Raw genomic sequence first — 130,481 nt, forward strand, 5'->3', positions numbered from 1 at the left:
GATATTTGCAGATTACTGCCCTGAGTTTACAAAACATTAACGTTAATGTAATTCTCCTACATTAATTTCCCATTTCCAAAAACTTCAAAGTGTATCCTTTGAAATGGTACCAATAATATGCATATCCTTGCTTCAGGTCCTGAGCTACAGGCAGTTAGATTTGGGTCTGTCATTTTAGGCTGAAATTGGAGGAAAAAAAAGGGGGTTCCGATCCTTATTAACCTGTCTCCTCCCCTTCGGTCTTGTCTTGATTAAGCTGGAGGAAGTTGTGAGCCATTCAAGTATTTAAATCACTAATACAGTCTAATAAGCTAAAAATCCTCTGGTGACAGAAATCACATGTGGAGTCCCACAAGGTTCAATTTTGGGTCCGGTACTGTTCCGTTTATATACAGTACCAGTCAAAAGTTTGGACACACCTACTCATTTAAGGGTTTTTCTTAATTTTTTACTATTTTCTACATTGTAGAATACTAGTGAAGACATCAAAACTATGAAATAACACATTGTGTAGTAACCAAAAAAAAGTGTTAAACAAATCAAAATCTATTTTATATTTGAGATTCTTCAAAGTAGCCTTGATGGCAGCTTTGCACACTCTTGGCATTCTCTCAATCAGCTTCATGAGGTAGTCACCTGAAATGCATTTCAATTACCAGGTATGCCTTGTTAAAAGTTAATTTGTGGAATTGCTTTCCTTCTTAATGCGTTTGAGCCAATCAGTTGTGTTGTGACAAGGTAGGGGTGGTATACGGAAGATATCCCTATTTGGTAAAAGACCAAGTCCATATTATGGCAAGAACAGCTCAAATAAGCAAAGAGAAACGACAGTCCATCATTACTTTAAGACATGAAGGTCAGTCAATGCGGAAGATTTCAAGAACTTGCTGCAAAGAAACCACTACTAAAGGACACCAATAATAAGAAGAGACTTGATTAGGCCAAGAAACACAAGTAATGGACATTAAGACCAGTGAAAATCTGTCCTTTGGTCTGATGAATCCAATTTGAGATTTTTGGTTCCAACCGCTGTGTCTTTGTGTCTTTGTGAGATGCAGAGTAGGTGAACTGATGATCTCCATGTGTGGCTCCCACTGTGAAGCATGGAGGAGGAGGTGTGATGGTGCTTTGCTGGTGACACTGTCAGTGATTTATTTAGACTTTAAGGCACACTTAACCAGCATGGCTACCACAGCATTCTGCAGCGATACGCCATTACATCTGGTTTGTGCTTAGTGGGACTATAATTTGTTTTTCAACAGGACAATTACTCAACACACCTCCAGGCTGTGTAAGGTCTATTTGACCAAGAAGGAGAGTGATGGAGTGCTGCATCAGATGACCTGGCCTCCACAATCACCCGACCTCAACCCATTTGAGATGGTTTGGGATAATTTGGACCACAGAGTGAAGGAAAAGCAGCCAACAAGTGCTCAGCATATGTGGGAACTCTTTCAAGACTGTTGGAAAAGCATTCCAGGTGAAACTGGTTGAGAGAATGTCAAGAGTGTGCAGAGCTGTCATCAAGGCAAAGGGTGGCTACTTTAAATAATCTCAAATATAAAATATATTTTGATTTGTTATACACGTTTCTGGTACTAAATGATTCCATATGTGTTATTTCATAGTTTTAATGTCTTCACTATTAATCTACAACATAGAAAATAGTACAAATTAAGAAAAAGCCTTGAATGAGTAGGTGTGTCCAAACGTTTGACTGGTACTGTATATACATACATACATACATACCGAGTACATCTGAGACCTTTTTATACTATATACAGAGTACGCATGAGATCTTTTTACACCCATCATTCACTCTCTTTCTCAATTCCTCTTTTCCAAACACACTCCTCACATTCCATTCTCATTTCAGACAGCCCTTCCACCCCTCCCTCTCTCTAAACCATTTCCTTGCAGTCCTCTCTCTCTAAACCATTTCCTTGCAGTCCTCCCTCTCTCTCTCTAAACCATTTCCTTTCAGTCCTCTCTCTCTCTAAACCATTTCCTTGCAGTCCTCTCTCTCTAAACCATTTCCTTGCAGTCCTCTCTCTCTAAACCATTTCCTTGCAGTCCTCCCTCTCTCTCTCTAAACCATTTCCTTTCAGTCCTCCCTCTCTCTAAACCATTTCCTGTCAGTCCTCCCTCTCTCTAAACCATTTCCTGTCAGTCCTCCCTCTCTCTAAACCATTTCCTGTCAGTCCTCCCTCTCTCTAAACCATTTCCTGTCAGTCCTCCCTCTCTCTCTCTAAACCATTTCCTTTCAGTCCTCCTCTCTCTAAACCATTTCCTGTCAGTCCCCCTCTCTAAACCATTTCCTTGCAGTCTTCCCTCTCTCTAAACCATTTCCTGTCAGTCCTCCCCTCTCTCTCTAAACCATTTCCTGTCAGTCCTCCCTCTCTCTAAACCATTTCCTGTCAGTCCTCCTCTCTCTCTCTAAACCATTTCTTTGCAGTCCTCCTCCCTCTCTCTAAACCATTTCCTTTCAGTCCTCCCTCTCTCTAAACCATTTCCTGTCAGTCCTCCCTCTCTCTCTCTAAACCATTTCCTGTCAGTCCTCCCCTCTCTCTCTAAACCATTTCCTGTCAGTCCTCTCTCTCTCTAAACCATTTCCTTGCAGTCTTCCCTCTCTCTAAACCATTTCCTTGCAGTCTTCCCTCTCTCTAAACCATTTCCTGTCAGTCCTCCCTCTCTCTAAACCATTTCCTGTCAGTCCTCCCTCTCTCTAAACCATTTCCTGTCAGTCCTCCCTCTCTCTCTCTAAACCATTTCCTGTCAGTCCTCCCTCTCTCTAAACCATTTCCTTGCAGTCCTCCCTCTCTCTAAACACTTTCCTACATTACCTCTCCACACATTATACACATTATACATTACCTCTCCACACATTACCCAGACACATACATTACCTCTCCACACAAACATTGCCTCTCCACACCAAACATTTCCTCTGCACACCAAACACATACATTACCTCTCCACACCAAACACATACATTACTTCTCCACACATTACCCACACACATACATTACCTCTCCACACATTACCTAAACACACACAATACTTCTCCACACATTACCCAAACACACACCTTACCTCTCCACACATTACCCAAACACACACATTACCTCTCCACGCATTACCAAACACATACATTACCTCTCCACACATTACCCAAACACACATTACCTCTCCACACATTACCCAGACACACACATTACCTCTACACACATTACCTCTCCACACAAACATTGCCTCTCCACACCAAACATTTCCTCTCCACACAAAACACATACATTACCTCGCCACACACATACCTTACCTCTCCACACATTACCCAAACACACACATTACCTCTCCACACATTACCCAAACACACACATTACCTTTCCACACATTACCCAAACACACACATTACCTCTCCAAACATTGCCCAAACACATACATTACCTCTCCACACATTACTTATCCGCACATGACCCAAACATGCACATTACCTCTCCACACATTACCCAAACACATAAATTACCTCTACACACATTACCCAAACACATACATTACATCTCTGCACATTACCCAGACACACAAATTACCTCTCTGCACATTACCCAAACACACACATTACATCTCCACACATTACCCAGACACATACATTACCTCTCCACACAAACATTGTCTCTCCACACCAAACACATACATTACCTCTCCACACATTACCCAGACACATACATTGCCTCTCCACACAAACATGACCTCTCCACACATTACCCAAACACACACATTACCTCTCCACACATTACCCAAACACACACATTACCTCTCCAAACATTGCCCAAACACGTACATTACCTCTCCACACATTACTTCTCCACACATTACCCAAACACACACATTACCTCTCCACACATTACCCAGACACATACATTACCTCTCCACACAAACATTGTCTCTCCACACCAAACACATACATTACCTCTCCACACATTACCCAGACACATACATTGCCTCTCCACACAAACATTACCTCTCCACACATTACCAACACACATACATGACCTCTCCACACATTACCCAGACACACACATTACCTCTCCACACAAACATTACATCTCCACACCAAACACATACATTACCTCTCCACACATTGCCCAGACACATACATTACCTCTCCACACAAAACATTGCCTCTCCACACCAAACACACACATTACCTCTCCAAACATTGCCCAAACACATACATTACCTCTCCACACATTACTTATCTGCACATTACCCAAACATGCACATTACCTCTCCACACATTACCCAAACACAGACATTACCTCTACACACATTACCCAAACACGCACATTACGCAGACACACGCATTACCTCTCCACACATAACCCAGACACATACATTACCTCTCCACACATCACCCAAACACACACATTACCTCTTCCAAACATTACCCAAACACACACATTACCTCTCCAAACATTACCCAAACACGTACATTACCTCTCCACACATTACTTCTCCACACATTACCCAAACACACACATTACCTCTCCACACATTACCCAGACACACACATTACCTCTCCACACATTACCTCTCCACACAAACATTACATCTCCACACCAAACACATACATTACCTCTCCACACATTGCCCAGACACATACATTACCTCTCCACACAAACATTGCCTCTCCACACCAAACATTGCCTCTCCACACCAAACACACACATTACCTCTCCAAACATTACCCAAACATGCACATTACCTCTCCGAGCATTACCCAAACACATACATTACCTCTCTGCACATTGCCCAAAAACATACATTACCTCTCCGCACATTGCCCAAACACATACATTACCTCTCCACACATTACTTCTCCACACATTACCCTAACACACCATACATTACCTCTCCACGCATTACCCAAACACACACATTGCCTCTCCAAACATTACCCAAACCTATACATTACCTCTCCACACATAACCCAGACACATACATTACCTCTCCACACATCACCCAAACACACACATTACCTCTTCCAAACATTACCCAAACACACACATTACCTCTCCAAACATTACCCAAACACACACATTACCTCTCCACACATTACCCAAACACACACCTTACCTCTCCCTACATTACCCAGACACATACATTACCTCTCCACACAAACATTGCCTCTCCACACCAAACATTACCTCTCCACACCAAACACATACATTACCTCTCCACACATTACCCAGGCACATACATTACCTCTCCACACCAAACACATACATTACCTCTCCCTGCATTACCCAGACACATACATTACCTCTCCACACAAACATTACCTATCCACACCAAACACATACATTACCTCTCCACACATTACCCAAACACATACATTACCTCTCCACACATTACCCAAACACATACATTACCTCTCCAAACATTGCCCAAACACATTTATTACCTCTCCACACATTACCCAAACACACACATTACCTCTCCAAACGTTACCCAGACACACACATTACCTCTCCACACAACCATTACCTCTCCACACCAAACACACACAATACCTCTCCGCACATTACCCACATACATTTATTACCTCTCCACACATTACCCAAACAAACAACATTACTTCTCCACACATTACCTCTCCACACATTGCCCAAACACATACATTACCTCTCCACACGTGACCTATCCACACATTACCTCTCCACACCAAACACATACATTACCTCTCCACACATTACCCAGACACACACATTACCTCTCCACACATTACCCAAACACACACATTACCTCACCAAATAAAATATTATTGGTCACATACACATATTAAGTAGATGTTATTACGAGTGTAATGAAATGCTTGTGTTCCCAGCTCCAACAGTGTAGTATTATCTAACAATACACACATATAAAGTATAAAATAATGAATTTAAGGGAGGATGTAAATATTGGGACGAGCAATGTCAAAGTGGCATTGACTGAAATACAGTAGAATAGAATACAGTAGAATAGAATACAGTATGTGTACATGTGGCTAGGGCCGGGCTCCCTCTGCTGTTTCCCTGAAGTCCACGATCAGCTCCTTTGTTTTTGTTGACGTTAAGGGAGAGGTTGTTTTCCTGGCACCACTCTGCCAGGTCCCTCACCTCCTCCCTGTAGGCCGTCTCGTCGTTGTTGGTAATCAGGCCTACTATGATTGTGTTGTGTGCATGGCCACGCAGTCATAAGTGAACAGGGAGTACAGGAGAGGGCTGAAGATCAGCATAGTGGAGGTGTTGTTTCCTACCTTCACCACCAGGGGGCAGCCGGTCAGGAAGTCCAGGACCCAGTTGCACAGGGCGGGGTTTCAGACTCAGGACCCTGAGCTTAACGATGAGCTCGGAGGGTACTATGGTGTTGAAGGCTGAGCTATAGTCAATGAAAAGCTTGCCGATGTAGGTATTCCTCTTGTCCAGATGGGACGGGGCAGTGTACAGGCGATTGCATTGTCTGTGAATCTATTGAGGCGGAGTGGTATGCAAGCTGGAGTGGGTCAAGGGTGTCAGGTAAGGTGGAGGTGATATGATCCTTGACTAGTCTCTCGAAGCACTTCACGATGACAGAAGTAAGTGCTACGGAGCGACAGTCATTTAAGTTCCACGCGTCAACCCAAACACACACACATTATTACATCAAATCAAATTTATTTATATAGCCCTTCGTACATCAGCTGATATCTCAAAGTGCTGTACAGAAACCCAGCCTAAAACCCCAAACAGCAAAGCAATGCAGGTGTAGAAGCACGGTGGCTAGGAAAAACTCCCTAGAAAGGCCAAAACCTAGGAAGAAACCTAGAGAGGAACCAGGCTATGTGGGACACCACGTCAAGTCTGGCTGTGCCGGGTAGAGATTATAACAGAACATGGCCAAGATGTTCAAATGTTCATAGATGACCAGCAGGGTCAAATAATAATAATAATAATAATAATAATAATAATGATAATAATAATAATGATAATAATAATGATAATAATAATAATAATAATAATAATAATAATAATAATGATAATAATAATAATAATAATAATAATAATGATAATAATGATAATAATAATAATAATAATAATGAGAATAATAATAATAATAATAATGATAATAATAATAATAATAATAATAATGATAATAATAATAATAATAATAATAATAATAATAATGACCACGTCAAGTCCTCTGTGAAGTACATTTTTTTCATTCTAAAACCACGTGACATCGCTCTCTTGGTCACGCTCAAAACATTATTAAAATGAATTACAGTATCAGAAAGTAAACACTGATCTGGAGCCGTGTACATTCTGACATTTTATAGATCAAATAAAAGGTGCTATGTACATCTTGATCTCAGTGAAGACGTTATCTGGACATACAGGGTCGAAGGTCAGGGCCGGAGCCGAGTAACACCCTGTCACTCAAGGGTCAAAGGTCAGGGCTGGAGCCGAGTAACACCTTGTCACTCAGGTCGAGGTCCAGGCTAAAGCCAACCCTTTTTATGGGCGGAGTGACATCACTGGCACAGAAGTTGTTGAAGCTGTCTCCGTCACTATCACCATGAGCCTGCTTCTCTCCTTCTGTTAGAGACAGACAGACAGACAGACAGACAGACAGACAGACAGACAGACAGAGAGAGAGAGAGAGAGAGAGAGAGGCAGAGAGAGAGAGAGAGAGAGAGAGAGGCAGAGAGAGACAGAAAGAGACAGAGAGAGAAAGAGAGAAAGATGGAGATATCAGTTTTGCTCACAGTATGTTTTCACGTATTCCTGACACCAGGGGACTACAGACTTAGTCTCTCCTTACTGTCCTCCTCAGTCTATTCCTGACACCAGGGGACTACAGACTTAGTCTCTCCTTACTGTCCTCCTCAGTCTATTCCTGACACCAGGGGACTACAGACTTAGTCTCTCCTTACTGTCCTCCTCAGTCTATTCCTGACACCAGGGGACTACAGACTTAGTCTCTCCTTACTGTCCTCCTCAATCTGTTCCTGACACCAGGAGACTACAGACTTTGTAAGAGTTTCCTTACCGTTCTCCCCTGTAGAGCCAGTCTCTCCAGCCCCCATAGCTGAGCCGTTAGCTACAGGGCTCATAGCATGGGGATCCTCATCACCACCCTCTCTCTCAGACTCCCAGATCTCCTGATCTAAAATACAACATATGGATATTACAGAGCATTCAGAAAGTATTCAGACCCCTTGACCCCCCCTCATCAATCTACACACAATACCCCACAATGACATCACAATACCCCATGATGACATCACAATACCCCATAATGACATCACAATACCCCATAATGACATCACAATACCCTATAACGACATCACAATACCCCATAACGACATCACAATACCCCATAATGACATCACAATACCCCATAATGACATCACAATACCCCATAATGACATCACAATACCCCATAACGACATCACAATACCCCATAACGACATCACAATACCCCATAATGACATCACAATACCCCATAATGACATCACAATATCCCATAATGACATCACAATATCCTATAATGACAAAACAAAAACAGGTTTAGACATTTTAGCAAAACATTTTTTTTTAAATACAGAAATATCACATTTACATAAGTATTCAGACCCTTTACTCAGTACTTTGTTGAAGCACCTTTGGCAGCGATTACAGCCTTAAGTATTCTTGGGTTTGACGCTTGTCACACCTGTATTTGTGGATTTTCTCCCATTCTTCTCTGCAGATCCTCTCAAGCTCTGTTTGGTTGGATGGGGAGAGTTTTTGCTCTGACATGCACTGCCAACTGTGGGACCTTATATAGACAGGTGTGTGTCTTTCCAAATCATGTCCAATCAATAGAATTTACCACAGGTGGACTCCAAGTTGTAGTAACGTCTCAAGGATGATCAATGGAAACAGGATGCACCTGAGCTCCATTTTGAGTCTCCTAGCAAAGAGTCTACACTTTTCTATACATTTGTGTACATTTCTAAAAACCTGTTTGTTCTTTGTCATTATAGGGTATTGTGTTTCCATTGATGAGGGGAAAAAAGTTACTGGTTACCAAATAGTAATGTCACCATGGTTACCAAATAGTAATGTTACCATGGTTACCAAATAGTAACACCACCATGGTTACCAAATAGTAATGTCACCATGGTTACCAAATAGTAACACCACCATGGTTACCAAATAGTAACACCACCATGGTTACCAAATAGTAACACCACCATGGTTACCAAATAGTAACACCACCATGGTTACCAAATAGTAATGTCACCATGGTTACCAAATAGTAACACCACCATGGTTACCAAATAGTAATGTCACCATGGTTACCGTTGTTGGGTTCGAAGGTTCCGGGTTGTTCCATGCAGGTGAGGGGGGTGTCGTGGTCATAACCTGGATACTGCAGATCAAACGAGTACCTCTGTGGAGAAACAATAATATCAGCATAGCGTAATTATCAGACACATACCTCTGTGGAGAAAAGATCACATCAACATCTTAACAGCGACCAAAACACCATTAATATTGAATGGTTATCAGACAACATAACCATTGTACATTAATTATCAGACAGATCTGAAGACTTGTATGGAATGTGACTCGATGACTGTGACCCACCTAGAGCCTTTCAGAATTCATATTTCCTCATACCACTCCAGGTAAACAATATAGTTTTTCCCCCTTTCTTTTACCAAAGCCTTGGAGGAACAGACTGCAAAACATATCCTTCACAACAAGTAAAGCCCTGGGTCTTCCTTCACTATGTAATACAGTAACAGGGTAGATATCTCACCCTGGACTTCTTCCTCAGGATATAGAGAATCACCACCAGACACACAACAGCCAACAATATGAGAAACAGGATTACATAGCCTACAGGAGAGAGAGAGAGAGAGAGAGAGTGTAGAGAGAGAGGGAGAGGGCGAGAGAGAGAGAGGGGGATAGAGAGGGGGGGGTAGAGAGAGAGAGAGATGGGGGTAGAGAGAAAATGGTGGATGGAGAGAGAGGGGGTAGAGAGAGGGTGGATGAGAGAGAGGGGGTAGAGAGGGGGTGGATGGAGAGAGAGAGGGGAGTAGAGAGAGGGGGGTAGAGAGAGAGAATGCTGTGAATAGGGCTGCAGTTCAATCATAAACATTTGTAAAACAAAAAAAGTTTTAAAAAATGACTCAAAATTCCTATTGGTCATATACCTGCAATGTCACTTCCTCTTGTAGCTGAAACTAAAACAAACACAGAAACAATCAATATATCATTTATATACAGTGTTATACACACAGACCAGAGAGACAACTGAAAGGTATCATTTAAAAAGCACAGACTGGTGTGTGTGTGTGTGTGTGTGTGTGTGGTGGTAGCTAGCTCAGCAGCACATAATGGCATGATAGCTGTGGTTAGAGAGACAGGAAGACAGTTAACTAGCTTCAGGCCTGCAGCTACCGTACAATGCTTTGTTCTACTCACACCGACGAGTAGAACACAGTGGAGGAAGGGGAGGACCATCCTCCTCAGTCAATTTAATAAAAATAAAAATTGTGAAAACATTGTTTTAAAAAAGTTACCCTTTTTTTATAGATAAAACTATACTAAATATATTTACGTCACCAAATACTTAAATAAAACACTGTTTTGCGATGAAGGTCTACAGTAGCCTCAACAGCACTCTGTAGGGTAGCACCATGGTGTAGCTGGAGGACAGCTTGCTTCCGTCCTCCTCTGGGTACATTGACTTCAATACAAAACATAGCAGGCTCATGGTTCTCACCCCCTTCCATAGACTTACACTGTAATTAGGACAACTTCCGGAGGACGTCCTCCAACCTATCAGAGCTCTTGCAGCATGAACTGACATGTTGTCCATCCAATCAAAGGATCAGACAATGAATCTCGTACTGACAGCATAAGCTACAGCTAGCTAGCACTGCAGTGTCTAAAATGTGGTGAGTAGTTGACTCAAAGAGAGAGGAAGACAATAGCTGAACTGTGTTGAACAAATACATTTCCTCCAAAAGTGAGAGAGTGCAGCTAGCTAGTTTAGCCTACTCAAACACCCGGCTCAAACAGAGGGATGCCATGTTAGCTAGCTGGCAATAACAGAGGGATGCTATGTTAGCTAGCTGGCTATAACAGAGGGATGCTATGTTAGCTAGCTGGCTATGACAGAGGGATGCTATGTTAGCTAGCTGGCTATAACAGAGGGATGCTATGTTAGCTAGCTGGCTATAACAGAGGAATGCTATCTTAGCTAGCTTGCTATAACAGAGGGATGCTATGTTAGCTAGCTGGCAATAACAGAGGGATACTATGTTAGCTAGCTGAATATAACAGAGGGATGCTATGATAGCTAGCTGGCTATAACAGAGGGATGCTATATTAGCTAGCTGGCTATAACAGAGGGATGCTATGTTAGCTAGCTGGCTATAACAGAGGGATGCTATGTTAGCTAGCTGGCTATAACAGGGATGCTATGTTAGCTAGCTGGCTATAACAGAGGGATGCTATGTTAGCTAGCTGGCTATAACAGAGGGATGCTATGTTAGCTAGCTGGCTATAACAGAGGGATGCTATGTGAGCTAGCTGGCTATAACAGAGGGGTGCTATGTTAGCTAGCTGGCTATAACAGGGATGCTATGTTAGCTAGCTGGCTATAACAGAGGGATGTTATGTTAGCTAGCTGGCTATAACAGAGGGATGCTATGTTAGCTAGCTGGCTATAACAGAGGGATGCTATGTGAGCAAGCTGGCTATAACAGAGGGATGCTATGTTAGCTAGCTGGCTATAACTGAGGGATGCTATGTTAGCTAGCTGGCTATAACAGAGGGATGCTATGTTAGCTAGCTGGCTATGACAGAGGGATGCTATGTTAGCTAGCTGGCTATGACAGAGGGATGCTATGTTAGCTAGCTGGCTATGACTATCCAACACACTGGAACTCTTCCAAGTCAAGGTAAGGCTTTTGATTTTACAAATGTATTGCCACCGGGGCCCACTGGTGTAACTGCTAAACCGCTTGCTGACTGTACTGAATGATTGTAGCGGGTTTACTAACGCGTTAGTTCTAGTAGCTATGTTGACCATGACGTGACAACGATGTAGGCTGTGTGTAGCGTTTTTTTACATTTTATCTTTAATTTAACAAGTCAGTTAAGAAAAAATGTTATTGACAATGACGGCCTACCGGGGAACAGTTCAGGGGCAGAAGGACAGATTTTTACCTTCTCAGCTCGGGGGATTCGATCTTTCGGTTACTAGTCCAATGCTCTAACCACTAGGCTACCTGCTCTCACCACTAGGCTCTAACCACTAGGATACCTGCTCTAACCACTAGGCTCTAACAACTAGGCTAGCTGATCAACCACTAGGCTAACTGCTCTAACCACTAGGCTCTAACCACTAGACTCTAACCACTAGGCTACCTGCTCTAACCACTAGGCTACCTGTCTCTAACCACTAGGCTACCTGCTCTAACCACTAGGCTAGCTGCTCTGACCACTAGGCTAGCTGCTCCAACCACTAGGCTACCTGCTCCAACCACTAGGCTACCTGCTCTAACCACTAGGCTCTAACCACTAGGCTACCTGCTCTAACCACTAGGATCTAACCACTAGGATACCTGCTCTAACCACTAGGCTCTAACCACTAGGCTACCTGCTTTAACCACACTAGGCTACCTGCTCTAACCACTAGGCTACCTGCTCTAACCACTAGGCTACCTAAATCAAATCAAATCAAATCAAATTTTATTTGTCACATACACATGGTTAGCAGATGTTAATGCGAGTGTAGCGAAATGCTTGTGCTTCTAGTTCCGACAATGCAGTAATAACGAGCAAGTAATCTAACTAACAATTCCAAAAAAACGACTGTCTTATACACAGTGTAAGGGGATAAAGAATATGTACATAAGGATATATGAATGAGTGATGGTACAGAGCAGCATAGGCAAGATACAGTAGATGATATCGAGTACAGTATATACATATGAGATAAGTATGTAAACCAAGTGGCATAGTTAAAGTGGCTAGTGATACATGTATTACATAAGGATGCAGTCGATGATATAGAGTACAGTATCAACGTATGCATATGAGATGAACAATGTAGGGTAAGTAACATTATATAAGGTAGTATTGTTTAAAGTGGCTAGTGATATATTTACATCATTTCCCATCAATTCCCATGATTAAAGTGGCTGGAGTAGAGTCAGTGTCATTGACAGTGTGTTGGCAGTAGCCACTCAATGTTAGTGGTGGCTGTTTAACAGTCTGATGGCCTTGAGATAGAAGCTGTTTTTCAGTCTCTCGGTCCCAGCTTTGATGCACCTGTACTGACCTCGCCTTCTGGATGACAGCGGGGTGAACAGGCAGTGGCTCGGGTGGTTGATGTCCTTGATGATCTTTATGGCCTTCCTGTAGCATCGGGTGGTGTAGGTGTCCTGGAGGGCAGGTAGTTTGCCCCGGTGATGCGTTGTGCAGACCTCACTACCCTCTGGAGAGCCTTACGGTTGAGGGCGGTGCAGTTGCCATACCAGGCGGTGATACAGCCCGCCAGGATGCTCTCGATTGTGCATCTGTAGAAGTTTGTGAGTGCTTTTGGTGACAAGCCGAATTTCTTCAGCCTCCTGAGGTTGAAGAGGCGCTGCTGCGCCTTCCTCACGATGCTGTCTGTGTGAGTGGACCAATTCAGTTTGTCTGTGATGTGTATGCCGAGGAACTTAAAACTTGCTACCCTCTCCACTACTGTTCCATCGATGTGGATGGGGGTGTTCCCTCTGCTGTTTCCTGAAGTCCACAATCATCTCCTTAGTTTTGTTGACGTTGAGTGTGAGGTTATTTTCCTGACACCACACTCCGAGGGCCCTCACCTCCTCCCTGTAGGCCGTCTCGTCATTGTTGGTAATCAAGCCTACCACTGTTGTGTCGTCCGCAAACTTGATGATTGAGTTGGAGGCGTGCATGGCCACGCAGTCGTGGGTGAACAGGGAGTACAGGAGAGGGCTCAGAACGCACCCTTGTGGGGCCCCAGTGTTGAGGATCAGCGGGGAGGAGATGTTGTTGCCTACCCTCACCACCTGGGGGCGGCCCGTCAGGAATTCCAGTACCCAGTTGCACAGGGCGGGGTCGAGACCCAGGGTCTCGAGCTTGATGACGAGCTTGGAGGGTACTATGGTGTTGAATGCCGAGCTGTAGTCGATGAACAGCATTCTCACATAGGTATTCCTCTTGTCCAGATGGGTTAGGGCAGTGTGCAGTGTGGTTGAGATTGCATCGTCTGTGGACCTATTTGGGCGGTAAGCAAATTGGAGTGGGTCAAGGGTGTCAGGTAGGGTGGAGGTGATATGGTCCTTGACTAGTCTCTCAAAGCACTTCATGATGACGGATGTGAGTGCTACGGGGCGGTAGTCGTTTAGCTCAGTTACCTTAGCTTTCTTGGGAACAGGAACAATGGTGGCCCTCTTGAAGCATGTGGGAACAGCAGACTGGTATAGGGATTGATTGAATATGTCCGTAAACACACCGGCCAGCTGGTCTGCGCATGCTCTGATGGCGCGGCTGGGGATGCCGTCTGGGCCTGCAGCCTTGCGAGGGTTAACACGTTTAAATGTCTTACTCACTTCGGCTGCAGTGAAGGAGAGACCGCATGTTTCCGTTGCAGGCCGTGTCAGTGGCACTGTATTGTCCTCAAAGCGGGCAAAAAAGTTATTTAGTCTGCCTGGGAGCAAGACATCCTGGTCCGTGACTGGGCTGGGTTTCTTCCTGTAGTCCGTGATTGACTGTAGACCCTGTACCTCCTCTAACCACTAGGCTACCTGCTCTAACCACTAGGCTACCTGCTCTAACCACTAGGCTACCTGCTCTAACCACTAGGCTAACTGCTCTAACCAATAGGCTACCTGTTCTAACCACTAGGCTACCTGCTCTAACCACTAGGTTCTAACAACTAGGCTAGCTGATCAACCACTAGGCTACCTGCTCTAACCACTAGGCTCTAACCACTATACTCCAACCACTAGGCTACCTGCTCTAACCACTAGGCTACCTGTCTCTAACCACTAGGCTACCTGCTCTAACCACTAGGCTACCTGCTCTAACCACTAGGCTACCTGTCTCTAACCACTAGGCTAGCTGCTCTAACCACTAGGCTACCTGCTCTAACCACTAGGCTAGCTGCTCCAACCACTAGGCTACCTGCTCCAACCACTAGGCTACCTGCTCTAACCACAGGCTCTAACCACTAGGCTACCTGCTCTAACCACTAGGCTCTAACCACTAGGCTACCTGCTCTAACCACTAGGCTCTAACCACTAGGCTACCTGCTCTAACCACCAGGCTCTAACCACTAGGCTACCTGCTCTAACCACACTAGGCTACCTGCTCTAACCACTAGGCGACCTGCTCTAACCACTAGGCCACCTTCTCTAACCACTAGGCTACCTGCTCTAACCACTAGGCTACCTGTTCTAACCACTAGGCTATCTGCTCTAACCACTAGGCTACCTGTTCTAACCACTAGGCTTCCTGCTCTAACCACTAGGCTACCTGCTCTAACCACTAGGCTCTAACCACTAGGCTACCTGCTCTAACCACTAGGCTACCTGCTCTAACCACTAGGCTACCTGCTCTAACCACTAGGCTACCTGCTCTAACCACTAGGCTACCTGTCTCTAACCACTAGGCTACCTGCTCTAACCACTAGGCAAACCTGCTCTAACCACTAGGCTCACTGCTCTAACCACTGGGCTGCTCTAACCACTAGGCTACCTGTCTCTAACCACTAGACTACCTGTCTCTAACCACTAGGCTACCTGCCTCTAACCACTAGGCTACCTGCTTCTAACCACTAGGCTACCTGCTCTAACCACACTAGGCTACCTGCTCTAACCACTAGGCTACCTGCTCTAACCACTAGGCTACCTGCTCTAACCACTAGGCTACCTGCTCTAACCAATAGGCTACCTGTTCTAACCACTAGGCTACCTGCTCTAACCACTAGGCTACCTGCTCTAACCACACTAGGCTACCTGCTCTAACCACTAGGCTACCTGCTCTAACCAATAGGCTACCTGTTCTAACCACTAGGCTACCTGCTCTAACCACTGGGCTAGCTGCTCTAACCACTAGGCTAGCTGCCTCTAACCACCAGGCTACCTGCTCTAACCACTAGGCTACCTGCCTCCAACCACTAGGCTACCTGTCTCTAACCACTAGGCTACCTGCCTATAACCACTAGGCTACCTGCCTCTAACCACTAGGCTACCTGCCTCTAACCACTAGGCTACCTGCCTCTAACCACTAGGCTACCTGCCTCTAACCACTCGGCTACCTGTCTCTAACCACTAGGCTACCTGTCTCTAACCACTAGGCTACCTGTCTCTAACCACTAGGCTACCTGTCTCTAACCACTAGGCTACCTGTCTCTAACCACTAGGCTACCTGTCTCTAACCACTAGGCTACCTGCTCTACCCACTAGGCTCTAACCACTAGGCTACCTGCTCTAACCACTAGGCTACCTGCTCTAACCACTAGACTCTAACCACTAGGATACCTGCTCTAACCACTAGGCTACCTGCTCTAACCACTAGGCTACCTGCTCTAACCACTAGGCTACCTGCTCTAACCACTAGGCTACCTGCCTCTAACCACTAGGCTACCTGCCTCTAACCACTCGGCTACCTGTCTCTAACCACTAGGCTACCTGTCTCTAACCACTAGGCTACCTGTCTCTAACCACTAGGCTACCTGTCTAACCACTAGGCTCTAACCACTAGGCTACCTGCTCTAACCACTAGGCTACCTGCTCTAACCACTAGACTCTAACCACTAGGATACCTGCTCTAACCACTAGGCTACCTGCTCTAACCACTAGGCTACCTGCTCTAACCACTAGGCTACCTGCTCTAACCACTAGGCTACCTGCTCTAACCACTAGGCTACCTGCTCTAACCACTAGGCTACCTGCTCTAACCCCTAGGCAACCTGCTCTAACCACTAGGCTACCTGCTCTAACCACTAGTCAACCTGCTCTAACCACTAGGCTACCTGCTCTAACCACTAGGCTACCTGCTCTAACCACTAGGCAACCTGCTCTAACCACTAGGCAACCTGCTCTAACCACTAGGCTACCTGCTCTAACCACTAGGCTACCTGCTCTAACCACTAGGCTACCTGCTCTAACCAAGGTCACCTGGCTCTAACCAAGGATTTTTTCATCTAATCACAGGCTACCTGCTCTAACCGTAGGCACCTTTAACCACAGGAGAAAAGCTGAAACCAGGAGGCTACCTGCTCTAATCACTAGGCTACCTGCTCTAACCGCTAGGCTACCTGCTCTAACCACTAGGCTACCTGCTCTAACCGCTAGGCTTCCCTGCCTGATGGTATGAAGGTTTGGCTTGGAAAGGATTTTTTCATCTGGTCACAGACAGCTGTTGTGGCATTTAAGTCCACAAGAGAAAAGGTGAAAGGAGGAGGACAGAGATAGATATAGATGGAATTATACAACAGGCAAAGGGATCATGCTGTTTGTGTGTGGCTGCTATGACAGTGGTCATGCTGTTTGTGTGTGGCTGCTATAAGAGTGGCTGCTATGACAGGGATCATGCTGTTTGTATGTGGCTGCTATGACAGTGATCATGCTGTTTGTATGTGGCTGCTATGACAGTGATCATGCTGTTTGTACGTGGCTGCTATGACAGGGATCATGCTGTTTGTATGATGGCTGCTATGACAGGGATCATGCTGTTTGTATGTGGCTGCTATGACAGTGATCATGCTGTTTGTATGTGGCTGCTATGACAGTGGTCATGCTGTTTGTATGTGGCTGCTATGACAGTGATCATGCTGTTTGTATGTGGCTGCTATGACAGTGATCATGCTGTTTGTGTGTGGCTGCTATGACTGTGATCATGCTGTTTGTATGTGGCTGCTATGACAGTGGTCATGCTATGACAGTGATCATGCTGTTTGTATGTGGCTGCTATGACAGTGGTCATGCTATGACAGTGATCATGCTGTTTGTATGTGGCTGCTATGACAGTGATCATGCTGTTTGTATGTGGCTGCTATGACAGTGATCATGCTGTTTGTATGTGGCTGCTATGACAGGGATCATGTATGTAATCAGGGGTGTATTCATTCCGCCAATTCTGTTGAAAAACATTTTAAAAACTGAAGGAAACGCAATACATGCCTGAATTTGTCCAATAGAAACTCTCGTTTGCAACTGTTGGACTAATGATTACACCCTATATCAACTAGATGCAGGCAAGAGTATTGAATGTGTCAAACGTCTGTCACCTTGATGACTCAAATTTGTCTCTCGACCTGTGTGCCTACATTGTAATCTTTCATTCATAGGCTAGGTTGTAGCAACCTCATGATAGGTACAGGGAACATTCTAGTATCATGTAGTAGTCTAAACCCATCAATGTTACATTGAACTGGGTGAATATGAATGACAATAACCTAAACCTGTCACATTGAACTGGGTGAATATGAATGACAGTAACCTAGACCTGTCACTGTTACATTGAACTGGGTGAATATGAATGACAGTAACCTAAACCTATCACTGTTACATTGAACTGGGTGAATATGAATGACAGTAACCTAAACCTGTCACTGTTACATTGAGAGAGAGAGAGAGAGAGAGAGAACAGGGACTGAAGACAGACAGGGAGAGAGAGCAGGGACTAAAGACAGACAGGGAGAGAGAGCAGGGACTAAAGACAGACAGGGAGAGAGAGCAGGGACTAAAGACAGACAGAGAGAGAGAGAGCAGGGACTAAAGACAGACAGGGAGAGAGAGCAGGGACTAAAGACAGACAGGGAGAGAGAGCAGGGACTAAAGACAGACAGAGAGAGAGAGAGCAGGGACTAAAGACAGACAGGGAGAGAGAGCAGGGACTAAAGACAGACAGGGAGAGAGAGCAGGGACTAAAGGACTGAAGGGACAGACAGAGAGAGAGAGCAGGGACTAAAGACAGACAGGGAGAGAGAGCAGGGACTAAAGACAGAGAGGGAGAGAGAGCAGGGACTAAAGACAGACAGGGAGAGAGAGCAGGGACTGAAGACAGACAGAGAGAGAGAGCAGGGACTAAAGACAGACAGGGAGAGAGAGCAGGGACTAAAGACAGAGAGGGAGAGAGAGCAGGGACTAAAGACAGACAGGGAGAGAGAGCAGGGACTGAAGACAGACAGAGAGAGAGAGCAGGGACTAAAGACAGACACAGAGAGAGAGAGCAGGGACTGAAGACAGACAGAGAGGGAGCAGGGACTGAAGACAGACAGAGAGAGCAGGGACTAAAGACAGACAGAGAGAGAGAGCAGGGACTACAGACAGACAGAGAGAGAGCAGGGACTGAAGACAGACAGAGAGAGAGAGAGCAGGGACTGAAGACAGACAGACAGAGAGAGCAGGGACTAAAGACACACACAAGTTGTCCGTTACCTGCTAATGATGTTGTGGTTTCCGTGGTCGCAGTGGTCTCCCTGCCCTGTGATTGGCTGAGGGCTGTCAACCCTGACGATGTAGTCTGGGCGGTCTGGTTGGCTGTAGAGGGGGTCAGGTTGGCTGTAGAGGGGGTCAGGCTGGCTGTAGAGGGGGTCAGGCTGGCTGTAGAGGGGCTCAGGCTGGCTGTCAGAGGGGCTCAGGCTGGCTGTAGAGGGGGTCAGGTTGGCTGTAGATGGGGTCAGGCTGGCTGTAGAGGGGGTCAGGCTGGCTGTAGAGGGGGTATCAGTAGGGGTGGAGGTGGAGTTGATGGATATGCTGCCTTCAACAGAAACTTCCTCTGCTCTGGACCCCATCAGCACCAGGAGGCCTGGAGGACAGGAGAAATAGAGAAAACAGCTCATTCAGACTCATCCGACACATGCTGACTAAACATATCACTGTGATAGGGAGGGAATGGATGGAAAGAAGAGAGAGATAAGAGAGAGGGAGAGATAACACAGAGAACAGAGAGAGATAACAGAGGGATAACAGAGAGGGAGAGAGAACAGAGAGAACAGAGAGAGATAACAGAGAGGGATAACAGAGAGGGAGAGAGAACAGAGAGAACAGAGAGAGATAACAGAGAGGGATAACAGAGAGGGATAACAGAGAGGGAGAGATAACAGAGATAACAGAGAGAGATAACAGAGAGGGAGAGATAACAGAGATAACAGAGAGAGATAACAGAGAGGGAGAGATAACACAGAGAACAGAAGAGAGATAACAGAGAGGGAGAGATAACACAGAGAACAGAAGAGAGATAACAGAGAAGGATAACACAGAGAGAGAGAAATAACCCAGAGAACAGAGAGGGAGAGAGAACAGAGAGAACAGAGAGAGATAACAGAGAGGGAGAGATAACACAGAGAACAGAGAGAGATAACAGAGAGAGATAACAGAGAGGGATAACAGAGAGGGAGAGAGAACAGAGAGAACAGAGAGAGATAACAGAGAGGGATAACAGAGAGGGAGAGAGAACAGAGAGAACAGAGAGAACAGAGAGATAACAGAGAGGGATAACAGAGAGGGATAACAGAGAGGGAGAGATAACAGAGATAACAGAGAGAGATAACAGAGAGGGAGAGATAACAGAGATAACAGAGAGAGATAACAGAGAGGGAGAGATAACACAGAGAACAGAAGAGAGATAACAGAGAGGGATAACACAGAGAGAGAGAAATAACCCAGAGAACAGAGAGGGAGAGAGAACAGAGAGAACAGAGAGAGATAACAGAGAGGGAGAGATAACAGAGAGAACAGAGAGAGAGAAATAACCCAGAGAACAGAGAGGGAGAGAGAACAGAGAGATAATTGAGAGAGGAAATAAGTGTTGTAGAACAATAAACAATTGATAAACTCACCCAGGACATAGATCTGAATGCAGATCGATGGCATATTGATGATTTATCACCTTATGGGTTTGGACAGTACCAAGTCTGTCACACGTGTAGAGACGAGAGTAATGTATGTTTCTCCTCAGCGTCTCTCTCTGACAGGAATTGAGTCACAGACCACAAACCGCTAGCTGGGCTGTCTCTTGGTAGACTATAGTCACGTCTCCTCGTCTCCTCTGTATCCTCATATTAGATGAAACCAACATACTGTAGGTATTCAACTCTGACCCTACGAACTCTGCAGTTTTCACTTCTACATGATTACTAATATAACACAGGACTAAATCAGGCCCTGAGTAGAGGGGAATCACTAAATCAGTCTCTGATTAGAGGGGAATCACCCACCTGGTGTCCCAGGTCTAAATCAGGGCCCGATTAGAGGGGAATCACCCACCGGGTGTCCCAGGTCTAATTCAGTCCCTGATTAGAGGGGAATCACCCACCGGGTGTCCCAGGTCTAAATCAGTCCCTGATTAGGGGGGAATCACCCACCTGGTGTCCCAGATCTAAATCAGGCCCCGATTAGAGGGGAATCACCCACCTGGTGTCCCAGGTCTAAATCAGTCCCTGATTAGAGGGGAGGGGAATCACCCACCTGGTGTCCCAGGTCTAATTCAGTCCCTGATTAGAGGGGAATCACCCACCGGGTGTCCCAGGTCTAAATCAGTCCCTGATTAGGGGAATCACCCACCTGGGGGAATCACCCACCTGGTGTCCCAGATCTAAATCAGGCCCCGATTAGAGGGGAATCACCCACCTGGTGTCCCAGGTCAGGGCCCGATTAGAGGGGAATCAAACCTGGTGTCAGGTCTAATTCAGTCCCTGATTAGAGGGGAATCACCCACCTGGTGTCCCAGATCTAATTCAGTCCCTGATTAGAGGGGAATCACCCACCTGGTGTCCCAGGTCTAAATCAGGCCCCGATTGGAGGGGAATCACCCACCTGGTGTCCCAGGTCTAAATCAGTCCCCGATTAGAGGGGAATCACCCACCTGGTGTCCCAGATCTAAATCAGGCCCCGATTAGAGGGGAATCACCCACCTGGTGTCCCAGATCTAATTCAGTCCCTGATTAGAGGGGAATCACCCACCTGGTGTCCCAGGTCTAATTCAGTCCCTGATTAGAGGGGAATCACCCACCTGGTGTCCCAGGTCTAACTCAGTCCCTGATTAGAGGGGAATCACCCACCTGGTGTCCCAGGTAAATTCAGTCCCTGATTAGAGTGGAATCACCCACCTGGTGTCCCAGGTCTAAATCAGGCCCTGATTAGAGGGGAATCACCCACATGATTAGAGGGGAATCACCCACCTGGTGTCCAGGTCTAAATCAGGCCCTGATCAGAGGGGAATCACCCACCTGGTGTCCCAGGTCTAATTCAGTCCCTGATTAGAGGGGAATCACCCACCTGGTGTCCCAGGTCAAATTCAGTCCCTGATTAGAGTGGAATCACCCACCTGGTGTCCCAGGTCTAAATCAGGCCCTGATTGAGGGGAATCACCCACCTGGTGTCCCAGGTCTAATTCAGTCCCTGATTAGAGGGGAATCACCCACCTGGTATCCCAGGTCTAATTCAGTCCCTGATTAGAGGGGAATCACCCACCTGGTGTCCCAGGTCTAACTCAGTCCCTGATTAGAGGGGAATCAACCACCTGGTGTCCCAGGTCTAAATCAGTCCCTGATTAGAGGGGAATCACCCACCTGGTGTCCCAGATCTAAATCAGGCCCTGATTAGAGGGGAATCACCCACCTGGTGTCCCAGGTCTAATTCAGTCCCTGATTAGAGGGGAATCACCCACCTGGTGTCCCAGATCTAAATCAGGCCCCGATTAGAGGGGAATCACCCACCTGGTGTCCCAGGTCTAACTCAGTCCCTGATTAGAGGGGAATCACCCACCTGGTGTCCCAGGTCTAAATCAGTCCCTGATTAGAGGGGAATCACCCACCTGGTGTCCCAGATCTAAATCAGGCCCCGATTAGAGGGGAATCACCCACCTGGTGTCCCAGATCTAATTCAGTCCCTGATTAGAGGGGAATCACCCACCTGGTGTCCCAGGTCTAAATCAGGCCCCGATTGGAGGGGAATCACCCACCTGGTGTCCCAGGTCTAAATCAGTTCCCTGATTAAAGGGGAATCACCCACCTGGTGTCCCAGGTCTAAATCAGGCCCCGATTAGAGGGGAATCACCCACCTGGTGTCCCAGGTCTAAATCAGGCCCCTGATTAAAGGGGAATCACCCACCTGGTGTCCCAGGTCTAAATCAGGCCCTGATTAGAGGGGAATCACCCACCTGGTGTCCCAGGTCTAAATCAGGCCCCGATTAGAGGGGAATCACCCACCTGGTGTCCCAGGTCTAAATCAGTCCCTGATTAGAGGGGAATCACCCACCTGGTGTCCCAGGTCTAAATCAAGCCCCGATTGGAGGGGAATCACCCACCTGGTGTCCCAGATCTAATTCAGTCCCTGATTAGAGGGGAATCACCCATCGGGTGTCCCAGATCTAATTCAGTCCCTGATTAGAGGGGAATCACCCACCTGGTGTCCCAGGTCTAAATCAGGCCCCTGATTGGAGGGGAATCACCCACCTGGTGTCCCAGGTCTAAATCACCTGGTGTCCCGATTGGAGGGGAATCACCCACCTGGTGTCCCAGGTCTAAATCAGGCCCCGATTGGAGGGGAATCACCCACCTGGTGTCCCAGGTCTAATTCAGTCCCTGATTAGAGGGGAATCACCCACCTGGTGTCCCAGACCTAATTCAGTCCCTGATTAGAGGGGATTCACCCACCTGGTATCCCAGATCTAATACAGTCCCTGATTAGAGGGGAATCACCCACCTGGTGTCCCAGGTCTAATTCAGTCCCTGATTAGAGGGGAATCACCCACCTGGTGTCCCAGGTCTAATTCAGTCCCTGATTAGAGGGGAATCACCCACCTGGTGTCCCAGATCTAATACAGTCCCTGATTAGAGGGGAATCACCCACCTGGTGTCCCAGGTCTAACTCAGTCCCTGATTAGAGGGTAATCACCCACCTGGTGTCCCAGGTCAAATTCAGTCCCTGATTAGAGTGGAATCACCCACCTGGTGTCCCAGGTCTAAATCAGTTCCTGATTAAAGGGGAATCACCCACCTGGTGTCCCAGGTCTAAATCAGGCCCCGATTACAGGGGAATCACCCACCTGGTGTCCCAGGTCTAAATCAGGCCCCAATTAGAGGGGAATCACCCACCTGGTGTCCCAGGTCTAAATCAGTCCCTGATTAGAGGGGAATCACCCACCTGATTAGAGGGGAATCACCCACCTGGTGTCCCAGGTCTAATTCAGTCCCTGATTAGAGGGGAATCACCCACCTGGTGTCCCAGGTCAAATTCAGTCCCTGATTAGAGTGGAATCACCCACCTGGTGTCCCAGGTCTAAATCAGTCCCTGATTAGAGGGGAATCACCCACCTGGTGTCCCAGATCTAAATCAGGCCCTGATTAGAGGGGAATCACCCACCTGGTGTCCCAGATCTAATTCAGTCCCTGATTAGAGGGGAATCACCCACCTGGTGTCCCAGGTCTAACTCAGTCCCTGATTAGAGGGGAATCACCCGCCTGGTGTCCCAGGTCTAAATCAGTCCCTGATTGGAGGGGAATCACCCACCTGGTGTCCCAGATCTAATTCAGTCCCTGATTAGAGGGGAATCACCCACCTGGTGTCCCAGATCTAATTCAGTCCCTGATTAGAGGGGAATCACCCACCTGGTGTCCCAGGTCTAATTGGTGTCCCAGGTCTAAATCATTCAGTCCCTGATTAGAGGGGAATCACCCACCTGGTGTCCCAGGTCTAACTCAGTCCCTGATTAGACCCACCTGGGGAATCACCCACCTGGTGTCCCAGGTAAATTCAGTCCCTGATTAGAGGGAATCACCCACCTGGTGTCCCAGGTCTAAATCAGGCCCTGATTAGAGGGGAATCACCCACATGATTGAGAGGGGAATCACCCACCTGGTGTCCAGGTCTAAATCAGGCCCTGATCAGAGGGGAATCACCCACCTGGTGTCCCAGGTCTAATTCAGTCCCTGATTAGAGGGGAATCACCCACCTGGTGTCCCAGGTCAAATTCAGTCCCTGATTAGAGTGGAATCACCCACCTGGTGTCCCAGGTCTAAATCAGGCCCTGATGAGAGGGGAATCACCCACCTGGTGTCCCAGGTCTAATTCGGTCCCTGATTAGAGGGGAATCACCCACCTGGTATCCCAGGTCTAATTCAGTCCCTGATTAGAGGGGAATCACCCACCTGGTGTCCCAGGTCTAACTCAGTCCCTGATTAGAGGGGAATCAACCACCTGGTGTCCCAGGTCTAAATCAGTCCCTGATTAGAGGGGAATCACCCACCTGGTGTCCCAGATCTAAATCAGGCCCTGATTAGAGGGGAATCACCCACCTGGTGTCCCAGGTCTAATTCAGTCCCTGATTAGAGGGGAATCACCCACCTGGTGTCCCAGATCTAATTCAGTCCCTGATTAGAGGGGAATCACCCACCTGGTGTCCCAGGTCTAACTCAGTCCCTGATTAGAGGGGAATCACCCACCTGGTGTCCCAGGTCTAAATCAGTCCCTGATTAGAGGGGAATCACCCACCTGGTGTCCCAGATCTAAATCAGTCCCTGATTAGAGGGGAATCACCCACCTGGTGTCCCAGATCTAATTCAGTCCCTGATTAGAGGGGAATCACCCACCTGGTGTCCCAGGTCTAAATCAGGCTCCGATTAGAGGGGAATCACCCACCTGGTGTCCCAGGTCTAAATCAGTTCCTGATTAAAGGGGAATCACCCACCTGGTGTCCCAGGTCTAAATCAGGCCCCGATTAGAGGGGAATCACCCACCTGGTGTCCCAGGTCTAAATCAGGCCCCGATTAGAGGGGAATCACCCACCTGGTGTCCCAGGTCTAAATCAGTCCCTGATTAGAGGGGAATCACCCACCTGGTGTCCCAGATCTAATTCAGTCCCTGATTAGAGGGGAATCACCCACCTGGTGTCCCAGGTCTAAATCAGGCCCCGATTGGAGGGGAATCACCCACCTGGTGTCCCAGATCTAATTCAGTCCCTGATTAGAGGGGAATCACCCATCGGGTGTCCCAGATCTAATTCAGTCCCTGATTAGAGGGGAATCACCCACCTGGTGTCCCAGGTCTAAATCAGGCCCCGATTGGAGGGGAATCACCCACCTGGTGTCCCAGGTCTAAATCAGGCCCCGATTGGAGGGGAATCACCCACCTGGTGTCCCAGGTCTAATTCAGTCCCTGATTAGAGGGGAATCACCCACCTGGTGTCCCAGACCTAATTCAGTCCCTGATTAGAGGGGATTCACCCACCTGGTGTCCCAGATCTAATACAGTCCCTGATTAGAGGGGAATCACCCACCTGGTGTCCCAGGTCTAACTCAGTCCCTGATTAGAGGGTAATCACCCACCTGGTGTCCCAGGTCAAATTCAGTCCCTGATTAGAGTGGAATCACCCACCTGGTGTCCCAGGTCTAAATCAGGCTCCGATTAGAGGGGAATCACCCACCTGGTGTCCCAGGTCTAAATCAGTTCCTGATTAAAGGGGAATCACCCACCTGGTGTCCCAGGTCTAAATCAGGCTCCGATTAGAGGGGAATCACCCACCTGGTGTCCCAGGTCTAAATCAGTTCCTGATTAAAGGGGAATCACCCACCTGGTGTCCCAGGTCTAAATCAGGCCCCGGATTAGAGGGGAATCACCCACCTGGTGTCCCAGGTCTAAATCAGGCCCTGATTAGAGGGGACCTGGGGGAATCACCCACCTGGTGTCCCAGGTCTAAATCAGTCCCTGATTAGAGGGGAATCACCCACCTGGTGTCCCAGGTCTAAATCAAGCCCCGATTGGAGGGGAATCACCCACCTGGTGTCCCAGATCTAATTCAGTCCCTGATTAGAGGGGAATCACCCATCGGGTGTCCCAGATCTAATTCAGTCCCTGATTAGAGGGGAATCACCCACCTGGTGTCCCAGGTCTAAATCAGGCCCCGATTGGAGGGGAATCACCCACCTGGTGTCCCAGGTCTAAATCAGGCCCCGATTGGAGGGGAATCACCCACCTGGTGTCCCAGGTCTAAATCAGGCCCCGATTGGAGGGGAATCACCCACCTGGTGTCCCAGGTCTAATTCAGTCCCTGATTAGAGGGGAATCACCCACCTGGTGTCCCAGACCTAATTCAGTCCCTGATTAGAGGGGATTCACCCACCTGGTGTCCCAGATCTAATACAGTCCCTGATTAGAGGGGAATCACCCACCTGGTGTCCCAGGTCTAACTCAGTCCCTGATTAGAGGGGAATCACCCACCTGGTGTCCCAGACCTAATTCAGTCCCTGATTAGAGGGGATTCACCCACCTGGTGTCCCAGATCTAATACAGTCCCTGATTAGAGGGGAATCACCCACCTGGTGTCCCAGGTCTAACTCAGTCCCTGATTAGAGGGTAATCACCCACCTGGTGTCCCAGGTCAAATTCAGTCCCTGATTAGAGTGGAATCACCCACCTGGTGTCCCAGGTCTAAATCAGTTCCTGATTAAAGGGGAATCACCCACCTGGTGTCCCAGGTCTAAATCAGGCCCCGATTACAGGGGAATCACCCACCTGGTGTCCCAGGTCTAAATCAGGCCCTGATTAGAGGGGAATCACCCACCTGGTGTCCCAGGTCTAAATCAGTCCCTGATTAGAGGGGAATCACCCACCTGATTAGAGGGGAATCACCCACCTGGTGTCCCAGGTCTAATTCAGTCCCTGATTAGAGGGGAATCACCCACCTGGTGTCCCAGGTCAAATTCAGTCCCTGATTAGAGTGGAATCACCCACCTGGTGTCCCAGGTCTAAATCAGTCCCTGATTAGAGGGGAATCACCCACCTGGTGTCCCAGATCTAAATCAGGCCCTGATTAGAGGGGAATCACCCACCTGGTGTCCCAGATCTAATTCAGTCCCTGATTAGAGGGGAATCACCCACCTGGTGTCCCAGGTCTAACTCAGTCCCTGATTAGAGGGGAATCACCCACCTGGTGTCCCAGGTCTAAATCAGTCCCTGATTAGAGGGGAATCACCCACCTGGTGTCCCAGATCTAATTCAGTCCCTGATTAGAGGGGAATCACCCACCTGGTGTCCCAGGTCTAAATCAGGCCCCGATTAGAGGGGAATCACCCACCTGGTGTCCCAGGTCTAAATCAGTTCCTGATTAAAGGGGAATCACCCACCTGGTGTCCCAGGTCTAAATCAGGCCCCGGTTAGAGGGGAATCACCCACCTGGTGTCCCAGGTCTAAATCAGGCCCCGATTAGAGGGGAATCACCCACCTGGTGTCCCAGGTCTAAATCAGTCCCTGATTAGAGGGGAATCACCCACCTGGTGTCCCAGGTCTAAATCAGTCCCTGATTAGAGGGGAATCACCCACCTGGTGTCCCAGATCTAATTCAGTCCCTGATTAGAGGGGAATCACCCACCTGGTGTCCCAGGTCTAAATCAGGCCCCGATTGGAGGGGAATCACCCACCTGGTGTCCCAGATCTAATTCAGTCCCTGATTAGAGGGGAATCACCCACCTGGTGTCCCAGATCTAATTCAGTCCCTGATTAGAGGGGAATCACCCACCTGGTGTCCCAGGTCTAAATCAGGCCCCGATTGGAGGGGAATCACCCACCTGGTGTCCCAGGTCTAAATCAGGCCCCAATTAGAGGGGAATCACCCACCTGGTGTCCCAGGTCTAAATCAGGGGAATCACCCCCTGATTAGAGGGGAATCACCCACCTGGTGTCCCAGGTCTAATTCAGTCCCTGATTAGAGGGGAATCACCCACCTGGTGTCCCAGGTCAAATTCAGTCCCTGATTAGAGGGGAATCACCCACCTGGTGTCCCAGGTCTAAATCAGTCCCTGATTAGAGGGGAATCACCCACCTGGTGTCCCAGTCTAAATCAGTCCCTGATTAGAGGGGAATCACCCACCTGGTGTCCCAGATCTAATTCAGTCCCTGATTAGAGGGGAATCACCCACCTGGTGTCCCAGGTCTAAATCAGTCCCTGATTAGAGGGGAATCACCCACCTGGTGTCCCAGGTCTAAATCAGGCCCCGATTAGAGGGGAATCACCCACCTGGTGTCCCAGGTCTAAATCAGTCCCTGATTACCTGGGGGAATCACCCACCTGGTGTCCCAGGTCTAAATCAGCCCCGGATTAGAGGGGAATCACCCACCTGGTGTCCCAGGTCTAAATCAGGCCCCGATTAGAGGGGAATCACCCACCTGGTGTCCCAGGTCTAAATCAGTCCCTGATTAGAGGGGAATCACCCACCTGGTGTCCCAGGTCTAAATCAGTCCCTGATTAGAGGGGAATCACCCACCTGGTGTCCCAGATCTAATTCAGTCCCTGATTAGAGGGGAATCACCCACCTGGTGTCCCAGGTCTAAATCAGTCCCGATTGGAGGGGAATCACCCACCTGGTGTCCCAGATCTAATTCAGTCCCTGATTAGAGGGGAATCACCCACCTGGTGTCCCAGGTCTAAATCAGGCCCCGATTAGAGGGGAATCACCCACCTGGTGTCCCAGGTCTAAATCAGGCCCCGATTGGAGGGGAATCACCCACCTGGTGTCCCAGGTCTAATCAGTCCCTGATTAGAGGGGAATCACCCACCTGGTGTCCCAGGTCTAATTCAGTCCCTGATTAGAGGGGATTCACCTGATTAGAGGGGAATCACCCACCTGGTGTCCCAGATCTAATACAGTCCCTGATTAGAGGGTAATCACCCACCTGGTGTCCCAGGTCAAATTCAGACCCTGATTAGAGTGGAATCACCCACCTGGTGTCCCAGGTCTAAATCAGGCCCTGATTAGAGGGGAATCACCCACCTGGTGTCCCAGGTCTAATTCAGTCCCTGATTAGAAGGGAATCACCCACCTGGTGTCCCAGGTCTAACTCAGTCCCTGATTAGAGGGGAATCACCCACCTGGTGTCCCAGGTCTAAATCAGTCCCTGATTAGAGGGGAATCACCCACCTGGTGTCCCAGGTCTAAATCAGGCCCCGATTAGAGGGGAATCACCCACCTGGTGTCCCAGGTCTAAATCAGGCCCCGATTAGAGGGGAATCACCCACCTGGTGTCCCAGGTCTAAATCAGTCCCTGATTAGAGGGGAATCACCCACCTGGTGTCCCAGGTCTAAAGCAGTCCCTGATTAGAGGGGAATCACCCACCTGGTGTCCCAGATCTAATTCAGTCCCTGATTAGAGGGGAATCACCCACCTGGTGTCCCAGGTCAAATTCAGACCCTGATTAGAGTGGAATCACCCACCTGGTGTCCCAGGTCTAAATCAGGCCCTGATTAGAGGGGAATCACCCACCTGGTGTCCCAGGTCTAATTCAGTCCCTGATTAGAGGGGAATCACCCACCTGGTATCCCAGGTCTAATTCAGTCCCTGATTAGAGGGGAATCACCCACCTGGTGTCCCAGGTCTAAATCAGTTCCTGATTAAAGGGGAATCACCCACCTGGTGTCCCAGGTCTAAATCAGGCCCCGGTTAGAGGGGAATCACCCACCTGGTGTCCCAGGTCTAAATCAGGCCCCGATTAGAGGGGAATCACCCACCTGGTGTCCCAGGTCTAAATCAGTCCCTGATTAGAGGGGAATCACCCACCTGGTGTCCCAGGTCTAAAGCAGTCCCTGATTAGAGGGGAATCACCCACCTGGTGTCCCAGATCTAATTCAGTCCCTGATTAGAGGGGAATCACCCACCTGGTGTCCCAGGTCTAAATCAGGCCCCGATTGGAGGGGAATCACCCACCTGGTGTCCCAGATCTAATTCAGTCCCTGATTAGAGGGGAATCACCCATCGGGTGTCCCAGATCTAATTCAGTCCCTGATTAGAGGGGAATCACCCACCTGGTGTCCCAGGTCTAAATCAGGCCCCGATTGGAGGGGAATCACCCACCTGGTGTCCCAGGTCTAAATCAGGCCACGATTGGAGGGGAATCACCCACCTGGTGTCCCAGGTCTAATTCAGTCCCTGATTAGAGGGGAATCACCCACCTGGTGTCCTAGACCTAATTCAGTCCCTGATTAGAGGGGATTCACCCACCTGGTGTCCCAGATCTAATACAGTCCCTGATTAGAGGGGAATCACCCACCTGGTGTCCCAGGTCTAAATCAGTTCCTGATTAAAGGGGAATCACCCACCTGGTGTCCCAGGTCTAAATCAGGCCCCGATTAGAGGGGAATCACCCACCTGGTGTCCCAGGTCTAAATCAGGCCCCAATTAGAGGGGAATCACCCACCTGGTGTCCCAGGTCTAAATCAGTCCCTGATTAGAGGGGAATCACCCACCTGATTAGAGGGGAATCACCCACCTGGTGTCCCAGGTCTAATTCAGTCCCTGATTAGAGGGGAATCACCCACCTGGTGTCCCAGGTCAAATTCAGTCCCTGATTAGAGTGGAATCACCCACCTGGTGTCCCAGGTCTAAATCAGGCCCTGATTAGAGAGGAATCACCCACCTGGTGTCCCAGGTCTAATTCAGTCCCTGATTAGAGGGGAATCACCCACCTGGTGTCCCAGATCTAATTCAGTCCCTGATTAGAGTGGAATCACCCACCTGGTGTCCCAGGTCTAAATCAGGCCCCGATTAGAGGGGAATCACCCACCTGGTGTCCCAGGTCTAAATCAGTTCCTGATTAGAGGGGAATCACCCACCTGGTGTCCCAGGTCTAAATCAGGCCCCGATTAGAGGGGAATCACCCAACTGGTGTCCCAGGTCTAAATCAGTCCCTGATTAGAGGGGAATCACCCACCTGGTGTCCCAGGTCTAAATCAGGCCCCTATTAGAGGGGAATCACCCACCCGTTGTCTCAAGTCTAAATCAGTCCCTGATCAGAAGGGAATCCCCCACCTGGTGTCCCATATCTAATTCAGTCCCTGATTAGAGGGGAATCACCCACCTGGTGTCCCAGGTCTAAATCAGTCCCTGATTAGAGGGGAATCACCCACCTGGTGTCCCAGGTCTAATTCAGTCTCTGATTAGAGGGGAATCACCCACCTGGTGTCCCAGGTCTAACTCAGTCCCTGATTAGAGGGGAATCACCCACCTGGTATTCCAGGTCTAACTCAGTCCCTGATTAGAGGGGAATCACCCACCTGGTGTCCCAGGTCTAATTCAGTCCCTGATTAGAGGGGAATCACCCACCTGGTGTCCCAGGTCAAATTCAGTCCCTGATTAGAGTGGAATCACCCACCTGGTGTCCCAGGTCTAAATCAGGCCCCGATTAGAGGGGAATCACCCACCTGGTGTCCCAGGTCTAAATCAGTTCCTGATTAGAGGGGAATCACCCACCTGGTGTCCCAGGTCTAAATCAGGCCCCGATTAGAGGGGAATCACCCACCTGGTGTCCCAGGTCTAAATCAGGCCCTGATTAGAGGGGAATCACCCACCTGGTGTCCCAGGTCTAAATCTGTCCCTGATTAGAGGGGAATCACCCACCTGGTGTCCCAGGTCTAAATCAGGCCCCTATTAGAGGGGAATCACCCACCCGGTGTCCCAAGTCTAAATCAGTCCCTGATCAGAGGGGAATCCCCCACCTGATTAGAGGGGAATCACCCACCTGGTGTACCAGGTCTAACTCAGTCCCTGATTAGAGGGGAATCAACCACCTGGTGTCCCAGGTCTAAATCAGTCCCTGATTAGAGGGGAATCACCCACCTGGTGTCCCAGGTCTAAATCAGGCCCTGATTAGAGGGGAATCACCCACCTGGTGTCCCAGGTCTAATTTAGTCCCTGATTAGAGGGGAATCACCCACCTGGTGTCCCAGATCTAATTCAGTCCCTGATTAGAGTGGAATCACCCACCTGGTGTCCCAGGTCTAAATCAGGCCCCGATTAGAGGGGAATCACCCACCTGGTGTCCCAGGTCTAAATCAGTCCCTGATTAGAGGGGAATCACCCACCTGGTGTCCCAGGTCTAAATCAGGCCCCTATTAGAGGGGAATCACCCACCCGGTGTCCCAAGTCTAAATCAGTCCCTGATCAGAGGGGAATCCCCCACCTGGTGTCCCAGGTCTAAATCAGTCCCTGATTAGAGGGGAATCACCCACCTGGTGTCCCAGGTCTAAATCAGGCCCTGAGTAGAGGGGAATCACCCACCTGATTAGAGGGGGGAATCACCCACCTGGTGTCCCAGGTCTAAATCAGGCCCTGAGTAGAGGGGAATCACCCACCTGGTTAGAGGGGAATCACCCACCTGGTTAGAGTTGAGTTTGAGAGCTGTGGTAGATGGGTGCAGGCAAAGTTCTGTTTTCACTTGCACAGTTGGTTGATGAAGGGGAGACAGATGAGGGAGAGGAAGCTGCTTAAGACTATTGAAACACAACCTTGGTCCTCCCTTCTGACAGGATGCTCACTCTCTCTCTCTGGCCCTCCCCTCTGACAGGATGCTCTCTGTCTCCCTGTGGTTCTCTCTCAATTTGAATTTGAATTCAAAGTGCTTTATTGGCACGGGGTAACATATGTTTACATTGCCAAAGCAAGTGAAATAGATAATAAATAAAAGTTAAACAAAAAATGAACAGTAAACATTACACTCACAACAGTTCCAAAATAACAGAGACATTACAAATGTCATATTGTGTGTATATACAGTGTTGTAATGATGTGCAAATAGTTAAAGTACAAAAATAAATAAACCTAAATATAGGTTGTATTTACAATGGTGTTTGTTCTTCACTGGTTGCCCTTTTCTTGTGGCAACAGGTCACACATCTTGCTGCTGTGATGGTACACAGTGGTATTATCAACATTTGGATTTGTTTCTGAATTCTTTGTAGGTCTGTGTAATCTGAGGGAAATATGTTTCAGGAGGTCAGGAAGTGCAGCTCAGTTTCCACCTCATTGGCAGTCTTTCTCAAAAGCAAGGCTACGCTCACTGTGTCAGTACATAGTCAAGAGGGTGCTTCTCTCCGGCTCTCGCTCTGTCAGGAAGTAGACTTAACAAGGACGTTGTGTGCAGGTTGTTTCCAGGCAGAATTCAACCTCGTCTCCTTTACAGGCCACTGACAACTCAAAGGGGTATATACAGTACGAGCGTGCTGCCTTCAAATGCTCCCTGGAATCTCTTATTTCCCAGTTGTGAGGTCATAAATGTATTTACAGTACCAGCGTGCTGCCTTCAAATGCTCCCTGGAATCTCTTATTTCCCAGTTGTGAGGTCATAAATGTATATACAGTACCAGTCAAAAGTTTGAACACACTACTCATTTAAGGGTTTATCTATTTTTTTTAAAAACAATGATTTTCTACATTGTAGAATAATAGTGAAAACATCAAAACTATGAAATAACACAGATGGAATCATGAAGTAACCAAAAACGTGTTCAACAAATCAAAATATATTTTATATTTGAGATACTTTAAAGTAGCCACCCTTTGCCTTGATGACATCTTTGCACACTCTTGGCATTCTCTCAACCATCTTCATGAGGTAGTCACCTGGAATGCATATCAATTAACAGGTTCGTCTTGTTAAAAGTACATTTGTGGAATTTATTTCCTTCTTAATGCATTTGAGCCAATCAGTTGTGTTGTGACAAGGTAGGGGTGGTATACAGAAGATAGACCTATTTGGTAAAATACCAAGTCCATATTATGGCAAGAACAGCTCAAATAAGCATAGAGAAATTACAGTAAGACATGAAGGTCAGTCAATCTGGAAAATTTCAAGAACTTTGAAAGTTTCTTCAAGTGCAGTTGCAAAAACCATCAAGCGCTATGATGAAACTGTCTCTCATGAGGACCGCCACAGGAAAGGAAGACCCAGAGTTACCTCTGCTGCAGAGAAGTTCATTAGAGTTACCAGCCTCAGAAATTGCAGCCCAAATAAATGCTTCACCGAGTTCAAGTAACAGACACATCTCAACATCAACTGTTCGGAGGAGACTGTGTGAATCAGGCCTTGATGGTCAAATTGCTGCAAAGGAACCACTACTAAAGGACACCAATAAGAAGAAGAGACTTGCTTGGGGCAAGAAACACGAGCAATGGACATTAGACCGGTGGAAATCTGTCCTTTGGTCTGATGAGCTCAAATTGAGATTTTTGGTTCCAACCACCGTGTCTTTGTGAGATGCAGAGTAAGTGAACGGATGATCTCTGCATGTGTGGTTCCCACCGTGAAGCATGGAGGAGGAGGTGGTATGGGGGTGCTTTGCTGGTGACACTGTCAGTGATTTATGTAGAATTCAAGGCACACTTAACCAGCATGACTACCACAGCGATACGCCATCCCATCTGGTTTGGGCTTAGTGGGACTATCATTTGTTTTTCAACAGGACAATGACCCAACACACCTCCAGGCTGTGTAAGGGCTATTTGACCAAGGAGAGTGATTGAGTGCTGCATCAGATGACCTGGCCTCCACAATCACCTGACCTCAACCCATTTGAGATGGTTTGGGATGAGTCAGACCACAGAGTGAAGGAAAAGCAGCCAACAAATGCTCAGCATATGTGGGAACTCCTTCAATACTGTTGGAAAAGCATTCCAGGTGAAGCTGGTTGAGAGAATGCCAAATGTGAAAAGTTGTCATCAATGCAAAGGGTGGCTACTTTGAAGAATCTAAAATATATTTTGATTTATGAAACACTTTTTTGGTTACTACATGATTCCATATGTGCTATTTCATAGTGTTGATGTTTTCACTATTATTCTACAATGTAGAAAAATAGTACAAAATAAAGAAAAACCCTTGAATGAGTAGGTGTTCTAAAACTTTTGACTGGTACTGTGTATAAAATGGAAAATGACAAAGTACCTCATTTAAAACCCACCCCTTGCATGCTATCCATCCAACCACGCCTCATATCCTGTGCTGCAGTACCAGATTCTCCCTTCAGAGGGGGGACAGTGCCTCCTGCTGGTTAAACTGTGGTATAACACTAGATTAGGCTTGGACCTATAGCTAGTAAAAGCAGACCTATAGCAGACCTATAGCTAGTAAAAGCAGACCTAAAGCTAGTAAAAGCAGACCTACAGCTAGTAAAAGCAGACCTATAGCTAGTAAAAGCAGACCTATAGCTAGTAAAAGCAGACCTATAGCTAGTAAAAGCAGACCTACAGCTAGTAAAAGCAGACCTACAGCTAGTAAAAGCAGACCTATAGCTAGTAAAAGCAGACCTACAGCTAGTAAGCAGACCTATAGCTAGTAAAAGCAGACCTATAGCTAGTAAAAGCAGACCTACCTAGCTAGTAAAAGCAGACCTACAGCTAGTAAAAAGACCTACAGCAGACCTACAGCTAGTAAAAGCAGACCTATAGCTAGTAAAAGCAGACCTATAGCTAGTAAAAGCAGACCTAAAAGCAGACCTATAGCTAGTAAAAGCAGACCTATAGCTAGTAAAAGCAGACCTATAGCTAGTAAAAGCAGACCTACAGCTAGTAAAAGCAGACCTAAAAGCAGCTAGTAAAAGCAGACCTATAGCTAGTAAAAGCAGACCTATAGCTAGTAAAAGCAGACCTATAGCTAGTAAAAGCAGACCTATAGCTAGTAAAAGCAGACCTATAGCTAGTAAAAGCAGACCTATAGCTAGTAAAAGCAGACCTATAGCTAGTAAAAGCAGACCTACAGCTAGTAAAAGCAGACCTACAGCTAGTAAAAGCAGACCTATAGCTAGTAAAAGCAGACCTATAGCTAGTAAAAGCAGACCTACGGGGATCAAACTCAAAACACATTTAATTCAACAACAGAGAGATACATACATTCAACATTCATTCCCAGTCAGACAGCAGGTCTAGTCACACGGAGAGTAAACCTTACATGGTCTCGTTGAAGTCTTCAAATCATCTTTACATCAGACACCAACCGAAAGACAGGCCCATCAGACTAATATGGAATTAACATCATCAATAACACAGAGAGATGCCAACACGGCACCCTACTCCCTATATAGTGCACTACTTTATACCAGAGCCCTATTCCCTATATAGTGCACTACTTTAGACCAGGGCCCTACTCCCTATATAGTGCACTACTTTATACCAGAGCCCTATTCCCTACATAGTACACTAGTATAGACCAGGGCCCTACTCCCTATATAGTGCACTACTTTAGACCAGGGCCCTACTCCCTATATAGTGCACTACTTTATACCAGAGCCCTATTCCTTATATAGTGCACAACTTTTGACAAGGGTCCATAGGAACACACGTAGGGGTCCGGTTTATAGTAGTGCACTATATATATAGGGAATTAGGGCTCTGGTATAAAGTAGTGCACTATATATAGGGAATAGGGCTCTGGTATAAAGTAGTGTACTATATAGGGAATAGGGTGCCATTTGGGATGCAGCCAGAGACCGTAATACGTTGAGTGGCTCCATGTAATCTTAAATGAAAATGATTTCAGGTTAACTTGAAAATTAGAATAATATTTCACTTTTTTTTTTAAACTTAGCATTCCAATTCCTTTATTTGTCAACACTGTACACTTAAGGGTTCCACCCGGAACTCTGGAAAGTTCTAGTCGGAACCCTGAGGAGGTTCCACCCGGAACTCTGGAAAGTTCTAGTCGGAACCCTGAGGAGGTTCCACCCGGAACTCTGGAAAGTTCTAGTCGGAACCCTGAGGAGGTTCCACCCGGAACTCTGGAAAGTTCTAGTCGGAACCCTGAGGAGGTTCCACCCGGAACCCTCAGTGTCATCTGATGGTGCGGTACATCATGAAGTCGACCGTGGTGCATCTTGGGAACTTGCCGATGGAGCTCTCCTCCACGGGGGTATACACTTTGATCTGTCTCATGTGCGTGTCTCTTCCGTTCTGGTGGTTGGCTAACACAGCTATCTGGATCATGAACGTCCTGACAAATGAAATCATTATAAAGATTAGGACAGAGAATTTAACCTATGGAATATCATTGGTCAAAGCAGTGTGTTTGAGACACTTGTCAGAACAACACATATAAATGTACCTGATGGGGTTGTTGACTGTGTCCAGAAGAGGGATGTGGATCCAACCGCTAGGCTCTACCATCTCTAACTGCTGCAGTGGGGGGAGGAGGAGGAAGAGGAGGAGGAAGAAGAGGAGGAAGAGCGAGGAGGAGGAAGAGTGAGGAGGAGGAAGAGGAGGAGGAAGAGGAGGAAGAGCGAGGAGGAAGAGCAAGGAGGAGGAGTGAGGAGGAAGAAGAGCGAAGAGGAAGAAGAGTGAGGAGGAAGAAGAGTGAGGAAGAGCAAGGAGGAGATACAAGTAAAAATGCCATCTCTGTAGTAACTCGGGGTGTTCACCAGATCCCTGGTTTGGTACGTATCGCGGTTTTAGGGTTCGGTTATGGTACAGCAGGAAAATAAAATGACAACAGTTACTTTAGTTTATTAATGTTTATTTGGCTAAATACGCTATACTAAAAACACACCCTATTTGTGTCCCAAATCTAGTTTCTGTGACATCATTCACTATGTTCCCGGTGTTGTCTGTTGTGACATCATTCACTATGTTCCCGGTGTTGTCTGTTGTGACATCATTCACTATGTTCCAGGCGTCGTCTGTTGTGACATCATTCACTATGTTCCAGGCGTCGTCTGTTGTGACATCATTCACTATGTTCCAGGCGTTGTCTGTTGTGACATCATTCACTATGTTCCAGGCGTCGTCTGTTGTGACATCATTCGCTATGTTCCAGGCGTTGTCTGTTGTGACAAGGACTGTTATATTGGGCTTCTCAAGTAGAAGTCTAAAAAGTTGGACCCATTCCGAAATGGACCTGGGGCTTTCCCACCCGGACAAATATGCATAAATACATTTATCAATATAGAGACCAGTTCCTTATAGACATGGATCTGAGTGAGGGAAGCAGCAGAAAAGTCTATTTCAAGGGAGAGGAGGCGGGGGGGATGAGAGCGAGAGACAGAGAGAGAGACAGAGAGAGAGAGACAGAGAGAGCAGGGGGAGGAGGGGCTACGAGAGAGAGAGAGCAGGGGGAGGAGGGGCTACGAGAGAGAGAGAGCAGGGGGAGGAGGGGCTACGAAAGAGAGCAGGGGGAGGAGGGGCTACGAGAGAGAGAGAGAGCAGGGGGAGGAGGGGCTACGAGAGAGAGAGAGAGAGCAGGGGGAGGAGGGGCCTTGAGAGTGACAAGGAGGGAGGGATAGACAGCAACCAACCATAACAAGCTGACTCGCGCTAGAATACTAACTTTTAGCTTGTCACAGCTAGTTAATTTATGATCCAATATGATTATTTAATACCCGTCTTGAATGCATCAAAACCGAGAAAAGCTAGTTGGCTAATTGAGCATGTGCTTCCTTCAGCTACAAATAATATCACCTCCATTCAGACGACTGAATAGCAGCCTAGCTGTTGGCTCTTGGTCATTGTACCATATACTTCTCATTTCACCTTTAATTCCATCTTCCGCTGATTAGATCATGTCATAGCTTGCTTTGGCACACGGAGGGCTCTACGAATGTAGCGGAGCTTTTGGTGACATTGTGATTAGCCCCAAACAACGCCACACTACACAACGCCACGCTACACAACGCCACACTACACAACGCCACGCTACACAACGCCACGCAACGCCACGCTACACAACGCCACGCTACACAACGCCACGCTACACAACGCCACGCTACACAACGCCACACAACGCCACGCTACACAACGCCACGCTACACAACGCCACGCTACACAACGCCACGCTACACAACGCCACACAACGCCACGCCACACAACGCCACGCTACACACGCTACACAACGCCACGCTACACAACGCCACGCTACACAACGCTACACAACGCCACGCTACACAACGCCACGCTACACAACGCCACGCTACACAACGCCACGCTACACAACGCCACGCTACACAACGCCACCCAACGCCACGCCACGCTACACAACGCCACACTACACAACGCCACGCTACACAGATGCTACACAACGCCACGCTACACAGACGCTACACAACGCCACGCTACACAACACCACGCTACACAGACGCTACACAACGCCACGCGTTGAGCAGTGGAGAGAAGACACGCCGTTGACGTTTTAAATCCACAGCTTCTCTGTCCATCACCGACGTAGTCGACAGGGAGGCCAGAATGTTCCCAACCTGGAGATTTAAAACGATGACGGAGGAAGCCTACTGGTTTATGGATCCAACCATCTATAGAGTTCCCGGCTGAGCCTCACAAAAGGTTTGCTTCAAATCTACGCAAGTTTAGATTAGAATTTTGATTACAAGGTGCCCAAAACACACAGACTACAATGTGTGTGTGTCCCCCTCTGCTTTACTTACGAGGCGATGGTATACAACACAGAGTAGGTCTAGCCTACAGACCGACTTAGGTCTAGCCTAAAACCGACTTAGTGGTTCTATTTAAAACATGTCATGTTTGTTGAATTCATTGGGGTTCATAGTGCCGAGGTCTCGTATCGTTAATGCATTAGTAATAACAGTTAACATGTAGACACTGATACATGTAACAGTTATAACATCATATAACAGTTATAACATCATATAACAGTTATAACATCATATAACAGTTATAACATCATATAACAGTTATATAATGTAGACACTGATACATAAGTTATAACATCGCATAACAGTTATAACATGTACACACTGATACATAACAGTTATATCACATAACAGTTATAACATCACATAACAGTTATAACATCACATAACAGTTAAAACATGTAGACACTGATACATAACAGTTATAACATGTAGACACTGATACACATAAGTTATAACATGTAGACACTGATACACATAACAGTTATAACATCACATAACAGTTATAACATGTAGACACTAATACATATAACTGTTATAACATCATATAACAGTTATAACATGTAGACACTGATACATAAGTTATAACATCACATAACAGTTATAACATGTACACACTGATACATAAACAGTTATAACATCACATAACAGTTATAACATGTAGACACTGATACACATAACAGTTATAACATGTAGACACTGATACACATAACAGTTATAACATCACATAACAGTTATAACATGTAGACACTAATACATATAACAGTTATAACATCATATAACAGTTATAACATGTAGACACTGATACATAACAGTTATAACATCGCATAACAGTTATAACATGTACACACTGATACATAACAGTTATAACATGTAGACACTGATACATAACAGTTATAACATCACATAACAGTTATAACATGTAGACACTGACACAAGTTATAACATCACATAACAGTTATAACATGTAGACACTGATACATATAACAGTTATACCATCATATAACAGTTATAACATCACATAACAGTTATAACATGTAGACACTGATACATAACAGTTATAACATGTAGACACTGACACATAAGTTATAACATCACATAACAGTTATAACATGTAGACACTGATACATAACAGTTATAACATCATATAACAGTTATATCACATAACAGTTATAACATGTAGACACTAATACATATAACAGTTATAACATCATATAACAGTTATAACATGTAGACACTGATACATAACAGTTATAACAAGTAGACACTGATACATAACAATTCTAACATCACATAACAGTTATAACATGTAGACACTGATACATAACAGTTATAACATCACATAACAGTTATAACATGTAGACACTGATACACAACAGTTATCACATGTAGACACTGATACATAACAGTTATAACATCACATAACAGTTATAACATCGCATAACAGTTATAACATGTACACACTGATACATAACAGTTATAACATCGCATAACAGTTATAACATCGCATAACAGTTATAACATGTACACACTGATACATAAGTTATAACATCGCATAACAGTTATAACATCGCATAACAGTTATAACATCACATAACAGTTATAACATCACATAACAGTTATAACATGTAGACACTGATACATAAGTTATAACATGTAGACACTGATACACATAACAGTTATAACATGTAGACACTGATACACATAACAGTTATAACATCACATAACAGTTATAACATGTAGACACTAATACATATAACAGTTATAACATCATATAAGTTATAACATGTAGACACTGATACATAACAGTTATAACATCGCATAACAGTTATAACATGTACACACTGATACATAAGTTATAACATCGCATAACAGTTATAACATCGCATAACAGTTATAACATCACATAACAGTTATAACATCACATAACAGTTATAACATGTAGACACTGATACATATAACAGTTATAACATGTAGACACTGATACACATAACAGTTATAACATCACATAACAGTTATAACATGTAGACACTAATACATATAACAGTTATAACATCATATAAGTTATAACATGTAGACACTGATACATAACAGTTATAACATCACATAACAGTTATAACATCACATAAGTTATAACATGTACACACTGATACATAACAGTTATAACATCGCATAACAGTTATAACATCGCATAACAGTTATAACATGTAGACACTGATACATAAGTTATAGCATCACATAACAGTTATAACATCACATAACAGTTATAACATGTAGACACTGATACATAACAGTTATAACATGTAGACACTGATACACAACAGTTATCACATGTAGACACTGATATATAACAGTTATAACATCACATAACAGTTATAACATGTACACACTGATACATATAACAGTTATAACATCATATAACAGTTATAACATGTAGACACTGATACACATAACAGTTATAACATGTAGACACTGATACATAACAGTTAAAGTTCTTACTCTGATCTCCTGCAGGTTGTGGAAGTTGTTTCCTACTCTGACAGAGATCTTACTGGGGGTGTAGCTCTCGTCTGACTTGTAGTCTGCATACATACACAACATCTTCACTGTGGTCTTTCTCCTGAGGAGAGTAGGAGAAAAGGAAGAGATGAATGATGATCTTTCTCCTGAGGAGAGGAGGAGAGAAGGAAGAGATGAATGATGATCTTTCTCCTGAGGAGAGGAGGAGAGAAGGAAGAGATGATGATCTTTCTCCTGAGGAGAGGAGGAGAGAAGGAAGAGGTGATGATCTTTCTCCTGAGGAGAGGAGGAGAGAAGGAAGAGATGAATGATGTATGTTGGAGATGCCTTCATTGAGATCCTGATTGACTAATTCAGTCACAGGCAGAAAGTCAGGCAGGCAGGGAGACAGGCAGGCAGGGAGAAAGGCAGGCAGGCAGGGAGAAAGGCAGGTAGGCAGGGAGAAAGGCAGGCAGGCAGAAAGGCAGGCAGGCAGGGAGAAAGGCAGGGAGAAAGGCAGGCAGGGAGAAAGGCAGGCAGGCAGGGAGAAAGGCAGGCAGGCAGGGAGAAAGGCAGGCAGGCAGGGAGAAAGGCAGGCAGACAGGGAGAAAGGCAGGCAGACAGGGAGATAGGGATACAGACTGTACCTAAACTGGATGTTGACTAGGTGTGGCTGGGATCCATCAGACTGCCAGTATGTCTCCAAGTTATCATCTCTCAGCTGGTCCACACCAAAACCTAGAGGGAGGGGGGCAGAGTCAGTGTATGAGTTCACCAGTCAGACTAGAGGAGCAGAGAAAGAACACCAGGGATGAGTTCATCAGAGACGGAGGAAAACACAAGGGTTGAGTTCATCAGACAACAAACAAACTGAAACCCGGGAGGGACTGTCCTGAATTGTCCAATAACTAGTTTTCATTACCTTTGCAAAACATTGTTTTGCTACAGTGTGCACTAATGAATAGAACCCAACTGAACTCACCTGGTTTACAGGAAGACAGAGACCACACCGCCTGAGAGCCGATCTCCCGGACCGTCCCGGTCCTCTCCAGCTGCTTGGGGTCAGAACCTGGCGGAGTCTTACTGGGGGTCGCCATGCTACACACACACACACACACACACCACAGGAAGGAACAAAAACCAATGAAAATAGAATGAATTACATCAGAGGTTGCAGCCCCAATCGCTGTTGTCTGATAGGGTGGATGGTGGCGGCAGTGACAGCTCCCGCTAGGACTGCTTTACGGTGTTAATCATTACCTTGCTTGATCCCGGAGTTGCTCCGATCACTTCCTACGACTTATTAAAAATACTTATTATGTAGGTATTCTTATCTTGTATTAGTTATTATTAGCTGTACGGATCTGAACAGTAAGTGTAGTTTTGCCTCTAGGAGCACGCCGCCTCTACCGGGAGCACGCCGCCTCTACCGGGAGCACGCCGCCTCTACCGGGAGCACGCCGCCTCTACCGGGAGCACGCCGCCTCTACCGGGAGCACGCCGCCTCTACCGGGAGCACGCCGCCTCTACCGGGAGCACGCCTCCTCCACCGGGAGCACGCCGCCTCTACCGGGAGCACGCCGCCTCTGGTGGTAAATAGACAGCTATAAAGAATATAGATGAGAACTCTCTTGGTGTATAGTGTGGTCTACAGCTTATCATGAGATACTAACCCTCACGCCAAACAACATGTGACAATTACAGTTCTGGGATATCATTACCTACCTTATTAATTTAAATAAATAAAAATAGCCCTCATGGTTTGAGATTGCAATGCAGTGACCTGGATTCAAACCGATGTTCCTGCGGTCACAACGCGAAATACTAAGCACTATTTTATCACGGCGAACTACCAAGGCTTGTGGCTACAAGCGGAAAGCAGAGGACTTTTTCATTCAAGCCTGAAGTGACGTGCGCTAGTAGTACGCAACATACAGTATCGATTACCATGGGAGTTGGCAACATGACAATAACAAGTATCACGTCGATAACTCTTTACGCATCTCTGTTGAGTTAGCTAGCTAGCTATGTTATTAACAGTCATGCAAAACCATTTGTGCCAGAAACAAGAACGTTCTTATACACAGTAAGTTATATTACCTTACTCCGATGTCGTGGTTTTCCTTTTTCGTTTTTAACTAATCGTAGATGGCATTTGTTTAATGAAATATGAAATTACTGTTGCTTGTTTTGCTACTTCGAATCTCCCACTTCTCGCTCCAGGTTTGGTCGCATGTTGATGACGACACAGGAAGTGGAGACACTTCTGTCGCACAACGTCTTTCTCGCGCGATCTTTTCCTTCCGACTTCTCTCCTAGATCGAACGAAAGAGCTTTTATGTAACTCTCTTTTTCTGTCTCTCCCTAGAAATGAAGTTGTAAAGTTCGACCTAGACACTGATGTTGGGACAGTTATTCTCCCCTTTGGTGAGGGTTAGGGGTTACACTGATCCTAGACCTGTGCTTAAGGGCAGTTTTCTCAAATGTCCTGTTATGCATCTTACATACATTGTCCATCTGTGGTACCAGTATGAGGTGTGATAAAGGCCATAAATGAACCGCAGGGGGAAACTGAACGCATTACAAACTCCTTGTTGAACGTGTGAACACAAAAACAAAAAAATCTGATGTTTTTTCTGTCACACTTTCACACAGGTTTTATATATAAATTATTTATTTTTTTAAATACATTGAAAAAGTTTTAGACACAGGCTAGAACTTTATTTTTTATTTATTTAACTAGGCATGTCAGTTAAGAACAAATTCTTATTTACAATGATGGCCTACCGGGGAACAGTGGGTTAACTGCATTATTCAGGGGTAGAAGGACAGATTTTTACCATGTCAGCTCAGGGATTCGATCGTGCAACCTTTCGGTTACTGTCTCCAGCAACCTACTTTCCGCCCCATATCCCTTTTCGATTTGTGCCACTTCCCAGCTCAGTGGGACTACTGAACGCATGTCTACTGCCTGCATGACCCGTGAAAGTCTGATTAATTTCATTCGGGTTTACTCGAGTGGCCTGCGCAGTCCCCAGACCTCAACGCAATAGAGGATCTTTGTAATGATGATGTGACGGGGTTGTTCGCAGCAAGGAACGTACCGGTGTCCAATCCGCAGCAACTACGTGATGTCATCGCGTCAGCATGGACCAACATCCCTGTGGAATGTTTACAGACACCTTGTTGAATGCCCCAAATAATTCAGGCTGTTCTGGAGGCAAAGGGGATAATAACAACCTAACTACAGAACAGCTTTTGAAATATGATTATGTTGCTAAGGAAATTCAGTCTTCACTCCAAAACGTACTGTAATAGAGAGACAAGGAAAGCTAGCCTGGAACCCAAGCTGACACGCTTCATAACATGGGTCAGGCTAGAGACCTTTTTCAAACCAACTAGGCAAAATCTAAAACACACCCTCACCTTAATCTGACCTCTAACCTAATTTTAATCCATTCTGATATTAAGTATCGGTTTGCACATCAGAAACGTCACTTGAATCTCTCATTCATAATGCTGCATATACTAATAATACTAATCTATTATATTTTTCTAGCATTTCATAGAACCTCAAGAGTTCTAGAACGCTTCAAGAGTTAAAAAAAGAAAAAAAAAGTAAAAAACAATATGACAGGTCAACCAGTCTTTGAAAGCTGCATTCTATCGCTGATGTGGAGGTTCATGGATTGAGAGGAGGGAGTTGGACAGAGGATGGTATGATTATGGAGTCTTTTGATGGTCTTGTAAGGCAAGTCTGGGCAAGTCATATCATGTTACATTCCAGGCACTGTAAGAGAAGGCACAGGGACTGAAATAAAAGGGTCTACACAATACAGCATAGATACCAGCTAACAGATACACCTCCCGTAGATACACCTCCTGTATATTCACCTCCCGTAGATTCACCTCCCGTAGATTCACCTCCCACAGATTCACCTCCCACAGATTCACCTCCCACAGATTCACCTCCCACAGATTCACCTCCCACAGAGTCACCTCCCACAGAGTCACCTCCCACAGAGTCACCTCCCACAGAGTCACCTCCTGTAGTTTTCACCTCCCGTAGATTCATCTCCCATAGAATCACCTCCTATAGATTCACCTCCCATAGATTAAATTCCCATAGATTTATCTCCCATAGATTCAGCTCCCATAGGTTAAATTCCCATAGATTTATCTCCCATAGATTCACCTCCCATAGATTAAATTCCCATAGATTTATCTCCCATAGATTCACCTCCCATAGATTAAATTCCCATAGATTAAATTCCCATAGATTTATCTCCCATAGATTCAGCTCCCATAGATTAAATTCCGATAGATTTATCTCCCATAGATTAACCTCCCATAGATTCAGCTCCCATAGATTAAATTCCCATAGATTCAGCTCCCACTGCCCAAAGAAATAAAAGATTGAACAGCAGCAGTATTAGTTGTATAAATATCATACCTCCCCCAAGAATGCTAACCTCCCCTGTTATTGTAATAGTGAGAGGTTAGCATGTCTTGGGGGTATGATATAAAATGCTAACCTCCCCTGTTATTGTAATGGTGAGAGGTTAGCATGTCTTGGAGATATGATATAAAATGCTAACCTCCCCTGTTATTGTAATGGTGAGATGGTTAGCATGTCTTGGGGATATGATATAAAATGCTAACCTCCCGTTATTGTAATGGTGAGAGGTTAGCATGTCTCTGGGGTATGATATAAAATGCTAACCTCCCCTGTTATTGTAATGGTGAGAGGTTAGCATGTCTTGGGAGTATGACATTTGTGCATATAACTCATTATTTACAATTCATTCAGGAATTATCATGGTAGCATCCACATTCATGTAGAAGTGTTTAGAAACATTATATTCTAATTTACAATAAAAGTGACTCCAAAATGACAGAATAGATTGTACTATTCATTTCTACTGGGCACAAAATAATCTGAAACAACTGGAAAAAACAGCAAATTCCTCGAACAAGTTTGTAGAGTCACAAGCTTGATGTAGTCATTGCGTGCTATGAATTATGGGACCAAATACTTAACGTTTTGCTACTTTAAACCCACAAGTGAGTTAGTCCCATCCACTATTTTTTATTTAACGAGGCAAGTCAGTTAAGAACAAATTCTTATTTACAATGACGGTTTAGGAACAGTGGGGTTAACTGGTCTAGGAACAGTGGGGTTAACTGGTCTAGGAACAGTGGGTTAACTGGTCTAGGAACAGTGGGTTAACTGGTCTAGGAACAGTGGGTTAACTGGTCTAGGAACAGTGGGTTAACTGGTCTAGGAACAGTGGGTTAACTGGTCTAGGAACAGTGGGTTAACTGGTCTAGGGACAGTGGGTTAACTGGTCTAGGGACAGTGGGTTAACTGGTCTAGGAACAGTGGGTTAACTGGTCTAGGAACAGTGGGTTAACTGGCCTAGGAACAGTGGGTTAACTGGCCTAGGAACAGTGGGTTAACTGGCCTAGGAACAGTGGGTTAACTGGTCTAGGAACAGTGGGTTAACTGGTCTAGGAACAGTGGGTTAACTGGTCTAGGAACAGTGGGTTAACTGGTCTAGGAACAGTGGGTTAACTGGTCTAGGAACAGTGGGTTAACTGGTCTAGGAACAGTGGGTTAACTGGTCTAGGAACAGTGGGTTAACTGGTCTAGGAACAGTGGGTTAACTGGTCTAGGAACAGTGGGTTAACTGGTCTAGGAACAGTGGGTTAACTGGCCTAGGAACAGTGGGTTAACTGGCCTAGGAACAGTGGGTTAACTGGCCTAGGAACAGTGGGTTAACTGGTCTAGGAACAGTGGGTTAACTGGTCTAGGAACAGTGGGTTAACTGGTCTAGGAACAGTGGGGGCCTTGTTCTAGGAACAGTGGGTTAACTGGCTAGGGAACAGTGGGTTAATGGCCCAACGGAACCAGTGGGTTAACTGGCCTAGGAACAAAAAGTGGGTTAATTTCAAATGGTTCAGGAATATGATTGAAATACCCTAGGAACAGTGGGTTAACTGGTCTAGGAACAGTGGGTTATCATTTCAAAGGAACGCTGGGTTAACAGAACCAAAACAGGAACAAATGGGTTACTGGTCACAATAATTTTGGAGCTCAACTGGTCTAGGAATCAGTGGGTTAAATGGTCTAGGAACAGTGGCCTACCTGGTTAAAAAAGGTGAAATAAATAAAAACACAGAACAGTGGGTTAACTGGCCTAGGAACAGTGGGTTAACCTCAGGAGGCTAAAGAAATGTGGCTTAACTCACCTAAAAACAGTTTACAGATGGTCTCGAGAACAGTGGGTTAACTGGTCTAGGAACAGTGGGTTAACTGGTCTCCAGGAACAGTGGGTTCTGGTCTAGGAACAGTGGGTTAACTGGTCCAGGAACACCTACACCACCCGATGTCACAGGAAGGGGTTAAAGATCTAGGAACAGTGGGTTAAAGCCAGGAACAGTGGGTTAACTGGCCATCCAGAACAGTGGGTTAACTGGCCTAGGAACAGTGGGTTAACTGGTCTAGAACAGTGAGCTTGCTGCCTCATACAGACTTGAAATCATTGGGTTAACTAGGTCTATTCACTTTAATAATGTTCACATATCTTGCATTACTCATCTCATATGAACAGTGGGCTAACTGTTTTCAGGAACAGACGCAGAGTTTTACATTTGTCAGCAAAGGGATTCAACCTAGCAAGTTTGTTGATGGCAACGCATCTAACCAGAATGCTAATGAAGATCAGATGAACAAAAAGTACTTTAATTTCAAATGGTTCACCCAATATGATTGACAATACCCTCAAGTAAAAGCTGACAGTTGTCACTTTAACCTCGTTGTCATGGTATCATTTCAAATCCAAAGCGCTGGAGTACAGAACCAAAACAACAACAAATGTTACTGTCACAATAATTTTGGAGCTCAAGTTCCTCGGTGTACACATCACTGACAAACTGAAACACGTACCGTCATCATTGCTTTGCATAAAAGGGCTTCACAGGCAAGGATACCTGGTAAGATTGCAAAATAAACCATTTAAATAAAAACACAGACAGTGTGGTGAAGAAGGTGAACAGCGCTCTTCAACCTCAGAAAGCTAAAGAAATGTGGCTTCTCACCTAAAAACCTAACACTTTTTCAGATGCGGGATCGGGAGCATCCTTGCTCAGGAATCACCGCCTGGTGTGCAACTGCTCTGCCCACAACAGTGAGGCTCTCCAGACTTTAGTGAGGTCTGGTGTCATCAGGGGCGAACTCACCTGCTCTCCAGGAAACACATCACACCACCGATGTCACAGGAAGGACATAAAGATCATCAAGGACAACAACCCCCAAAGCCACTACCTGTTCCGATTGTTTCCATCCAAAAAAGCGAGGTCAGTAAGAAGACAAGGCCATCAGACTGTTACCATCAGCCTGTGTCATGCCAACAGTAAAGCATCCTGAGACCATTCATGTGTACAGACTTGAAATCATTGGCCACTAATAATTTAGTTCAGCTATGAACTTTAATAATGTTCACATATCTTGCATTACTCATCTCATATGTACCATCCAGGAACAGTTTGAGAATGATGAATAATACATTTTCCAAAGTCATGATTACCTCAGTTTGTATGATGGCAATTTGATATAGTGGCTCAGAATGTAATGAAGATCAGATATTTCAAGTTCCTTTCCAGGAAACTTTCCCCAGACCTTAATCCCATTGAGAACTTGTGGTCAATCCTCAAGAGGTGGATGGACAAACAAAAACCTACAAATTCTGACAAACTCCAAGCATTGATTAAGCAAGAATGGGCTGCCATCAGTCAGGATGTGGCCCAGATGATAATTGACAGGATGCCAGGGTGGATTGCAGAGGTCTTGAAAAAGAAGGGTCAACACTGCAAATATTGACTCTTTGAATCAACTTCATGTAATTGTCAATAAAAGCCTTTGACACTTATGAAATGCTTGTAATTATACTTCAGTATTCCATAGTAACATCTGACAAAAATATCTTAATACACTGAAGCAGCAAACGTTGTGGAAATTAATATGTGTCATTCTCAAAACTTTTGGCCACGACTGTATATACTGTATCTTATTCTATGCCGCTCTGACATTGCTCGTCCAATATATTTCTATATTCTTAATTCCATTCCTTTACTAGATTTGTGTGTATTGGGTATATGTTATGTAATTATAGATCTACTTATATATATATATATATAATATATTATATTACTTGTTAGATTATTACTACACTGTCTGAGCTAGAAGCACAATACCATCTGCTAAACACATGTACAGTGCCTTGCAAAAGTATTCAACCCCCCCTTGATGTTTTCCCAATTTTGTTGCATTACAACCTGTAATTTAAATGGATTTTTATTTGGATATACACAAAATAGACCAAATTGGTGAAGTGAAATGAAAAAAATAAAAGTTTTCAAAAACTGTAAAACGGAAAAGTAGTACATATATACATATGTATTCACCCTCTTTTTCTAAGAAGCCCCTAAATAAGATCAACCTTCAGAAGTCACATAATTAGTTAAAGTCCACATGTGTGCAATCTAAGTGTCACATGATCTGTCACATGATCTCAGTATATATATACACCTGTTCTGAAAGGCCCCAGAGTCTGCAACACAACTAAGCAAGCAGCACCATGAAGACCAAGGAGCTCTCCAAACAGATCAGGGACAAAGTTGTTGAGAAGTACAGATCAGGGTTGGGTTATAAACAAATATCAGAAACTTAACATCCCACGGAGCACCATTAAATCAATTATTAAAAAATGGAACGAATATGGCACCACAACAAACCTGCCAAGAGAGGGCTGCCCACCAAAACTCACGGACCAGGCAAAGAGGGCATTGATCAGAGAGGCAACAAAGAGACCAAAGATGACCCTGAAGGAGCTGCAAAGCTCCACAGTGGAGATTGGAGTATCTGTCAATAGGACCACTTTAAGCCGTACACTCCACAGAGCTGGGCTTTACGGAAGAGTGGCCAGAAAAAAAGCCATTGCTTAAAAAAACAAACAAGCAAACGCATTTGGTGTTCGCCAAAAGGCACGCGGGAAACTCCCCTAACATATGGAAGAAGGTACTCTGGTCAGATGAGACTAAAATGTAGCTTTTTGGCCATCAAGGAAAATGCTGTCTGGCACAAACCCAACACCTCTCATCACCCCGAGAACACCAGCATGGTGGTGGCATCATCATGCTGTGGGGATGTTTTTCACCGGCAGGGAAACTGGTCAGAATTGAAGGAATGATGGTGCTAAATACAAGGAAATTTTTTCAGTCTTCCAAAGATTTGAGACTGGGATGGAGGTTCACCTTCCAGCAGGACAATGACCCTAAGCATACTGCTAAAGCAACACTCAAGTGGTTTAAGGGGAAACATTTAAATGTCTTGGAATGGCCTAGTCAAAGCCCAGACCTCAATCCAATTGAGAATCTGTGGTATGGCTTACAGATTGTTGAACACCAGCGGAACCCATCTAACTTGAAGGAGCCGGAGCAGCTTTGTCTTGAAGAATGGACAAAAATCCCAGTAGCGAGATGTGCCTGGCTGATAGAGACATACCCCAAGAGACTTGCAGCTATAATTGCTGCAAAAGGTGTCTCTACAAAGTATTGACTTTGGGGGGGTGAATAGTTATGCATGCTCAAGCTAAACTTCTGTTTTTTTTTGTCTTATTTCTTGTTTGTTTCACAATAAAAAATATTTAGCATCTTTAAAGTGGAAGGCATGTTGTGGAAATCAAATGATACAAACCCCTCAAAAATCCATTTTAATTCCAGGATGTCAGGCAACAAAATAGGAAAAATTATAACATTTGATTTGAATATAGTGTATGGAGACTCTAAAATGGATTAAAACAATTCTCTCAATACACCACAATAACAAAGTGAAAACAGGTTTGTATTTGTTTTTGCTAAATTTATTAAAAATATAAACCTTATTTACGTATTTTAAGTATTCAGACCCTTTACTATGAGACTCGAAATGGAGCTCAGGTGCATCCTGTGGCCATTAATCGAGATGTTTCTTCAACTTGAGTCCACCTGTGGTAAATTCAATTGATTAAATGTCACTTGGAAAATACACACACCTGTCTATATAAAGGTCTCATAGTTGACAGTGCATGTTAGAGCAAAAAACCAAGCCATGAGGTCAAAAGGAATTGTCCGTAGAGCTTTGAGACAGGATTGTATCGAGTCACAGATCTGGGGAAGGCTACCAAAACATCTCTGCAGCATTGAAGGTCCCCAATAGCACAGTGGTCTCCATTATTCTTAAATGGAAGAAGTACAAATCCACCAAGACACTTCCTGGATCTGGCCGCCCGGCCAAACTGAGCAATCGGGGGAGAAGGACCATGGTAGTGGATCAAAAACCCGATGGTCCCTCTGAAAAAGCTCCATTAGTTCCTGGAGGGGTCTGAATACTTTCCAAATACAGTGCATGTGTGTGTGTGTGTGCGCGCGCATGTGTGTGTGTGTGTGTGTGCGTGCGTTGCAAACCGTAGTCTGGTTTTTTTAATGGTGGTTTTGGAGCAGTAGCTTCTTCCTTGCTGAGCGGCCTTTCAGGTTATGTCGATATAGGACTCATTTTACTGTGGATATAGATACTTTTGTACCCGTTTCCTCCAGCATCTTCACAAGGTCCTTTGCCGTTGTTCTGGGATTTATTTGCACTCATCGCACCAAAGTACGTTCATCTCTAGGAGACAGAACGAGTCTCCTGAGTGGTATGATGGCTGCGTGGTCCCATGGTGATTATACTTGCATACTATTGTTTGTACAGATGAACCTGGTACCTTCAGGCATTTGGAAATTGCTCCCAAGGATGAACCAGACTTGTGGAGGTCTCGGCTGATATCTTTTTGATTTTTCCATGATGTCAAGCAAAGAGGCAGAGTTTGAAGGTAGGCCTTGAAATACATCCACAGGTACACCTCCAGTTGACTCGGGCTAATTGACATAATTTATCAGAAGCTTCTAAAGCCATGACAACGTTTTCTAGAATTTTCCAAGCTGTTTAAAAGGCAGTCAACTTAGTGTATGTAAACTTCTGACCCACTGGAATTGTGATACAGTGAAATTATCTGTCTAAACAATTGTTGGAAAAATTCCTTGTGTCATGCAGAAAGTAGATGTCCTAACCGACTTGCCAAAACTATAGTTTGTTAACAAGAAATTTGTGGAGTAGTTGTAAAATAAGTTAAAAGGACTCAAACCTATGTAAACTTCCAACTTCAACTGTATATAGGCGTACAGAGGCCCATTATCAGCAACCATCAATCCTGTGTTCCAATGGCACTTTTCCAAGTTTATAATTTTAAAAGGCTAATTAATCATTATAAAACCCTTTTGCAATTATGTTAGCACAGCTGAAAACTGTTGTTCTGATTAAAGAAGCAATTAAACTGGCCTTATTTAGACTAGTTGAGTATCTGGAGCATCAGCATTTGTGGGTTTGATTACAGGCTAAAAATGGCCAGAATCAAAGACCTTTCTTCTGAAACTCATCAGTCTATTCTTGTTCTGAGAAATGAAGGCTATTCCAAGCGAGAAATTGCCAAGAAACTGAAGATCTCGATCTCGTGCAACGCTGTGTACTACTCCCTTCACAGAACAGCGCAAACTGTCTCTAACCAGAATAGAAAGAGGAGTGGGAGGCCCCGGTGCACAACTGAGCAAGAGGACAAGTACATTAGAGTGTCTAGTTTGAGAAACAGACGCCTCACAAGTCCTCAACTGGCAGCTTCATTAAATAATACCCGCAAAACACCAGTCTCAACATCAACATTGAAGAGGCAACATCTAGGATGCTGAAGATGCTAGCCTTCTAGGCAGAGTTCCTCTGTCCAGTGCCTTTTAAAATGATAAACGTGGATTAGCTGACACAACGTGCCATTGGAACACAGGAGTGATGGTTGCTGATAATGGGCCTCTACACCTATGTAGATATTCCATTAAAAATCTGCCGTTTCCAGCTACAATAGTCATTTACAACATTAACAACATCTACACTGTATTTCTGATCAATTTGATGTTATTTTAAATGGACAAGAATTGCATTTTTAAAAAAATAATTTTTAAAAGTACATTTAAGTGACCCCAAACTTTTGAACGGTAATATATATATATATATAATCCCATTTATATATATTTACTGACGCGTCAGAAATAAATGTTTCTGAAACAGGAAAAAAAAGGCAATGTCTAATACAGCAAACTTTTATTAAATGAAAATTCAAACATCTAAGTGGAATAACATTATCTGGAATAACATTATCTGGAATAACATTATCTGGAATAACATTATCTGGAATAACATTATCTGGAATAACATTATCTGGAATAACATTATCTGGAATAACATTAACTACCTGTGCAGGATTAACATCTTTCAGAGGAGATAGTTTGTATCCCAAATGACACCCTAATCCCTATATAGTGCACTACTTTTGACCAGGGCCCTATGGGGGGGTAGTGCACTACTTTTGACCAGGGCCCTATGGGGGGGGTAGTGCACTACTTTTGACCAGGGCCCTATGGGGGGTAGTGCACTACTTTTGACCAGGGCCCTATGGGGGGTAGTGCACTACTTTTGACCAGGGCCCTATGGGGGGGTAGTGCACTACTTTTGACCAGGGCCCTATGGGGGGGTAGTGCACTACTTTTGACCAGGGCCCTATGGGGGGGTAGTGCACTATATATGGGATACAGCCTGAGTCCAGAAAGCAACAATAACATGGAGAAAGACACATTTTTTTTTCTTTTTTAAAAGACGAGTCCAACGACAGCTATATAATCCCACAAACCAGACGATTAAAATACCAAATCAGAAAAAAACAAAAATATAAACAATCCCCCCCAAAAAAAAAGCCATATCAGCCAATCAAATCTCACAAATCTGTATAAGGGGGGTTCCTCATCCCACTAGAGTAGCCTGCCTCTCTGCCATTGGATTGCTGTTGATTGTAGTGGTAGCTCCTCCCCCGACCCCTCACATTTTGTCCTTTAGAGGTGGCATCGCCCCCTCTTCCTTCCTGCTTCCTGTCCCCTCGGTCTTGTTCCCGGAAACCTTCCCTGTTATCTCTCCTCCCCACTCCTCGGTAACCTCCTACCCCCCGTCTCTCACCCCTCCAACGGTTCTCTCTATACCCTCTGGCTCCTCCTCCCTCCTCGTGTCCTCCCCTCCCTCCTCCACCTCTGAAGGAGCGACTGTAGAACTTCTTTCCGTTTCTGAGGGTGTGGTCATTAGGGTCTAGCCACTCCCCTCCCTCCCAGTCTCGGTCCAATGATGTTACGCCGCTTGGGGCCTGGGGCACTAAATATGAAGTCTCGCCCCAGCTCCCCCCCGTCGTGTCATTGGTCGTTTTCACGTTAAACTCCGCCCCGCTCTGGGTCATGGGGGCGTCGCCCGCACCCTGCATCGCCATGCCGACGGATACATCCTTGAACATGGTCTGGGCACTTACTGTTGTTATCAGGTGACCCTCGGGGACCCATGTGACCTGAGAGAGGTAAGAGAGATAGAGGGATTAGTAACAGTACAAAATCAGAAACACTACACACAGATGAAATCAACAACAACAAAATCCCATGACTAAAATTTAAGTCGATCAAAATACACATTTGGGTCGAGTGTCACTGACATCCACCTTCAGGGGTTAGAAGATTGGTCGAATCATTTCAAAAGTTGCATAAACACACAGGCTAACAAAATAAAATCATGGACGTTTACCAAAAAGTGTATTTTGAACACAGCAGAGTTTCAGAATAGGTGATTAGAGAGACTACCATAAATCATGGAGAACAAGATCCTGCACCCTCAACATAGTAAGGGAAACAGCCAACTTGTACCGCCATTCATTGGAAAGGAAGTGGATTCATGTCTGTTTGAGCAGGATTCCCTAAAATGGCCGCCAGACATTTGGTCACTGCTCTTCCAAAGTGTTCTGGTGAGAAACGCTCAGAAAATGTACCGTCGCTTTCCCTCTCGACCAGAGTCCAGATTATGACACTGTTAAAAGATGTTATCCTTCAGGCTTTACGAGTTGGTCCCACAGACAAACGGTTACGTAAATTACGAAAGACCGATCACAACGCCATGTTGAGTTGGAAAGGGAACAAAAGCATGTCTTTTGGGTCGGTGGGGTGGTTCTCAAGGACCTCGACTTAAAAAGACGCATATACTTCAAGCAATTCAAGAATTGCTTTCACGAAAGGTTTGCTTCCTAGTTTTATGAGCACAAGGATCTCACTCTTTGAGAAAGCTGCAGTTCTTGCAGATGAGTTTTGTCACAACGCCATGTTGAGTTGAAAAGGGAACAAAAGTATGTATTTTGGGTCGGTTCTCTGAGTTTTGTCTTTCAAAACAAAAAACACCCATTAGTTATCCCTACGTTTACAAAAAATTAAACCCAGAGAAGTCAACGCCTACTGGAAGATTTCAGTCCTTTACTGCCCAAAGATAAAGATGAACAGAAAACGTTTTTTTTTTCTTTTCATATCTGCCCATTTGTCATTACTTCAGTGAGAAAGGACATTGTATCTCTAAGTTGAAAGAGAATTTGAGAGGAAAAAAATTAATAAATTGTTCTCCAACCCATTAAGTCTCTGGTTTATCTCCTAAACAAGATTTTGAATCAGATGGGTATGAACCTTTTCATTTCAGACGGGTTCGTGTCTCTGCAGAGAGTGGCGATGACATTAAGCAAGCCAGAGAAGATACTGCGAGACATTGAGGCCCCGGTCCTTCATTTTGAGGGGTGTTTTGCCTTTGTCTGACACTACAGCAACTGGTTACAGTGTATTAGTACAAAGTCATGGAGGTGGGTTGCATGGAGGTTCCTTTGTATAATGTGGAACTCGAGTCCAATCTTATTTCTGGTTCCGTTTGCGCCAAGCACGTTTGCAGCCTATTCTCCTGCTTTTGACGAGGTTCTCGTGGATTGCGTTGCTCCTTTCACCCAAAGCAAATAATCAGTGTCTCTTGACCATGGTTGTAGGTAGAAGTAAAAAGGAGTGGAAAGCATGTTTATATAAGAAAAGGCAACGCATTTAAGTTGATGTTGTGTAACAAAAGTTGTTTTCTGGTGGGGGTGAGCAAACTTGTCCAACAAAAATATAGGATATATTTGTTGTCTTAAGGGGGAAGGTGTTCCAGGCTTTGTTTTTTTTTCCCATTTATATTTAGAGGGGAAGGTGTATATATTTATATTTAGAGGGGAAGGTGTATATATTTACATTTATATTTAGAGGTTGCACTTGGGACGCACTGATTGGTGTCACACCTGTGCTGGTTGCCATCTCGTTAGTGGTCAGGTTTTTCACCTGGCTGGCCCAGGTGACATTTAGCCCAGGTGACATTTAGAGGCTGGCCCAGGTGACATTTAGAAGCTGGCCCAGGTGACATTTAGAAGCTGGCCCAGGTGACAATTAGAAGCTGGCCCAGGTGACAATTAGAAGCTGGCCCAGGTGACAATTAGAAGCTGGCCCAGGTGACATTTAGAAGCTGGCCCAGGTGACATTTAGAGGATGGCCCAGGTGACATTTAGAGGATGGCCCAGGTGACATTTAGAGGATGGCCCAGGTGACATTTAGAGGATGGCCCAGGTGACATGTAGAGGATGGCCCAGGTGACATGTAGAGGATGGCCCAGGTGACATTTAGAGGATGGCCCAGGTGACATTTAGAGGCTGGCCACTCATGTTGGGAGTCTTTTAGGGCCCAGTTGTTGTTACTAGTCATCTTCCAGTGGACCCCCCATGAGTGTCTTTCAGAACCCCTCCTAAAATCCCACTTTTGTTTGAGCGACATTTTTGGTTTTCTAGCTGGGGAACGTAACACTCCAGTAATGAGCCGAATAACATTTTTTATAAAATGTTAAAATGATTAACACAGTGGACCATACAGCCCATCTATAGTGTAACATAGTGGACCATACAGCCCATCTATAGTGTAACACAGTGGACCAAACAGCCCATCTATAGTGTAACATAGTGGACCATACAGCCCATCTATAGTGTAACACAGTGGACCATACAGCCCATCTATAGTGTAACACAGTGGACCATACAGCCCATCTATAGTGTAACACAGTGGACCAAACAGCCCATCTATAGTGTATTATTGTAACACAGTGGACCAAACAGCCCATCTATAGTGTATTATTGTAACATAGTGGACCATACAGCCCATCTATAGTGTATTATTGTAACATAGTGGACCACACAGCCCATCTATAGTGTAACATAGTGGACCACACAGCCCATCTATAGTGTAACATAGTGGACCACAGCCCATCTATAGTGTAACATAGTGGACCATACAGCCCATCTATAGTGTATTATTGTAACATAGTGGACCATACAGCCCATCTATAGTGTATTATTGTAACATAGTGGACCATACAGCCCATCTATAGTGTAACATAGAGGACCACACAGCCCATCTATAGTGTAACATAGTGGACCATACAGCCCATCTATAGTGTAACATAGTGGACCATACAGCCCATCTATAGTGTAACATAGTGGACCATACAGCCCATCTATAGTGTATTATTGTAACACAGTGGACCATACAGCCAATCTATAGTGTATTATTGTAACATAGTGGACCATACAGCCCATCTATAGTGTATAATTGTAACATAGTGGACCATACAGCCCATCTATAGTGTATTATTGTAACACAGTGGACCACACAGCCCATCTATAGTGTAACATAGTGGACCATACAGCCCATCTATAGTGTATTAGTGTAACATAGTGGACCATACAGCCCATCTATAGTGTAACACAGTGGACCATACAGCCCATCTATAGTGTAACACAGTGGACCAAACAGCCCATCTATAGTGTATTATTGTAACATAGTGGACCATTCAGCCCATCTATAGTGTATTATTGTAACATAGTGGACCATACAGCCCATCTGTAGTGTAACATAGTGGACCATACAGCCCATCTATAGTGTATTATTGTAACACAGTGGACCATACAGCCCATCTATAGTGTAACATAGTGGACCACACAGCCCATCTATAGTGTATTATTGTAACACAGTGGACCATACAGCCCATCTATAGTGTAACACAGTGGACCACACAGCCCATCTATAGTGTAACATAGTGGACCATACAGCCCATCTATAGTGTAACACAGTGGACCATACAGCCCATCTATAGTGTATTATTGTAACATAGTGGACCATACAGCCCATCTATAGTGTAACACAGTGGACCATACAGCCCTGGACCATGTGGAGAACTAACCCCGGCAGGTGTGGAGAACTAACCCCGGCAGGTGTGGAGAACTAACCCCCAGGTGTGGAGAACCCCCCCAGGTGTGGAGAACTAACCCCGCAGGTGTGGAGAACTAACCCCGCAGGTGTGGAGAACTAACCCCGCAGGTGTGGAGAACTAACCCCCGCAGGTGTGGAGAACTAACCCCGCAGGTGTGGAGAACTAACCCCGCAGGTGTGGAGAACTAACCCCCGCAGGTGTGGAGAACTAACCCAGCAGGTTAGGAGAACTAGCGCAGCAGGTTAGGAGAACTAGGTTAAAGTTAGGGAAAGGGTAAAGGGTTAGCTAAAATGCTAACATTCTCTCCGACCATGCACTTTTTTTTTTAACAATACTTTGGCAAACGATGTCGCCCACTTAGTTAGGACGCCATTGCTGCTCCATCAAGGCTTACCTGCTCAGTAGGAGGAGGAGGAGGGTTCACTAGCAGAGTGCCAGCCGTCTTCATGTCTCCCTGTCCTCTGTCTGCGAAGCCTGCAAGAACAGTCTGTAAAGCTGAGACAATAACCCGAACAGAGACCGACCAAACCGTCCACTTATATCATTGATTACCATAAATAACTTTTAAAAAAGGTTCCTACTAGAGAAATTAAATTAGGTCTAAATCCTCTGTTCGTAAAGTGAGAGAACGTGTTCAACCTCTAAATCCTCTCTGTTCGTAAAGTGAGAGAACATGTTCAACCTCTAAATCCTCTCTGTTCGTAAAGTGAGAGAACGTGTTCAACCTCTAAATCCTCTCTGTTCGTAAAGTGAGAGAACGTGTTCAACCTCTAAATCCTCTCTGTTCGTAAAGTGAGAGAACATGTTCAACCTCTAAATCCTCTCTGTTCGTAAAGTGAGAGAACGTGTTCAACCTCTAAACCCTCTCTGTTCGTAAAGTGAGAGAACGTGTTCAACCTCTAAATCTTTGAGTAAAGAAGTAAAAAGAGATAAGTTGGAAAAAAAAATAATAATAAATCGATCACAAAATGTAAAGGTCAGCACTCACCTCTCTCTGTGTTGGAAGCAGTAGTACTAGACAAGGTAGTAGCAGCAGCATCAGTAGTAATATTGACAACAGAGGTAGTATTAGGGTTCCCCAGGGGGCTGTGGCTGGACCTCATACCCAGGGAAGAGGCACCGCTGGCGGGGCAAGGATCCAGCGGTCCTTGGGTCTGGTTCCCACTGGGCAGCCTCGGGGGAGGGTACCCCAGAGACGCTGATTGGTACTGGGGTACGGCGGGAGGGGAGGCGGCTGGAGCTGGAGTGTAGGGCTGAGCTTGAGAGGTGTGGGTAGAGGATTGGGGTGCAGTCGGGTACTGGTTGGGAGGTGCAGTCGGGTACTGGTTGGGAGGTGCAGGTTGGGGTGCTTGTGGAGAGTATTGTGTCAGGGGTGTGGGTACAGAGCATACCCCAGTGTAGGCGTTCTGTCGCGGGGTAACGTTGCTACACCAGGGTAGAGAGCCAGCCATACGTGGCTGGAATGGCACGGGCTGGGTTGAGGCAGGGTGAAGGTGGCGGTTGGAAGGATACCCCAGGGCGGAGCGCCCATCCTGCCCGTATCTGAACTCCATATGCTGGGGAGGTTCTGCAGCCGATTGGGGGGTTGATCTCTGGAGATTGTCATGCAGATGGTGGCCCCCCAAACCCGAGGGGGTGGGGTACTGAGGGTGGGGGTGTCCGTACCCCTCCTGGGGCGCGGTGGAGGGGTGGGAGGGGTACCAGTGGGAAGAGGGGAGGGAGACTGAGGGTAGTTTGGGCTGCATGCTGTAGGCCTGGTGAAGAGGGAGGATGTAAGAGTGGGGGGCCACATGGGGTTGGTGAACGCCTGGAGGGGGAAGGGAGGGAGGGGCAGGGGGAGGAAAATAGTGCAAGTGTGTTGGTCAGTAGCGTATTTACAGACACTTGTTAAGAGCTACCAAGATACGCTGCTAGGCAATGTAGTTTGGTCATTACCTTCACACCAAGGTTGAAGAAAAACCTCAGGATGTTGACATCTGTAGAGAGAGTATTTAAACATTAAAAAAAAAAGTTTTGTCAGATATTATTCATCGTATTCAGACAGGTGTTTTACATGGACGACACATTGGGGATAATATAAGTTCTGGAAACAATAGAACACTATGAACTCTGGGAAACCAGGCCTGGTATTCAGAGCCGATTTTGAAAAGGCTTTTGATAAAGTACGACTAGAATTTACATATAAATTCCTGAAATATTTACATTTTGGAGAATCTCTTATATAAATGGGTTAAAGTTATGTATAGTAACACCAGGTGTAAAATAGTAAATAAATGGTTACATCTCAGAAAGTATAAACTGTCAAGAGGAGTAAAACAAGGTTGTCCACTATCAGCATATCTATTTAATATGGCCATTGAAATGTTAGCTGTTAAAACTAGATGCAATATTAATATGAAAGGCCTAGAAATGCAGGACTGAACCACTAGGCTACCTGCTCTAACCACTAGGCTACCTGCTCTAACCACTAGGCTACCTGCTCTAACCACTAGGCTACCTGCTCTAACCACTAGGCTACCTGCTCTAACCACTAGGCTACCTGCTCTAACCACTAGGCTACCTGCTCTAACCACTAGGCTACCTCACACCATTCTTTTCAAACCACAATCTGAATCCCTCCACAGCCTCAGAGGATCTAGATACTTTTGCTAACCTCTCTGGATTAAAACCAAATTATGTACTATATTACTTATTGGATTAGTAAAAAATATGAACTTATACATTACCGTGTAGTATAATATTTGTAAATAATATCATAAATATGACTGGTGGAGTTGAGTCACACATGCAGCTAACAAAAATATATGGAAATGTCTGCTCTACCCAAAATTACAACAGACTAAAAACAAATTGTAGAATTACCACAAAAATGCAAGAGGAAGGGGGAGAAAGTAAGGAGCTTGTATGTCGGCCCTGAATTAAAGACCAAAATCGGCTCAAGAAAATTGTGATAAATAAAAAAAAGTATACCAGTTTAATTTAAGGATTACAAAAAAAATGAACAGCTGTGCCATATAGATTGGAGGCCAGTTGGGAGGAGATTGTAGACGTACCATGTCACATGGTTTATGAACTGATACGCAAAACACCACCAGATTCAAAACTTAAATTTTTAAATTATACAAAATTTTTGCAACCAATAGAATGTTCTATATGGGTGATGCAACCATCTCAGCTCTGCAGATTTTTACTGCGAAGAGGCAGAATCATTAGATCATTTGTTTTGGTACTGTCCATATGAAGCTTGTTTTGGGTTGGGGAGGCTTGGAGAGGCTTGGGGAGGGTTGGGGAGGGAGAGGGTTTGGGAGGGTTGGGAGGGGAGGCTTGGAGAGGGTTTGGGAGGCTTGGAGAGGGATGGGAGGTGGGGGGCCTGGGGGCTTGGGGAGGCCTGGGGAGGCCTGGGGAGGGGGAGGCTTGGGGAGGCTTGGGGAGGCTTGGAGAGGCTATCAAGTCAGATCGAGTCAAAAGGCTCAAGTCCAAGTTAAGTCACGAGTCATTGGTGTCAAAGTCGAGTTGCAAGTCATCATATTTGTGACCCGCGTCATGTGACCCCGAGTCCACACCTCTGGTATGTATGAGCTGGAAGTAGAAGTCTAAGTGTTGTTGTCCATTAGTTAACGGGTGGTAGGGTTAGGGGACAATAATAAAATATATATTTCACTACTCACCTCGTGGCAGGTCCTCTCCCGTGTGGATATAAGAATAAGGGGGAGTCTGGACGATCTCTTCCCTGTCAGACAAAGGGAACCCTGGGAACAAGGGGTCTTGGTAGAGATGAGCCAGCTGGTGGAACGACAGGGGGCTGGGTGACAGTCTGGGGCTGGAGAGGGGCTGGGGAGAGCCCGGGGGGAAGGGAAGGGTGGTTGGAGGGGTGAGGTGGGTGGTTGGTGGGGAGGAAGGAAGTGGGGGGAACACCGATGTGGGATAAAGCTGTTGAAGAGGAGAGACAATTGTATTTGTACTTGTTCTTTAACAAATCCTGCCAAGGTGGCAGCATTGAGATGAACTGAGAGGTAAACTACAAGGAGATACAAGTAAATAACTTCTTTATTAGGTAACATAGAAAACAAACACAAAAGGTGAGTGGAACACTTTAGGGGATGTTACCTGGGGTGTAGGCTGAGGAGACCTCACTGGATGGAGGATCCAGGGAGAGGGGGGCTGGGAGAGAGAACATTGGGGTAGATAGGGTTGACCAGATTGTGGAAGAGAGGAGGGGTGGGTGAGATTCAGAGAGGGGGTTGAGGGGGACAGTCTGTATTGTCTGAGGGGATTGGTCCACCGTGTCGGGCACAGAAGTCACCGTGTCGGGCACAGAGGTCACCGTGTCGGGCACAGAGGTCACCAGAGGTAGGGCAGTTAAAACCCCAGACACAGGTGGGGTGAGGTGAGGGGTGGGGACGACCGGAACAGCAGCAGTTGTTTTAGGCCAGGAGTTGACATGGATAGGGGTGGAAGGAATGGTGGTTGGAGGATCAGGAAGGTTAGGAGTAGGAGGAAGGTTAGGAGTATCAGGAAGGTTAGGAGTAGCAGGAAGGGTAGGAGTAAGAGGAAGGTTAGGAGTATCAGGAAGGGTAGGAGTGGGAGGAAGGTTAGGAGTGGGAGGAAGGTTAGGAGTGGGAGGAAGGTTAGGAGTGGGAGGAAGGTTAGGAGTGGGAGGAAGGTTAGGAGTGGGAGGAAGGTTAGGAGTGGCAGGAAGGTTAGGAGTGGCAGGAAGGTTAGGAGTGGCAGGAAGGTTAGGAGTGGGAGGAAGGTTAGGAGTAGGAGGAAGGTTAGGAGTAGGAAGAAGGTTAGGAGTGGGAGGAAGGTTAGGAGAAGGAGGTGATGGGGTCTTCCTCTCCTCCTCTAGTGTTGATCTCCTCTACAAAACACAACAGGTAAAGATTAGCGTCACCCACAGACCCTTCAGACAGACAGACACAGACGCACCCACAGGCCCTCCAGACAGACAGACACAGAGACAGACGCACCCACTGACAGACAAACCCACCCACAGGCCCTCCAGACAGACAGAGACAGACAGACACACCCACAAACAGACAGACACAGACAGAAACCCACCCACAAACAGACAAACCCACCCACAGGCCCTCCAGACAGACAGACAGAGACAGACAGACACACCCACAAACAGACAAACCCACCCACAGGCCCTCCAGACAGACAGAGACAGACAGACACACCCACAAACAGACAGAAACCCACCCACAAACAGACAAACCCACCCACAGGCCCTCCAGACAGACAGAGACAGACAGACAGACACACCCACAAACAGACAGAAACCCACCCACAAACAGACAAACCCACCCACAGGCCCTCCAGACAGACAGAGACAGAAACCCACCCACAAACAGACAAACCCACCCACAAACAGACAAACCCACCCACAAACAGACAAACCCACCCACAGGCCCTCCAGACAGACAGAGACAGACAGACACACCCACAAACAGACAGACACACCCACAAACAGACAAACCCACCCACAGGCCCTCCAGACAGACAGAGACAGACAGACACACCCACAAACAGACAGACACACCCACAAACAGACAAACCCACCCACAGGCCCTCCAGACAGACCAACCCACAGTTGAGAAATAGAGACAATTCAAAGTGTTTAGAATGGAACTCACCATGCCTCTGCCTGTCCTCTTCTTCACCTCACTGGCATGAGACACCACCTGAGAGAGAGACAGAAAGACAGAGGGGACAGAGACAGCAGGGACAGAGGGGACAGAGACAGCAGGGACAGAGGGGACAGAGGCAGCGGGGACAGAGACAGCAGGGACAGCGGGGACAGAGGGGACAGAGACAGCGGGGACGGAGGGGACAGAGACAGCAGGGACGGAGAGGACAGAGACAGCAGGGACGGAGAGGACAGAGACAGCAGGGACGGAGAGGACAGAGACAGCAGGGACGGAGAGGACAGAGACAGCGGGGACGGAGAGGACAGAGACAGCGGGGACGGAGAGGACAGAGACAGCGGGGACAGCAGGAGGAGAAGTTTATCATGGGTTAAGTATAGTCTTAACAAAAAAACATTGACACATGCCTCCTCCTCGCCCCCCCAGACACACGCCTCCTCCTCGCCCCCAGACACACGCCTCCTCACCCCCCCCCCAGACACACGCCCACCCCCAGACACTCACCCCCCCCCCAGACACTCGCCTCCCCCCAGACACACGCCCACCCCCCAGACACTCACCTCATCACCCCCCAGACACACGCCTCCTCCTCTCCCCCCCCAAACACACGCCTCCTCCTTGCCCCCCAGACACACGCCTCATCCTTGCCCCCCAGACACACGCCTCTCCTCACCCCCCCCAGACACACGCCCACCCCCAGACACTCACCCCCCAGACACTCGCCTCCCCCAGACACACGCCTCCTCCCCCCACAGACACACGCCTCATCCTCCCCGCCCCCAGACACACGCCTCATCCTCCCCCCCAGACACACGCCTCATCCTCGCCCCCAGACACACGCCTCATCCTCGCCCCCAGACACACGCCTCATCCTCACCCCCAGACACCCCCCAGACACACGCCCATCCTCGCCTCCTCCTCCCCCCCAGACACACGCCTCATCCTCGCCCCCAGACACACGCCTCATCCTCGCCTCCCCCCCCAGACACACGCCTCATCCTCGCCTCCCCCCCAGACACACGCCTAATCCTCGCCCCCAGACACACGCCTAATCCTCGCCCCCAGACACACGCCTCATCCTCCCTCCCCCCCAGACACACGCCTCCTCCCCCAGACACACGCCTCCCCCCCCCCAGACACACGCCCCTCCTCACCCCCCCCAGACACACGCTTCCTCCTCACCCCCCCCCCAGACACACGCCTCCTCCTCACCCCCCCCCCATACACACGCCTCCTCCTCACACGCCTCCCTCCTCCCCCCCCCATACACACGCCTCCTCCTCCCCCCCCCCCGACAGACACGCCTCCTCCTCACGCCTCCCCCCCCCAGACACACGCAGCCTCCTCCTCACCCCCCCGACACACGCCTCCTCCTCCTCACCCCCCAGACACACGCCTCCTCCTCCTCCCCCCAGACACACGCCTCCTCCTCCCCCCAGACACACGCCTCCTCACCCCCCAGACACACGCCTCCTCAGACACACGCCTCCCCCCCCCAGACACACGCCTCCTCACCCCCCCAGACACACGCCTCCTCACCCCCCCCAGACACACGCCTCCTCACCCCCTCCCAGACACACGCCTCCTCCTCGCCCCCAGACACACGCCTCCTCCTCGACACACGCCTCCTCCCCCCCCCCCAGACACACGCCTCCTCCTCGCCTCATCCTCGCCCCCCAGACACACGCCTCCTCCTCACCCCCAGTGCAGGGAAGCTTCTCTCATCCCGTAGCTCCATCTCCAGCAGGGCCAAGTTCCTCTGCTCCTCCTCTTTGGCTTGACGCTGGGCCTCTGATAGACCAAATGCTGCTACTGCTGCTACTGTAGCTGCCTCTGACACAGAGCTGGAAGAGGGTCTCCTGATACACAGTCAATAACCAGCCCACACAGTCAATAACCAGCCCACACAGTCAATAACCAGCCCCCAGTCAATAACCAGCTCACACAGCCAACAACGTCAATAACCAGCCAGCCAATAACCAGCCCACACAGTCAATAACCAGCCCCCAGTCAATAACCAGCCCACAGTCAATAACCAGCCCACACAGCCAATAACCAGCCCACACAGCCAATAACCAGCCCACACAGCCAATAACCAGCCCACACAGCCAACACAGTCAATAACCAGCCAACACAGTCAATAACCAGCCAACACAGTCAATAACCAGCCAACACAGTCAATAACCAGCCAACACAGTCAATAACCAGCCAACACAGTCATTAACCAGCCAGTCAATAACCAGCCAGTCAATAACCAGCCAGTCAATAACCAGCCAGTCAATAACCAGCCAGTCAATAACCAGCCAACACAGTCAATAATGAGTAATAGTGCATTCGGAAAGTATTCAGACCCCCTTGACTTTTTCACACATTTTGTTAAGTTCCGGCCTCATTCTAAAAATGGATCCCATAAAACATGTCCCTCATCAATCTACACACACCCCATAATGACAAAGTGAAAACAGGTTTATTCATTTTTGCAAATGTCATAAAAAAAATTAAAAAATAAAACAGAAATACCTTATTTAAGTAAGTATTCAGACCCTTTTGCTAGAAGACTCAAATTGAGCTCAGGTGCATCCTGTTTCCATTGATCATCCATCACAGACACCTGTGGTAAATTCAGTTGATTGGACATGATTTGGAAAGGCAAACACCTGTCCATGTGTGACCGACAACCTGGATTCGGTCTTAAGTAGCAAAATTTGAAAATGCGGTTTCGTTTTTTAACATTGGATAAAAGTAGAGTTTTCAGCGCTAGAAAATGGTATATCCAATACACTCAAGGAACAATGGGAAAGTAATTCTGCTTGTAAAGTTGATAAACTTGTAACCCCACTTTTTGAGAAATTGGCCCCTGAATGTTTTGGTACTACTACAGGAGAGCTCGTCTTTGTTTCCACCCATTCAGCATTGTTCACACCCTCTGAAGCTTTAGCCCCACCCAATCAGCATTGTTCACACCCTCTTAAGCTTTAGCCCCACCCATTCAGCATTGTTCACACCCTCTTAAGCTTTAGCCCCGCCCATCTCTTTAAGGATTCACATGTGAGGACATGTACTAAACACATGCTATATCCAATAAATGTTCATTTGTCACATGCACAAAATATAGCAGGTGTAAAAGGTAGTGATTGTTTTTGATATTGCTACGATGCACTAAGAGTCCCCCAAAAATATGTTATTGTTATTAGATGATGCTTACCCGACAAACTTGTCTAAATTGATTAAGATTGAATCCTACTACACCGGCTCTGATGCTCGTCTGATGTGGCAGGGCTTGAAAACTATTACGGACTACAAAGGGAAACCCAGACGCGAGCTGCCCAGTGACGGGAGCCTACCAGACGAGCTAAATGCCTTCTATGCTCGCTTCGAGGAAAGCAACACTGAAGCATGCATGAGAGCACACGCTGTTCTGGATGACTGGAAAAAAACAGTGCGGTAGAAAGAGCTGTCAACACTGAACGTTATTGACAGAAGCTTGCTACATGGCAGACCAATCCAAACTCATCTCTCTCAGCATGTCCAGCCCATACATTATTTAAGCCAATCATGGCTAGTGGGAAGGCTCCTTGCTTATTCCTAAGCAAATGGTCATTTAACTATTTTATTTGTATTTATAGATGGAATACAAGTTTGTTATTAAGGCACATGAAAGTTCACATGTCCCAGAAGGCATTTTGATAAAACATTTAATTAAGTGAAGCGCGACATACGCCTAGTTTCGTGAAACGATTCACATTAGGTCCCACAGTTGACAGTGCACGTCAAAACAAAACCCAGCCATGAGGTCGAAGGAACTGTCCGTAGAGCTCAGAGACAGGATTGTGTTGAGGCACAGATCTGGGCAAGAGTACCAAAACATTTCTGCAGCATTGAAGGTCCCTGACAGAGCTCCAGAGAACCTTCCAGAAGGACAACCATCTCTGTAGCACTTCACCAAATCAGGCCTTTAAAAGGTAGAGTGGCTAGATGGAAGCCACTCCTCAGTAAAATGCACAGGACAGCCCACTTGGAGGTTGCCAAAAGGCACCTAAAGACTCTCAAACCATGGGAAACAAGATTCTGTGGTCTGAAGAAACAAAGATTGAACTCTTTGGCTTGAATGCCAAGCGTCACGTCTAGACGAAACCTGGCACCATCCGTACGGTGAAGCATGGTGGTGGCAGAATCCTGCTGTGGGGATGTTTTTCAGTGACAGGGACTGGGAGACTAGTCAGGATCGAGGGAAAGATCAACGGAGCAAAGTACAGAGAGATCCTTGATGAAAACCTGCTCCAGAGCGCTCAGAACCTCAGACTGAGGTGAAGGTTCACCTTCCAACAGGACAACAACCCTAAGCACACAGCCAAGACAACGTAGGAGTGGCTTCAGGACAAGTCTTTGAATGTCCTTGAGTAGCCCAGCCAGAGCCCGGACTTGAACCCGATCGAACATCTCTGGAGAGACCAGAAAATAGCTGTGCAGAAACGCTCCCCATCCAACCTGACAGAGCTTGAGAGGATCTTCAGAGAATAATGGGAGAAACTCCCCAAATACAAGTGTGCCAAGCTTGTAAGGTCATACCCAAGAAGACTCAATTCTGTAATCGCTTCCAAAGGTGCTTCAACAAGGTACTGAGTCTGAATACTTACGTAAATGTGATATTTCAGGGTTTTGCAAACAAAAATTAAAACGTCTTTTTGTTTTGTCATTATGGGGAAATTGTTTGTAGATTGATGGTTTGTTTTCCCATCTGAGATCTGTGTAAAAATTTAGTATTGGGGTCCAAACAGACCTGGTGTTGGTGCTCCGGGCACCTCCCTCCTCTACAGTGGCCTGCAGGGGCCAAGAGTGCTGCTTCTGGACACCACGCCCACCACTTTGGGAGGGTCCTTTAGCCTGGGAGACAGACGGCGTTGCCGACGGCGTTGAAGGCTTCCCTGACTTCCTCCCTCTTCCCCTGCCCTCCCAATCTGGAGAGAGAGAGAGAGGGAAGAGTTGAGAGGGTTCAACAACAGAACACAGCTCATTCTAAAACAACTATATTCCAGAACACAGCTCATTCTAAAACAACTATATTCCAGAACACAGCTCATTCTAAAACAACTATATTCCAGAACACAGCTCATTCTAAAACAACTATATTCCAGAACACAGCTCATTCTAAAACAACTATATTCCAGAACACAGCTCATTCTAAAACAACTATATTCCAGAACACAGCTCATTCTAAAACAACTATATTCCAGAACACAGCTCATTCTAAAACAACTATATTCCAGAACACAGCTCATTCTAAAACAACTATATTCCAGAACACAGCTCATTCTAAAACAACTATATTCCAGAACACAGCTCATTCTAAAACAACTATATTCCAGAACACAGCTCATTCTAAAACAACTATATTCCCAGAACACAGCTCATTCTAAAACAACTATATTCTAGAACACAGCTCATTCTAAAACAACTATATTCTCAGAACACAGCTCATTCTAAAACAACTATATTCCCAGAACACAGCTCATTCTAAAACAACTATATTCCCAGAACACAGCTCATTCTAAAACAACTATATTCCCAGAACACAGCTCATTCTAAAACAACTATATTCCCAGAACACAGCTCATTCTAAAACAACTATATTCCCAGAACACAGCTCATTCTAAAACAACTATATCCCAGAACACAGCTCATTCTAAAACAACTATATTCCCAGAACACAGCTCATTCTAAAACAACTATATTCCCAGAACACAGCTCATTCTAAAACAACTATATTCTAGAACACAGCTCATTCTAAAACAACTATATTCTAGAACACAGCTCATTCTAAAACAACTATATTCTAGAACACAGCTCATTCTAAAACAACTATATTCCCAGAACACAGCTCATTCTAAAACAACTATATTCCCAGAACACAGCTCATTCTAAAACAACTATATTCTAGAACACAAGAGATCAATCAAAGACTCTCTAATCCAGAGCAGGAAATGGCTATTCAAGAATACTGTTGGGAAAATGCAAGAGGTTTCACAGAGTTAGTGGCTAGGGGACATGGGTAATGCCCTTACCAAACACTAGGGGGCAGACGTAGGGGACATGGGTAATGCCCTTACCAAACACTAGGGGGCAGACGTAGGGGACATGGGTAATGCCCTCACCAAACACCAGGGGGCAGACGTAGGGGACATGGGTAATGCCCTCACCAAACACCAGGGGGCAGACGTAGGGGACATGGGTAATGCCCTCACCAAACACCAGGGGGCAGACGTAGGGGACATGGGTAATGCCCTCACCAAACACCAGGGGGCAGACGTAGGGGACATGGGTAATGCCCTCACCAAACACTAGGGGGCAGACGTAGGGGACATGGGTAATGCCCTCACCAAACACTAGGGGGCAGACGTAGGGGACATGGGTAATGCCCTCACCAAACACTAGGGGCAGACGTAGGGGACATGGGTGGTAATGCCCTCACCAAACACTAGGGGGCAGACGTAGGGGACATGGGTAATGCCCTCACCAAACACTAGGGGGCAGACGTAGGGGACATGGGTAATGCCCTCACCAAACACTAGGGGGCAGACGTAGGGGACATGGGTAATGCCCTCACCAAACACTAGGGGGCAGACGTAGGGGACATGGGTAATGCCCTCACCAAACACTAGGGGGCAGACGTAGGGGACATGGGTAATGCCCTCACCAAACACTAGGGGGCAGACGTAGGGGACATGGGTAATGCCCTCACCAAACACTAGGGGGCAGACGTAGGGGACATGGGTAATGCCCTCACCAAACACTAGGGGGCAGACGTAGGGGACATGGGTAATGCCCTCACCAAACACTAGGGGGCAGACGTAGGGGACATGGGTAATGCCCTCACCAAACACTAGGGGGCAGACGTAGGGGACATGGGTAATGCCCTCACCAAACACTAGGGGGCAGACGTAGGGGACATGGGTAATGCCCTCACCAAACACTAGGGGGCAGACGTAGGGGGACATGGGTAATGCCCTCACCAAACACTAGGGGGCAGACGTAGGGGACATGGGTAATGCCCTCACCAAACACTAGGGGGCAGACGTAGGGGACATGGGTAATGCCCTCACCAAACACTAGGGGGCAGACGTAGGGGACATGGGTAATGCCCTCACCAAACACTAGGGGGCAGACGTAGGGGACATGGGTAATGCCCTCACCAAACACTAGGGGGCAGACGTAGGGGACATGGGTAATGCCCTCACCAAACACCGGGGGCAGACGTAGGGGACATGGGTAATGCCCTCACCAAACACTAGGGGGCAGACGTAGGGGACATGGGTAATGCCCTCACCAAACACTAGGGGGCAGACGTAGGGGACATGGGTAATGCCCTCACCAAACACTAGGGGGCAGACGTGGGGACATGGGTAATGCCCTCACCAAACACTAGGGGGCAGACGTAGGGGACATGGGTAATGCCCTCACCAAACACTAGGGGGCAGACGTAGGGGACATGGGTAATGCCCTCACCAAACACTAGGGGCAGACGTAGGGGACATGGGTAATGCCCTCACCAAACACTAGGGGCAGACGTAGGGGACATGGGTAATGCCCTCACCAAACACTAGGGGGCAGACGTAGGGGACATGGGTAATGCCCTCACCAAACACTAGGGGGCAGAAGGGGACATGGGTAATGCCCTCACCAAACACTAGGGGCAGACAGGGGACATGGGTAATGCCCTCACCAAACACTAGGGGGCAGACGTAGGGGACATGGGTAATGCCCTCACCAAACACTAGGGGGCAGACAGGGGACATGGGTAATGCCCTCACCAAACACTAGGGGGCAGACGTAGGGGACATGGGTAATGCCCTCACCAAACACTAGGGGGCAGACGTCAGGGGACATGGGTAATGCCCTCACCAAACACTAGGGGGCAGACAGGGGACATGGGTAATGCCCTCACCAAACACTAGGGGGCAGACGTAGGGGACATGGGTAATGCCCTCACCAAACACTAGGGGGCAGACGTAGGGGACATGGGTAATGCCCTCACCAAACACTAGGGGGCAGACGTAGGGGACATGGGTAATGCCCTCACCAAAGACTAGGGGGCAGACGTAGGGGACATGGGTAATGCCCTCACCAAAGACTAGGGGGCAGACAGGGGACATGGGTAATGCCCTCACCAAAGACTAGGGGGCAGACGTAGGGGACATGGGTAATGCCCTCACCAAAGACTAGGGGGCAGACGTAGGGGACATGGGTAATGCCCTCACCAAACACTAGGGGCAGACGTAGGGGACATGGGTAATGCCCTCACCAAACACTAGGGGGCAGACGTAGGGGACATGGGTAATGCCCTCACCAAACACTAGGGGGCAGACGTAGGGGACATGGGTAATGCCCTCACCAAACACTAGGGGCAGACGTAGGGGACATGGGTAATGCCCTTACCAAAGACTAGGGGGCAGACGTAGGGGACATGGGTAATGCCCTTACCAAAGACTAGGGGGCAGACGTGGGGACATGGGTAATGCCCTTACCAAAGACTAGGGGGCAGACGTAGGGGACATGGGTAATGCCCTTACCAAAGACTAGGGGGCAGACGTAGGGGACATGGGTAATGCCCTTACCAAAGACTAGGGGGCAGACGTAGGGGACATGGGTAATGCCCTTACCAAAGACTAGGGGGCAGACGTGGGGACATGGGTAATGCCCTTACCAAAGACTAGGGGGCAGACGTAGGGGACATGGGTAATGCCCTTACCAAAGACTAGGGGGCAGACGTAGGGGACATGGGTAATGCCCTTACCAAAGACTAGGGGGCAGACGTAGGGGACATGGGTAATGCCCTTACCAAAGACTAGGGGGCAGACGTAGGGGACATGGGTAATGCCCTTACCAAAGACTAGGGGGCAGACGTAGGGGACATGGGTAATGCCCTTACCAAAGACTAGGGGGCAGACGTAGGGGACATGGGTAATGCCCTTACCAAAGACTAGGGGGCAGACGTAGGGGACATGGGTAATGCCCTTACCAAAGACTAGGGGGCAGACGTAGGGGACATGGGTAATGCCCTTACCAAAGACTAGGGGGCAGACGTAGGGGACATGGGTAATGCCCTTACCAAAGACTAGGGGGCAGACGTAGGGGACATGGGTAATGCCCTTACCAAAGACTAGGGGGCAGACGTAGGGGACATGGGTAATGCCCTTACCAAAGACTAGGGGGCAGACGTAGGGGACATGGGTAATGCCCTTACCAAAGACTAGGGGGCAGACGTAGGGGACATGGGTAATGCCCTCACCAAAGACTAGGGGGCAGACGTAGGGGACATGGGTAATGCCCTCACCAAAGACTAGGGGGCAGACGTAGGGGACATGGGTAATGCCCTCACCAAAGACTAGGGGGCAGACGTAGGGGACATGGGTAATGCCCTCACCAAAGACTAGGGGGCAGACGTAGGGGACATGGGTAATGCCCTCACCAAAGACTAGGGGGCAGACGTAGGGGACATGGGTAATGCCCTTACCAAAGACTAGGGGCAGACGTAGGGGACATGGGTAATGCCCTTACCAAAGACTAGGGGGCAGACGTAGGGGACATGGGTAATGCCCTTACCAAAGACTAGGGGGCAGACGTAGGGGACATGTTTAAGGCCCTTAACAGAGATTAGGGGGCTAGGGGACAGTTGTCCTTACCAGAGTTTGGAGCAGAGCCGTTGTTCAGTCTCTTTCCGTCTCGGGCCACCGTGCTCCAAGACAACGTATCATCTGTGGGTGGACGCAGGTTCCAGAGGGACACAGTGTGTCTGGACAAACACACAAATTAATGTTATATAAAAAAATATTTAAAAAAGAGTAAATCAGAGAACAAAGATAATATAAGGAGAGGAGAGATGACCTACTTCTTGCCCAGTTCCTCTATGAAGACAGTGACGGGCCCGTTGTCAGGCGACACTTCCTGGATGTAGGCGCCATAGTAACGCCCACCGTTGTCAAGGCGAACCTAGAGGGGGCGGGACAGAACTACACTATCAGAGAGCATCCACACAAAAAAAGTCAGTAGAGAGAAGACCTCACACACACACCGAGACACACACACACACACACACCGAGACACACACACACACACCGTACCTTGCACTTGTCTCCCACTGTATACTGCATCCCAGCGGCGATGCAGAAATCCAGCTTCTGCTGAGCTGAAACAGGAAGTAACCAAGTTATAAGAGGTGAACAAGATCACCATGACACCGCCACAGGTACCAAGGTTATTGTTTTCAATTGTCATTTACTATAAACAAAAAAAAGACTATTGAAAAACTATTAGGCCCCAAAAAATAAAAACTTTTGTATTTGACTGCATAAAAAAATACAAAATCTGGAGTGATGAATCACGTGTCACCATCTGGCAGTCCGACAGACAGATCTGGAGTGATGAATCACGTGTCACCATCTGGCAGTCCGACAGACAGCTCTGGAGTGATGAATCACGTGTCACCATCTGGCAGTCCGACAGACAGATCTGGAGTGATGAATCACGTGTCACCATCTGGCAGTCCGACAGACAGATCTGGAGTGATGAAACACGTGTCACCATCTGGCAGTCCGACAGACAGATCTGGAGTGATGAAACACGTGTCACCATCTGGCAGTCCGACAGACAGATCTGGAGTGATGAATCACGTGTCACCATCTGGCAGTCCGACAGACAGATCTGGAGTGATGAATCACGTGTCACCATCTGGCAGTCCGACAGACAGCTCTGGAGTGATGAATCACGTGTCACCATCTGGCAGTCCGACAGACAGATCTGGAGTGATGAATCACGTGTCACCATCTGACAGATCTGGGTTTGGAGGATGCCAGGAGAACGCTACCTGCCCCTATGCATATTGCCAACTGTAAAGTTCGGTGGAGGAGGAATAATGGTCTAGGGCTGTTTTTTCATGGATCGGGCCCCTTAGTTCCAGTGAAGGGACATTTTAACACTAGAGCACCCAATTACATTCTACACGATTCTGTGATTCCAACTTTGTGGCTATAGTTTGGGCGAGGCCCTTTCCTGTTTCAGCATGACAATGTCCCCGATGCACAAAGCGTTGTCCATACAGAAATGGTTTGTTGAGATCGGTGTGGAAGAACTGGACTTGCCTGCAGAGCCCTGACTTCAACCCCATCGAACACCTTTGGGATGAATTGGAACACCGACTGTGAGCCAGGCCTAATCACCCAACATCAGTGCCCGACCTCACTAATGCTCTTGTGGCTGAATGGAAGCAAGTCCCTGCAGCAATGTTCCAACATCTAGTGGAAAGCCTTCCCAGAAGAGTAGAGGCTGTTATAGCAGCAATGTTCCAACATCTAGTGGAATGGAGGCTGTTATAGCAGCAATGTTCCATCATCTAGTGAAGAGTGGAGGCTGTTATAGCCCCAGAAGAGTGGAGGCTGTTATAGCAGCAATGTTCCTACATCTAGTGGAAAGCCTTCCCAGAATAGTGGAGGCTGTTATAGCAGCAAAGGGGGACCAACTCCATATTAATGCCCATGATTTTGGAATGAGATGTTCAATGAGCAGGTGTCCAAATACTCTTGGTCATCGGGGGAGGCAGGTATCCTAGTGGTTACGGTGTTGTACTAGTAACCGAAAGGTATCAAGATCGAATCCCCGAGCTGACAAAGTAAAAATCTCTGTCTTTCTGCCCCTGAACAAGGCAGTTAACCCCACTGTTCCCCTGAACAAGGCAGTTAACCCCACTGTTCCCCTGAACAAGGCAGTTAACCCCACTGTTCCCCTGAACAAGGCAGTTAACCCCACTGTTCCCCTGAACAAGGCAGTTAACCCCACTGTTCCCCTGAACAAGGCAGTTAACCCCACTGTTCCCCGGTAGGCCGTCATTGAAAATAAGAATTTGTTCTTAACTGACTTGCTGGTTAAATAAAGGTAAAACAAAATGTTTTAATGCATGTGTATATTAACCTTGACATTCTCTGGAAATGCATCTTCTGCATTTAACCCCTAAATCAGAGCAGTGTGGGGGGGCTGCCCTAATCAACGTCACCAGCGCCCGGGGAACAGTTGTTGCCTGTTTAGGGGATCCTGAACCAGTGACCTTAACCGCTAGGCTAGCCGCCGTACATAAATTGACAGCACTTACAGATGACCGACTCATAGGTTGACAGCACGTACAGATGACCGGCTCATAGGTTGACAGCACGTACAGATGACCGACTGCTGTATCAGCTGTCTGGACAAAGTGCTTTCTATATCCCCGTCTTTTAAATGCCTGAAATCCTTCTTGAGGTAATTGATGGGAATTGGATTTAAAAGGAAGTATCTTAAAAACGTACCTCTCTTGGACTTGACCCAGACATCGTACTCAGTGTTTCTGTAGAGGAAGGGGTTGAGAGAACGTCGGACCCTGTTGGAGAAGGGTGGGCCTCGACTTCCTCGACCCTGAAACACACAGCAATAACCAAACCAATAAACGACCAGGGATGTGACAAATTTACAATTCTGCTTAATAACGTTTAAACTGCCATAAAAAAATAATAATAATTCAAACTAGAAGGGAAAAAAATGATTAAATTACACGTAAATTCACAATGCAGAATAACGGTCCAATTAGGGCGTAGACCACAGTTTATTAGATAGACCCATCTAGTACTGGTCCAATTAGGCTGTAGACCACAGTTTATTAGATACACCCATCTAGTACTGGTCCAATTAGGCTGTAGACCACAGTTTATTAGATACACCCATCTAGTACTGGTCCAATTAGGCTGTAGACCACAGTTTATTAGATACACCCATCTAGTACTGGTCCAATTAGGCTGTAGACCACAGTTTATTAGATACACCCATCTAGTACTGGTCCAATTAGGCCCGTTATTAGTACTGGGTCGTACCCCCCTTCGCCTCCAGAACAGCCTGAATTCTACCGCAGTCATATACCTTTGAAAGCGCGTCGGCTACGCCTTGTTTGTCTGGAAGGGTTCACTACGGCTTTTTAGATTCAGACAACAAAAATATATATATTTGTAATAACTTCCCTGGTTAATGGTCGATGCACCATTTAACTCGTCTGTAAAGGAGTACCGCTTCTGAAGCGGGACTAACTTCCATCACTAGGCAACCAGAACTGTCAATCAAATAATAGAGCTGCCTGCCTTCTGCCTGGCAACAAAAAAAATAGAAAACTAATTTTTTTGAATCCACTCCTAGGATAGGCTATTTATAGGACATAAATAAATAAAATATATAATAAATATATGATTTTTTTATTTTTATATATAGATATACACACAGTACCAATCAAAAGGTTTGGACACTCAACTCATTCCAGGGTTTTTCTTTATTTTTACTATTTTCTACATTGTAGAATAATAGTGAAGACATCAAAACTATGAAATAACACATATGGAATCATGTAGAAACCAAAAAAAACTTAAATCAAAATATATTTGATGAGATTCTTCAAAGAAGCCACCCATTGCCTTGATGACAGCTTCACACTGCTTCTTGACACACCTCTCGCTTAACCCAGAAGCCAATGCGTCGGAGGGAAACACAGTCCAACTGGCCGACCGAAATCAGCTTGCAGGCCCGCCGCCATAAGGAGTCGCAAGAGTGCGATGGGACAAGGAAACCCCAGGCCGGCCAAACCATCCCCTGAACCGGACGACGCTGGGCCAACTGTGCGCCGCCTCATGGGGCCAGCTGTGACACAGCCTGGGATCAAACCCGGGGCTGTAGTGACACCTCAACGCGATGTAGTGCCGCCTTATGCTGGCTAGGATATTCTAAAGGACAGACCGAAGACTGAACACACACTGGCATCATCAGCGAAAAGAGAGTAGCCAGCTGCATTGTTGATTTGAATTTTTTTCCGTTCGGGATATTGAAACGTTCAGGATACCAATGTAACATAACCGTTCATTACAAATCAATAACCAATAAACCGAGAGGGATCAATAACAGAGAGAACAGAGAAAGAAGCCTACTCTACTGTGTGCGCCCTATAGTTACCTTAACGGTGAGTCCCCGGGCTGCAGGTCCAGCCGGTCCATCCTGGCTCCTGTGGATCACAACGACATAAATATTATATATTCAGACCCGGGTTTCCGTGGCGACGGACATTTAACCGGTCGCGTTTTTTATTTACTGAACATTTGAGAAATTTACCGGACCCAAATTAATTTAGTGCTTAAAGCCGATTAGATAATATAGTAAATCATTAAGATTTAGAATATGGTAATTCACATGAACAGAACATGCAAAATCGAGGATGCAATGATTTGTGCAATCCTTAGAAAATTCTGATAAAAATAACTGTCCACATCTATACTGAACAAAAAATATGAACGCATATGAACGTAAAGTGGTACAACGTTTCATGAGCTGAAATATCAGATCCCAGAAAAAAAGCTTATTTTTCTTCTCAAATTTCACGTCACAAATTTGTTTACATCCCTGTTGGTTTTTTGCCAAGAGAATCCATCCACCTGACAGGTGTGGCATATCAAGAAGCAGATTAAACAGCATGATGATTACACAGGTGCACCTTGGGCTGGGGACAATAAAAGGCCACTCTAAAATGTGAAGTTCTGTCACACAACACAATGCCACAGATGTCTCAAGTTTTGAGGGAGCGTGCAATTGGAATGCTGACTGCAGGAATGTCCACCAGATGTTAATTTCTCTACCATGAGCCGCCACCAACATCGTTTTAGAGAATTTGGCGGTATGTCCAACCGGCCTCACAATTGCAGACCACGTGTAACCACGCCAGGACCTCCACATCAGGCTTCTTCACCCGTAGGTTCGTCTGAGATCAGCCACCCGGACATCTGATGAAACTGTGGGTTTTCACAACCAAAGAAGTTCTTCACAAACTGTCAGAAACAGTCTCAGGGAAACTCGCCGTCCTCACCAGGGTCTTGACCTGACTGCAGTTCGGCGTCGTAACAGACTTCAGTGGGCAAATGTTCACCTTCGATGGCCACTGGCACACTGGAGAAGTGTGCTCTTCACGGATGAATCCCGGTTTCAACTGTACAGGGCAGATGGCAGACAGCGTGTATGGTGTCGTGTGGGTGAGCGGTTTGCTGATGTCAGGTTGTAACCAGAGTGCCCCATGGTGGCGGTGGGGTTATGGTATGGGCAGGCATAAGCTATTGATGGCACAAAGATACCGTGATGAGATCCTGAGGCCCATTATCGTGCCATTCATCCGCCGTCATCACCTCAGGTTTCAGCATGATAATGCACAGGCCCATGTCGCAAGGATCTGTACACAATTCCTGGAAGCTGAGAATGTCCCAGTTTTTCAATGGCCCACATTCTCACCAGACATGTCACCCATTGAGCATGTTCGGGATGCTCTGGATCGACGTGTACGACACTGTTCCAGTTCCCGCCAATATCCAGCAACTTCACACAGCCATTAGGAGTGGGACAACATTCCACAGGCCACAATCAACAGCCTGATCAACTCTATGTGAAGGAGATGTGTCACGCTGCATGAGGCAAATGGTGGTCACACCAGATACTGACTGGTTTTATGATCCACGCTCACACCTTAATTTTGAAGGTATCTGTGATCAACAGATGCATGTCTGTATTCCCAGTCATGTGAAATCCATAGATTAGGACCTAATGAATTCTATTTAAATTGACTGATTTCCTAAAATGAACTATAACTCAGTAAAATATTTTTAATTGTTGCATGATGAGTTTATATTATTGTTCAGTGTAGTTTCCCTAAGCCAACAAGACGAGTATTGAACCGCGAAATCACTAGCCAACAAGACGAGCAACGAACCGCGAAATCACTAGCCAACATGTCAATCTACTATAGTAAGGAACATCAGAATCACTAGCCAACATGTCAATCTACTATAGTAAGGAACATCAGAATCACTAGCCAACATGTCAATCTACTATAGTAAGGAACATCAGAATCACTAGCCAACGTGTCAATCTACTATAGTAAGGAAAAGCAGAATCACTAGCCAACGTGTCAATCTACTATAGTAAGGAACAGCAGAATCACTAGCCAACATGTCAATCTACTATAGTAAGGAACAGCAGAATCACTAGCCAACATGTCAATCTACTATAGTAAGGAACAGCAGAATCACTAGCCAACATGTCAATCTACTATAGTAAGGAACATCAGAATCACTAGCCAACGTGTCAATCTACTATAGTAAGGAAAAGCAGAATCACTAGCCAACGTGTCAATCTACTATAGTAAGGAACAGCAGAATCACTAGCCAACATGAACATCAGAATCACTAGCCAACATGTCAATCTACTATAGTAAGGAACATCAGAATCACTAGCCAACATGAACATCAGAATCACTAGCCAACATGTCAATCTACTATAGTAAGGAACAGCAGAATCACTAGCCAACGTGTCAATCTACTATAGTAAGGAAAAGCAGAATCACTAGCCAACATGTCAATCTACTATAGTAAGGAACAGCAGAATCACTAGCCAACATGAACATCAGAATCACTAGCCAACATGTCAATCTACTATAGTAAGGAAAAGCAGAATCACTAGCCAACATGTCAATCTACTATAGTAAGGAACAGCAGAATCACTAGCCAACATGTCAATCTACTATAGTAAGGAACAGCAGAATCACTAGCCAACATGTCAATCTACTATAGTAAGGAACATGTCAATGCCAACATGTCAATCTACTATCAAACCCTAGTAAGAAAGTTGATTTGTCTGTCCAAACAGACTCTGGGACAGTTGTGGGACAATAGATTCCCAAATTCACACAATCAGCAGGCTTAAGCTACATGATTCTTTATTTTATTTTTTTAAAGTCTGATGCAAGAGATCAGAACATTCAGATTAAAATCTTTTTGATAAGTTTTATAATGTGAAGTAATAGTTTATTAAGGCTACGTGCAAATGTTTGTTCCCATAATGCAATTAGCATGCGAATATCTTCATGTGACAGAACAAAATACTAGAAAGGATGGGAGCTCTAATATGCAACAACTAGAGCCTACAGCGGCTGTACCCACAGAGCCTACAGCGGCTGTACCCACAGAGCCTACAGCGGCTGTACCCACAGAGCCTACAGCGGCTGTACCCACAGAGCCTACAGCGGCTGTACCCACAGAGCCTACAGCGGCTGTACCCACAGAGCCTACAGCGGCTGTACCCACAGAGCCTACAGCGGCTGTACCCACAGAGCCTACAGCGGCTGTACCCACAGAGCCTACAGCGGCTGTACCCACAGAGCCTACAGCGGCTGTACCCACAGAGCCTACAGCGGCTGTACCCACAGAGCCTACAGCGGCTGTACCCACAGTGTCTCTAATCCAGTCAACATTAAGTCCTGACGTTGTTTAGCTGGAATATGACTCTGGATGTAAACTGCAACTCCACCCTCCATATCTATTTATGTCCCTCCTGAACATATTGTATCCATGTATAGAGATCTCAGCTTCTTCAAAAGAAGAGTCCAAGTGAGTCTCTGATAGCCGCCAAGACATGAATATTGTCTGACTGCACTAGACAGCATATTTCATTAATTTGTATTCCTTTAAACCGCATATATTCTAGTGAGCAATTAACAGACCTTTCTCTGGTACATTTACAGTATTTACACGCCCAGACATGGAATCGGCAGTTGGAATCCGAGAGAGATAGTCAGTGTGTGTGTGTGTGTGTGGCTAGAATCACTTGTAATGTCTTTAAGTTGTTGCAGGATATCTGATATTTGTCTCAAACACTGTTCCCTCTGTTGTTTGGACCAGGTCTCTCTTTAAAAAAAATATATATATATATATATATATAAAAAATTTTTTTTACCTCAATGAAATTTAGCAAATGGCACATGGACAACGAAAGAAAGTTGATATAAATCCCTCCACAGACATGGTTTGACCCCCCCCCACTACTACTACTAGGCTACTTTGAAATGCAAGGTAAAGACATGCCTAATATAATATGTAGTAAAAATGTTCCAGATTACGTTTACAATTACGTAAATGGTTTTCAAAAAGCTGCATACTGCCTCCAGCTCATTGCAGAGTGATGCGAGAGGCGCTGAGGAAGAGGCCTTCCGTTGACACTTGCTGTTTGATATGCTGAAGCAGCAACTCTCACTCCCTCCGACAGAGGAAAATCTATCTGTATGCTGTACGCCTATGATAAGATTCATAAAATATACTGTAAAAAAAAAGCGCCAATTTAATTCCAATAAATTATGTAAATTAACATTTTGACCAATAAGCGTGACCAGTCAAATGCATTTCACTCCACTGGTATGTCCATCAATGTAGAGGCTATAAAGCATTATGTCCATCAATGTAGAGGCTATAAAGCCTTATGTCCATCAATGTAGAGGCTATAAAGCCTAATGTCCATCAATGTAGAGGCTATAAAGCATTATGTCCATCAATGTAGAGGCTATAAAGCCTTATGTCCATCAATGTAGAGGCTATAAAGCATTATGTCCATCAATGTAGAGGCTATAAAGCATTATGTCTATCAATGTAGAGGCTATGAAGCCTTATGTCCATCAATTTTGAGGCTATAAAGCCTTATGTCCATCAATGTAGAGGCTATAAAGCCTTATGTCCATCAATGTAGAGGCTATAAAGCATTATGTCCATCAATGTAGAGGCTATAAAGCCTTATGTCCATCAATGTAGAGGCTATAAAGCATTATGTCCATCAATGTAGAGGCTATAAAGCCTTATGTCCATCAATGTAGAGGCTATAAAGCCTTATGTCCATCAATGTAGAGGCTATAAAGCATTATGTCCATCAATGTAGAGGCTATAAAGCCTTATGTCCATCAATGTAGAGGCTATAAAGCCTTATGTCCATCAATGTAGAGGCTATAAAGCATTATGTCCATCAATGTAGAGGCTATAAAGCCTTATGTCCATCAATGTAGAGGCTATAAAGCCTAATGTCCATCAATGTAGAGGCTATAAAGCCTAATGTCCATCAGTGTAGAGGCTATAAAGCCTTATGTCCATCAATGTAGAGGATATTAAACAAAATCCCAATTTTATTTCTCAGCTTGTCAATTATTATTTTATTGTTTATTTTATATATACACACACTTTTATTTATTTATTTTATTATTATTTACAAAAATATTTTTTAGTTTTGTTGTCAAAAGTCAGCTATTACTGGCTGCCGGAAACTGGGATTCCTATCTAATGGATAAAAAGGGATTGTGCATCCACATTCCTAAATGACATATTGGTTTCCTTACCCGGTGAGCTGAATATGGACACGGTACGACAGCAACCCATGCTTTGGTTTTGGTTAACCTGGACACCGTTTCAAATGCTAACATTATAGCATCTGTGGCTCAAATTCAATGCAAGTCAATGGTAACCATATTAGCATTTTCATGTTTCGTGTCCAAATCATCCCCATCTAAAAATAGATTGTGTCAATTAAGTTTAAATCTAAATCATTTGGACATGAAACATGGAATTGCTCATTTGCCACCATTGACTTGCATTGGGTTTGGTTCTGTAAAAGAGCAGTCCCTAGAACAGTTCCTAGAGCTGTCCCTAGAACAGTTCCTAGAGCTGTCCCTAGAACAGTTCCTAGAGCTGTTCCTAGAACAGTTCCTAGAGCTGTCCCTAGAACAGTTCCTAGAGCTGTCCCTAGAACAGTTCCTAGAGCTGTCCCTAGAACAGTTCCTAGAGCTGTCCCTAGAACAGTTCCTAGAGCTGTCCCTAGAACAGTTCCTAGAGCTGTCCCTAGAGCTGTCCCTAGAACAGTTCCTAGAGCTGTCCCTAGAACAGTTCCTAGAGCTGTCCCTAGAACAGTTCCTAGAGCTGTCCCTAGAACAGTTCCTAGAGCTGTCCCTAGAACAGTTCCTAGAGCTGTCCCTAGAACAGTTCCTAGAGCTGTCCCTAGAACAGTTCCTAGAGCTGTCCCTAGAACAGTTCCTAGAGCTGTCCCTAGAACAGTTCCTAGAGCTGTCCCTAGAACAGTTCCTAGATCTGTTCCTAGAGCCGTCCCTACCAGAGAGCGTCCTCTCCCTCCAGGTCCGACTCGTCGCTGCTACGACACTGCTCATTGTCCGGGTCGTCTTCGAGAAGGTCGTTACCACGGTTACCGGTACCGCCCTTCAGACAGGGAGCCACCACGGAATGGTCCGTGCCACACACGCGCTCATAGAGGAGCTCGTACAGGACGGCTGCAGAGAGAGAGAGGGCAGGACAGACACACACACACACACACACACACACACACACACAGACAGAGACACACACAGAGACAGACAGCGACAACATCAGTAAAAACAACCTGTTGACTGCCTTGTTATTCTGTTGATAGATAAACCTTCGCCCCAACATATATTTCAAAGGCAAGTACTCCAGGAAGGTTCAGGAAGGTTGATAGGAAGGTTGATCTGCCTGGTTGCAGGTCTGTGGTCATTGACCATAGGTGTAGGCAAAACAGTACAGCTAATAGCACAAACCTAAAATGGTGAAATGACTCATCGCAATTCACAGTGGCAGACAGAGGGCAGTGTTCTTCATAAGAGGGGGTACAAACAGAGGGGGGTTTCCATTAACCTCGTCCCAAACTGAGAGGGAGGGGGTTCCATTAACCTCATCCCAAACTGAGAGGGGGGTTCCATTAACCTCATCCCAAACTGAGAGGGGGATCCATTAACCTCATCCCAAACTGAGAGGGGGGTATCCATTAACCTCGTCCCAAACTGAGAGGGGGCGGGGGTTCCATTAACCTCGTCCCAAACTGAGAGGGGGTTCCATTAACCTCATCCCAAACTGAGAGAGAGGGGGATCCATTAACCTCGTCCCAAACTGAGAGGGGGGGATCCAAAACCTCGTCCCAAACTGAGAGGGGGGTATCCATTAACCTCGTCCCAAACTGAGAGAGGGGGTATCCATTAACCTCGTCCCAAACTGAGAGGGGGGTATCCATTAACCTCGTCCCAAACTGAGAGGGGAGGGGGTTCCATTAACCTCGTCCCAAACTGAGAGGGGGACGGGGGTTCCATTAACCTCGTCCCAAACTGAGGGGGGGTTCCATTAACCTCGTCCCAAACTGAGAGGGGGTTCCATTAACCTCGTCCCAAACTGAGAGGGGGTTCCATTAACCTCGTCCCAGACTGAGAGGGGGGTTCCATTAACCTCGTCCCAAACTGAGAGAGGGGGGTTCCATTAACCTCGTCCCAAACTGAGAGAGAGGAGGGGGTTTCCATTAACCTCGTCCCAAACTGAGAGAGAGGAGGGGGTTCCATTAACCTCGTCCCAAACTGAGAGAGAGGGGGGTTCCATTAACCTCATCCCAAACTGAGAGAGAGGAGGGGGTTCCATTAACCTCATCCCAAACTGAGAGAGAGGGGGTTCCATTAACCTCATCCCAAACTGAGAGAGAGGAGGGGGTTCCATTAACCTCATCCCAAACTGAGAGAGAGGAGGGGGGTTCCATTAACCTCATCCCAAACTGAGAGAGAGGAGGGGGTTCCATTAACCTCATCCCAAACAGAGAGAGGAGGGGGTTCCATTAACCTCATCCCAAACAGAGAGAGAGGGGGGGTTCCATTAACCTCATCCCAAACAGAGAGAGGAGGGGGTTCCATTAACCTCATCCCAAACAGAGAGAGGGGGGGGTTCCATTAACCTCATCCCAAACTGAGAGAGAGGGGGGGGTTCCATTAACCTCATCCCAAACAGAGAGAGGAGGGGGTTCCATTAACCTCATCCCAAACTGAGAGAGAGAGGAGGGGGGTTCCATTAACCTCATCCCAAACTGAGAGAGAGGAGGGGGGTTCCATTAACCTCATCCCAAACAGAGAGAGAGGAGGAGGGGGTTCCATTAACCTCATCCCAAACAGAGAGAGAGGAAGGGGGTTCCATTAACCTCATCCCAAACAGAGAGAGAGGAGGGGGTTCCATTAACCTCATCCCAAACTGAGAGAGAGGAGGGGGTTCCATTAACCTCATCCCAAACTGAGAGAGAGGAGGGGGGTTCCATTAACCTCATCCCAAACTGAGAGAGGGGGGGTTCCATTAACCTCATCCCAAACTGAGAGAGAGGGGGGGTTCCATTAACCTCGTCCCAAACTGAGAGGGAGAGGGGGTTCCATTAACCTCGTCCCAAACTGAGAAGAGGAGGGGGGTTCCATTAACCTCGTCCCAAACTGAGAGAGGGGGGTTCCATTAACCTCGTCCCAAACTGAGAGAGAGGAGGGGGGTTCCATTAACCTCGTCCCAAACTGAGAGAGGAGGAGGGGGTTCCATTAACCTCGTCCCAAACTGAGAGAGAGGAGGGGGTTCCATTAACCTCATCCCAAACTGAGAGAGAGGGGGGGTTCCATTAACCTCGTCCCAAACTGAGAGGGGGGTTCCATTAACCTCGTCCCAAACTGAGAGAGAGAGGAGGGGGTTCCATTAACCTCGTCCCAAACTGAGAGAGAGAGAGGGGGGTTCCATTAACCTCGTCCCAAACTGACAGAGAGGGGGTTCCATTAACCTCGTCCCAAACTGAGAGAGAGGAGGGGGGTTCCATTAACCTCATCCCAAACTGAGAGAGAGGAGGGGGTTCCATTAACCTCGTCCCAAACTGAGAGAGAGGAGGGGGGGTTCCATTAACCTCGTCCCAAACTGAGAGAGAGGAGGGGGGTTCCATTAACCTCGTCCCAAACTGAGAGAGAGGAGGGGGGTTCCATTAACCTCGTCCCAAACTGAGAGAGAGGAGGGGGTTCCATTAACCTCATCCCAAACTGAGAGAGAGGAGGGGGGGTTCCATTAACCTCGTCCAGGCATGTTTTGTTTCCAGGCTGTAAGTTTAAAATCGCATTTGATTTGATTTATGCTGCAGTGTTTATGTGTCGGGGGGCTGGGGTCAGTTTGTTATATCTGGAGTACTTCTCCTGTCTGATCCGGTGTCCTGTGTGAATTTAAGTGTGCGTTCTCTAATTCTCTCCTTCTCTCTTTCTTTCTCTCTCTCGGAGGACCTGAGCCCTAGGACCATGCCCCAGGACTACCTGACATGATGACTCCTTGCTGTCCCCAGTCCACCTGGCCGTGCTGCTGCTCCAGTTTCAACTGTTCTGCCTTATTATTATTCGACCATGCTGGTCATTTATGAACATTTGAACATCTTGGCCATGTTCTGTTATAATCTCCACCCGGCACAGCCAGAAGAGGACTGGCCACCCCACATAGCCTGGTTCCTCTCTAGGTTTCTAATCTCTACCCGGCACAGCCAGAAGAGGACTGGCCACCCCACATAGCCTGGATCCTCTCTAGGTTTCTTCCTAGGTTTTGGCCTTTCTAGGGAGTTTTTCCTAGCCACCGTGCTTCTACACCTGCATTGCTTGCTGTTTAGGGTTTTAGGCTGGGTTTCTGTACAGCACTTTGAGATATCAGCTGATGTACGAAGGGCTATATAAATACATTTGATTTGGAATCAGGCTACCCTCCCAGGCGCGACCCAGGTGCCCCGTTCTGTATATATGGGTGTTTTTCACGTGCAAAAAGTGAATTGGCTCTTTGATTTTAAAAAACAACAACTCTTAATCTGCCTTTTTAATGAAAACTGGTTTGAAAACATATCTGGACGATTCACTGCTGCCTGGTTGACAACATGACCGAGCAGCAGAGATTCCTGTTCTATTTGAGAAGGGCGCTGCTCCCTTACCACTTTCGCCCGATGACGTGTCGGGCCATACCCCAGGCCAGATTAATCTAACCCCCTGACTGTGTGTGTGTGTGTTCTTAACTCACACTGGCACAGGGCAGCATTCTTCACATGAGCTATGGGGTAGACACTGTCGTAATGGTTCCCGTTCAGGAAGCACAGACGCACCTAACGGACACAGAACAACAAAAGTTTGCCTCAGGTCAAAAATAGTGAATAGAAATCAGGATGAAGTGTTGTTTAAACACGGTGCCTTTGTTTTTTACCTTGTCATTAAAGCCGTTGTCCGTGATTTGAACAGGAGGTTTACCAGGGGTCTGGAAGATGATGAAATCACTCCTGGATCAACAAATGCATTTAGAGAACATAGACCAAGCTTTAGTCTCAGTAAATAACTATTAACATATAAACAAACACACATTTTTTTTCACCTTTATTTAACCAGGTAAGCTAGTTGAGAACAAGATCTCATTTACGAGAGAAAGACGACAAGGTCAAGATGATGAACGTGATGAAAACTCTTACTTGTACATCAGAGCCAGTGCAAATGCATTTAGAGAACATAGACCAAGCTTAAGTCTCAGTAAATAACTACTAACATGTAAACAAACATGTAAACAAACACACGTTTTTATTTTACCTTTATTTAACCATGTAAATGAAGTTCTAAATTCTAACCATGTGTATGTGACAAATAAAATTTGATTTGATTTAAATGAAACTCTTACTTGTACATCAGAGCCAGTGCACATATCTCCACCTCTCCCACCCAGTGCTGAAAAAATAATGTTTTATAGGAATCAGCTACATAGAAAGAAAGACATACAAAGAAATGCCTAAAGGACTTCCTATTAGTTTGGAGTTACAGTGATGTGTTTTGGACACGGATAAACACTTTACCTGAGGGTCCTCAAGTTTCATTATGTATTCCTCGAAGTCTCCTTCTATGAACTGGAGGAGAGCAATAAAGAGACAGGGATGAGACAGGGATGAGAGAGACAGAGAGAGACGGATGAGAGACAGAGAGGGATGAGAGACAGAGGGATGAGAGACAGAGAGAGGGATGAGAGACAGAGCGAGACAGAGAGAGAGATGAGAGGGATGAGAGAGAGAGAGAGAGGGATGAGAGAGGGATGAGAGAGAGAGAGAGATGAGAGAGGGATGAAAGAAACAGAGGGATGAGAGAGAGACAGAGAGATGAGACAGAGATGAGAGAGACAGAGAGGGATGAGAGACAGAGAGGGATGAGAGACAGAGAGGGATGAGAGATAGAGAGACAGAGACAGTGAGATAGAGACACAGAGGGATGAGAGAGAGAGAGGGATGAGAGAGAGAGAGGGATGAGAGAGAGAGAGAGATGAGAGGGATGAGAGAGACAGAGAGGGAGAGACAGAGATGAGAGAGAGACAGAGAGTCACTTCTAGCCAATATAATATAACGCAGTTGGTTCAAGTGGTAACTTGGTTGAGGCCTTCCTATTAACTAGCTTCCTACCGCCGCATAGTTCTCCTTGTTCTTCTTTAGATACTGCACACAGGTGGCACGGACTTTGGTATGGAGGCTTTGACAGTGTAACACCTGAGAAACACGAAAACCCAGTCAAAAATAGTGCACTAAAGTAGCTAGAAAACTTCAGGCTTGACAAACCAGCTAGCAGGCTAACATAAGACTGGACCAACACACTGATTGCTACCTTAGCTAACCAACCATCTCGCTAAAAACACAACTCGACTAAATTCTCCTGGACCAAGTCTTCCTGAAAGTAATACAAAATAAATAAAAGTTGCCATTGTTTTTATTAGTTGAGATTATTCAAGTTAAAAATGTTTGCAATATATAAATGATGTTTGTTTGGACTTTAACGTGAGGATGAGTAGGTGAAAAAAACAGCATGGATTAAACACGTGTATGGAAAGAAAGAGAGGGTGTGTGTGTGTGTGAAACACTGTTGAGGACTTTCATTCGGAAATGTCTACGAAGCTAAAACAAAGTTAAATTTATTAAAAAGCTTTTTTTTTTATTTTTTATTATTAATTAAAAAGAGCAGTCTGTGATATTTTGTTTATCTTTGATTTGTCATGTGAATAAGGTTCAACTTTGACTTTACCTGTTCAGCTACAGCCCGAAATAAACACGACCCGTCTTTGGCTATTTTTTTCCGGTGAAAGCCGATGGATTTCAGGTATTCGTCCATACATTTTTCTACACTTTTTTCGTTGTTATTTTGCCGCATGTTTGGTTGACATCCGTCCATAGTTGGTTTATCGATGCCGTTGAGTCTTGATAGTCTCACTAGAGACACTAAGAGTTAGTTAGCTTTCTGGTTAACTAACAATATTAAACGTTTTCCATTCAGGCTGTGCAATGAATACCAGGAAACAGTATTTATAATATGACTGCTGTTTTGTTTCGGTGGAAGCGTCAAGCTTTCGTTTTCACCAAAACATTCCTTTATAGTCTCATTATTATTATTATTTTTTCTAGACTGTCAATTAAAGACTAAATATACCGGGTGTTATATTAACTCGCTATCGTGTACAATTAAATAGATGACACAGCTAACATGTATTCACCAACAATAACGAAACAAATAGCTTGTCGTTTTAGTCCACCGTTTTTCTCCTCGCTGTTTTACTCTCACTGAAGTTTGGTAACTCGACTGGCCGCTGGGAGTTGTAGGCAACACGCCCTTCCTGTGCGCAGGGGCAGAGAGCCAAGAGAACTACATTAACCAACTTGCCCCCACGCAGATTCTACTTCTCTTTTCCAAACAAACTGTAACGAAAGTAATACAATTAAATAAAAAATTAAAAGGTCTAGAAACATAAAATAAATTTTTTGTAAGGTTGTTTGTGATTTGATGGTGAATTATCTCTCAACACGAGCAAACTACTTAATGAATCATAGGAGTTGTTACCAGAGGAGATATATATCCTTTGTTATATATATATTTTTTATATTTTACATGTTTTTTTAATAATATTATGCTTATATGTTGTTATTTATAGATTATAAAAATATATATATATTTTTAGATGTCAGAGAGAATGGAAAACCTTACACGATAAACCCAATAATATAACCTTATATGTAATGTATATGTCGTGTCTTGGTTTCTAATTTGTTTTTGCCCCTCCTCCTACGCGGTGCTGTCCCAGGGAGGGCGTTTTGCCAGTGGTTCTGCCCTAATGTGACGCTAGAGTCCGGCAAGCGGGAGGCGAGGAGTCCGGTGTTGTTCTGGAGCGCTTTAAAACAAAAATAACGTCTGTGTGAAACACGGTAATGTAAATGATTCCTATAATTTAAATACGAAATAAACAACAGTCCTATGTTTTTCCGAAGAATTATTTGTTTAAATCGTTTGTTCGAAGCTCAAACTAGAGTAAGAGTTTATTTTACGATTCCAGAGTCGTCCAACTTTTCGCTCTATTGTCGTTCTCATCCAGACAAGACTATCCCCAAAGCATGTAGGCCTATCTGATCATAAACCGTTTTTTTTTTAGTTAAGTTAATAGTTTATCCGTTTAGAATCGGTTAAACGATGAACGTTATTATTTTTAAGACCCCGTTTTCTCTCCCTGTAGAAATAACAGTCGGATGTAGTTAGAAACGGATTTTTGTTGTCGTTATGATTTCTCCTTGTAGCAATGATCACATCAAAATACATTTGATTGAATTACATTGACCGCCACTGGAATGACTGACAGGCCGTCTCTGACTGAAGCCCAGGTCGGTTGAAAGTGCTCTCAGACCGGGCAAGCTACAGGCCTGTCTCCTGGTCGGTCATAAACAATGTAGCTTCGTTCTCCACAAGGCGGGATAGGAGAGTGTCCCAAGGGGGGGAGGCAAAGGCAGGGTTGCTGTTGCAACATAACACTCTCTCTCCTGACCCTACACATCTCCATCTCCCAATTAAACCGCGCCATGGCCGTCCGTGCCTGGACACATAGATTTTTTTTTCTTCAGCTGTCTATCCTGCAGATAGAAGCAGGGACATGTGTTGTATCTTATGCGGTAGTGGTGTAGGATGGAGCATCAGGCAGGCCAGACAGTGAAATGACATAGTTTACAGCTAGTCCATTCTTTCAGATCTAGGTTAGATCTAGGTTAGATCTAGGTTAGATCTAGGGTCAGATCTAGGGTCAGATCTAGGTCAGATCTAGGTCAGATGAGAGTTAAGCTGCTGTGCTCTCTGTCCAATTCTGACTGAATTGTCTCTCTCTCTCAGGTGTGCTGCCTGTCTCTCTCTCTCTCTCTCTCTCTGGTGCGCTGCCTGTCTCTCTCTCTCTCTGGTGCGCTGCCTGTCTCTCTCTCTGGTGCACTGCCTGTCTCTCTCTCTCTGGTGTGCTGCCTGTCTCTCTCTCTCTCTCTGGTGTGCTGCCTGTCTCTCTCTCTCAGGTGTGCTGCCTGTCTCTCTCTCTCAGGTGTGCTGCCTGTCTCTCTCTCTCTCAGGTGTGCTGCCTGTCTCTCTCTCTCTCTCTCTCAGGTGCTGCCTGTCTCTCTCTCTCTCTCTCTGCTGCCTCTCTCTCTCTCTGGTGTGCTGCCTGTCTCTCTCTCTCTGGTGTGCTGCCTGTCTCTCTCTCTCAGGTGTGCTGCCTGTCTCTCTCTCTCTCAGGTGTGCTGCCTGTCTCTCTCTCTCTCAAGTGTGCTGCCTGTCTCTCTCTCTCTCTGGTGCGCTGCCTGTCTGTCTCTCTCTCTCTCTCTCTGGTGCGCTGCCTGTCTCTCTCTCTCTCTGGTGTGCTGCCTGTCTCTCTCTCTCTCTGGTGTGCTGCCTGTCTCTCTCTCTCTGGTGCGCTGCCTGTCTCTCTCTCTCTCTGGTGTGCTGCCTGTCTCTCTCTCTCTCTGGTGTGCTGCCTGTCTCTCTCTCTCTCTGGTGTGCTGCCTGTCTCTCTCTCTCTCAGGTGCTGCCTGTCTGTCTCTCTCTCTGGTGTGCTGCCTCTCTCTCTCTCAGGTGTGCTGCCTGTCTCTCTCTCTCTCAGGTGTGCTGCCTGTCTCTCTCTCTCTCTGGTTTGCTGCCTGTCTCTCTCTCTCTCTGGTTTGCTGCCTGTCTCTCTCTCTCTCTCAGGTGTGCTGCCTGTCTCTCTCTCTCTCAGGTGTGCTGCCTGTCTCTCTCTCTCTCAGGTGTGCTGCCTGTCTCTCTCTCTCTCTGGTGTGCTGCCTGTCTCTCTCTCTCTGGTGCGCTGCCTGTCTCTCTCTCTCTCTGGTGCGCTGCCTGTCTCTCTCTCTCTCTGGTGCGCTGCCTGTCTGTCTCTCTCTCTCTCTCTGGTGCGCTGCCTGTCTCTCTCTCTCTCTGGTGCGCTGCCTGTCTCTCTCTCTCTGGTGCGCTGCCTGTCTCTCTCTCTCTGGTGCGCTGCCTGTCTCTCTCTCTCTCTGGTGCGCTGCCTGTCTCTCTCTTTCTCTGGTGTGCTGCCTGCCTGTCTCTCTCTCTCTGGTGTGCTGCCTGTCTCTCTCTCTCTCTGGTGCCCTGCCTGTCTCTCTCTCTCTGCTGTGTGCTGCCTGTCTGTCTCTCTCTCTCTCTCTGGTGCGCTGCCTGTCTGTCTCTCTCTCTCTCTCTGGTGCGCTGCCTGTCTCTCTCTCTCTCTGGTGCGCTGCCTGTCTCTCTCTCTCTCTGGTGCGCTGCCTGTCTCTCTCTCTCTCTGGTGCGCTGCCTGTCTCTCTCTCTCTCTCTGGTGCTGCTGCCTCTCTCTCTCTCTCTCTCTCTGGTGTGCTGCCTGTCTCTCTCTCTCTCTCTCTGGTGCGCTGCCTGTCTCTCTCTCTCTCTCTCTCTCTGGTGCGCTGCCTGTCTCTCTCTCTCTCTCTGGTGCGCTGCCTGTCTCTCTCTCTCTCTCTCTGGTGTGCTGCCTGTCTCTCTCTCTCTCTCTGGTGCGCTGCCTGTCTCTCTCTCTCTCTCTGGTGGCTGCCTGCCTCTCTCTCTCTCTCTCTGGTGCTGCCTGTCTGTCTCTCTCTCTCTCTGGTGCGCTGCCTGTCTCTCTCTCTCTCTCTGGTGTGCTGCCTGTGCTGCCTGTCTCTCTCTCTCTCTCTGGTGTGCTGCCTGTCTCTCTCTCTCTCTCTCTGGTGTGCTGCCTGTCTCTCTCTCTCTCTGGTGTGCTGCCTGTCTCTCTCTCTCTCTGGTGTGCTGCCTGCTCTCTCTCTCTCTCTCTCTGGTGCTGCCTGCCTGCTCTCTCTCTCTCTCTCTGGTGCGCTGCCTGTCTCTCTCTCTCTCTCTGGTGTGCTGCCTCTCTCTCTCTCTCTTGTGCTGCCTGTCTCTCTCTCTCTCTGGTGTGCTGCCTGTCTCTCTCTCTCTCTCTGGTGTGCTGCCTGTCTCTCTCTCTCTCTCTGGTGTGCTGCCTGTCTCTCTCTCTCTCTTCTCTGGTGTGCTGCCTGTCTCTGTCTCTCTCTCTCTCTGGTGTGCTGCCTGTCTCTCTCTCTCTCTCTCTGGTGTGCTGCCTGTCTCTGCCTCTCTCTCTCTCTCTCTGGTGTGCTGCCTGTCTCTCTCTCTCTCTCTCTCTGGTGTGCTGCCTGTCTGGTCGCTCTCTCTCTCTCTCTGGTGTGCTGCCTGTCTCTCTCTCTCTCTCTCTGGTGTGCTGCCTGTCTCTCTCTCTCTCTCTCTCTGGTGCGCTGCCTGTCTCTCTCTCTCTCTGGTGCGCTGCCTGTCTCTCTCTCTCTCTGGTGCGCTGCCTGTCTCTCTCTCTCTCTGGTGCGCTGCCTGTCTCTCTCTCTCTCTGGTGCGCTGCCTGTCTCTCTCTCTCTCTGGTGCGCTGCCTGTCTCTCTCTCTCTCTCTCTGGTGTGCTGCCTGTCTCTCTCTTTCTCTGGTGTGCTGCCTGTCTCTCTCTCTCTCTGGTGCGCTGCCTGCTCTCTCTCTCTCGCTGTTGTGCTGCCTGTCTCTCTCTCTCTCTCTGGTGCTGCTGTCTGTCTCTCTCTCTCTCTCTCTGGTGCGCTGCCTGTCTCTCTCTCTCTCTGGTGCGCTGCCTGTCTCTCTCTCTCTCTGGTGCGCTGCCTGTCTCTCTCTCTCTCTGGTGCGCTGCCTGTCTCTCTCTCTCTCTGGTGTGCTGCTGCCTGTCTCTCTCTCTCTGGTGCGCTGCCTGTCTCTCTCTCTCTCTCTGGTGCGCTGCCTGTCTCTCTCTCTTTCTCTGGTGTGCTGCCTGTCTCTCTCTCTCTCTCTGGTGCGCTGCCTGTCTCTCTCTCTCTCGCTGTTGTGCTGCCTGTCTCTCTCTCTCTCTCTGGTGCGCTGTCTGTCTCTCTCTCTCTCTCTCTCTGGTGCGCTGCCTGTCTCTCTCTCTCTCTCTGGTGCGCTGCCTGTCTCTCTCTCTCTCTCTCTCTCTCTGGTGCGCTGCCTGTCTCTCTCTCTCTCTCTGTTGTGCTGCCTGCTCTCTCTCTCTCTCTCTCTGGTGCGCTGTCTGTCTCTCTCTCTCTCTCTCTCTCTGGTGCGCTGCCTGTCTCTCTCTCTCTCTCTGGTGCGCTGCCTGTCTCTCTCTCTCTCTCTCTCTCTGGTGCTGCTGCCTGTCTCTCTCTCTCTCTCTCTGGTGCGCTGCCTCTCTCTCTCTCTCTCTCTGGTGCGCTGCCTGTCTCTCTCTCTCTCTCTGGTGCGCTGCCTGTCTCTCTCTCTCTCTCTCTGGTGTGCTGCCTGTCTCTCTCTCTCTCTCTCTCTGGTGTGCTGCCTGTCTCTCTCTCTCTCTCTCTCTCTCTGGTGTGCTGCCTGTCTCTCTCTCTCTCTCTCTCTCTGGTGTGCTGCCTCTCTCTCTCTCTCTCTCTCTCTCTCTCTGGTGTGCTGCCTGTCTCTCTCTCTCTCTGGTGCGCTGCCTGTCTCTCTCTCTCTCTCTGGTGCGCTGCCTGTCTCTCTCTCTCTCTCTCTGGTGCGCTGCCTGTCTCTCTCTCTCTCTCTGGTGCGCTGCCTGTCTCTCTCTCTCTCTGGTGCGCTGCCTGTCTCTCTCTCTCTGGTGCGCTGCCTGTCTCTCTCTCTCTGGTGCGCTGCCTGTCTCTCTCTCTCTCTCTCTCTGGTGCGCTGCCTGTCTCTCTCTCTCTCTGGTGCGCTGCCTGTCTCTCTCTCTCTCTCTGGTGCGCTGCCTGTCTCTCTCTCTCTCTGGTGTGCTGCCTGTCTCTCTCTCTCTCTCTGGTGCGCTGCCTGTCTCTCTCTCTCTCTGGTGCGCTGCCTGTCTCTCTCTCTCTCTCTGGTGTGCTGCCTGTCTCTCTCTCTCTCTGGTGTGCTGCCTGTCTCTCTCTCTCTCTCTGGTGTGCTGTGCTGCCTCTCTCTCTCTCTGGTGCGCTGCCTGTCTCTCTCTCTCTCTGGTGCGCTGCCTGTCTCTCTCTCTCTCTCTTCTCTCTCTCTCTCTGGTGTGCTGCCTGTCTCTCTCTCTCTCTCTCTCTCTCTCTGGTGCTGCTGTCTGTCTCTCTCTCTCTCTCTCTGGTGCGCTGTCTGTCTCTCTCTCTCTCTCTGGTGCGCTGTCTGTCTCTCTCTCTCTCTCTGGTGCGCTGCCTGTCTCTCTCTCTCTCTGGTGTGCTGCCTGTCTCTCTCTCTGGTGGTGCTGCTGCCTGCCTGTCTCTCTCTCTGGTGCGCTGCCTGTCTCTCTCTCTGGTGTGCTGCCTGTCTCTCTCTCTCTCTCTCTCTGTGCGCTGCCTCTCTCTCTCTGGTGCGCTGCCTGTCTCTCTCTCTCTCTGGTGCGCTGCCTGTCTCTCTCTCTCTCTCTCTCTCTCTCTCTCTCTCTCTCTGGTGCGCTGCCTGTCTCTCTCTCTCTCTCTGGTGCGCTGTCTGTCTCTCTCTCTCTCTCTCTGGTGCGCTGCCTGTCTCTCTCTCTGGTGCGCTGCCTGTCTCTCCGTCTCCGTCTGTCTCTCTATCAGTTGTACTGGTTTCTCTGTCTCAGGTGTGCTGCCTGTCGTACTGTCTGTCTCTTGTTCTCAGCTGTACTGTCTGTCTCTCTCTCAGGTGTGCTGTCTGTCTCTCTCTCTCACATGTGCTGTCTGTCTTTCTCTCTCAGGTGTGCTGTAAGGTGTGACAGTCTGATCTGGTCCTACGACTGCCCAACACAACTGGCTGACCTAGAGCCCTCCGTGCAGTAACACTCTACAGGCCAGAGGCTAGCTAGGGCACAACAACACAGAGTGCGATCCTCTCCACACTACTTAGTGTGCATCTGTATGTGACTGAGAGGGAGATACTGAGTACCCGTGTGTGACTGTACTGTATTTGAGGATATTCTCCCAGAGGACCCAGTCCTTCCCTACGTCGTCATCAAGATGAACGTGACGTCGCTATTCTCCTTCACCAGCCCGGCGGTGAAGAGGCTGCTGGGATGGAAACAGGGGGATGAGGAGGAGAAGTGGGCGGAGAAGGCAGTGGACGCCCTAGTGAAGAAACTGAAGAAGAGGAAGGGAACGATGGAGGAGCTGGAGAAGGCTCTCAGCTGTCCCGGACAGCCCAGTGAGTGGTCTAGTGGGGAGTGTGTGTGTGTGTGTGTGTGTGTGTGTGTGTGTGTGTGTGTGTCTAAATCTCTCCCCTCTCCCACCAGGTAAGTGTGTGACCATCCCTCGGTCGTTGGACGGTCGTCTCCAGGTATCCCATCGTAAAGGTCTCCCCCACGTCATCTACTGCAGAGTGTGGAGGTGGCCCGACCTACAGTCTCATCACGAACTCAAGGCCTTGGAGTGCTGCCAATTCCCCTTCACGGCCAAACACAAAGATGTCTGTATCAACCCCTACCACTATAAGAGAGTGGACAGTCCTAGTGAGTATAGACTGACCCCCTATTGAGGTTACACTAACCCCTAGTGAGTATACACTGACCCCTAGTGAGTATACACTGACCCCTAGTGAGTATACACTGACCCCTAGTGAGTATACACTGTCTCTCTCTCTCTCTCTCTCTCTCCCCTAGTGAGTATACACTGACCCCCTATTGAGGTTACACTAACCCCTAGTGAGTATACACTGACCCCTAGTGAGTATACACTGACCCCTAGTGAGTATACACTGACCCCTAGTGAGTATACACTGACCCCTAGAGAGTATACACTCTCCCCCTAGTGAGTATACACTGACCCCCTAGTGAGTATACACTGTCCCCCTAGTGAGTATACACTGCCCCCTAGTGAGGTTACGCTGCCCCCTAGTGAGGTTACGCTGCCCCCTAGTGAGGTTACGCTGCCCCCTAGTGAGGTTCGCTGCCCCCTAGTGAGGTTACGCTGCCCCCTAGTGAGGTTACGCTGCCCCCTAGTGAGGTTACGCTGCCCCCTAGTGAGGCTACGCTGCCCCCTAGTGAGGTTACGCTGCCCCCTAGTGAGGTTACGCTGCCCCCTAGTGAGGTTACGCTGCCCCCTAGTGAGGTTACGCTGCCCCCTAGTGAGGTTACGCTGCCCCCTAGTGAGGTTACGCTGACCCCCTAGTGAGTATACGCTGTCTCCCCCTAGTGAGTATACACTGACCCCCTAGTGAGTATACACTGACCCCCTAGTGAGTATACACTGTCCCCCCTAGTGAGTATACACTGACCCCTAGTGAGGTTACACTGTCTCCCCTAGTGAGTATACACTGACCCCCTAGTGAGGTTACACTGACCCCCTAGTGAGTATACACTGACCCCCTAGTGAGGTTACACTGTCTCCCCCTAGTGAGGTTACACTGCCCCCTAGTGAGGTTACACTGCCTCCCTAGTGAGGTTACACTGCCCCCTAGTGAGGTTACACTGACCCCCTAGTGAGGTTACACTGTCCCCTAGTGTGGGTTACACTTTCCCCCTAGTGAGGTTACACTGCCCCCTAGTGAGGTTACACTGCCCCCTAGTGAGGTTACACTGCCCCCTAGTGAGGTTACACTGACCCCTGTAAGGTGTGACAGTCTGATCTGGTCCACTACAAGAAATTGGACAGCCCTAGTAAGTATAAGGTAGGATGTGACTGGGGTGTGGTGGTATAAGGCCGGATGCACTGTATTTGAGGGTATGGTCTCCCAAGGCAGGAGGGGGTTTGGTGGTATAAGGCAGGAGGGGGTGTGGTGGTCACCAGGCCGGATGCAGGAGGGGGTGTGGTGGAAACAAGGCAGGAGGGGGGTTTGGTGGTATAAGGCAGTGGGGGTGTGATGGTATAAGGCAGGAGGGGGTTTGGTGGATAAGGCAGGAGGGGTGTGGTGGTATACAGCCCAGGAGGGGTTTGGTGGTATAAGGCAGGTGTGTGGGGTGTGATGGTATAAGGCAGGTGTGGGGGTTTGGTGGTATAAGGCAGGAGGGGGTGTGTGTGTGTATAAGGCAGGAGGGGGTTTGGTGGTATAAGGCAGGAGGAGGGGGTGTGATGGTATAAGGCAGGAGGGGGTGTGGTGGTATAAGGCAGGAGGGGTGTGGTGGTACAAGGCAGGAGGGGGTTTGGTGGTATAAGGCAGGAGGGGTGTGGTGGTACAAGGCAGGAGGGGGTTTGGTGGTATAAGGCAGGAGGGGGTGTGGTGGTACAAGGCAGGAGGGGGTTTGGTGGTATATGGCCGGAGGGGGTGTGGTGGTATGAGGCAGGAGGGGTGTGATGGTATAAGGCTAGGAGTGGGGTGTGGTGGTATAAGGCAGGAGGGGGTGTGGTGGTACAAGGCAGGAGGGGTTTGGTGGTATATGACCCCGGAGGGGGGTGGTGGTATGAGGCAGGAGGGGGTGTGGTGGTATACTGACCCCCGGAGGGGGTGTGGTGGTATATGGCCGGAGGGGGTGTGGTGGTATATGGCCGGAGGGGGTGTGGTGGTATGAGGCAGGAGGGGGTGTGGTGGTATGAGGCAGGAGTGGGGTGTGGTGGTATGAGGCAGGAGGGGTGTGATGGTATATGGCCGGAGGGGGTGTGGTGGTATATGGCCGGAGGGGTGTGGTGGTATATGCCCCCGGAGGGGGTGTGGTGGTATATGGCCGGAGGGGGTGTGGTGGTATGAGGCAGGAGGGGTGTGGTGGTATGAGGCAGGAGGGGTGTGGTGGTATAAGGCAGGAGGGGTTTGGTGGTATAAGGCAGGGAGGGGTGTGGTGGTATAAGGCCGGAGGCAGGAGGGGGTGTGGTGGTATGAGGCCTGGAGGGTGTGGTGGTATATGCCCCCGGAGGGGTGTGGTGGTGAGGCAGGAGGGGGTGTGGTGGTATAAGGCAGGAGGGGGTGTGGTGGTATAAGGCCGGAGGGGTGTGGTGGTATAAGGCAGGAGGGGGTGTGGTGGTATGAGGCAGGAGGGGGTGTGGTGGTATAAGGCCGTAGGGAGTAAATGGCCACTAAATTGACAGAAGTGTGTGGACCTCTCTTTGTGCACGGGGGCATTGTCATGCTGAAACAGGAAAGGGACCCAGCGGATGCCAGGGGCACGCTACCTGCCCCAATGAAAAGTGCCAACTATAAAGTTTCCTCCTCCACCAAACTTTACAGTTGGCACTATGCATTTGGGGCAGGTAGCGTTCTCCTGGCATCCCCCAAACCCAGATTAGTCCGCCGGACTGCCAGATGGTGAAGTGTGATCGATCACTCCAGAGAACTGCTCCAGAGTCCAATGGCGATGAGCTTTACACCACTCCAGCCGACGCTTGGCAATGAGTGTGGTGATCTTAGGCTTGTGTGCGGCTGCTCGGCCATGGAAACTCATTTCATGAAGCTCCAGACAAACAGTTCTTGTGTTGACGTTGCTTCCAGAGGCAGTTTGGAACTCAGTAGTGAGGGTTACAACTGAGGACAGACGGTATTTATACGCTTCAGCACTCTGCAGTCCCGTTCTGTGAGCTTGTGTGGCCTACAACTTCTCAGCTGAGCCGTTGTTGCTCCTGGACGTTTCCACTTCACGATAACAGCACTTACAGTTGACCGGGGCAGCTCTAGCAGGGCAGAAATTTGACGAACTGACTTGTTGTAAAGGTGGCATCCTAAGACAGTGCCACGTTATAAGTCACTGAGCTCTTCAGTAAGGCCATTCTACTGCCAATGTTTGTCTATGGAGATTGCATGTCAGCAACGGGTGTGGCTGAAATAGCCAAAGTCACTCATTTGAGGCGGTGTCCACATACTTTTGTGTATATACAATGTACCACGGCTAAGGGCTGTTCTTACCCACGATGCAACTCAGAGTGCCTGGATACAACCCTTAGCCGTGGTATATTGGCCACATACCACAAACCCCCGAGGTGCCTTATTGCTATTATAAATTAGTTACCAACATAATTAGAGCAGTAAAAATAAATGTTTTTGTCATACCCCGTGGTATACGGTCTGATATACCACTGCTTTCAGCCAATCAGCATTCAGGGCTCGAACAGCCCAGTTTATAATAACAAGTATGCTATCTGAAATTGACCTCTACAAGGTTTTAGCTGTATGGAAATAGAGCCAGCTTGCCTTTATTGATAAGGGACTGACACCTTCCTCCTCCCCCTCTCTTTCCCCCCTCCTCAGTGCTGCCCCCTGTCCTGGTCCCTAGGAACAGCGACCTCACAGCGAGGCCGGGGATGCAGCCCCGTTACCATGGCGCCATCGACCAGAACGAGCCTCTCATGCCCCACAACGCCACTTTCCCAGAATCCTTCCCTCCAGGCGGGGGCGGCAACGGAGGGTTGGCGTTCCCTTGTTCCCCTGGCAACAGCTTCCCCAGTTCGCCTGGCAGTGGGTCCAGCAGTATCTCCGCGTTCCCCCACTCCCCACTTAGCTCCGACCCAGACAGCCCCTTCCATGTCCCGGGTAAGACTGGTTCCGAGCTGGCTCACCTCTGGAGCCCTCTCTTTCCTCCCCCTCTCTCCTCTCTTTCCTCCCCCTCTCTCCTCTCTTTCCTCCCCTCTCTCCTCTCTTTCCTCCCCTCTCTCCTTTCTTTCCTCCCCCTCTCTCCTTTCTTTCCTCCCCCTCTCTCCTTTCTTTCCTCCCCCTCTCTCCTCTCTTTCCTCCCCCTCTCTCCTCTCTTTCCTTCTCCTCTCTTTCCTCTCTCTTCTTTCTTTCCTCCCTCTCTCTCCTTTCTTTCTTTCCTCCCCCTCTCTCCTTTTTCTTTCCTCCCCTCTCTCCTCTCTTTCCTCCCCTCTCTCCTTTCTTTCCTCCCCCTCTCTCCTTTCTTTCCTCCCCCTCTCTCCTTTCTTTCCTCCCCCTCTCTCCTCTCTTTCTCCCCTCTCTCCTCTCTTTCCTTCTCCTTCTTTCCTCCCCCTCTCTTTTCTTTCTTTCCTCCCTCTCTCTCTTTTCTTTCTTTCCTCCCCCTCTCTCCTTTCTTTCTTTCCTCCCCCTCTCTCCTTTCTTTCTTTCCTCCCCTCTCTCTTTTCTTTCTTTCCTCCCCTCTCTCCTTTCTTCCTTTCCTCCCCCTCTCTCCTTTCTTTCTTTCCTCCTGCTCCCTCCTCTCTTTCCTCCCCCTCTCTCCTTTCTTTCTTTCCTCCCCCTCTCTTTTCTTTCTTTCCCCCCCTCTCTCCTTTCTTCCTTTCCTCCCCCTCTCTCCTTTCTTTCTTTCCTCCTGCTCTCTCCTCTCTTTCCTCCCCCTCTCTTTCCTCCCCCTCTTTCTTTCTTTCCTCCCCCTCCTCCTTTCTTTCTTTCCTCCTGCTCCCTCCTCTCTTTCCTCCCCTCTCTCCTTTCTTTCCTCCCCCCTCCCTTTCCTCCCCCTCTCTCCTCTCTTTCCTCCCCCTCTCTCTCTTTCCTCCCCTCTCTTTCCTCCCCCCCTCCTCTCTTTCCTCCCCTCTCTGCAGCTTACCTGGAGCGTCTTCTCTCCTTTCTTTACAGCTGTGTTCAATTTCTTTTTCTATCCCTCTAGGTTGTTGTGTTTCTAATAAATGGTGTGTTGTAACACAGCTGACACCCCCCCCCAGCCTACATGCCTCCCCCAGATGATTATCTGATTCAGGACTGCTCCTTTCAACCTCCTCGCCATGCCCCCCTCTCAACAGGCCAGGTAACTCTTTCCTCCCCCTCTTTCCCCCCCTCTCTCCTCTCCTCTCTGCAGCTTACCTGGAGCGTCTTACTCTATACAGCTGTGTTCAATTAGTTTTCTATGCCGTAGGTTGTTGTGTTGGCTAATAAATGGTGTGTTGTAACACAGCTGACACCCCGCCCCCAGCCTACATGCCTCCAGATGATTATCTGATTCAGGACTGCTCCCAGCCAATGGAAACCAACCTCCTCGCCATGCCAACCGGCCTAGATACCAACAACAGGCCAGGTAACCACAAACACTGGTGTTCCATAGTACATGAGCTAATAACCTCCTCTTCCTGTCTCTCTCTCTGTCTCTCTAGATGTTCAGCCAGTCCTTCGAGGAACCAAAACACTGGTGTTCTCTAGATGTCTCTGAGCTGAATAACCTCCTCTCTGTCTCTGTCTCTCTCTGTCTCTAGATGTTCAGCCAGTAGCCTACGAGGAACCAAAACACTGGTGTTCTATAGTGTACTATGAGCTGAATAACCTCCTCTCTGTCTCTCTCTCTGTCTCTCTAGATGTTCAGCCAGTAGCCTACGAGGAACCAAAACACTGGTGTTCTATAGTGTACTATGAGCTGAATAACCTCCTCTCTGTCTCTCTCTCTCTGTCTCTCTAGATGTTCAGCCAGTAGCCTACGAGGAACCAAAACACTGGTGTTCTATAGTGTACTATGAGCTGAATAACCTCCTCTCTGTCTCTCTCTCTGTCTCTCTAGATGTTCAGCCAGTAGCCTACGAGGAACCAAAACACTGGTGTTCTATAGTGTACTATGAGCTGAATAACCGCGTGGGAGAGGCGTACCTGGCGTCAGACTCCAGTGTTCTGGTCGACGGCTTCACCGACCCGTCCAATAACCGCAACCGCTTCTGCCTCGGCCTGCTGTCTAACGTCAACCGCAACTCGACCATAGAGAACACACGCAGGCACATCGGCAAAGGTGAGACTCGAGAGTTTAGCTTTAGAAATATTGGTGAGACTGTGGCTATGGCAACAGGGAAGACCCTTCCACTAGATGTTGGAACGTTGCTGCGGGGGTGCTTCCATTCAGCCACAAGAGCCTTAGTGAGGTCGGGCACTGACGTTGGGGGTGATTAGGCCTGGCTCGCAGTCGGTCGTCCCAATTCATCCTAAAGGTGTTTGATGGGTTTGAGGTCAGGGCTCCATTTGGTTATTTTCCTCCGGGCCAAATCCTAGAGGAAAACCTGGTTCAGTCTGCTTTCCAACAGACACTGGGAGATGAATTCACCTTTCAGCAGGACAATAACCTAAAACACAAGGACAAATCTACACGGTAGTTGCAAACCAAGAAGACTGTGAATGTTCCTGAGTAGCCGAGTTACAGCTTTGACATAAATCTGCTTGAAAATCTATGGCAAGATTTGAAAATGGTTGTCTAGCAACGATCAATTTGACAGAGTTTTTTAAAAGAATAATGGGCAAATATTGTACAATCCAGATGTACAAAGCTCTTAGAGACTGACCCAGAAAGACTCACAACTCTTAGAGTCTGACCCAGAAAGACTCACAGCTCTTAGAGACTGACCCAGAAAGACTCACAGCTCTTAGAGACTGACCCAGAAAGACTCGCAGCTCTTAGAGACTGACCCAGAAAGACTCGCAGCTCTTAGAGACTGACCCAGAAAGACTCACAGCTCTTAGAGTCTGACCCAGAAAGACTCGCAGCTCTTAGACTGACCCAGAAAGACTCGCAGCTCTTAGAGACTGACCCAGAAAGACTCGCAGCTCTTAGAGACTGACCCAGAAAGACTCGCAGCTCTTAGAGACTGACCCAGAAAGACTCGCAGCTCTTAGAGACTGACCCAGAAAGACTCACACTACCACCACCATGCTGACCCCAAACCATCACACTACCACCACCATGCTGACCCCAAACCATCACACTACCACCACCATGCTGACCCCAAACCATCACACTACCATCACCATGCTGACCCCAAACCATCACACTACCATCAGCATGCTGACCCCAAACCATCACACTACCACCACCATGCTGACCCCAAACATCACACTGCCATCACACTACCACCACCATGCTGACCCCAAACCATCACACTGCCACCACACTACCATCACCATGCTGACCCCAAACCATCACACTACCACCACCATGCTGACCCCAAACCATCACACTGTCACCACCATGCTGACCCCAAAACCATCACACTACCACCACCATGCTGACCCCAAACCATCACACTACCACCACCATGCTGACCCCAAACCATCACACTGCCACCACCATGCTGACCCCAAAACCATCACACTGCCACCACACTACCACCACCATGCTGACCCCAAACCATCACACTGCCACCACACTACCATCACACTGCCACCACCACCATGCTGACCCCAAACCATCACACTACCATCACCATGCTGGACCCCAAACCATCACACTGCCACCACACTACCACCACCATGCTGACCCCAAACCATCACACTACCACCACCACCATGCTGACCCCAAACCATCACACTACCACCACCATGCTGACCCCAAACCATCACACTACCACCACCATGCTGGACCCCAAACCATCACACTACCATCAGCATGCTGACCCCAAACCATCACACTACCACCACCATGCTGGACCCCAAACATCACACTACCGCCACCACCATGCTGACCCCAAACTATCACACTACCACCACCATGCTGACCCCAAACCATCACACTACCATCACCATGCTGACCCCAAACCATCACACTACCATCAGCATGCTGACCCCAAACCATCACACTACCACCACCATGCTGGACCCCAAACCATCACACTGCCACCACACTACCACCACCATGCTGACCCCAAACCATCACACTACCACCACCATGCTGACCCCAAACCATCACACTGCCACCACCATGCTGACCCCAAAACCATCACACTGCCACCACACTGCCACCACCATGCTGACCCCAAACCATCACACTGCCACCACACTACCACCACCATGCTGACCCCAAAACCATCACACTGCCACCACACTACCACCACCATGCTGACCCCAAACCATCACACTACCACCACCATGCTGACCCCAAACCATCACACTACCACCACCATGCTGACCCCAAACCATCACACTACCACCACCATGCTGACCCCAAACCATCACACTACCGCCACCACCATGCTGACCCCAAACCATCACACTACCGCCACCACCATGCTGACCCCAAACCATCACACTACCACCACCATGCTGGACCCCAAACCATCACACTACCGCCACCATGCTGGACCCCAAACCATCACACTATCGCCACCATGCTGGACCCCAAACCATCACACTACCGCCACCACCATGCTGACCCCAAACCATCACACTACCGCCACCACCATGCTGACCCCAAACCATCACACTACCACCAACATGCTGACCCCAAACCTTCACACTACCACCACCATGCTGACCCCAAACCATCACACTACCACCACCATGCTGACCCCAAACCATCACACTACCGCCACCACCATGCTGACCCCAAACCATCACACCGCCACCACCATGCTGACCCCAAACCATCACACTACCACCAACATGCTGACCCCAAACCATCACACTACCACCACCATGCTGACCCCAAACCATCACACTACCACCAGCATGCTGACCCCAAACCATCACACTACCACCACCACCATGCTGACCCCAAATCATCACACTACCACCACCATGCTGACCCCAAACCATCACACTACCACCACCATGCTGACCCCAAACCATCACACTGCCACCACACTTCCACCACCATGCTGACCCCAAACCATCACACTACCACCACCATGCTGACCCCAAACCATCACACTGCCACCACCATGCTGACCCCAAACCATCACACTACCGCCACCACACTACCACCACCATGCTGACCCCAAACCATCACACTGCCACCACACTACCACCACCATGCTGACCCCAAACCATCACACTGCCACCACACTGCCACCACCATGCTAACCCGAAACCATCACACTACCACCACCAAGCTGACCCCAAACCATCACACTACCGCCACCATGCTGGACCCCAAACCATCACACTACCGCCACCATGCTGGACCCCAAACCATCACACTACCACCACCACCATGCTGACCCCAAACCATCACACTACCACCACCACCATGCTGACCCAAAACCATCACACTACCACCACCATGCTGACCCCAAACAATCACACTGCCACCACACTACCACCACCATGCTGACCCCAAACCATCACACTGCCACCACACTACCACCACCATGCTGACCCCAAACCATCACACTACCACCACCACCATGCTGACCCCAAACCATCACACTACCACCACCATGCTGGACCCCAAACCATCACACTGCCACCACACTACCACCACCATGCTGACCCCAAACCATCACACTACCACCACCACCATGCTGACCCCAAACCATCACACTACCACCACCATGCTGGACCCCAAACCATCACACTACCGCCACCACCATGCTGACCCCAAACCATCACACTGCCACCACACTACCACCACCATGCTGACCCCAAACCATCACACTGCCACCACACTACCATCACACTGCCACCACCACCATGCTGACCCCAAACCATCACACTACCATCACCATGCTGGACCCCAAACCATCACACTGCCACCACACTACCACCACCATGCTGACCCCAAACCATCACACTACCACCACCACCATGCTGACCCCAAACCATCACACTACCACCACCATGCTGACCCCAAACCATCACACTACCACCACCATGCTGGACCCCAAACCATCACACTACCATCAGCATGCTGACCCCAAACCATCACACTACCACCACCATGCTGGACCCCAAACATCACACTACCGCCACCACCATGCTGACCCCAAACTATCACACTACCACCACCATGCTGACCCCAAACCATCACACTACCATCACCATGCTGACCCCAAACCATCACACTACCATCAGCATGCTGACCCAAACCATCACACTACCACCACCACCACCATGCTGGACCCCAAACCATCACACTGCCACCACACTACCACCACCATGCTGACCCCAAACCATCACACTACCACCACCATGCTGACCCCAAACCATCACACTGCCACCACCATGCTGACCCCAAACCATCACACTGCCACCACACTACCACCACCATGCTGACCCCAAACCATCACACTGCCACCACACTACCACCACCATGCTGACCCCAAACCATCACACTACCACCACCATGCTGACCCCAAACCATCACACTACCACCACCATGCTGGACCCCAAACCATCACACTACCGCCACCACCATGCTGACCCCAAACCATCACACTACCGCCACCACCATGCTGACCCCAAACCATCACACTACCACCACCATGCTGACCCCAAACCATCACACTACCACCACACTACCACCACCATGCTGACCCCAAACCTTCACACTACCACCACCATGCTGGACCCCAAACCATCACACTGCCACCACACTACCACCACCATGCTGACCCCAAACCATCACACTACCACCACCACCATGCTGACCCCAAACCATCACACTACCACCACCATGCTGGACCCCAAACCATCACACTACCGCCACCACCATGCTGACCCCAAACCATCACACTACCGCCACCACCATGCTGACCCCAAACCATCACACTACCACCACCATGCTGACCCCAAACCATCACACTACCGCCACCATGCTGGACCCCAAAACCATCACACTACCGCCACCATGCTGGACCCCAAACCATCACACTACCGCCACCATGCTGGGCCCCAAACCATCACATTACCACCACCATGCTGACCCCAAACCATCACACTACCACCACCATGCTGACCCCAAACATCACACTACCACCAGCATGCTGACCCCAAACCATCACACTACCACCACACTACCACCACCACGCTGACCCCAAACCATCACACTACCATCACCATGCTGACCCCAAACCATCACACTACCATCAGCATGCTGACCCCAAACCATCACACTACCACCACCATGCTGACCCCAAACCATCACACTACCACCACCATGCTGACCCCAAACCATCACACTGCCACCACCATGCTGACCCCAAACCATCACACTGCCACCACACTACCACCACCATGCTGACCCCAAACCATCACACTGCCACCACCACCATGCTGACCCCAAACCATCACACCAACACCACCATGCTGGACCCCAAACCATCACACTGCCACCACACTACCACCACCATGCTGACCCCAAACCATCACACTACCACCACCACCACCATGCTGACCCCAAACCATCACACTACCACCACCATGCTGACCCCAAACCATCACACTACCACCACCATGCTGACCCCAAACCATCACACTGCCACCACACTACCACCACCATGCTGACCCCAAACCATCACACTGCCACCACACTACCGCCACCATGCTGACCCCAAACCATCACACTGCCACCACACTACCACCACCATGCTGACCCCAAACCATCACACTGCCACCACCATGCTGACCCCAAACCATCACACTTCCACCACACTACCACCACCACGCTGACCCCAAACCATCACACTACCACCACCATGCTGACCCCAAACCATCACACTACTACCACCACCATGCTGACCCCAAACCATCACACTACCACCACCACCATGCTGACCCCAAACCATCACACTACCACCACCACCATGCTGACCCCAAACCATCACACTACCACCACCACCATGCTGACCCCAAACCATCACACTACCACCACCACCATGCTGACCCCAAACCATCACACTACCACCACCATGCTGACCCCAAACCATCACACTACCACCACCATGCTGACCCCAAACCATCACACTGCCACCACACTACCACCACCATGCTGACCCCAAACCATCACACTGCCACCACACTACCACCACCATGCTGACCCCAAACCATCACACTGCCACCACACTACCACACCACCATGCTGACCCCAAACCATCACACTACCACCACCACCATGCTGGACCCCAAACCATCACACTGCCACCACACTACCACCACCATGCTGACCCCAAACCATCACACTACCACCACCACCATGCTGACCCCAAACCATCACACTACCACCACACTACCACCACCACGCTGACCCCAAACCATCACACTACCACCACCATGCTGACCCCAAACCATCACACTACCACCACCACCATGCTGACCCCAAACCATCACACTACCACCACCATGCTGACCCCAAACCATCACACTACCACCACCATGCTGACCCCAAACCATCACACTACCACCACCATACTGACCCCAAACCATCACACTACCACCACCATGCTGACCCCAAACCATCACACTACCACCACCATGCTGACCCCAAACCATCACACTACCACCACCATGCTGACCCCAAACCATCACACTACCACCACCATGCTGACCCCAAACCATCACACTACCACCACCATGCTGACCCCAAACCATCACACTACCACCACCATGCTGACCCCAAACCATCACACTGCCACCACCATGCTGACCCCAAACCATCACACTGCCACCACACTACCACCACCATGCTGACCCCAAACCATCACACTACCACCACCATGCTGGACCCCAAACCATCACACCGCCACCACACTACCACCACCATGCTGACCCCAAACCATCACACTACCACCACCATGCTGGACCCCAAACCATCACACTACCGCCACCACCATGCTGACCCCAAACCATCACACTACCGCCACCACCATGCTGACCCCAAACCATCACACTACCACCACCATGCTGACCCCAAACCATCACACTACCGCCACCATGCTGGACCCCAAACCATCACACTACCGCCGCCACCATGCTGGACCCCAAACCATCACACTACCGCCACCACCATGCTGACCCCAAACCATCACACTACCGCCACCACCATGCTGACCCCAAACCATCACACTACCACCAGCATGTTGACCCCAAACCATCACACTACCACCACACTACCACCACCACGCTGACCCCAAACCATCACACTACCATCACCATGCTGACCCCAAGCCATCACACTACCACCACCATGCTGACCCCAAACCATCACACTACCACCACCATGCTGACCCCAAACCATCACACTGCCACCACACTACCACCACCATGCTGACCCCAAACCATCACACTACCACCACCATGCTGACCCCAAACCATCACACTACCACCACCATGCTGACCCCAAACCATCACACTGCCACCACACTACCACCACCATGCTGACCCCAAACCATCACACTGCCACCACACTACCACCACCATGCTGACCCCAAACCATCACACTACCACCACCATGCTGACCCCAAACCTTCACACTACCACCACCATGCTGGACCCCAAACCATCACACTGCCACCACACTACCACCACCATGCTGACCCCAAACCATCACACTACCACCACCACCATGCTGACCCCAAACCATCACACTACCACCACCATGCTGGACCCCAAACCATCACACTACCGCCACCACCATGCTGACCCCAAACCATCACACTACCGCCACCACCATGCTGACCCCAAACCATCACACTACCACCACCATGCTGACCCCAAACCATCACACTACCGCCACCATGCTGGACCCCAAACCATCACACTACCGCCACCATGCTGGACCCCAAACCATCACACTACCGCCACCATGCTGGGCCCCAAACCATCACATTACCACCACCATGCTGACCCCAAACCATCACACTACCACCACCATGCTGACCCCAAACATCACACTACCACCAGCATGCTGACCCCAAACCATCACACTACCACCACACTACCACCACCACGCTGACCCCAAACCATCACACTACCATCACCATGCTGACCCCAAACCATCACACTACCATCAGCATGCTGACCCCAAACCATCACACTACCACCACCATGCTGACCCCAAACCATCACACTACCACCACCATGCTGACCCCAAACCATCACACTGCCACCACCATGCTGACCCCAAACCATCACACTGCCACCACACTACCACCACCATGCTGACCCCAAACCATCACACTGCCACCACCACCATGCTGACCCCAAACCATCACACCACCACCACCATGCTGGACCCCAAACCATCACACTGCCACCACACTACCACCACCATGCTGACCCCAAACCATCACACTACCACCACCACCACCATGCTGACCCCAAACCATCACACTACCACCACCATGCTGACCCCAAACCATCACACTACCACCACCATGCTGGACCCCAAACCATCACACTACCGCCACCATGCTGGACCCCAAACATCACACTACCGCCACCACCATGCTGACCCCAAACCATCACACTACCACCACCATGCTGACCCCAAACCATCACACTACCATCACCATGCTGACCCCAAACCATCACACTACCATCACCATGCTGACCCCAAACCATCACACTACCACCACCATGCTGACCCCAAACCATCACACTACCACCACCATGCTGACCCCAAACCATCACACTACCACCAGCATGCTGACCCCAAACCATCACACTACCATCACCATGCTGACCCCAAACCATCACACTAACACCACCATGCTGACCCCAAACCATCACACTACCACCACCATACTGACCCCAAACCATCACACTACCACCACCATGCTAACACCAAACCATCACACTGCCACCACACTACCACCACCACGCTGACCCCAAACCATCACACTACCATCACCATGCTGACCCCAAACCATCACACTACCATCAGCATGCTGACCCCAAACCATCACACTACCACCACCATGCTGGACCCCAAACCATCACACTACCACCACCATGCTGACCCCAAACCATCACACTGCCACCACCATGCTGACCCCAAACCATCACACTGCCACCACACTACCACCACCATGCTGACCCCAAACCATCACACTGCCACCACCACCACCATGCTGACCCCAAACCATCACACTACCACCACCATGCTGACCCCAAACCATCACACTACCACCACCATGCTGGACCCCAAACCATCACACTACCACCACCATGCTGACCCCAAACATCACACTACCGCCACCACCATGCTGACCCCAAACCATCACACTAACACCACCATGCTGACCCCAAACCATCACACTACCACCACACTACCACCACCACGCTGACCCCAAACCATCACACTACCATCAGCATGCTGACCCCAAACCATCACACTACCATCAGCATGCTGACCCCAAACCATCACACTACCACCACCATGCTGGACCCCAAACCATCACACTACCACCACCATGCTGACCCCAAACCATCACACTAACACCACCATGCTGACCCCCAAACCATCACACTACCACCACCATGCTGACCCCAAACCATCACACTGTCACCACACTACCACCACCATGCTGACCCCAAACCATCACACTACCACCACCATGGTGACCCCAAACCATCACACTTCCACCACCACGTTGGTATGAGGGATTTTACTGTAGAATGCAGTTTTTTGGTTTTCACCAGACATAATGGGACCCATCTCATCCAAAAAGTGGACTCCAGTTTGCCAAAAATCACCTGGATGATCATCAAAACTCGGAAGAATATGGACAGATGTTTCAAAGGTTTAACGTTTTGAAATACCAACGAGATGTATAGATCGCCTCGTTCAGCCTCCAACTCTAAACATAAACTCGGCAAAAAAAAATGTCCCTTTTTCAGGACCCTGTCTTTCAAAGATAATTCGTAAAAATCCAAAATAACTTCACAGATCTTCATTGTAAAGGGTTTAAACACTGTTTCCCATGCTTGTTCATTGAGCCATAAACAATTAATGAACATGCACCTGTGGAACGGTTGTTAAGACACTAACAGCTTACAGACGGGAGGCAATTAATGTCACAGTTATGAAAACTTAGGACACTAAAGAGGACTTTCTACTGAATCTGGAAACACCAAAAGAAAGATGCCCAGGATCCCTGCTCATGTGCTTGAATGTGCCTTAGGCATGCTGCAAGGAGGCATGAGGACTGCTATGTGACCAGGGCAATAAATTGCAATGTCCGTACTGTGAGACGCCTAAGACAGCGCTACAAGGAGACAGGACAGACAGCTGATCGTCCTCGCAGTGGCAGACCACGTGTAACAGCACCTGCACAGATCGGTACATCTGACCATCACACCTTGCGGGACAGGTACAGGATGGCAACAACAGCTGCCCGAGTTATACCAGGAACGCACAATCCCTCCATCAGTGCTCAGACTGTCCGCAATTGGCTGAGAGAGGCTGGACTGAGGGCTTGTAGGCTTGTTGTAAAGCAGGTCCTCACCAGACATCACCGGCAACAACGTCGTCTATGGGCACAAACCCACCGTCGCTGGACCAGACAGGACTGGCAAAAAGTGCTCTTCACTGACGAGTCACAGTTTTGCCTCACCAGGGGTGATGGTCGGATTCGCGTTTATCTTCGAAGGAATGAGTGTTACACAGAGGCCTGCACTCTGGAGCGGGATCGATTTGGAGGTGGAGGGTCCGTCATGGTCTGGGGCGGTGTGTCACAGCATCATCGGACTGAGCTTGTTGTCATTGCAGGCAATCTCAGCAGGGAAGACATCCTCCCTCATGTGGTACCCTTCCTGCAGGCTCATCCTGACATGACCCTCCAGCATGACAATGCCACCAGCCAAACTGCTCATTCTGTGTGTGAGTTCCTGTAAGACAGTAATGTCAGTGTTCTGCCATGGCCAGCGAAGAGCCCGGATCTCAATCCCATTGAGCACGTCTGGGACCTGTTGGATCGGAGGGTAAGGGCTAGGGCCATTCCCCCCAGAAATGTCTGGGAACTTGCAGGTGCCTTGGTGGAAGAGTGGGTTAACATCTCACAGCAAGAACTGGCAAATCTGCCGCAGTCCATGAGGAGGAGATGCACTGCAGTACTTAATGCAGCTGGTGGCCACACCAGATACTGACTGTTACTTTTGATTTCGACCCCCCCCCCCCTTTGTTCAGGGACACATTATTCCATTTCTGTTAGTCACATGTCTGTGGAACTTGTTCAGTTTATGTCTCAGTTGTTGAATCTTGTTATGTTCATAGAAATATTTACACATGTTAAGTTTGCTGAAAATAAACGCAGTTGACAGTTGTTTTTTTTGCTGAGTTTATTATATTACAGTTCTTCAGGTCCCGTTGATAGTAATAGTCTCTCTAACAGAGCTCATCCGGTTTATTCTCCAGTGATTGATAGGATAGTCTCTCGAACAGAGCTCATCCAGTTTATTCTCCAGTGATTGATAGGATAGTCTCTCGAACAGAGCTCATCCAGTTTATTCTCCAGTGATTGATAGGATAGTCTCTCGAACAGAGCTCATCCAGTTTGTTCGCTAATAGAAAATGGCAGTCTATTTGTAGTCTCGTCAGAGTGCCAGCTCACCTCTTTCACAGCCACTTCCTCTTTGGAGTCCCGCGGATCAGGGCCTGGTCCGGAGTAACGCTCAGAGCTGCCGACTCATTGAAGTGGACATTTTCATCAAAATCAAAGTTAGTGATTGTTGCTGTTCTGATGTCCAAAGGCTGTTTTCGGTCATAGGAGACATTTATGCATTTAAATAAAAAAAATAATCCTCTCCCCAGGTGTCCACCTCTACTACGTAGGAGGTGAGGTGTATGCAGAGTGTCTGAGTGACACCAGTATCTTCGTTCAGAGTCCTAACCACCCTCCTCTCCCCAGGTGTCCATCTCTACTACGTAGGAGGTGAGGTGTATGCCGAGTGTCTGAGTGACACCAGTATCTTCGTTCAGAGTCGTAACTGTAACTATCATCACGGTTTCCACCCCACCACGGTGTGTAAGATCCCTAGTGGCTGCAGTCTGAAGATCTTTAACAACCAGGTAGGTAGACAGGTCACACACACACACACACACACACACACACACACACAACGACTGGAAGGTTCCATTTCTACCTCTCTCTGTCTTTCAGAGGAGAATATAATATAATTATAAACCCCACTGTTCAATAGTTTTAGAACATTCAAGGGGTTCCAGAGGTTCCAGGGGTTCCAGAGGTTTTTCTTTATTTTTTACTATTTTCTACATTGTAGAATAATAGTGAAGACATCACAACTATGAAATAAAACATATGGAATCATGTAGTAACCAAAAAAAAGTCTAAAACAAATCAAATATTTTCTTTTCTTTTGACTACCTCATGAAGCTGGTTGAGAGAATGCCAAGAGTGTGCAAAACTGTCATCAAGGAGAAGGGTGGCTACTTTGAAGAATCTCAAATTTTTTGGTTTCTACATGATTCCATATGTGTTATTTTATAGTTTTGATGTCTTCACTATTATTCTACAATGTAGAAAATAGTAAAAATGAAGAAAAACCCTTGAATGAGTCGGTGTGTCCTAACTTTTGACTGGTACTGTACATATACAATATAAAGTATAAGGCAGAAGACACATTTCTACCTTGTACAATTGGAATGTAAACTTCTATTCTTCTTCACCAGGAATTTGCCCAGCTACTGGCCCAGTCAGTGAACCACGGCTTTGAGGCTGTTTACGAGCTCACCAAGATGTGTACCATACGCATGAGCTTCGTCAAGGTAAACATGGGGTCAGGGGAGGGGCTAAGGGTTACAGGTGGGCAATGTGTACCGTACCCATGAGCTTCGTCAATGTAAACATGGGGTCAGGGGAGGGGTTAACTTGTTTTTCAACCTCTCCACAAATTTCTTGTTAACAAACTATAGTTTTGGCAAGTCGGTTAGGACATCTACTTTGTGCATGACACAAGTCATGTTTCCAACAATTGTTTACAGACAGATTATTTCACTTATAATTCACTGTGTCACAATTCCAGTGGGTCAGAAGTTTACACACACTAAGTTGACTGTGCCTTTAAACAGCTTGGAAAATTCCAGAAAATGATGTCATGGCTTTAGAAGCTTCTGATAGGCTAATTGACATCATCTGAGTCAATTGGAGGTGTACCTTCAAACTCAATGCCTCTTTGCTTGACATCATGGGAAAATCAAAATAAATCAGCCAAGTCCTCAGAAAAAAAATTGTAGACCTCCACAAGTCTGGTTCATTCTTGGGAGCAATTTCCAAATGCCTGAAGGTACCACGTTCATCTGTACAAACAATAGTACGCAAGTATCAACGCCATGGGATCACGCAGCCGTCATACCGCTCAGGAAGGAGATGCGTTCTGTCTCCCAGAGATGAACGTACTTTGGTGTGAAAAGTGCAAATCAATCCCCGAACAACAGCAAAGGACCTTGTGAAGATGCTGGAGGAAACCGGTACAAAAGTATCTATATCCACAGTAAAACGAGTCCTATATCGACATAACCTGAAAGGCCGCTCAGCAAGGAAGAAGCCACTGCTCCAAAACTGCTATAAAAAAGCCAGACTACGGTTTGCAACTGCACATGGGGAAAATGATCGTACTTTTTGGAGAAATGTCCTCTGGTCTGATGAAACAAAAATAGAACTGTTTGGCCATAATGACCATCGTTATGATTGGAGGAAAAAGGGGGAGGCTTGCAAGCTGAAGAACACCATCCCAACCGTGAAGCATGGGGGTGGCAGCATCATGTTGTGGGGGTGCTTTGCTGCAGGAGGGACTCGTGCACTTCACAAAATAGATGGCATCATGAGGAAGGAAAATTGTGGAAGCAACATCTCAAGACATCAGTCAGGAAGTTAACGCTTGGTCCCAAATGGGTCTTCCAAATGGATAATGACCCCAAGCATACTTCCAAAGTTGTGTCAAAAATGGCCTAAGGACAACAAAGTCAAGGTATTGGAGTGGCCATCAGAAAGTTAACCTGAAATGTTTGACCCAAGTTAAACAATTTAAAGGCAATGCTACCTAATACTAATTGAGTGTATGTTAATGACCCACTGGGAATGTGATGAAAGAAATAAAAGCTGAAATAAATCATTCTCTCTACTATTAATCTGACATTTCACATTCTTAAATAAAGCGGTGATCCTAACTGACCTAAGACAGGGGATTTTTTACTAGGATTAAATGTCAGTGATTGTGAATAACTGAGTTTAAATGTATTTGGCTAAAGGCGTATGTAAACTTCCTACTTCAACTGTAGTTCCACATTGATCTGGTACTTCCTGTATATAGCTCTATTCTTGTGTATTTTATATTATTCAACTCTGCATTGTTGGCAAGGGCTCATAAGCATTTCACGGTTAAGTCTCTACCCGTTGTTTTCGGCACGTGACAAATACAATTAGATTTGAAGGGTCAGGGGTTAACAGATGGTCTACGAGCTCATCCCATTCTCTAGTCTTGCTGTCTCTGAAGGCTCAATCCTGCAAGTTTTCAGTTGTGTTGTGCAGTGTACCATCTAATCGTGTGTGTTCCTCTTCCTCCCCCAGGGTTGGGGTGCAGAGTACCACCGCCAGGACGTGACCAGCACCCCCTGCTGGATAGAAGTGCACCTGCACGGCCCTCTACAGTGGCTGGACAAAGTCCTCACACAGATGGGCTCTCCCCATAACGCCATATCCTCCGTGTCCTAACACACACACACACACACACACACACACACACACACACACACACACACACATAGCCTCTCGACGCCACATGTTCAAATGTTATTTTTGTAACTTCTTTTTTTATTTTTAAAAAATCTGCTGAGAGAGAAAAAAAACACAACACAACGTTATTCATCATCCCATATTACAATATCTGTCTTGACTGGAGTAGCCCAGAGAATCAGCTATGGATAGCTAGGCTAATTGAGGCCACATGCTGCAATTTCTCCCCAACCCCATTCAGATGAGAAAACATCAGCCTACCTATCGGTTACTCCAACCCCATTTTTGCTAACTTTGAGTTCCCATATGGTATTCCATCTTGCATTAGTGAACTCACTCCACTTGCGTCACATTGAGCCTCTTTGATTGGCCAACATAACAACAAGCTACACAGTAAAGGCTACCGGTCTTTTTTACGGTACCACATTATAAAAACTATCTTGAAAAGTCAGTGAATTATCTGATATTTCATGGTAAATCCTTGTATGTAACAATGTCACATGGGTAATTTAATTTACCATGACCAAGCTGGACAATCAGGACTAAGGGATTATCTGGCCTCAATTGGGACCGAGACATCTGTGATCGGCTAGCACTGCCTGGCCTCAATCAGGACCGAGACATCATCTGTGATCGGCTAGCACTGCCTGGCCTCAATCAGGACCGAGACATCATCTGTGATCGGCTAGCACTGCCTGGCCTCAATCAGGACCGAGACATCATCTGTGATCGGCTAGCACTGCCTGGCCAGCCAGGACAATCGTGGAATCTTTTCTTAATTGGATTTGCTCAACTCCTACGTCCTCTCGCCTCCTTTTGTAAAAGGTCAAAGGGTAATCAAGAGGCGTCGAGGAGAGGGAACATGGGACGAAAATGCGCTTGTATGAAATGAGACTCCTAGTCCACTCGCATGTCATCAGGCAAATGACTTGGATCCCAATTAAAACATGTAAAGTGATCAGAACAAATGATGCTCATTGTGAAGTACATGTTCTAGATAAAACTATAAGTAGTATATGGTTTTTAAACAGATGCATGTTTTTCTCTTGTGACAAAACAAAAGCTGATTCAAGGGGGGATTGATTTCAAAACTCTTCTGTGAAGGGCGTTGGTAGGGCGTGACTGTCCTCGATGAAAGGTGGCTATCGAGGAGGGGAGGGACGGTCTTCCGCCTGCTAACGAATTGCCATCTCCTTGACTACCTATTGGTTTCTGGGTCACGGAGGAGAGAGGCTGGAGGATGGACTTTTGCCCAAATGAGAAAAGGCCCTTTCCACTTGTTCCCTTTTATAGTGCACTACTTTAACCCCAATGGACCCTGGTTAATAGTAGTGGACTATAAATGTAAGAAGGGTATCATTTGGTTGTTGTGTCACTACAGTAGTATATGTTTGTATCCCAAATGGCCCCCTATTCCCTACATAGTGCACTACTTTAGACCAGGACCTACAGGGCACCCTATTCCCTACATATTCCCTAATATAGTGCAGTGTCTTGGACCAGGGTAGGGCACGATGTTAGGAAATAGGGGGCCATAGTAGAAGGTGAAACTTTGATATTTTTGATGTATTAAGATGCATCTGTATGTTTTTATTCATCAGCTACGACTACTAGTCAATGTATATCCCAAATGGCCCCCTATTCCCTACATAGTACACTACTAGTCAATGTCTATCCCAAATGGCCCCCTATTCCCTACATAGTACACTACTAGTCAATGTATATCCCAAATGGCCCCCTATTCCCTACATAGTACACTACTAGTCAACGTATATCCCAAATGGCCCCCTATTCCCTACATAGTACACTACTAGTCAATGTATATCCCAAATGGCCCCCTATTCCCTACATAGTACACTACTAGTCATTGTATATCCCAAATGGCCCCCTATTCCCTACATAGTACACTAGTCAATGTATATCCCAAATGGCCCCCTATTCCCTACATAGTACACTACTAGTCAATGTATATCCCAAATGGCCCCCTATTCCTTACATAGTACACTACTAGTCAATGTATATCCCAAATGGCCCCCTATTCCCTACATAGTACACTACTTTAGACCCTGGCCTATAGGGCACCCTATTCCCTACATAGTACACTACTTTAGACCCTGGCCTATAGGGCACCCTATTCCCTACATAGTACACTACTTTAGACCAGGACCTATAGGGCACTCTATTCCCTATATAGTACACTACTTTAGACCCTGGCCTATAGGGCACCCTATTCCCTACATAGTACACTACTTTAGACCAGGACCTATAGGGCACCCTATTCCCTACATAGTACACTACTTTAGACCCTGACCTACAGGGCACCCTATTCCCTACATATTCCCTAATATAGTGCAGTGTCTTGGACCAGGGTAGGGCACGATGTTAGGAAATAGGGGGCCATAGTAGAAGGTGAAACTTTGATATTTTTGATGTATTAAGATGCATCTGTATGTTTTTATTCATCAGCTACGACTACTAGTCAATGTATATCCCAAATGGCCCCCTATTCCCTAATTCCCTACATAGTACACTACTTTAGACCAGGACCTATAGGGCACCCTATTCCCTACACAGTACACTACTTTAGACCAGGACCTATAGGGCACCCTATTCCCTACATAGTACACTACTTTAGACCCTGGCCTATAGGGCACCCTATTCCCTACATAGTACACTACTTTAGACCCTGGCCTATAGGGCACCCTATTCCCTACATAGTACACTACTTTAGACCCTGGCCTATAGGGCACCCTATTCCATACATAGTACACTACTTTAGACCCTGGCCTATAGGGCACCCTATTCCCTACATAGTGCACTACTTTAGACCCTGGCCTATAGGGCACCCTATTCCCTACATAGTACACTACTTTAGACCAGGACCTATAGGGCACCCTATTCCCTACATAGTACACTACTTTAGACCAGGACCTATAGGGCACCCTATTCCCTACATAGTACACTACTTTAGACCCTGGCCTACAGGACACCCTATTCCCTACATAGTGCACTACTTTAGACCCTGGCCTATAGGGCACCCTATTCCCTACATAGTACACTACTTTAGACCAGGACCTATAGGGCACCCTATTCCCTATATAGTACACTACTTTAGACCCTGGCCGATAGGGCACCCTATTCCCTACATAGTACACTACTTTAGACCCTGGCCTATAGGGCACCCTATTCCCTACATAGTACACTACTTTAGACCCTGGCCGATAGGGCACCCTATTCCCTACATAGTGCACTACTTTAGACCCTGGCCGATAGGGCACTCTATTCCCTACATAGTACACTACTTTAGACCCTGGCCTATAGGGCACCCTATTCCCTACATAGTACACTACTTTAGACCCTGGCCAATAGGGCACCCTATTCCCTACATAGTACACTACTTTAGACCCTGGCCTATAGGGCTCTGTATAGGAAATGGGCTGCCATTACAAACAGTCTGTTCCATAAACACCTGTAGTTTTATTTTTTTAAATTGAAATAAAAGCGAACATTTCTTATTGGATGTGGTTTGGAGTCTGTTTTCTTCCTGCCTAATGAATAAAGAGAAGACTGAAGAGAGAGGACTGTCTCTACGGCCAGGATCACTGTGTACTCTGTAGTGATAAACACTATGGACAGTTTACTGTCTCTACGGCCAGGATCACTGTGTACTCTGTAGTGATAAACACTATGGTCAGTTTACTCTGTAGTGATTAACACTATGGTCAGTTTACTGTCTCTACGGCCAGGATCACTGTGTACTCTGTAGTGATAAACACTATGGTCAGTTTACTGTCTCTACGGCCAGGATCACTGTGTACTCTGTAGTGATAAACACTATGGTCAGTTTACTGTCTCTACGGCCAGGATCACTGTGTACTCTGTAGTGATAAACACTATGGTCAGTTTACTGTCTCTACGGCCAGGATCACTGTGTACTCTGTAGTGATAAACACTATGGTCAGTTTACTGTCTCTATGGCCAGGATCACTGTGTACTCTGTAGTGATAAACACTATGGTCAGTTTACTGTCTCTATGGCCAGGATCACTGTGTACTCTGTAGTGATAAACACTATGGTCAGTGTACTCTGTAGTGATAAACACTATGGTCAGTTTACTGTCTCTACGGCCAGGATCACTGTGTACTCTGTAGTGATAAACACTATGGTCAGTGTACTCTGTAGTGATAAACACTATGGTCAGTTTACTGTCTCTACGGCCAGGATCACTGTGTACTCTGTAGTGATTAACACTATGGTCAGTTTACTCTGTAGTGATAAACACTATGGACAGTTTACTGTCTCTACGGCCAGGATCACTGTGTACTCTGTAGTGATAAACACTATGGTCAGTTTACTCTCTCTACGGCCAGGATCACTGTGTACTCTGTAGTGATAAACACTATGGTCAGTGTACTGTCTCTACGGCCAGGATCACTGTGTACTCTGTAGTGATAAACACTATGGTTAGTTTACTGTCTCTACGGCCAGGATCACTGTGTACTCTAGTGATAAACACTATGGTCAGTTTACTCTGTAGTGATAAACACTATGGTCAGTTTACTGTCTCTACGGCCAGGATCAATGTGTACTCTTTAGTGATAAACACTATGGACAGTTTACTGTCTCTACGGCCAGGATCACTGTGTACGCTGTAGTGATAAACACTATGGTCAGTTTACTCTGTAGTGATTAACACTATGGTCAGTTTACTCTGTAGTGATTAACACTATGGTCAGTTTACTGTCTCTACGGCCAGGATCACTGTGTACTCTGTAGTGATAAACACTATGGTCAGTTTACTCTGTAGTGATTAACACTATGGTCAGTTTACTGTCTCTACGGCCAGGATCACTGTGTACTCTGTAGTGATAAACACTATGGACTGTTTACTGTCTCTACAGCCAGGATCATTGTGTACGCTGTAGTGATAAACACTATGGACAGTTTACTGTCTCTACGGCCAGGATCACTGTGTACTCTGTAGTGATAAACACTATGGTCAGTGTACTCTGTAGTGATAAACACTATGGTCAGTGTACTCTGTAGTGATTAACACTATGGTCAGTTTACTGTCTCTACGGCCAGGATCACTGTACTCTAGTGATAAACACTATGGTCAGTTTACTGTCTCTACGGCCAGGATCACTGTGTACTCTGTAGTGATTAACACTATGGTCAGTTTACTCTGTAGTGATTAACACTATGGTCAGTTTACTCTGTAGTGATTAACACTATGGTCAGTTTACTGTCTCTACGGCCAGGATCACTGTGTACTCTGTAGTGATTAACACTATGGTCAGTTTACTCTGTAGTGATTAACACTATGGTCAGTTTACTCTGTAGTGATAAACACTATGGTCAGTTTACTCTGTAGTGATAAACACTATGGTCAGTTTACTCTGTAGTGATTAACACTATGGTCAGTTTACTCTGTAGTGATAAACACTATGGTCAGTTTACTCTGTAGTGATTAACACTATGGTCAGTTTACTCTGTAGTGATAAACACTATGGTCAGTTTACTCTGTAGTGATAAACACTATGGTCAGTTTACTCTGTAGTGATAAACACTATGGTCAGTTTACTCTGTAGTGATAAACACTATGGTCAGTTTACTCTGTAGTGATTAACACTATGGTCAGTTTACTCTGTAGTGATAAACACTATGGTCAGTTTACTCTGTAGTGATTAACACTGGTCAGTTTACTGTCTCTACGGCCAGGATCACTGTGTACTCTGTAGTGATTAACACTATGGTCAGTTTACTGTAGTGATAAACACTATGGTCAGTTTACTGTGTAGTGATAAACACTATGATCAGTTTACTGTGTAGTGATTAACACTATGGTCAGTTTACTCTGTAGTGATTAACACTATGGTCAGTTTACTGTTTAGTGATTAACACTATGGTCAGTTTACTGTGTAGTGAAACACTATGGTCAGTTTACCTCATGCTTCAGCAGGATAATGCGCAACCACATTGTTGCATAAGCTACGGACAATGAACACAGTTGCATTTTATTGATGCCAATTTGAATGCACAAAGATAGAGATTCTGTGATGAGATTCTGAGGCCCATTGTCTTGCCATTCACCTCATGTTTCAGCATGATAATGCACAGCCCCTTGTGACAAGGATCTGTACACAATTCCTGGAAGCTGAAAAAGTCCCAGTTCTTCCATGGGCTGCGTACTCACCAGACATGTCACCCATTGAGAATGTTTGGGATGCTCTGGATCGACGTGTACGACAGCGTGTTCCAGTTCCCTGCCAATATCCAGGAACTTCGCACAGCCATTAGGAGTGGGACAACATTCCACACGCCCCAATCAACAGCCTGATCAACTCTATGTGAAGGAGATGTGGCACTGCATAAGGCAAATGGTGGTCACACCAGATACTGACTGGTTTTCTGATCCACATCAGATACGGACTGGTTTCTGATCCACACCAGATACTGATACACCGTCAAACTGTTAGTTCCTGTGTCTTGACACCCTCAAACTGTTAGTTCCTGTGTCTTGACACCCTCAAACTGTTAGTTCCTGTGTCTTGACACCCTCAAACTGTTAGTTCCTGTGTCTTGACACCCTCAAACTGTTAGTTCCTGTGTCTTGACACCCTCAAACTGTTAGTTCCTGTGTCTTGACACCCTCAAACTGTTAGTTCCTGTGTCTTGACACCCTCAAACTGTTAGTTCCTGTGTCTTGACACCCTCAAACTGTTAGTTCCTGTGTCTTGACACCCTCAAACTGTTAGTTCCTGTGTCTTGACACCCTCAAACTGTTAGTTCCTGTGTCTTGACACCCTCAAACTGTTAGTTCCTGTGTCTTGACACCCTCAAACTGTTAGTTCCTGTGTCTTGACACCCTCAAACTGTTAGTTCCTGTGTCTTGACACCCTCAAACTGTTAGTTCCTGTGTCTTGACACCCTCAAACTGTTAGTTCCTGTGTCTTGACACCCTCAAACTGTTAGTTCCTGTGTCTTGACACCCTCAAACTGTTAGTTCCTGTGTCTTGACACCATGATATGTAGTCCTGAGGCCGAGACAATAAGAAGACACAGTGTCAGAATAAATTCAACTTTTTGTTTCATCCCAAAACCGGAGAGCGACATCTGTCCGATTTGGTCCACGAAACATATTTCATTTTACAGACCTACAGCAAGGTCAAGAAAGGTCATGTTTCGGACATTTTCGGACCACTAAAACAACTATTGATTAAGAAACGCAGAGAGGTACCGCAAGTCTCAAAGAAAACAGGAGCTGACTTCACTATTCCAGCACCATTTCATCTTCAATATTTTCAACATCATCAAATCGCCTCTGCTTAGTCTAATACAGTGACAACTAAAAGATACCAGAAACTATTTAGTCCAATCAATATAAGCTGAATAGGATGTGGCTGTCCACTGTTCTGGTTGTGTGTGTGCGTTTGCGCTCAAGTAGGAAAAACATGTTGACCAACACCAATGCCATCCTCTTTCATGTTGCCTCAACGGTCTATGACTCTGTCATACAGTACACGCTTTTAGTTTGCTGTTGTCCTACCTGGATAGCCACACCAGCTAGTTAACATTAGCCTACTACATCTAGTTACATATTGAACCTCCCTCCTCTCAGGCCAGCTAGTTAACATTAGCCTACTACATCTAGTTACATATTGAACTTCCCTCCTCTCAGGCCAGCTAGTTAACATTAGCCTACTACATCTAGTTACATATTGAACTTCCCTCCTCTCAGGCCAGCTAGTTAACATTAGCCTACTACATCTAGTTACATATTGAACCTCCCTCCTCTCAGGCCAGCTAGTTAACATTAGCCTACTACATCTAGTTACATATTGAACTTCCCTCCTCTCAGGCCAGCTAGTTAACATTAGCCTTCTACATCTAGTTACATATTGAACCTCCCTCCTCTCAGGCCAGCTAGTTAACATTAGCCTACTACATCTAGTTACAGTGCCTTGCGAAAGTATTCGGCCCCCTTGAACTTTGCGACCTTTTGCCACATTTCAGGCTTCAAACATAAAGATATAAAACTGTATTTTTTTGTGAAGAATCAACAACAAGTGGGACACAATCATGAAGTGGAACGACATTTATTGGATATTTCAAACTTTTTTAACAAATCAAAAACTGAAAAATTGGGCGTGCAAAATTATTCAGCCCCTTTACTTTCAGTGCAGCAAACTCTCTCCAGAAGTTCAGTGAGGATCTCTGAATGATCCAATGTTGACCTAAATGACTAATGATGATAAATACAATCCACCTGTGTGTAATCAAGTCTCCGTATAAATGCACCAGCACTAATGGCTGAATCCTTTGGTATCCATGAGAACAGCCCGACGACGTACTCCGGTCAGCTAAAACCTCGGTGAACTGACTCGGGAGTCGCATCAGAGACCCTGTTCCGCTACCGTGGAGACATCGACGTCAAATAGAATGTTAGGACAACGGGCGGAAGAGAGATATATTGTATAAAAATACCTCTCTGTTTTTAGAATATTGGTTCCCGAAATAATATCCTATTGGTGAGCCAACTGAGGGTCTTTTACTCAGTTATAAAGAATTCTTATCACTTTACAAGGTCCCTGTAACACCTGAAGATTTTGCAATTGTTTTAGATGCCATTCCCTCAGGTGTTGCTCTGTTATTCAGGAATGTGTCAAGACCTGACCCTCAGAGCCTACCTTCTGTTGACCCTGTTGACTCATCAGTAGGAAAGATTTGTTTCTCTTTTGGTCCATTCAACAACAGAGCGAAACGATCCTTGTTTCAGCAGGATGTTGTATCTATACCTTATGTCATGCCTTATTGGAATGGATTTATTGATAATATCTGTTGGAAAAAAGTTTGGATGTTGCCACACACATACCTACTTGTTAACAAAATTAAGGAAGTTTCCTTTAAAATTATTCATAAATATTATCCTGCCAACCACTATATGAAGAAGTTTAAGGAAAACATCAACTCAAATTGCTCCTTTTGTAATGACCATCCAGAAACAGTGTTGCATCTTTTTGGCATTGTATTCATGTAAGAAAACTGTGGCAAGACATTAGTAGGTTTATAATTGAACACATTTATGAAGATTTGACACTATTGTGGAGAGATGTACTGTTTGGATTCTTAACATACAATAGAAATAAGCGGAATCATTTTTATGTAATTAATTTCATAATTCTTTTGGCCAAATTTCATATACACAAATGTAAATTTACAAACAGAAAAACACATTTTCGTACCCTACAAAAAGAAATTGAACTGTATTTTAAGACGGTTAAATGCTCTACTAACAAAAAAGCTGTTAGAATTGTAAGTATATGTATGTCCCTTAAGATCCTTGTGTAATTGTAATGTGATATTGTACCCCCTAGCCCTGCCCCCAGCCCCGCCCCCAGCCCCGCCCCTAGCTCAATTGTCCATGGTTTGTAATCTATGTATGCCTGTGTTCCCTCATGTGCTTTATGTGTTGATTTGATATGAATAAAAAAAATAAAAAAGGGCGGAAGAGAGAAAGCAGTAACCTAGGATACGAATGTCCCGTGGAGGCCGATCAAACAGCGTCAAGTGAGACAAACGTTGCAATTAAACAAAACTTCATTTTCATTTTAATTTTAATGATACATTATTTGTAGACATTGAGAGCTGGCTGACAAACTGTAGCCTTATTCCAAACAGCAAACCCTGTTTAGCCTTTTTTTTTTTTACAAGGATAATGAAATACTGTATAAAAAAAAACATTTAGACAAACCAAACATTCTGACCGGATGCCAAAAGAAGAATGAAGAAGTATATTCATATATATTATAGTATATTCTAGTCTACGGTGTCATTATACATAAAAACAACATAATCTATAAGCCAATCAAGAGCCAGTAGAGTTTGGATATACCAACGGACAAGGTAGACATTTATACATGTAATAAAAGGATACGTCCCAAAATGGCGCCCTATTCCCTATGTAGTGCACTACTTTGGACCAGCGCCCTATGAGCCTTAGCTAAAAGTAGTGCACTATAAAGTTTGCGAAGCATAGAGGAAGTTGTAATATCTAGTGCAGGGGTGCACAGCCTTATTGACTATGTTCAGTAATAGTGTATATATATATATATATACACACAATATTAGACCTTGTTGTTTTAGTTTTGACATCCTGCATTTAGTTCAGTCTTTATCGTCCTGAGGACATATTACATTAGCCCTGTGTGACTGTTGGGAGAGGAGGAGGAGAAGAGAGGTAGAGGAGGGAGGAGAAGGGAGGTAGAGGAGGGAGGAGAAGGGATGTAGAGGAGGGAGGAGAAGGGAGGTAGAGAAGAAGAGAAAAGGGGTAGAGGAGGGAGGAGAAGGGAGGAAGAAGAGGAGAAAAGAAGAGGGAGAAAAGGAGGTAGAGGAGGGAGGAGAAGGGAGGTAGAGAAGAAGAAGGGGTAGAGGAGGGAGGAGAAGGGAGAAGAAGAGGAGAAAAGGGGTAGAGGAGGGAGGAGAAGGGAGGTAGAGGGAGGGAGGAGAAGGGAGGTAGAGGAGGGAGGAGAAGGGAGGTAGAGGAGGGAGGAGAAGGGGGTAGAGGAGGGAGGAGAAGGGAGGTAGAGAGAAGAGAAAAGGGGTAGAGGAGGGAGGAGAAGGGAGGAGAAGAAGAGGAGAAAAGGGGTAGAGGAGGGAGGAGAAGGGA

The 130,481-nt window shown here is 47.2% G+C and overlaps 4 protein-coding genes across 8 annotated transcripts; 1 reads left to right on the forward strand and 3 right to left on the reverse strand.

Moving 5' to 3' along the window:
• Window positions 1-37,433: 37,433 nt before the first annotated feature.
• On the reverse strand, window positions 37,434-45,007 carry anapc10 (anaphase promoting complex subunit 10). 3 transcript variants are annotated; one of them, XM_042328003.1, is made up of 7 exons: window positions 44,845-45,006; window positions 43,727-43,842; window positions 43,392-43,482; window positions 42,745-42,865; window positions 37,914-37,984; window positions 37,628-37,802; window positions 37,434-37,582 (listed from the first exon to the last, which is right to left on the reverse strand). In XM_042328003.1, exons 2-6 carry the CDS (start codon window positions 43,839-43,841, stop codon window positions 37,643-37,645), a joined length of 558 nt encoding a protein of 185 aa, XP_042183937.1. In that variant the 5' UTR covers window position 43,842; window positions 44,845-45,006; the 3' UTR covers window positions 37,434-37,582; window positions 37,628-37,642. The 3 variants fall into 3 exon arrangements, with proteins under 3 accessions (XP_042183937.1, XP_042183936.1, XP_042183938.1); XM_042328002.1 differs by having other exon boundaries at window positions 37,434-37,802; window positions 44,845-45,005; XM_042328004.1 differs by lacking the exons at window positions 37,434-37,582; window positions 37,628-37,802; window positions 37,914-37,984 and adding an exon at window positions 38,092-38,628 and having other exon boundaries at window positions 44,845-45,007.
• Window positions 45,008-55,329: 10,322 nt separating this feature from the next.
• Window positions 55,330-61,031, reverse strand: LOC121847376 (protein lingerer-like). 3 transcript variants are annotated; one of them, XM_042328008.1, is made up of 3 exons: window positions 60,732-61,031; window positions 60,444-60,688; window positions 55,330-56,252 (listed from the first exon to the last, which is right to left on the reverse strand). In XM_042328008.1, the coding sequence occupies exons 2-3, from the start codon at window positions 60,495-60,497 to the stop codon at window positions 55,641-55,643; spliced, it is 666 nt and encodes a 221-aa protein (XP_042183942.1). In that variant the 5' UTR covers window positions 60,498-60,688; window positions 60,732-61,031; the 3' UTR covers window positions 55,330-55,640. The 3 variants fall into 3 exon arrangements, with proteins under 3 accessions (XP_042183942.1, XP_042183941.1, XP_042183940.1); XM_042328007.1 differs by having other exon boundaries at window positions 60,444-60,903; window positions 60,947-60,999; XM_042328006.1 differs by having other exon boundaries at window positions 60,444-61,031.
• A 729-nt stretch (window positions 61,032-61,760) lies between these two features.
• Window positions 61,761-92,039, reverse strand: otud4 (OTU deubiquitinase 4). Its single transcript, XM_042328005.1, has 19 exons — window positions 91,475-92,039; window positions 90,862-90,945; window positions 90,268-90,318; window positions 90,096-90,142; window positions 89,634-89,706; window positions 89,454-89,535; window positions 85,714-85,888; window positions 79,711-79,759; window positions 78,033-78,138; window positions 75,819-75,883; window positions 75,587-75,687; window positions 75,381-75,490; window positions 70,481-70,658; window positions 67,400-67,559; window positions 65,689-65,736; window positions 64,157-64,910; window positions 63,718-63,979; window positions 61,985-62,025; window positions 61,761-61,856 (listed from the first exon to the last, which is right to left on the reverse strand). The coding sequence occupies exons 1-17, from the start codon at window positions 91,619-91,621 to the stop codon at window positions 63,783-63,785; spliced, it is 2,427 nt and encodes an 808-aa protein (XP_042183939.1). The 5' UTR covers window positions 91,622-92,039; the 3' UTR covers window positions 61,761-61,856; window positions 61,985-62,025; window positions 63,718-63,782.
• Window positions 92,040-92,436: 397 nt separating this feature from the next.
• On the forward strand, window positions 92,437-121,549 carry LOC112241289 (mothers against decapentaplegic homolog 1). The gene is made up of 9 exons (XM_042328009.1): window positions 92,437-92,646; window positions 98,320-98,762; window positions 98,851-99,066; window positions 102,726-103,007; window positions 104,335-104,454; window positions 104,929-105,150; window positions 116,969-117,129; window positions 117,751-117,846; window positions 119,648-121,549. Exons 2-9 carry the CDS (start codon window positions 98,579-98,581, stop codon window positions 119,789-119,791), a joined length of 1,425 nt encoding a protein of 474 aa, XP_042183943.1. The 5' UTR covers window positions 92,437-92,646; window positions 98,320-98,578; the 3' UTR covers window positions 119,792-121,549.
• Window positions 121,550-130,481: the final 8,932 nt, after the last annotated feature.

Source organism: Oncorhynchus tshawytscha, linkage group LG10 (assembly GCF_018296145.1).
Source record: "Oncorhynchus tshawytscha isolate Ot180627B linkage group LG10, Otsh_v2.0, whole genome shotgun sequence".
Classification (NCBI taxonomy): domain Eukaryota; kingdom Metazoa; phylum Chordata; class Actinopteri; order Salmoniformes; family Salmonidae; genus Oncorhynchus; species Oncorhynchus tshawytscha.

Excerpts from the sequence above, each read along its gene's own strand:
- anapc10 (XM_042328003.1), bottom strand. The coding sequence starts at position 43,841 with ATGGCGACCCCCAGTAAGACTCCGCCAGGTTCTGACCCCAAGCAGCTG. Across the intron at positions 43,483-43,726 it reads TCTGTCTTCCTGTAAACCAG|GTTTTGGTGTGGACCAGCTG; the intron begins GTGAGTTCAGTT and ends CCCTCCCTCTAG. Across the intron at positions 42,866-43,391 it reads CTAGTCAACATCCAGTTTAG|GAGAAAGACCACAGTGAAGA; the intron begins GTACAGTCTGTA and ends TACTCTCCTCAG.
- LOC121847376 (XM_042328008.1), bottom strand. The coding sequence starts at position 60,497 with ATGAAGACGGCTGGCACTCTGCTAGTGAACCCTCCTCCTCCTCCTACT. Across the intron at positions 56,253-60,443 it reads CTCCTCCTCCTACTGAGCAG|GTCACATGGGTCCCCGAGGG; the intron begins GTAAGCCTTGAT and ends TACCTCTCTCAG.
- otud4 (XM_042328005.1), bottom strand. The coding sequence starts at position 91,621 with ATGGACGGATGTCAACCAAACATGCGGCAAAATAACAACGAAAAAAGT. Across the intron at positions 89,536-89,633 it reads ACAACGGCTTTAATGACAAG|GTGCGTCTGTGCTTCCTGAA; the intron begins GTAAAAAACAAA and ends TGTGTCCGTTAG. Across the intron at positions 79,760-85,713 it reads GAGGGAGAGGACGCTCTCTG|GAGCCAGGATGGACCGGCTG; the intron begins GTAGGGACGGCT and ends TGTGATCCACAG.
- LOC112241289 (XM_042328009.1), top strand. The coding sequence starts at position 98,579 with ATGAACGTGACGTCGCTATTCTCCTTCACCAGCCCGGCGGTGAAGAGG. Across the intron at positions 105,151-116,968 it reads ACGCAGGCACATCGGCAAAG|GTGTCCATCTCTACTACGTA; the intron begins GTGAGACTCGAG and ends TCCTCTCCCCAG. Across the intron at positions 117,130-117,750 it reads TGAAGATCTTTAACAACCAG|GAATTTGCCCAGCTACTGGC; the intron begins GTAGGTAGACAG and ends CTTCTTCACCAG.